Genomic DNA, 140974 nt, shown 5'->3' on the forward strand with positions numbered 1-140974 from the left:
CCCTCTGGGGACGGCCCAGTACTGAGGGTCCCCGCTGTGCTTTCCTCTGCAAGGCTGTGCCAGGACAGCTGTGTCCCCAGCACAGAACGAAGCTACCCACAGACGCCCGGAGACCCAGGGCCTGCCCCGCGGTGGGAGGCAGTCACTGCATTGTTCCCCATGCTGTGTGACACATGGCCACCAACCTGTGGCTTAGAGCAGCCCAGGGCTGATCACCTGGGCGTGGCCTCCTGGAGGCTGGGAGAAGCCGCGGTCCCCGGGCTGCAGAGCCCGAGGTGCGAGTGCAGGAACCACCGAGCGAGCAGGCCGCCAGGGCACCCTGAGTGGGCACAGCCGTGGCTGCGGTGGGGATAGCGCCTGAGGAGCCCCGGGGCCCATGGGGCAGGTCGGGGGCCGTGGTGGCGTGGCCCAGGGGCTGGCGGCTGGCAGTCCTGTGCTCCCTGCACCTGTGCGGGAGGAGCCCTCCTTCGCAGCCCCTGGACGTCACCGGCCGTTCTGCTGAAGGGCCACACGCAACTTCATTTGGTCCCGGCAACTTTCACGGTGCTCAGGTGCCTGCTTCTCTGCCCGCCAGGGGCCTCCCGCAGCCGGGCTGGCGGCTTTCCTTTCCACTGCGGCTCCACCAGCCGCCCTCATGTCAGATCCCTGCCCTGCCAGAATGTCTCTCCTGAAAAGCAGTGGCCCTCTAAGAACAGGCCGCCTAACCTCTGAGGACATCTGCGAAGCCCCCTCACTGGGAGCCCAGCCGAGGGGGGTGGGGCAGGACCAGCTCCTGCCTCTGACGGTTCAGGTGGGAACATGGTGGGCGGGTGGGGCAGTGGCAGCCAGAGAGTCTGGCCACGGTGACAGCCGTGGCAGCCTGTCCTCGACAGACTCAGGCTCAGCGAGGGCCTGTGACTGGCCAGGCCTCAGAGGCACAGTGATCTGCACCTGTGAGCCCAGCTCCCGGGGAGGCCGAGGCTGGAGGACCGAGTTCCAGGTCAGCCCCAGCACTGTCGCGAGACTTCGTCTCCAAGACAGCTGGGCAGTGGGCTGGGCCTAGCTCAGTGGCAGGGCAGGCGCTGAGCAGCACCAGCCCCGGGCTCTATGTCCCCCTGGCCCCGCAGCGTTGGTGTCGCTGCTTCCCCGAAGAACCTGCTCTGATGGGTGGGGCCTGGAGGGTCCATGCTGGCGTGTGCCAGGGCCCTGGGGCATGCCGAGGGGTGCCCTGAGGGGCAGATGTGGCAACGCCACCGCACCCCGAGCCCTGGCGTTGCCCTCATCACGACAGGGTGGTGGTGGGGTCTGCAGCCCAGCTGGCCCACCTCGCCTTCTCTGCCGTTCACACAAGGTCCAGCCCTGGGACCTGGCCTCGCTTGCCCTGCCCCGGGCACAACTGCCCCACCACTCCCAGGTCACCCCGCATCACTCAAGACTCGGCTGCCTGCCTCCCACCTCAGACCCCAGTGACGCCACAGGAGCAGTAAGGGCTGTGGGGGACGCTGTGGCTACCCCTGGGCTGCCCAGGGCATGTACAGTCTCCCGAGTACCTGTGGGGGGGAACCCCGATAGCAGGGTCCTCGGTGCTGGAGGAGGGGCCGTGGGCCTGAGTCTGGAGGAGGGAGGGGCCTGCAGGCCTGGCGGGAGCCCCACCCGCCCTGACCTGTCGCTGCTTTCCTAATCCCTGGGTTATGAGGCCTGAAAGTCCCCTGGTACACTGAGGCCTGTTGCTGTCGGTCTATCCTCAAGTCTGCCTTGACTCCACTAGCACATCTGGGAGCTCTCGGAAGTGTGTCTGCAGCACCCACGTGGCACCTGCAGCGGTGGCCCCAGAGGACACTCACATGTGGCTCATGCAATTGAGCAACTGGGCCTTTTATTTCATTCAGTTGTGACCAGTTAGTTCACATCTCAGTCACGGTGTGGGGCCAGCGTTGAGCGGCTCAGCTCTGGGCCACAGGGGAAGCCGCTGGCTGGAGGTCTCCCCAGTGCCAGGCGTGTAATAAAGAAAGATATAAACCCCCAGAAAAAAATACAAAAGAAATAATAGAAAACAAGGGCATTCTAGGAAAGCAAATACAGCATCTGTTTTTTTAAAGACATTGGGATTGAGAGAGGGGGGAAGTGACAGATGAAAGGGTCAGGGAGTGATCTTGAAGCTGGACCACAGAGACTGCCCAGACTGAAGGAAAAAGAGGAAAGGTTTGAAGAATGTAGATGGAGACCTGCAAGACAACATCGAAAAGTCTCACCCATGTGTCACTGGAGCTGAGGCAGAAGAGAGGACACTGCAGAAACTGAATGAAAATGGGTGGCTCCCATATCCCGGGTTCAGTGAAACACACATTTTCAGATTCAGTTATCTCAGCAAACCTCAAACTGGATGAAAGAAAAACCCAGCTCATTGCCCTAGTGAGCTTCTGAAAACCACAGGTAAAGGTAAGTGTGTAGAAGTATCCAGAGGAGAAGCAGAGGGCTGGGGATACAGCCCCGTTGGTAGAGTACTTGCCTCGCAAGCACAAGGCCCTGGGTTCAATCCCCAGCACCACCAGAAAAAAAAAAAAAAAAGAAAAGCAGACCAATCCAGACAACCAACAATCCCAACCGCCGACTTTTCAGCCAGAAACATGGTGGTCGAGAGACAGTGGAACAGCATGTTGCTATGGTTACTACACAATAAAGGGACCACAGAGTCCCCAAAGGGGGAAGGAGTCAAGACACAGTCCAGCCAGCAAATATGTTCTTCAGGAAGCAGGCCAGAGGCCAGCGCTTCAGGTAAAAGAGAACCAAGGAACCTCGGCACTGGGGCGTGTGCAGCCGACTCTTTTCAAGCTGAGGGAACGTGACAACCGTTGGAGCCCAATATTAAGTAAGGAAGGAAGTAAGGAAGAACATTTGCTGTTAAATATCTGGCTTATATAATGGACTACCGTTCCTCTTAATTTTTAGGAAACAAACAAGAATGCTTTAAACAAATAGTTCAGTTAGTCGTGTGGGGTTTGCAGGACGTGTGGGCGTGAGGACTGCAGTGTGCCGGGGTGACGCAGGTTTCAAGTGCTCCACCTTCTGTGTGACCTGGCTCAACATTACCCTGAGTCAACTCTCAGGAAAGGGGGTGGCCTGTTTCCCTAGGCAACTACTGGAAGCAGCACAAAAAGGTTTAAACCTCCTTCCTCAAGCCCCCAAAAGAATACAAAATCCACAAGGTGGCAAGAAAGACAGGGAACAAGAAGCCAGAGGGGACCCCAAGGAAGCAAAGCCACCAGGCACACGGGCAGTTGCCTCTGATGTCAGTGGACTCCACCTGCAGGGGAGAGGCAGATGGTATTAAAATGAATGTTAGAAAAGCAAAACCTAAGGACAGGTGCTTAGAACGCAGAGGCAGGTGGAGGCGAGTGGATTTGAAGAGACGTGTCCCCCACACAGACAGCACCGAAGGCTGGGCAGCTGTGTCAACCCTGGACAAGGCCGACTTCAGACAGGGCACTGCCACCAGGGCACTGGGCAGTGAGGAAATGGTCGGCGTATTAGAAGACCTGGTGGCCATCATTAACGGGATGTCCTGACAACAGGAATTTCACATACAAGAAGGGAAAACAGGCCGCGGAATCAAAGGGCAAGCAGACATTTCTATAATCGGAGCTGGAGAGCTTAATGGCCCTCTGCCAAAACTGAGACCCACAGGGCTGGGGCTGGGGCTCAGAGACAGAGCACCCATGAGACCCTGGGGTCCATCCCAGCACCACGAGAAGACAGACAGGAAGGGAGGGATGACAAAGGAAAGAAAAAAACAAACAACAGGAAGATCAGCTAGGCAGAGTGAAGTCATACATAACCTGAACCCGCCATCCGCCCCTGGACTTAACGGGCATTTCTAGGATGCTGCACCAACAACAGAAGGACGCACCCTTTCCATGTGCACATGATAAAGTCACCGATCTAGACCATATTCTGGGACATAAAATATATCCCAGTCAATTCAAAGGATTTGAAATCAAACCACAATGGGAAAAAATTGGGGAAAAAATCATGAATGTGCAGGAAAAAACCTAAGTGCATAAGGATTTTTGGAAGAGGGACAAGAACCACAGAGATCCAGGTATCAAAGAAGAAATTATAATGAAGTGAGATGATTTGAATTCAAATTGAAAATAACCCTAGTCTACGCAAAGAAAACACACATGGACGTTAGTGGAACAGAATCAAAGCAGCCCCTGGAGGGACCCCAGGTGCTTGAGGGGAAAAGGAAGAGACGGAAAATCAGTGGCCACTGTTGTACCTTAAGAACACAGAGGTCTTGCTGGGCATGGTGGTGCACACCTGTAATCCCAGCGGCTCTGGAGGCCGAGGCAGGAGGATTGAGAGTTCAAAGCCCACCTCAGCATAAGCGAGGCCCTAAGCAACTCAGTGAGACCCTGTCTCTAAATAAAATATTTTTAAAAAGGGCTGGGGATGTGGCTCAGTGGTAAAGCACCCCTGGGTTCAATTCCTGGTACCAAAAGCAAACAAAAAATATCTATATGTCTCAAAGTCAACCCCAAAAAGGAGAAGGAAATAAGAAGTGACAGAAATCGGGCTGGGCGTGGCTCAGAGGTGGAGTGCTGGTCTGGCAAGGTGAGCCCAGCACCCCAGAAAGCAAACCACACACACACCCCAGAAACAGCCACAGCGGACGGCAGAGCAAACCAAGGGAGCCCAGCGCAGAGCCACCCAGAGCCTGCAGAGAAGCAGGGTGCGCTGACGGCCATGCAGCAGGGCTGGGCCCTGGGGAGGAGCCACCCCTAAAAAGCACCCCAGCTGCGTGGGGTACCGGCTCTGAAGGGGGCCCCTCCCCACACTGGGACCCTCTGGAGAAGCTGCAGCTGCTGCCCTCTGCACAGCCAGGCCACCCCAGCCACGCGGGCCACAGGTGGGCCCTGCTGGCGGGCGGGCAGCTGAGCAGGGGGAAGGGGGACTTTAAACAGTCCCCAGGGTGTCCAGGTGCTCTGGCTGCTGGCGGCTCTGCACCGGGAGCCGATCCTGGAGGGGCCTGGAATCCCAGGGCCGGGCTCGCGGCTCATTCCTAGTAAGTCCGTCCAGCCGGGCACCTGCACGGTCCTGTCTCCAGCCGTGGCCACCCTGAGAATTTATGGGAGCACACAGGCTGATGGGTGACGGTCCTCGTACTACTTCTAGGCCTACTTCCAGGTCTTTCCGAGGAGACTGGCCCATGAACTAAGAAGACCCTCCCTCTCCTTTATGGGTGGGCGCGCCCCACTCGACCCGCTGAGGAAAGGCGAGGGGTCAGCAGCGGGGTCGCGCCGCTTGGCCTGGCTGAGCCTGGGCTCCTCAGTGCACGGGGCGGAGCTCGGGTCCAGGCAGCCCTGACCCCAGCAGCGAGCCACACCCAGCCCGGGGCAGTGGTCCCGGTGTGCCCTGCCCATCCGCCTGGGGGTGGAACCCAGAGGCCGCAGCACTGAGCGAGGGGCCTTGGGAGGTCAAAGGTCACAGGAGGAGTGGGATCGGCGCCCATGTTCCGTGGCCCTGCCCTTCTGCCACGTGAGGTGCAGCAAGGAGCCAGGAAGAGGAAGCCCTCCCACCAGGCCACCTGCTGGCGCCTGGGCTTGTCCAGAGCTGTCCACAACGGCAACGGCCACGGGTGCCTGGGCAGTGAGCTTGGCAGCTGGTCCCTTCCCTCCCCCTCGGCCTCAGCAGCCCCTGGGGGGTCAGTCCTCAACAGAGGCCAGGAGCAGGGGCTCAGAGCCGCTGGGGTATCCACCTCCTGGCTGTGTGGCCTTGGTGTTTCCTGAGGTCTCTGCTTCGATTCCCTGTGAGAAGCTCCAGGGCAGGTCGAGGAAGGACCTGGGTGGGGTGCACACAGGGGTCACTGGGGGAACGGGCGGTTCAGCAGGACATCAGGGTCTCTCCCCACTGCTGGCTGCGGAGGGCAGAGGAGGCAAATGGGCGCTCCAGAAGGCTCCTCCCCAGGGCAGAAGCCGAGCGACAGATTCCAGGGCCCCGAGGGAGGGGCGGATGGGTTTGTCCTGGTCCATTTGTGCTGTCACCAACGGCACCAGCCGGGTCACTTGTAAAGAACGGAAATGTTTCTCTCACAGTTCTGGAGGCCGAAGCTCGAGGTCAGCACAGGCAGGCTCGGAAGCCACCCTGCATCTAAGGCACGTCCTCCAGGAGGGAACCGCGAGGTGGGAGGCAGAGGGCGTGAGGGGATGAGCCCCCCTCCCAGCCTGGACCCCACGAGGGAGCAGCCTCGTGGGCGTCTGGGAGTTCTGATTTTTGTTTGGGCTTCTTTGTACCAGGGGTTGAGCCCAGGGCGCTCCAGCACTGAGTCGCCTCCCAGCCCTTGTTACGCTTTTGAAGTTTAGAGACAGGTCTCACTCACTGCTTAGGGCCTTACCAAGTTGCTGAGGATGGCCTTGAACTTGCGATCCTCCTACCCTAGCCTCCCAAGTTGCTGGGGTGACAGGCGTCGTCACTGTGCCCAATCCCAACGGCTCCTGAGGGTCCCCCTTCCCAACGCTGCCATCTGGCCACCCCCACCCACCAAAATGATGGCGCCTAGTCCCCAGGCCCCGTGTGCGAGCCCCACTCAGGGTCTTCACAAGATGGCCTAGAAGAGACCCTCAGTGGCCCTGTTTCAATGTGACAATGTCCTCACAAGGAGAGGTCTGGAGAGAACCCGCGCGGGACGCGGTGAGGGTGGCCAGGGGCCAGCGGAAGCCCAGACGGGCCCAGGGCAGAGTGTCCTTCACGGCCTCAGGAGGGACCAGCCCTGCTGACCCCTGACCTTGGACTCCGCTTCCAGACTGGGAAAGGCGTCCGTGGAGTCGCCCAGTCTGGACTTAGTTTCAGCATCCAGGACACTCGGCCAGTGTCGCGGCGTCCACCGCCCCCGTGGTGGACAGAGCACCCCGGGGTGGCCACCCCACCTGCCCGGGCAGCCTTCCTCCCTGGCTGCTCTGCAGAACTGGTCAGATGCGACTGCAGGATGGGCGTCCAGGGCCCTGGCACAGTGTCACCTGGGCGCCAGGCCGAGGTGGCAGTGCTGCCCGGTGCTGAGGGCCGGTTGCTGGCCGGAGCTGGTGGGAGGCTGCCTCCCAGGCGCGCCTGGTGCGGTCGCGGTTGGGGTCTGGGGCGAGGCGGGCGGGTGCAACGCAGTGAGGGGCGCCCACCCAGCCCTGCAGGGTCCCAGGCGGGCCCCTCGCCCTCCTGGCTTGCTTTCTTGTCCACGTGGCCAGCCTCACCTGGCTGCTGGACTGCCCCCAGGACTAGGGGGCCGGCCCTGACCCAGGAGGGAGCAGCCCGGGTCTGCAGCCATGCCTCCAAGGCGCCTGCCTTCCACAGCCGCTTACGCTGGGCACGGCCACCACCTGGGTGCCCTCAGATGCCGGGATTCAGGGAGCTCCGCCCACAGACTCCTGCCCCCACTGACCCAGACAAAAGCATGAAGTAGGTGGTGCAGTCTGAGACTCAAACAGCAGGACAGGGCAGGCCTCCTGACAGCTCAGCGGGTGGCTGGGGAAGCCGCACAGAGAGGGGACAATGGTCAAGGCCAAGTATGGAAGCAGGTCAGGGAGCCAATGAGGAAGGCAGCTGGGGAAGAGCATGAACGGACCAGGGCACAGCAGGTGCAAAGGCCCTGTGGTGGGACACTGCCCAGAGGTTTGAGGTAGAGCAAGGAGGCTGGAGACCAGTGGGTGCAGGGCCTTGCGCCCTGGAGGCCACAGTAAGGCAAGTGAAGCAGGGGCTTCGGCTTTGGCTGAGATGGGAGCAGCCGCTGGCTTTAACAGCTGCTGTCACACTGGGTTGAGGAGACTGTCCACTGGGTGGGGGACGGGGAGGGGGTGGGGCAGCGGGGACCTGGGCGAAGGGCTGAGGTCCAGGTGACGCTGGAGTGGTGTTGGGACGCGTCCCATCTGACTTACAATCCAACAGCAGAGCTGAAGGGCTTGCCAAGGGCCGGCGTGGCGGTGAGGGAGGGGTTGAGGGTGGCCCCGAGGGCTGGCCCAGTCAGGAGGCCTGCAGTGCCCCGGGTGGCTAGCAGGTGGAGGTCGGCCACGGAGTCTGGGAGAACCGAGGTGCTGACCGGGGCCTCCAGCGTTCGGTGACTAGTAGGAAGAGCCTGGCACAGACGGAGCGGCAGCAGCGGGGAGTGGGGTCCCGGAGCTCCTTTGAGGGGGATGCTGTCAAGGCGTCACTGTGGCCCCGAGAGTCCCCTGGATCTGGCCATGGGGGTCTCCTGACCCTGAGTCGGGCAGTTCCAGGGGCAGGGACGGGGCGGGGCTGCCTGGCGAGGCTCAGAACAGGAGTGAACTGAGACTCCAAGTGTGACTGGAGATGAGAGCCCCTCACGGCAGCCTGGACAGAGCGTGGGGACGGTCCGGGGAGACGGGGAGGGCACTGTGGTGGGTGGGCAGGCAGAGCCCGCCTGGGACCCTGTGCCCAGTCAGCAGGCCTGCAGTGGACGTGCTGTGGGCGGCCAGCCCTGCTGGACCCTCCTGCCTCTTGAGCGCCTGTATTCCCCGGGCCCCTGCAGGTGGTCACTTTGGCATAACCCAGCCTCTGGCCACAGTTACTGACCCAGGCATGGGCCCTGACCCTCGGGGTCATCTGAGCTTTGCCCAGGGCCTGGAGCTTGGACCAGGGGGTGTTACTGGGTACCAGGTCTGCGGAGGGGGCCTACGTGTGCTGCAGCGGGGAGCCCGAGCGACGGGAGGAGCTGGGCAGCAGCAGCGGGCAGGGAGCAGCCCCTGGGCTCCACAGGGACTGGCCCCAGCTTTCCCCGCAGGCCCTGGTCTGAGAGGTGCCCCTGCTGCCCAGGGGGCTGGGGTGGGGACACCAGAGCCCTCTCCCAGGGGCTGTGGCCCGGGAGGCAGGACCCCAGTGCCTGGCTTCGCCAAGGCCGCCTGGCAGTGCCAGGCAAGGACACCAGGACCACAGCGCTTGAAATCATCGAGTTTAATGCACCGCTCGAGGGAAACTACAGGCATATGAAGACACACTGCTCTCTACCCTCACTACCCCCTGGCCGGGGCTCCCTGGTCCAAATCTACGTCTCAAGACACGCGGCAGCTACCCTCCCGGTCCAGCCTCTCACGTCCTCCCGTCACATTCTGAAAAACTGAGCTCAATCCAACCAAGAAAGCGAACCAAGGGAAGAGAACCTGGTCACATTCACACCACAGGCCGCGGGTGCGGACGGCGGAGCAGCCGCCTCGACGGCGAGCGCCGCGCGGCTCACTGTTCAGCAATAAAAGAATATAAAAATCTTGTTCACCCAGCGTTGAGTATTAAAATAGATCTGTATCGTACAGCACAGTTTCTCCCGGAGTCGTGGAATGGCGGGAGGGCGGGGGGGGGGGCTCCCGGCCCTGGCTCTGCACCTGTCTGCGTGCGTGGTGCGGGTCTGTGGCCAGCCTGCACTTGCGCAGCACCGGGGGACATGCCGGGCGGAGCCCTGTGGCTCCCGGACCCCAAGCCTGCCGTGCAGAGTCCCTCGGGCCAGGGAAGCTGGTGGGCACCGGGGCTGGCAAGGCCCACAGGACGCAGGAGCCCTTGAGATGCCGGCCACTGGGCTCGGCTGGCGAGGAGACGCGGGAGGCCGGGCCTCTCCAGTCTCCAAGGTCCACCGCCCCTCGCTCCTCCACACCGTCACCCAGTTCTCTAACAGCCCTCTGGGTGGCTCCAATCCGGCCAGCCTCCCGGGGGCGGGTTCCCATTTGAACCTGGAAGCACAGACTACCAGACACAGAAAACGAAGCGAGCCGGCGTCCCCCGCACGTTAAGTACCCTACCACAGAAACGCCACCCAAAACGTAAGGTTATTTTTTGGCATAGTGTCTGTACTGGCAAGGAGGGACAGTGGCATTATCTGCTCTTTGAAAGGAGAAAAGAGGCTTCAATCCAAACCCGAGACCTGCCAAATGCCTCCCCTGCGTGGCTCCGTCCCATCTTGCCCAAAAAACTCCATGAGAAAAATACATCGGTAGCAAAAGAGTCCAGAAGGTGGGCTGGAACGGAGGGGGCGCGGCCGGAGCTGCGGGTGGCGGCCCTGGCAAGGGCGCCCCACCCCTGGGGAAGAGCACCCCGCAGCTTCTCAAGTCAAACAGCTGCACCTCTTAACCTAGTAACACTGACACCCAAGGCGCAGGGAGTGCCGGCTGATGCCCTGCGGGCGCCGGAGAACTACCTAGATCTGCTACCACGTCTCGCCCGAGGGCTCAACCCAACTACCTACTACTCAGCTAACTGCATCCTGGCTTTCCTCCCCGAGGACCGGTGCCACCCTCCGTGGCCAAGGGCTGGCTAGCCTCTCCCTGGGGGCAGCGTGAGGTCATGGAGAGGGCTGAGCCAGGGCAGCCAGGGACGGCTGAGGATGGGGGCTGCCTGTGCCCCAGCCTGTCACCCCCACCTGACCTCCAGGCATCCCCTCTGACCGGGGAGGGTGGGACTCAGCCTCCACCCCATCTGGCTCTGGGATGCCGGCCTGGTCTGGTTCCTCCCTTCTCTCCGTGGTCTTTCTGTCTGGTTTTATTTTTGTCTGAAAATCATAGTGTTTATGAATTAAGGCCGACAGAACCCCCAGGTCATGTGAGCAGGGTCCCAATGATTTTCCATGGGCATGAAGACAGGTTCCTGGGGTCAGTTGTGGCCCTGGGGGTGCTGGAGGGCAGAGCGCATGGTGGCTGCTGGGGTCTTGGTCCAGGGCCCAGCCAGCAGCTGGGCAGGGCTGGTGGCTGTCACGGCGGCCTGCAGCATCTGCTCGCCCCGTATCAGTCTCAGGAGGGCCCGCAGGCGGTCCAGTGACGACTGGGTGCCCCTCTGGCGGGCCAGCAGGCTGGTCTTGAGCTCCAAGCACTTCTGTCAGGGGAGGGGATCAGAAAGAGGGCCTCAGAACTACTCCACAGGCGTCCTGTGGCAACTGCCCTGCCACCCTCCCGGAGCCCCTCCTCCCACTGCGCGGTCCTGGAACAGAGGCAGAGGGCCCCACAGGAGCCAGCCAGGCAGCAGGGACAGGAGGAAAGACCCAGCCAGACCCACAGCACAGGGCCTTCCAGCCTGCCAGCCTCCTGCCCTCGCTAGCCTTCTCCTGTACCACGGCAACGCAGTGGGAGTGAGGCCTACAGGACGTCCATCTGCTCTGGGTCAGGCTGCTAGTGTAAGTAATGACATCCCGTTTCCAGTCACGACTGGAACAATGGAGCCACTGAGAGGAGCAGAGAGTCTGCACTGAAGGGACTTCTCTAGGGCCAGGCACTGCTGTTACCACCAGCACCAGCACCAGCACCAGCACCTCCATTATCACCACCACCACCAGCATCTCCACTGCCACCACTACCACCTCCACTATCACCACCAGCACCATCACCACCACCATCACCATCACCACCACCAGCACCAGCACCACCATCACCTCCACCACCAGCACCATCACCAGCACCTCCACCACCACCAGCACCACAACCACCACCATCACCTCCACCACCAGCACCATCACCACCACCAGCACCAGCACCAGCACCACCACCACCTCCATTATCACCACCACCTCCACTATCACCACCAGCACCATCACCACCAACACCACAACCACCAGCATCATCTCCACCACTAGCACCAGCAACCACCATCACCAGCTTCTCTGCTGCCACCACTACCAGCACCACCACACCAGCACCACCACACCAGCACCACCACCACCTCCACCAGCATCTCCACTGCCACCACTACCACCTCCACTATCACCACCACCAGCACCACCACCACCACCATCACCACCACCACCATTACCATCAGCATCTCCACTGCCACCACTACCACCTCCACTATCACCACCACCATCACCACAACCAACACTACCACCACTAGCACCACCAGCACTACCACTATCACCACCACCAGCACCGCCATAATACCAATACTGTACCATCACCATCATACCATTATCACTACCCACCATCACTGCTACCACACCATCACCACCACCACCTTACCAACACCATCATACCATCACCACCACCCCCATCAGTATCATCACTACCACCACAACCAACACTACCACCACTACCACCAACATACCATTACCACCCATCACCACCATCACAACTATCACCGTCACCATTGTTACCACCACCACCACCACGCTCACCATCCCTACCACCATCACCACCGCCACCAGGATCACCAACAATCACACCAGGCTCGCTCATCACCACCACCGTCTCGTCACCTTGTCCATCACACGCCACAGAGGAGATGTTTACACGGAAGGACAATGAGGTCAGGGCAGGGTGGGGCCAGGCCAAGAGCAGAGAGCTGGGAAGGGCAGAGCCAGGATGTCCTCAGCCGCTCGACCAGTTCGTTGAGTGCGCCCCAGAGCTGCGTCCACACCCACAGGCTGGCGGGCTGATGGGTCTCTTCCTCCTGGGCTCCCAAGTGGGCGGCGAGGGTCCAGCTCTACTCGGGGCTCCAGGGCAGCAGCGCCCGCCCACACGCACCTGCACGGCGCACGCCAGCTGCCGGTCCCGCTCCTCCAGCTGCTGGCGCTCGCTCTGCAGCTCGCTGCCCCGCTGCAGCAGCTTCTGCTTCTCCTCTTCTTTCACTAGGGGAGAGGGCGGCAGCCGCTGGGCCAGCGCCGAGGCGGGAGGCGGAGCCCGAGCCCAGCCCTCCCCTGGAGGACCAGGGACTGCAGGTCTCTGCCAGGACCAGCCCCAGGGTCCCCTCCTCAGAGCTCTGGCCCCGAACAGCCTGGCCCCACCAGCCGCTCGGGGTTCCCGGGGAGCCCAGCGCCCCTCCCCCAGGCCGCCCCACCTGTCTTGTGGGTGACGCAGGAGTGAACGATGGCCAGCATCCCAGTCCAGGGCACGCCCTCGTCTTTCTTCAAGGCCTGGAGGGCAGACGCAGAGTGAGGAGGACCAGCCCCGAGCCAGCTCCCCAGCGGTGCCCAGGGCACAGTGACCACACTGGCCTGGTTCAGACAAGTTGCAGGGGGAGAAGCTGCACGGGGCCAGGGCCTTCTGGGTCTCTCTGCGAAACACCCCACAATTAACTCACAGGACACAACCCTGCGACAAAGGCCACAGGCCCCCGACGCCAGCTGTGCCAGGGTCCAGAAGGCCAGACGCCCAGGGCCCTCCCGTGCCCCCCGCCTCTCCCTACAGCAGTGCCCACAGCACCGGCGGACGGCGTGCGCCGCACCTTCTGCTGGCACCTGGGGCACAGCCACACGCCCTTGGGTGCCGTCTTGAGGGGGGGGTCCAGGCAGCTGAGGTGGTAGGCCCCCGGGCAGGTGCCGCAGGGCTGCAGGCTGGCCCCTCGCTTGCAGATGGCGCAGTGCTCACCCTGGGTGACCTCGCTCTGCAAGAGAAGGAGCACAGGCGGCTCAGGGGCAGCAGGGACAGGCCCCTGCCGGTGACTGTGCAGGGACACTCCTGGACCCCACAGGAGGTGCAGTAGCCTGATGGGCAGGATCAGGGCACCACTGCACCAAGCTGACCAAGGGCAGGGGTTCTGGAGCGGCGCCCCCGGCTCCAGCAGTGACTTCTTCCAGGTGTGGCACCAGAAGGGTCCCCTGTCCTGGGAGGGGCCTGGGGTGGCTGCAGCTGACCCTCGCAGCCGCGCGACCCTCCAGTCGGGGACACAGACACTGGGGGAGTCACACACATTTCCACATCTGTGTGGGGGACACTGCTGCCCCACGGTCCCTGGAGGCCTGAGCAGGACCGCACACAAAGGCTCTGCCAGTGCCAGACCCATGGCAGGAGAAGGGGGCACTTGGGACGGCCTGCCGCAGTGGCCGTCCTGCCCCCCAGACACAGGAGTCCTTCCCCGCTGGCCGGCGACCGCACCGAGACTCTGACTGCAGCGGTGGCAGGGGCTTTGCAACCCAGCTCCCGCCACCTGCAAAATCTGACGCCTGCCACACACAGGACCCTTCCCCCAGAGTCACGCGACAACGGAGCTTCCAGCCTTAGGACGCTGGGCTGGGACAGCCCACACTACCAGGGCCCTGGACACCAGAGAGGTCTAAGGGTCTGGCACCCTCAGACAAGGTCGCCTCTATGCCCAGAGGGAGCGGGACGCCTGCCTGGAGTCCCGCAGTGAACTGGAGGCAGAGCCGGGACAGCATCCCCCTCCTGCCTCAGAGCCAAGGCCCTTCCGGGGCAGGGCTTGCCGGGCGGAGCTCCAGCTCAGAGGCCTCCTGTCCTGTGTCTGCCTGGGCTGGGCACCAAGTGTCCAGACACACTGCCAGACCCACAGGTACCCGTGTGCTCTGTGGCGGGGCCACCATGGAAACCACCGCCCTCCAGTCAGAACCAGCTGGAACCAGCCCGCGGGCGCTCCTCGCTTGCCGGTCCAGCACAGCGTGGAGGGGCCAGGGGGCTCATCTGGAATTAGGCCGAGGGCTGACCAGCCGACCAACGTCCTGGGAAGCAGGGACATGGTGTGTGTCTTAGGACCAGAGGTGTAGGCACGGAAGGTGAGACCCTGGGGATTCCAAAGTCCTTGGAAAGACACTGTCCAGGGCCACACGGCAAGGCAGGCGGAGCCAGGGCAGAGGCCAGCTGGCACCCAGTCTGACTCTTCCTGGGGCCTCTGTGGCTCCCAGGGTCCCTGCACTCTCAGGACCAGGCAGGGAGAGTTCCTGTTTGAGTCTGGCCACCCAGCGCTGTGTCAATGCCCAGGTCCACCTGGCAGGAGGAATGCGGGCTGGGTACTGTGCAGGATCCTGGCCACTGAGGGCAGAGGTGGGGCTGCCCGCTTCCCAGGAGCGCTGCCCCTGGAGGGTCCGGAACACACCCACCCCCAGGTGTGAATGTGCGGGCACGTACCTTCCAGCAGGGCTCCTCATTGGCTGGCACAGGGAGGAAGGGCGGAGAACAGGTTAGTGGGTACTGGAGGAGCAGTCGGGGCTGGGATCTCTGAGGAGGGAGTGGCAGGGCTCTTGCCGGAGTCCTCCCCCGGGGCATGAGGAGGAAGAGGGTCTCTGCCCTGGTCAAGCCAGGACCTGCCATGGCCAGAGGGATGTGGTGGCCGTGAGTGGCCGGGTGGGGGGTCTTAGTTCTTTATTGACAGTTTCCCATTCCAATAGGCGGTGTCCAGTTGCACTTCAATGAACATAAAAAAGGTTTTCCTTTCTGCAAATGTTGCTGTGGAATGAACAGCCTGTCTGTGCTCTTGGAGGAGCAGGGAGTTAGGGGCCCATTTTACAGATAAGAAAACAAGGCCCAGGGAGGGGACCGGATGGGCTCAAAGCACACACACTCCCAGGCACAGGCAGACACTTCCTGCTGTTAGGACCAGTCTGTTTTCTAACTGCTGGCAGGCTCGTGGGGTGTGGCTCTCCGGGCTCTTGCTGTAGGCGAGGTGGCCGAGGATGCCAGGGTCCACTGGACACTGAGAGTGAGGCTCAGGTAGGGCCATCACAGCCGGGCGAGCCCGAGGCAGAGCCGGGCAGGGGACCAGGTCTCCTATGCCAGCCTGGGCTCTCGCTGCCAGCAGGGTGGGAAAGCTGTGGGCTGAGCCAGTGCCCCTCTCCAGGGTCATCGGCTTTGTCTGCGACAGAAGTCCCTAAGCTGGTCACGTGGACACAGGCGCGGCACTGGCTTGTGCACAGGCCGTAGATGGCAGTGCCGGGTGGGGCGGCACCAAGTGCCCTGGTTCTCTGCTCAGGGCACCCGACGGCGGGCAGAGACCTGCACGACTCTGGCTGCTGCCTGTTCCCAGCCTCGGTCTCTGCTCCTGTCAGGTGGAGCCCACTCCTGAGCTTCCTTCTTTCCCAGGAGCCAGAGGACAGCGGCCATAGCCTGGAGGGCCTTCAGCGGTGAGGTGCTGCCCGCCCCATCCACCAGGGGCGACCTCAGCCACTCTGCTGCCTGCTGGTCCACAGGCCAAGGCCACAGGAGGAGGACGGACACTGCCTGGTCCAGCCCCAGGTCCCGCAGAGGCCGTGGCCCCCGCTGCCACTCACCGCGTGCTGCGAGGAACAGGGGGTTGTTGAGATAGCTGGAGGCCAGTCGCTTCCTCTGCAGGGACAGAAAACAAATCCAACAACCCCCTCGTCTGGAGTCCTCCTGGGCCCGCTGCCCACCGCAGGACCCTCCAGGTCCAGTTTTCCCCCAGATACTGGTGGACACCCCATGCCAGAGGCAGAGACTGGCCAGGATGGGAGCTGATGGCAGTCAGCGGAGAGGGGACTTCACCAGGCTCTGCCCTGCGGGGCCGGTCACCTCTGCTCCCAGGTGTGGCTAACTCAGGAAGGACATGGTGGAGTCCCAGGGAGGGGCTCCCATCTGTCCCCCGGGGTATCCCTCAGCCAACTCTGGGGTCGGGCAGGGAAGGGGGGCATCGACTAGCCCCCCGAAATGCCCCTTCCTGGTGTGTGGCCCAAGGCCTCAGAGCTGTGGGGATGGCTGTCCATCCATGAGGGTGGCCCGAGTCCTGGCTTCAGCAGCCCAGAGGCCATGCAGGCCCAGACCTCGGTGGTTCGAAGTGGTTTTGGCTGTGGCAGGAAGACAGTTCTAGAACTCAGTGAGTGGCTCTGAGTCTGCCTCTCTCCACGCGGCCAGGCTGTCATGGGGCTGCATCCTAGTCCAAGGCCAAGGGCTTCGAGCCTGCTGACTGGCTAACAGGTTGCTCGGGCACTGGCCAGACTTGGGAGCCCAGGGCCAGGCTCTGCCCGCAGGGCACAGGGTGGCTGCATTAACCAGCGAATCAAAGGGAACGGGGCCCAGATCATGCAGAACTGGCAGAGGTCAGCAACAATGGCATTCTAAAGAAAGACCCACGTCTGGGGACAGGGCTGGCCCAGAAGACCAGGAGGAAGTAAGTGGGTGGAAGCTGCACGCGTGGGCACGTCCTGGGAACAGGAGCAGAGGGAAGGTGTGGGAGCAGCAGGGCCAGAACTGAACCTGCCCCACGGAGAGCCCTCCCTGTAGGTCACGTCCACACAGAGTCAGGACCTCTGGCCAGAGTGACCCACTGCCTGGAGAGCTGCGGGGTTTCTCTTTTCTCCTTCCATGTGCCACACACTGGCCCCTGGGGACCTCAGGTCCCTCAGTACACCAGCCCCAAGCCTGGACTCTGCACAGCTGGTCTTTGGAGAGACCACGTGTAGATCTGACCCTGAGAATTCTGGACTTCAGTTCAAACGGGAGAGTGGAACTCATTCTGGATTCAGCTTCTCCGTGGGCACGTGCCATGGGCAGGTCGAGAGCTCTGGGGACCTTTGGCCTGCCAGGTCTCTCTGTTCCGCCTCGTCCAGCCGCTGTGGACATCCAGACGGTGCTGAGTTTGGGATGGATTTGGAAGAGGCGGGCATTTCTTGCCTGGAAGTTAGGCTTCAACGTCCTGTTCACCTGGTGGCCGGGGCCCTGGTGGGGCCGGGAGTGGGCAGGTGGGGACTGACTGGGGCCTCCTGCGTCTTTCCCTCAGGCGACTTGGCCAGGAGGCGGAGGGTGTGGGCATGGCCACCTGTGCCCCTGGGAGCACAGGCGAGGGGCAGGGGGAAGGTGGCCTGCGGGGCCTCACCTCGGTCTCCAGGAGGCCGCTGTAGGCAGGGTTGGCCGTGCTCCTCCTCTTCCGCTCCTGCCGCTTGCTCTGGATTTCTGGAGGGACAGAGACACAGTGGCCACTGGGTCCCCTGCGCCCCGGGGACTCACACGCCTCCCCACCAAACCCTGGGCACGCTGTCCCCTCCTGCTCTGCGACTCTGTCCACCCAGCACCCAGGCCCCACGGCGGTCCACACGGGAACAAGAAGTGCCACACAGGTCCCCGCAGCCTTGGGACACAGGGACCTAGCGCATCTCTCCTGGCTTGTCTCTGGTGACAGACCCCACCTTGGGGTGGACCCCCGAGGGAGGCGCACCCCAGACAGCTGCTGCCCAGGACGCCCGCCCCCCGCCTGCCGCCCCTACCTTCTAGGTGCTCCGTGGTCACCAGGCCGAGCGCGACCATGAAGGCGATTTTCTGTGGGAAGGAAAGCCATGGGCGGCCTCAGCCTGGCCTCCCGCCTCCAGCCAAGGACCCGAGCACCCGGTCCACGGGGCCAGGGAAGCTCCTCCCGGAGACCACCACAGATGGACTTAGAGGGGCTCCTTGGGGGCGGCTCCTTGGGGGAGCCCTGCAAACACCAGGCTCAAGTCCACCCAAAGGCCCACGATGCCGACGGGCATGGACAGCCACTGCCAGCCGAGCACCCACCCCTGGCTCCATGGCAGCCCGCGTACCCTGTGTATCGATTACCAGTCTTCCCTGCGCCCTGCGCCCCCTGCGCCCCCTGCGCCCCCTGCGTCTTCTGCACACGTGCAGACGCTTTCATCGCTCCTCCGCACGTCTCTACGGGACAGGGCTGTCTGGCCTGCTGACAGTCTCCGAGGGGACTTCGGAGGGGCCGCACGCTAAGTCTGGCCCACGGTCCCACTATGCTTCTCTGTGGTGGTGGGCAGGAGCCAAGACCCAGCCCCGCCGCAGCCTTCCTGTCCCCTGCTGTGTGGGCAGGACTGGCCCGTGGTGAGGAGAGGGAGCCGGTGCCCAAGGCCTAGGGCAAGCAGGCCCTCGCAGTTGCCTGGCCGTGGGACGGCCCTGCACCCGGCAGTGCCCGGCACACAGCAGGCGCTCAGCGCGTGCTTGCCAACTCGACGGGTGCAGGTCTCCTCGTCATCATGTGACCTGCACTTGTACTCTCCCCATGTCCTACTTTCACCCTGACTTGACTTTGGGGCTGGCTTATTGGTCAGTGTCGGGTTCTTCAGATGGACACGCGGCTGCTAGAGGAACCAGAGCACCCGCCTCCCACGCCTGCCCACGCCTGGTACAGCACGCGGCCGGCCAGTCTCGGTGGTGCTTATTAACTGAGGCCCTCAGCTCACGGGCCACCTGCTTCCACTCTGGTTTTCTGCACGGTGCTGGGGACGGAGCCCGGGCCAGCGCTCTGCCGCCGAGCCACACCCCAGCCGGGACCCCAGAGGACACTGGGTCATTGCATCTCCCTCCTCTGGGCTGTGACAGTTTCTCAGACTTTCCTGGTTTCTGATGACCTGGGTGGTTCTGAGGAGTGGTCAGGCATTTCGTGAAAAGTCCCCCTGTGGGGACTGGTCGTGGGGTGATGGGGTCAGGGGACACCATGAGGGAAAGCCACTGCCCACCCTGACCCCTGGCTGAGGGCTCCACAGATGTCCCACGGTCCCTGCCTCTCCCCATGCCAGGGGCCCTCTGCACAGCCCCCCGTAAGGAGTGGGGCTCCCGCACTACTTTTGTTCTGATGTATTAATTTATAAAAATTTATGTGCAGTGGAGTTTACCGTCTTTTGCAGTGTTTGGATATTGGTAGGGACTCAGAGGTTCTAAATCTTGAGACAGGGTCTCTCTTGCCGAGTTGCTGAGGCTAGCCTTGAACCTGCCCTCCTCTTCGGCCTCCCCAGTCACTAGGATCCCTGGGTGATCGCTGCACCTTGACCACCTCGGTGCCCATGGTTCACAGTGACAACCTTGGGTCCCTCTGGAGCTCACGCGGCCCCGGAGGCCTCACGTATGGATGGTCGATGTCCCCGACGGCTACCCACTTCTTCCCATCCTACCTCCTGGAATCTGCCTCTCCACTTCTCTGATTTAAGGAGTCCCTCGACCGATACTAAATTGCCAGGTGTGCCTGTTTCTGGGCTGATTTCGTCCCCAGCCTCCGCGTCTCTGTGGGCCGCTGCTGTGCTCCGGGTAACCGGGCTGCACAGGGTCTTTCAGTTGGGGGCATTCGAGTCCCTTCCGTGTTCAGGGCTTCCTTGCCTCTTCTTCTTTTTAACTGGCGTGTGCCAATCTTGCTTACTTTTTCATGAAAAATTGAGACGCCATCTCTGGCGGTTCTGAGAAGGAGGGAGGCGGCTGGTGTATTTACCGGGATGACATTGAGATGACAAGTAACTGAGTGGATAAGTTCTCATTGCCCAGTGCCCTACCCAGCGCTGTGTGCGCCTCTGTTCTTTCCTTTTAAGCTTCAGGGGTTTTGAGCCTTGGATATTTTGCTTACGTTTCCTCCCGGGCACTTGGTCTTTTGCTGCTGTCAGAACGCTGCTGTTTGCGGGAGGGCAGGCAAAGGTGTGCGGAATGGCTGCCCCCAGCAGGTGGAATTCCCGCCCACAGGGCTTTCTGGACATCTCTTGGCTTCTGCCCCTGCACCTCAAACAGCAGCTCTTCTGTGCTGTCAGAAACAGGCCCTGCACCCCGCCCGAAGCGACCTCCCGACCCCCCAGCGCCCCGGCTGCAATGGAGACCCCAGCGCTGCTCCCCGCGCCTTCCTTCCCTGGTCTCCTGTTTCACCTGGGTGAGTGTCGAACGCCCCCCTGCTGTTCTGACTCCTGACCCTGCACAGCTCTCCTCTCTGGTTAGACACATCTGGTCTGGTGCCAAGGTTCCTGCTGTCTCCAGGTTGCCTGGGGTGGACCTGCGCAGCTTCCCACAGGAGGCTCACGGGAGCAACATGCCCCAAGCTCTGGGTGAACTGATTTCCTTTTTGTGGCCTTAACGGTGGAGGACAGTTGGCGGGTGGAATGCTGGCTCTTGCCTCTTTCCCCCACCTCCAGTGGAATGTGCTGGGTTGCTTCACCAGCAGCAACTCCTGCTTCTTTGCAAAGTCCGGCCCTGCCCCAGGGACCCTGGGCTCCCACCTGGCTCACGGGGGCTCAGGGCTGCTGCCCAGTTTCAAGTGCTCCTCAGGCAGGCGCCTCATGGACGGGCCCCACACCCGGTGGATCCACGTGGCACCACGCTCCATGGCCCTCTGACCTTTGCAAGCCTCCTGGGGAGCTCGTGCCCTTCATGCCCCGCGGTGGCGGGTACAGTCGCAGTCATGGAAAGGCTCCCATGGCCAGACGCTTAAGAACCAGAGGACCTGCCTGGAGAGCCCTCCCAACCACTGCAGGAGCCCCGGAGCCTGGGGAGCCCAGGTGGCAAGATGCTGCCCAGGCAGGAGCTGACCGTCTCGCTTGCGACTACCAGGGCTGGGGCCGCAGAAGAGCTGGTTCCTGCTGCGACTGCACTGAGCAGTCAACCTGGTGGGCTCTCTGTGCATGTCAAATCACCCCCCAGCTCAAAGCCTCTCCATGGCTCCCCATTACCTGAGGAATAATGCCCCCCCTTGGCAGCCTGCGTGCAGGTCTTCCAGGATTAGGTTCTGATGCATCCTAAGACCCCAGACCCTCAGCCCAGCCATGGACAGAAAACAGGCAGGGGCTGAGCTAGGGCCACATACTGTCCAGAGCAGCCCACCCCTCCTAGGCTGAAGGTCCCAAGGATAGCAGGGCCGCAGTGGGGCTCTGGGGACAGCAGGCAACTCCCCTGATCTGGGCGCTTGCCTGGCAACTCCGAGTCCTCCAGCGCTCTGAGGAGGGGGCCTTAATGCTCCCCCTGACAGACAGGAAGACACATGATCTGCCTGCAGTGCTGGGTGGGTGCTGGCGGTGCCGGGACCAAGCAGAACCGGTGCCGACCACAGCCCGGCACCACCACACCCAGCACAGCCCAGGACGGGCGGCTGAGACCAGGGCCCCGCTGGGTGGCAATCCCCGACCCCACACTGGAGGGCTGCATCGCGGCAGGTAGGGACCATCCCCCAGGGGTGCCGTCCCACTGTGGCCGGGCCCCTGCAGGGCGGTCCTACCTCGGGGCTCTCCTGGCTCGGGGGCCGGTCCTCCTTCTTCTTCCTGGTGGCCTGAGCTCCCTGAGATGGCTCCTCTGAGGGCGGCCGCGGCTCCGCTGAGCTCTCGGGCTGCGTCTGCACTTGAGGCTGAATGATAATGACCTACAAGACGTGGGCAGGGTGAGGGCTGAGGGACCTGAGGGCGGAGGAGGGTCCAGGGCAGGGGTGAGCAACGAGGGGCCCAGGGGCAGCCTGAGCAGCAAGTCACCGAGGAACAGGCAGACCGGCCTCCTCCCAGGAGCAAGAGCACTGCCAAGGAGCGCCCAGGTCTTGAAAGCAGGAGGCTCCAGGTCCAAGTCCTGCCCGACCACCTCCTAGTGGCCTCCACCCTAGCTCACGGCCATGACCTGAGGCCAAGCGGGCTTGGATGTGCTCCCAAGACCCTGGAGACCTGCAGAGGAGGCAGAGGATGGGGAGCCTCCTGTGCAGTTGGCCGCACTGCTGGCCACAGTTCCCTGGGCCCCTCCTCAGAAGGAGGCAGGTGGGAACAAGGACCTGGCTCTGGCGAGACACCTGGCCAAGCCCCTGGGGCTGGGAGAGGGGTACAGGGTCAGCACTGCCCAGGCACCAGGCGGGCCAGCCTAGGGCAGTGCGTCGCCTCCTGCCTGGCGGCTGTTGGACGTATTCGCTTTGGACAGCGATGGGAAGCACTGCTATCCTCCGCGATCGCGGGGCAGGGAAGAGGAATTCACCCGGAGCAGCCGGCCCTCTGGCACAAGCCAGGAATCACTTAAATTGCTTTTGCTTTTATTTCCCAGAGAACAGGTGATTCTTAGGAATCTGAGGCTCCTGTGCAGGAAGAGGAATGTATTCCGTTTCCCTGCTGGCTCAGGGCAAGCTCTTTGTTCTGTAAGCCAGCCGCGGAGGACACAGGACGACCTTCCGGCTCAGCGATCAGAGCACTCGGCGCTAACAGCAAGGCTCCTGCTGGTGCCGATTAAATGAGCAGGTGTTTAGACCCAGCGCTGATGCTGGCCCAGCTGCAGCCTCACAGAACGGCATTGACAAACGTCCACCAAGCACTGTGTACGCTGGTCCCATCCTGGGGACACTGGCCATCCGGCCACCGCAACCAGGACTCCAGGCTCTGAGAGTCCCTCCTGTCGGGAGAGGCCCTGGAAGCAAAACGTGCTCAGAAATCAACGCGGGCCAACCGCACAGCACCACCTTGCAGGCAGGGATGCCAAGGGCATCGGCCCAGGCAGAGGTGCAGCCTGGCAACGGGATCAGAGGCCCAGAGGTCCAGGTCTCCAAGAGCATGGCCACCAGAGAGCTCTGAGTGGGAAACACAGGGGATCTTAGGCTGTTTTAAACCTTGGCAGGAACTCGCAAATGTCCCATGGAGGTACTGGGTGTGCAAGCTGGACTGGCCGACCCCCGTCAGAACCCACAGCAGGGCCGGTGCCCGTGGGCAGGCGTCTCCGGCTCTCACTGGCTATTCTGGTGAGCACAGTGACGGGCAGGGGACCAGTCGCTCTGCACTGGTACTGAGTCACGTAGCCGTGCGTCCTTGGATGGTCCACTGCCTGTCGGGTGGGCTTCCTCCTGCCACCATGCCCCGGCCGCTCAGTCCCCGCGTCACCTGTGTGCCCACTCACACCTCCACACCCATCCATTCACCCACTGGCCATCTGGCCACCCACCAGCCAGCACTCCTGCCCAGGCCTCTTGCGTGTGGCCAGCGTCCCCAGGCCTTGTGCGAGCAGGCAGATCCGCGGCCTGCGGGCAGCGCTCACCTTGCTGTCGGCACTGATGAGGAGGGGCTGCACCTGGAGGCTCTCGCTGACCACGGGCACGGTGGTGCTGGGGGCGATGGCGGCGGCATTGCTGGGGGAGGTGGAGATGATGGCGTAGGCCACCCCAGCGCTGCTCAGGGGCGAGGCGATGGCGGTGGGCTCGGCAAGGGCCTGGGGCTGGCCGCCGGGCGTTGGCACATGGCTGACGGTGTTGTTGGCGGTGGGAAGGGCTGGGCTGGGGTTCTTGATGCTGACCACAGTGGCCTTCTGCAATGCTGGGGGCTGCTTGGGTGGCCGGTCCCTGCCCGGGGTGATGGGGAGGCTGTCTGGAATCAGAGTCTTTGGCCTAACCTGGGAGAGAGGGACAGGAGCGTGGTCAGACGGGTGGACACGGCAGCGATGAAGGCTCAGCAGCAGCCCGCAGCCCTGGCTCAGGGACTCCCACGTCAGAGGTGCGTGGAGGCCGTGGGAACCGCCCAGACCTGCCCAGGGTCTCCCAGGAGGCGAGACCCCAGCCCTGCGGTACCAGGTGCTCTCTGGCCACCGCCTGCCTTGCCTGGGCATGCAGTGACCGCTGTGGGGGCCGCTCTGGGCCCAGCAGGCTCCTTCCAGTCCAACTAGAGAAAACACTGAGGGACAGAGGGTGTCAGCGCTGGGTGGGCCAGTGGGCGACGTGTGCAGTGTAGCCCCACACACCACGTCCCCTCTGGGATCCGAGGAGCAGGGGCAGGAGGGCCCGCAGCCAGGGTGACTGCCGAGTTCCTGAGACCACTGAGCCGAGCAGCAGCCTGGCCCCTCGGTCACCCTCCGAGGAGGACAGGAGAGATGACAGTGAGCAGCAGGCGGCTGCACGTGGCTCAGGGCAGGGCTGCAGCCAGGTCCTCGCCAGCCGGCCCAGCCCTGCAGGACCTGGGGAACTAGAGGACACTCTGGATGTCCCTGGGGAGTCCCTTACCTGAGACTTAGAGTAGTGAGCCCCCAGCAGCAGACCCCGTCCCGCCCTGTGCAGCCCACACTGGCATTGCCTCCTTGGAGAGGCAGAGAAGGGCCTGGGGCAGGCTGCCCATCGTGACCGGAGCCCCACCACAGCCACGCTGCAGGAGGGCATCCTGCCCACTCCCCGGGGAGCAGCCGAGGCAGACGGAGAGGCAGGCCTGGCCGGGGAAACATGGGCAGGTGGGTGCTGTGAGCCAGGACTGGGGGGGCCTTGGGACGCCAACTTCCACAGGGAGGGTGGGCATGGAGTGAGCCTTCTTGAGAGACACCACCGGCCTTGCCAGAGGCCCGACCCCGGAGCCCCGGCTCCAGCCTCCCTCGCTGAGGGGCCTTGCACAGTTCTGCAGTGCAGAGAGGCCCTGTAGGGCAGCCCCGGGCCCGTCCCAAGTCCCCCATGGCCCCGGTGAGCCTCCCCTCTGGGTGCCAGGAAGACCAACTCGACCTCCCCGCCAGCCGGCCGGGCCTCCCCCACGCCTCCTCCTGGGTGCCGCCCAGGACCTGCTCCCTCCACCTGCTCCCCCGAGGCCTGGCTCACCCCACCACCTTCAGGGAGTGCTCCCTGATCCCCCGGCAGGCACGGGTCGCCTGGGGCCCCAGTCTGTGTGTCCTCCTCACGGAGTTGACCGCCTGGTCCAGACAGCCCGGTCCCTGAGGCTCTAGGCTCTTGGGCAGGGCCCTGTGGGACCCGGCCCGGGGGCACGCGGGGACTCTGCCATGGGGACGAGAGCCTCCTTGAGCAGGGGCATCTCTCCAGCACCGCAACCCCAGAACAGGTGGGGCCGAGGTCATCTCTGGGGCCTGTGGCCCCTGAGGGTATGATGTATTCAGCAAGCGCTCAGCAAGGCTGGGCCAGAGTGTGATAATGCTTCTCAAACTCTTCTGACTGACCCGCAGCCAAAACCGCATTTGGCCGCGTCCCAGGACAGAAGCCACTGCTCAAGGAGTGCTTGGGACACACCTGCGGATCTTCCAGACCATTCTGGCAGCCCAGCTGATTCCATGACAGAGAATTCTGGTCACAACCACCAAGTTACCTTGTTAAGGTCTCTGAAAAACTCGGCCCCACACTGTGAAGCATGGTCCCAAGTGTCCTTTAACGAACAGGCAGAGGAGGCAGGAGACAGAAGGGACAGCCCGCCGGCCAGGGCCGCCCGGGGGAGGCTTACCTGAGGTAGCACTGCCGCTCCTTGCCCAGCCAACCTCTGCAAGGAGCTGACCTGAGGACCCGTGACAGGCACTGCAGTGGTGGTTCCCGAGGTCTGGAAGAGAAGAGGCGCTGGGCTGGGCACGAGCCCGGCAGCGAGACCTGGCTTCCCTTTACTTTTAAAAAATTTTTGATCACAAAAGTCGTCTGTCTTCATTCAACAAATTTTGGAAAATGGAGAAAGGACAAGGGCAGCGTGGTCCAGAACAGGACCGCCCTCGGCCGCCCGCCGGCCCCGCTCCAAAAGCCTACATCCAGCGGGGTCTGCGGAACCGCTTCCCCAGGTTGGTGCAGGGACACCCGCGGGATCTCCCAGAGTCCCCTGTCTTTCTGATCACCCCTGGAATGGCTGTGGAGTCACCGTGCCCTCGGCCCGCCCTCCTCAGGTCCAGCCAGCCAACGGGTGAGGGTGAAGCCACCACCACACAGTCTCTCCCCAGGAGACCCCGGACAGAGGCAATGGCTCACACCAGGCATGGTTTCCAGGCCGCTCAGCAGGCAGGTGGCCTGGGCGGGCGCTGACCCCCTCACAGTGCGGCCAAGCGCATGGGATGGCACAGCAGCAGGGTGGACGTGGGGTGGGCAGACAGGAGCGGAACTACCCACGTGCAAGTCAGAGAGGAAGGTCCCTGGGGTGGGCGATGACACGCCGGCAGGCTGTGCACTGGAATCTTCCACACACGCAGAGAGAGATTCTAAGACCCAAGTAAAGAAAGAGGTATACCATGACCTATGGACGTAACACGTCCAACCAGAGTCTCAGCAACCGTTTTTTATTTTTGGCAGAAATCGATGAGATGATTTGAAATATATGTGGAATTAGAAGAGACCCAGAATATTCCAAACGATTCTGAATCAAATAAAAACTGCCAAGGGAAGGACTGACACTCGACTCTGAGACCCACCAAGAAGCCACGGCGTCACCACAGTGTGGGGGGACATTCGGATGCACGAGCAGACAAGTGTCCGAGAACAAGCCCCACCAGACTCTCCCACAAACCTGAATTCACTTTCTGAAAAGACGATTAACTCAGTGGGGACAGAACGGTCCCTCACAAATGGTGTCTGAACAAAGAGACACCCACACACTAAAAACAAGAGAATTCCACTCACACCCCAGACCTTACCTTAAACAACACAGTGACCACAACGAAAAATTGTTCAGAGACCTGAATGTGAAGACTAGAACCACAGACTTCCAGAAGACACCAGAGGAATCCTTGGGACTTTGAGGTGAAGAGCTTCACATTCTAACACAAGCATAATTCATATAAGAAACGATAAAGCAAACTTCAAGAATAAAAGCTCCTGCCAGGCACATGGCACCCCCTGTAATCCCTGAGCCTCGGGAGGCTTAGGCAGGAGGATGGCAAGTTCAAAGCCAGCCTCAGCAACTTAGTGAGGTGCTAAGCAGCTCAATGAGACCCTGTCTCTAAATAAAATCTATGAAGGGCTGGGGATGCGGCTCAGTGGCCAAAGTCCCTGAGTTCAATCCCTGGTACCCCCCGCCTAATAAAATAAAATACTCTTGAAGGGGGCAAGAGCGTAGGAACGGGAACTCAAGCCCCACGCTGGGGGAGCACACGGGCAGCCCACCCACTCCACAAGACTTGTACCTGATGTACCCAGAACTCTCAGAGCTCGACGATCTGAGACAACCCACTCAAAAAACAAGCCAAAGTTCTGACCAGAAACTTCACTAAGGAAGATGCACTGATGGGAAATTAAGCAAACGAAATGACCCTGAACATCGTTATCAGGGAAATGCAATTTAACTCTCACCATCTAATTACCCAGTGAGAGGCTGCAGGCCTGTCCCCATGGCTGAAGTGGAACAGAGCGACCAAGGGCACTGGCGTCCACGCCGCTGGGCCGGGCGCTCCTACCGTGCAGGGACCGTCCAGCAGCGTCCTGAGGCCTGACGCTCACTGCTACAGGCTGAAGGTTTCCCCGCTCACAGAAACCCTGGTCCCCACGTGAGGCGGGGGAGCCGGGGCCCTGGAGGCGGCTGGCATCGGTGCCTTTGCAAGCACACCGCTGCTTCCTCTCCCTCCTTCTCTCTTCCACCAAGGACAGAAAGGCACCCGTCTGCCCGCCAGGAAGAGCCCTGGCCAGGAATCTAAGTGGCAGCTACTTGATCTCACTTCCCAGACTTCGGAACTGCGAGGAAGTCCATGCCGTTCACTGTGCGGTCTGTGGACAGTGGCCTGAGCAGACACAGCATGTCCCCAGGCTCAGTCCTTCAATTCCTAGCAGGGCACCGGGAGGGCTAGGGCCTCGCCTCGCCTCCGAAGCCCCCTCCTGTGAGGGGAAATTGGCCATCTTGCAATCACAGGGAAGAAGCCAGGTCACCCTATGGGGATCCAAGCCCCTAAAGTTTCCGGAAAGTTCCAATCTTGGCGGGGCGGACCTCAAGTTGACCTGTTGCTAGTTAACTATCTGCCCTGCAGCTTGTGCATTTTGCAGGGGGTGGGAGGAAGGTGAGCATCAAATCCAGTTGTCAATCAAGCTGCCAATCAACCCCAGATCCACAGGGGAGAAGGGGAGGAACTAGCACAGTCTGGTGAGAGTGAGTCCCCTGTGCAGACGAGGCCTTGTGCTCCCTCACAGCTTGGCCACTCGCTCTCCCATCTGCCCACGCCGAGACTGGAGACTCGTAAAGTGTGCGAAGCAGCCATTTGTTAAGGCCCGACCTGGAGGCGGCCCAAGTGAGTCCCAGCAAGAGCGCAAGGCAGACCACGCCAGGTGCACAGGAGGAAGAGCGCTCGGCAGCGACGGGAGCGCACGGCGAAGCTCAGAACCCTGCTGCTGAGGAAGCCAGGCTCCAGGGCTAGGGTGCAGCCCCGGGAGGAGCTCTGGCCAGGTACACCGCTCTGGGCTCCAGCCCAGCCCAGAAAAAAGAAAGGAAAAACGAGGCCGGCTTCCGGCACATCCCAGAAGGGAGATACTGCATGACGTCATTCATCTAAACTTCTGAAAAATACAGTCCGAAGTGCCAGAAAAGAGTTCAGAGGTTTGTGGAGGAGGGAGGGAGGGAGGGAGGCTGGGAGGAAGCATGGAGTCCAGGAGAGCAGGAGGGAGCTTCTGGGAGTGAAGGGCGTGTCCACACATGCCACTGTCCCCACCGCTTCACGAGTCACCCAGGCCGGGCTTCCGCGCTCCGCTCTCCATGCCAGCCGGCTTTCTGCTGCTGCGACAAAACACCTGAGGTGACCAACTTCATGGACGGAAGGGTTGATTCTGGCTCCCAGTTTCAGAGGCTTCAGTCCACGGTCACTCAGCCTGTGGCAGTGCAGGAGGTCATGGCAGAAGCACAGGGCAGTGGAGGGCGGTTCAACTCGTGGCACCCGGGAAACAGGCGAGAGACACTGGGGTCCCGATATCCTCCTGGAGGCAGCCCCCGTGACCTGACCCTCCGTGAGGCCCACCTCCCAAAGGTTGCACCGCCTCCCAGCAGCGCCAGGGCTGGGACCAGGTCTTCAACACATGGGCTCCAGGGGATCGAGGCCAAGCCCCGGCACCCACTGCGCATGACCTGCTCGAGTCGACGACACCCCCACAGAGCTGATAAGGACACACGCGTGTCCTTTCACCCAGGATCTCCGCGCCCTCGTGACTGCGCAGAGGGTCTCCCACTGTGCAGAGCCCTTCCCCACAGAGGACGCTGGGTGCTTCCCACCCCTCTTGGCTGGATCCCTGGAGGCTCAGGTCCTGCAAGCTGGCCGCCTGCCTGACACCAAGTCCTCCAAAGTGGACAGGAAACTCACTTTGGACACGCAGGAATCGAGGGTGCAGTGCGGCAGGGACCATCCTGCCAGGCCAGCGGCTGCGCCTACACAGCAGCCCCGGCCCTCAGCACTGCCCAGCGTAGATGTGGGCTGCGGGAACCGTCTCCCCAGGGACCTCGGAGTCCCCCCTGCCCTGTCCTGCCCAATGACGCGACCCCAGGCGGCGGGGGGCAGCTGCAGTGGACGTCTGACTGAAGCTCCCAGGAGAAGCTGCTCACCTGGGAAATGCAGCCTGGAGAGATCGCTGCCCCACATGTTCTGCAAAGCCAAGGCCACTGGGGCCTCACGCCTCTGGCTTCCTGGAGGCGCCTCCCCTGGAGTGGGCATGCGAGCAGGGGCTCCCGGGGGCACGGGCACCGGAGACCCCACTGGAATCAGGCGACAGGAAGGAACCCACTTGCTGGGGCTCCCTCAGGTCCACCCTGGCCTGCCTGCCTCCGCCTGCTTCCTGTGTGCCCAGCCACTCTGTCCACGTGGCTCCTGAGCTGGGTGGGTGGACGTTCGTCACATGCCCGTGTCTGGTGCCACTGCACCAGCTCTGCATTTCCATAGGGTTCTGCTCCTGGGGGGCCTCCCGTTTCTGCACCTGTGTGTCCCGTGAGTGTCAGTGTCTGTGGTTCTGAGCCTTTGTGACTGGTCAGGACTAGGGACTGGAGACTGGGGACACTGAAGTACTGTCCATCCACCTTGGGGATTGTCGCTCATGGAGGGGAGAGAACAGGAAGCCAGGAGAGGGAGGAAAGGCCGGAGGCTGCTGGGGGTGCGGAGACCCGGAGGGAGAAAGAGCAGGGAGGGCTTGCTCGACTTCGCGCTGTGCTAAGTCCCCTGGAGGGACACCCAGCAGGTGCCATGCGCCGACAGGTCCCCAGAACCAACAGTGCTGCCCGTGCCTCCAGTGTACCCATGGACTCCTCCACCAAGGACACGCCTGATGCCCGCCAGCCCATGCTGCATCCGAGCCACTGCCCAGGGCTGCAGCCTGCAGCTCTTAAGGGAGCACCGGGTCCCCTAAGCCAGGCCCTTGGGATCAGGGCTGCACCTGCCAGGCCCAGGGCCCCAAAGCACCAGAGATGCGAGGATTCTGAGTCCAAGCCCAGGATCCCCGAGCTTCGGGAGGGGCCGCTGGGCAGGGTCCCTCCACCCCACTGACTCGGCACGGTGGGCTCCCTTCCCAAGCATCCCTCCGCTCCCCGCCACCCTCTCCATGCTGAACTGGTGTCTGGGCGCGCTCCGATGCCTCTCTGCTCCGAGGCACCCAGCGCAGCTTTCACATCCTCATACGCCTCCTGTTAACAGGCCTGCAGACGCCGATCTGGCACGGCTGTCCTGCCCTGGCCCGAGCTCATGGCTGCGGCGAGGCGACCACCCCACGGGCTCTCCCGCCAGCCCAGGTCATTTATGGCTGCACGTTTGTCAAGATGAATGAGCTCCTGGTAACTGCGTTCACAGCTCTGAGCATTTTAATAAGGAAAAAAAGGCCCGTAAGAGTCAGATAACTTCCCATTTTTCCTGCATCAGCTGAGTCACGTGGGCAGCCCAGAAACGGTAGAAACTCAGCTGGGGGGGGACAGGCGGGACAAGGCGGTGTCAGCGCAGATCCCACGGGCCCGTCCGCGGAGGCCGCACGCAGCTTTGCGTGCGTGTCAGGTTCCCTGGGGCTTGGCCAGGAGGGCGGCAGGAGGGAGGGAGGCAGGTTCTGGCTCTGACGTGGACCTGGTGAGACCACCATGCTTCTCACTGGTGTCACCTGCGGCACACGAGGACTCGAGGGATGGTGTCCAGGACCAGTGTAGTGCCACAGCAGGACCGAGCACTGGGAGGAGGGAGAGGGCCAGAGTCCCCACCTGGAATGGGGCCGTGCGGCAATGCCACCAGGGGACAGTAGGGCATAAGTGTGCCTGAGAAGAAGTTCAACCCAGGCCTGACCAGGGGCACACGCCCAAGACGGACGGCACAGCCCCGGGTCACAGCCCCGGGGCAGCCCGTGCAGGCGGCCCTTCTGCTAGGGGTTGGACAAATGTCTACATGTTGAAGACTTGGTACCCAGGTGACGCTACGGGAGGTGCTGGGACCTCCAGTGGGACCTGATGAGGGACCTCTTTGTCACTGGGAGGCCCCTGAGGGTTGGCGGACCCCGTCTCCTCTTCTGCCCCCTTGCTTTTGCCCCCTGGCTCGCTCAGTGAGCAGCTGCTCTGCTCCCCTTCATTCCACCCAGCACCCCACCAGGGACCCGGAGCCATCTTGGGTGGGACCCTCTGGACCCAGGAGCTACAGAGACCTTTTCTCGGAAATTGCCACAGGTGTTCCATGACAGCCACGTGAAGCCGCCCACCACACCACCTGCCTCCGGGGTGGGGCCTGCCCCCCTGCTGTGGTCACTGTCCTCCTGGCCGCCGGCCCTGTGGCACATGCCCCCCCCAAGCCAGCACCACTGCCACCTGCCCTCTGCCAGCTCCAGGGAGGCCATGCTCTGCCTCCCCTGCCCCGAGGCCCTCTGGGCTCCCTCCACTGCCTGCCTGGTGGGCTTTGCGCAGAGACTCCCCTTGCCAACATCACCCAGCAAATAGCAACGCTCAGGGTGGCCGCTGGCTCTGCCCGCAGCTCCCACCCCAGCCCCCGACTCCGGGGGTGCTGCCTTTCCGATCTCCACTCGCCTGCAGGACAGGGGCTCTTGATGGGCGCCATCTAACGAGGGCCTGGCTCCTCTGGGCTCCGCGATGGTCAGTCACCGTGGGCAGCAGGGAGCGGGACTCCTCCCATTCACAAACCGGGTCCCAGACCCTCACTGCCTGAGGAGGCTGCCGCCCACCACCCGCAGGTGGTCATCGTCACAGCTGGGGATGCAGGTGGGAGCCCCACCTGGGACACCCTTCTCCAGAGCTTCTCCACTCGGGGACAATTCCCCAAGGTGGCCCGACTACCTTGCAGGGAAAGGAAATGAGCCCTGGTCCTGAGCATCCCACATTCCTGCCTATTTCACTGACTGCAGCTAACCTGGCCTGGGAGGTGGCGCTGGGCAGAGGACACTGGGGCCTGGGCAAGGCACTGTGGCCCCGGGATGCTCGCTGGGCGGGGCCCCCAGGGCAGCAGGGGCAGAATCCCGAGTTCCTGCTTCTGCAGCCCGCTGCCACGGAGAGGTGCTTGCCAGAGCTCTGGCTTCCCATGCCCTGGGGCACTGTGCGCCTGGCCGGGTGAGGGAAGCGGAGAAGCAGCCGCAGAGGCTTCTTCCTCCCCCCACGCGGCTGAGTCGGCGTGTGCGCAGCCCCAGAGCCGGACGCCGGTTGCTTCTGGGGTTGCAATTTTCCTCGCGTCTTTACAGAAGCGCTGCGATGTGCGGAAAGATAACAAGCCAGCCGCACGTCAATAGCCGCTGATAAATATTAATACAACATAAGCACCACATTTACTGTCGTGTGAACCGGTTTATGATTCACAGATGAAATCCAACGGCTGCCTTTATCACCGTCAGGAACCAACCAGCCCATTCGGTGCGCTGCCGCTGCTGGCCTGTGGTGGCGGGGCCTGGCCTCTGCTCCACACCAACCCAGCTCATCCATGCAGGGACACTGGGGACCAGCTGGAGTCCACGTGAAGGCCCAGGGAAGTGCCAGTCAGCCACACCAGTCGGCTGCCTCCTCCAGCCACAGTTCACAGCCACGGCTCTGGCCAGCAGTGGACAGGCCACAGAGCTGCCTGTGCACTGGGATCCCTTGATGGCACGGTCCCTCCAAGCTCGTCACTGCCTTCCCCACTGGACAGGTGGGAGGCACCTGGCCCAGAGGGCTGTGTTAAGAGCTGCATTTAGTGCCAGGCGTGGTGGCACACACTTGGGATTCCAGTGCTCAGGAGGCTGAGGCAGGAGGATCACAAGTTCAAGGCCAGCCTCAGCAACTTACCAATGCCTCAGCAACTTAGCAAGACCCCGTCTCAAAATAAAAAATAAAAAATAAAAAGGGCTGGGGATGTGGATAAGCACCTCTGGGTTCAAACCCAGCACCCGAAACAATGAGAACTGCCCGTGGCAATGGCAAGAGCCCCCCACCACAGACAAATGCGCCATGAACCTGAGCCCAAGGGACTGCCCCTCCTCCCTGGTGACCACTGCAGGACCGTGCCTGGGTGGTGTACAGCCAAAGTACAAAAGCAGGGGACATGGAGGACACCGCCACTTCTGGAATGTTTTAGCCCCTCAAAAATAGGACCAGAAGCAACCAAGAAACATCCATTTACCTGGGTGCAGGGACAGGCCACGACAGCACCCTCTGCACACTGTGTGATCAACAAGCAAGCGCAGCAGGAGGCAGAAGCTGGCCAAGGTGCTGCACCCGGAATCCCACCGACTCAGGAGGCCGAGGCAGGAGGATCACAAGCTTGAGGCCAACCTTGGCAATTTAGTGAGACCCTGCCTCAAAATAAAACAAGAGACTGGGCATGTAGCTCAGAGGCAGAGCGTCCCTGGGTTCAGTGCCCAATACCCAGAGAGAAAAAGACCACAAAGGCAGAGAGGCAGCTCCGTGGAGAGCAGGCAGCCCGAGGCTTCCTGGGGGAGGGTCTGCGCTGCTCCCACAGCTGGCCTAGAGTGGACAGTCAGGGACACGTAGGGCGACCAGCAGGTGGACTGGCAGGCAACAAAGGGGCGGGGCATCCACAGAAGGGGCAACCAGGGCCTTGAAAGCCACGCCCAGGAGCCCAGACACTCCTCTGGGGACAGCAGAGCCTAAGGGCCTTGACGGAGGCAGAGCAGGCACGGCCCTGCTGCCAGGGCAGAGGCTCTGCCACCTGTGCGCCAGGGGAAGGCCAGTGGGGTCCAGCCTTCAGACAGCGGACCGTCGGCCTCCCCGTGGCTCTGCGGGGCAGGGCAGACACACCCAAGGCCCTCAGGGTGCAGAAGGCTGCATGGGCAACCTCCTGCTGGCCACGACGGCCCTCCTGGTCCCGAGAGGCCCTTCCCCAGCCGCAGCACCCATACGGCAGCTCTCAGGCGGCGCCCGCCCAGGGGAGCCACTGGTCTGAGCCAGAGCCCTCTTTGGAAGCCGGTCATCAAGGGGGAGCCCTTTCTACGGCTACAATCCCGGGAGCTGAGTGCGCCTGGCCAGGAGCACGGCAGGGCAGGGACTCCGCGGCCCGGCACAGGCGGCTCCTCCCACGGTCCCGGTGATCCTGACTGAGACTCGGCCAGCCTAGGCAGGTGCCCCATGACCCAGCGCAGCCACCCTGACGGGAGATGCTCTTCATCAGAAAGTGCAGACGACACAAGTGACGACCCTGTGCTGACATTCACAGCCCTGCCCGCGGCCCGCGGTGTCGCCGAGCGGCTTAATTAACTTGGAAGGATATAATTTTATGCTATTTAGAGGAAACACACACTCTAAGTGGCGGCGTGGACCGAGGATCGGGCTCTGACTTTGAGGGTGCGCAAAGACACAGCCACGGGGTCCTGGCAGCCCCAGGGGTGGGGCGGGGTGTTCTGGAAGCTTCCACACAGAAGGGGCAACCTCTGAAGTCACAAGGGCTCTGCAGCTGAGGGCGACCACGAGACCAGCTAGAAGGGCTGTGACCACGTCGCCTCGGTTGGAAATCGAATGCTGCCTCTGGAAGGGAACTGGCTGGAGGGGCTGGAGCCCAGCAGGACTCTCCGTCCACCCTGCCCACGGGAGGAGCCGCCCACATCCCTGCCACGGACCGAGCCCGGCATAACCGTCAGCCTGCTGGGAGTGTCCCACCCTGAGGGGCCGGCCCAGAGAGGCCAGCTGTCCTGTCCCCCAGGAGGGCAGGGCCAGGTAGGGCCAGGCAGGGGCTAGAGGCCCTGGGGCTGTTTCCTTCCCCCGTGTTTCCTGGACCAACGCAGCAAATCCTACCCCAGGGAGGAGGGCAGCACGCGAGGGGGTGCCTGCTCTTCCCGTGTCCCCCGCGCTCAAGGACTTGGGAGTGTTCACATCACTCCTGGGGTCCCCAGTGTGCGTCCTGGAAGCAAAGCAGAGCAGTGGTCCTGACGGCCTCCGGCCTCCCGGCCTCAGCACCTGTTTGGTAACGTGTGCTCCCTGGGCCTGGTTCTCATCAGCCTCCCACTTTTGTGGCCCCAGAGGCTAATTTAGGGGACCCAGTTGTGACGGCACCACGGGAAGCCCACGACTGCCCACTGTGCTCCTCTGTGGAGAGGCGGTGGGCCTCGCAGGCAGGACCGGCTCTCCCCAGTGAAACCCGGGCCCTCCTGAGGGCTGTGGGTGCCTCCGGGTGGCGGGAAGCTCTGCCTTGGCTGCGTACTGGGGTGTAAGTTACTTGGGTGTACGCAACTGTCAAAACTCGTCAACGGTACAATTAAGATCTGTGAATTTCAATGTATGTAAATTATATCTCAGGAAAAAATATATATTAACATAGGGAAGAGTGACAGCTCCTGCCACGTGGAAAGACGGGGTCCCAGGGGCCGCTGGAGAGCCCCAGAGACGGACGCAGCCCCAGAGACGGACACCCGCCCTCCCTGGGCAACACCCTGTGGGCAGCTTAGTGGGTTGGAATGCTTATGTGAGTTGGGGTCTGGGAACTAAGGGGCCACCTCCAGGAGGGGCCCAGGGCTGTGCTGGGATTAGGAAGGGGCAACATCTCTGGGTGGCACCGACAGAGCTCTGGACTCGATACGGGCCGTGGTGCAAATAAAACGCACACTGTCCACCTCGGGGCTTTGCAGATGAGCGTCCTCGCTTCTCTGAGGTGCACCCAAAGCTGGCCGAGGACTGAGAAAGACGGAGGACCTCAGCAGACCCCACTCAGGCTCCCGGCTGTGGGCACGAGGCCACAGAGCAGGTGCCACCAGCGGTGCCATTTGTGCAAGTGCAAACCCGCTGCCTCCGCCAGGACCTGGGAGGAACGTCCCGGAACCCCTGCGGCTCCCCGACCAGGCAGCACCTGCTGCCTCCTCCTGGCCAGACGGCGATCCCACTCCTCTGGCCAAATGACCCACCTCCGCGCTCGGAGCATGGAACCCTCCTCGCCCCCTCCCTGAGTCCGTGCCCGGGGTCCCCACTCCCACTGACAGGGTCAGCTGTGCTCCCGTCCTGCCTGTCCGCTGGGCGCCACACCGTAGGGCCCTGCCCGGCCACGTCCTCCCGGCAGCATGCTGGCCGCAGCCTCTGCTCAACAGCAGCCGGGCCACGAGGGCGTTTCTGTTCCAGATGGTTGGGTCTCAGGTTATGGGGACACGGGAAGGAAGAGAGCAGCCCTGGGAGGGGAGGGAGGCGGCCAAGATGCTGCTGGACGACCAGAGAAGGGCAGCGAGGGGCAGGAGGCGGAAACAAGTCGCCACCAGGCCTCGTGCGCGACTACAGCACAGGAGGGGGACCTGAGGCGTCTGGTCTCCCTGCAGAGAAGGGAAGGGCCCTGGCTGAGGGGCACTGGGGCCCAGGTCGTGGAGTGCCTAGGACAGAGGGATGAGAGGGGACCAGGCAGAACTCTCAGTGGCCGGCAGGCAGCACAGGCAAACGCGGCGGAGACGTGGACGGGCGACAGTGCTCAGCAGGCTGTGGGGCGTGAGCGCGCGTCTCTTCGTGGGATTTCACTTTAATTTGTATTAATATGCCACCTTCTAAAAGTGGCAGCTTGGCCCAAAACTTGGACTCTCAGCACACATTTGCTGTGTGAGGAGAGGACTTGGTGACCAACAGGGCGACCCAGCCTCGTGTGCAGCAGGCGGCCCGTCCCGATGTCACGCCCCAAGCATGCTGGCAACAAGCATTCTCTTCCACACTTGAGACAATGGAGGGTCAGAGAGGCTGGGTCACTTGTCTGAGGTCACCCAGTGGCAAGCTGGGGATACTCAGGGAAGTGCCAGAGACCTGGAGTCCCAGGCTGTCACCTGGCCTCCCTTGGTCTTCCCCATGTCCCCAGCCACCAGGGCTCCCTGTGAATCACAAAGCACAGAGCACATGCCGGCTGGGCTCTCGGCAGCGGCCATGGCCACCTGGGCCTTTCTGGGGTCTTTGCGGGAGAGGGTCAGGCCAGGTGGCTCCTGCCCTCCTCCCCCAGGCCCAGCAACCGCTCAGAACCACCACAGGTGGAGGGGCAGGAGGACCTGGGAGTCTCCGGTCCCTGACCCAGGCTGAGCACCCCACTGGAGGCCTGGGGCAGGGTGGGGGGTGGGGGACCAGAAGGGCCAGATGCCAGCTCGGGACGTGCCTGTGCCAACCCCGCCTCACCAGACTCAGGAAAGAGGCAGAAAATCTGGGGCTGGAACAACTTCAAGTCCTACGTGTGTTCCAGGCCATGGACAGAGCCACCAGGCACCCTGTGAAGGGCAGCAGATGAGCCTGTTGGCTTCCTCGGCTCCAGCACCCGGCAACACAGCCCAGGGTGCCGAGCAGACACAGGACCCCAGCTACGCGGGCGGAACTCAGGCGGGGAGAACCAGGCCCCTGATGGACACAGCAGGCTAACCCTGAGGGCACCACGATCATCCCCCCACACCCCCGGGATGCCCGACCCAGGCAGGCTGACCACACCGTCCCCAGAGTAGCTGCCCACTGGGGCACTGAGGCACGAGACCCAGGATACTCTGCCAGGGCTCAGAGCCAGAGGCGGAACCTGCAGCTCCCAGCCCGGCCTCTGAGCCGAGACCGAGAGGAGCAGCTGGAGAGCCACAGGGGACAGCACGGCCCCCGCCACCTGGGAGCCACGGTAGGAGAACACCTGGCAGGTGCAGGCCCTGGCAGGACCTGCTTCCCAGCGTGACGGGCGAGCTGGGCAGCGGCTGGCCCTGGGTGGCAGAGGGGCCTCGGTGCTCTAGACACATGCCTGCTCAGGGCAGCCCTGCCCGCCAGCCGCACTCCCCGCCCTGTCCCCAAGCACACTCGGTCTTCCTGCCTGTGGCCTCTGCTCCTGTTCCCTCCCCTGGTGCCTCGGGACACGTCCACAGCACATGGGTCTCCCTGCCTGACCCAGCAGAGCACAGTCCCCACACCCATCCCTGCCTGTCCCCAAAAGCTGAGCTGTCTCTGTGCCCGTCCCCAGCGGTGCACGGTCCAGGGCTGAGGGACACAGAGGCGTTGGGGGTTGACCGCACTAACATGACCGTCCCCAGGAACTCTGGAGGACAAATGCCAGCCGCTGTTCCCGTCTCAAGCAGGACCTGGTGGGGAGGGGTCCCCACAGGGCTGGGCCCTGCAGTTCCTCCACGGGACGCAGTTGGCTCCAAGCGGGCCTCACTCCACTGTCCCCTCGGAAGCCCTGGCACTCGGTGACCACTGGGCCACCCTGCAAGTCCTCCTTTTAAGCCAAAGGACAGGGTTCTGCCGATGGCCCCAGGGAGTGAGAAGGCTCGCCCTGCAGCCCGGGACCCAGAGCAGTCACTGAGCTCCTGCTGCACACCAGGCACGGGGTCTGCATCTGCAGCTCTCACCGTGGACTCTTCCCCGATACCAAGGGTGGCCCAGGCCCAGGCGTCCTGCCCAGGGGCACACCCTACACTGTGCCAGCCAAAGAAAACGCCAGGGCCCAGACCAGGTGCCAAAGCTCCTTCCAGGCAGCCAGGACGCCTGCAGATGGAAACCTTGAGCCAGGTATGCAGTAAATACTCAATAAAATACCCTGTCCCCGGACTCCAGGGTCCCTGGAGGAGTGTCCTGAATCTGTGATTCCAAGGTGCTCTGCTTGCTCTGGAGAGCCTGTGATCCTCTGAACACCCCAGAGGTTCAGCGACCTCAGCGGTCCCCAGTGACCTGAACATGGCAGGTTTCCTGGCTACACCGGGGACTGTCAGAGTGAGAGGCAAAGCTCAGCCACGCGCCTGGTCAGCCCCCAGGAAGGCTGAGCCCTGCACGCTCCCGGGGAACCTCCCTCCTTCCCAGGAAGCAAGGGGCTGGGAAGCAGGGGCTAAACCTCAGGCCTGGCCCCAGCCCTGACCAGCCCTGTCCTCTCTGAGGCCCAGAGTGCCACAAACACCAGAGCCACCAAGACCCTCCGTGGGTGTACTGATGACCGACAGGGCAGGGTGGCTGTCATGGGGCTGAGGCCCAGGCCCTGGCAGGAGGCACCAGCCAGTCCGGAGTGATTCCCCAGGTTGCTCTGCTTCAAGCAGAAGTTGACGCAATTGGCGCATCAACCTGGAAGTGCCAACTCGCAGCTCCGTGGGCGACCCCTCCCCAGGCCTCGTGCGGCCAGGGCTCGCTGGGCTCTGCGGGGGGTCATGCCTCCCGCTCCTCTCGTTTTCCTGCTCTTATGAATTGTTACCAGTCTCTGCTGCAGCAACGTGCCCGCCCCAGAGCAGCACAGTGACCACCTCTGAAGGCCTCTCTCCAGGGGTGCGGGGCACGGGGCCAGGGGCTTCCTGCCACAGTGGAGGCTGCCCGGGGGCCCAGCCGGCCTCCAGGTCCCCCAGCCTCTGGGTGTGTGGGTTTGACAAGGAGACCTCACGGCCTTCAAGCTCTTGCCATCTTATTTGATTTGGAACAAAGGATTGGAAAGTTCAAGAAAGGGCCACAGTGACCAAGTGCCACAGAGGTCCCAGGACTGTCAGCAGGGAAGGAGGGGACGAACAGTCCCGCGCCCGAGGGTGAGCGAGACATCAGGACCCGAACGCAATCAGCACCCGCCGAGAGCACAGCCAGTGAAACGGCTCCAGCTCCCGGGAGCCCCGCAGGCAGGGACCGCGCTGTGAGCTTCCACCGACCCTCGCACCTCCTCTGCCTCCGTCACCGGGAGGACACAGAGCAGCAAGGTCCCCGAGATGGCCTAGCAGGACAGGTGGGCCAGCTCCACCCTGGTTCCTCACCGCCGCCCGCCCAGGTGCCTCCTTGGCCCGGGAGGCCCCTTCCGGAAGGAGAGCCGCGGCTGGGTGGCTACTTGGGTAGCCTGGAGGGCCTTTTCCCCTCCCGCCTCAAGCAGGCCCCGGGCCTGCGTCGTTTGTTCGTCTGTTTGTTTGTTGGGATCCGTGGCTGGTAAGTTTTCAAGTGCATGCTTGTCAACTCCCCGCCTCGGGAAAGGTCGGTGGCTCCCGCTCTCTGGGGCACGGGGGCCTTTCCTGAGCCCTCTGAGTGCCTGGGGCCCGACCTTCACCCTGAGCCTCTCCACTCAGGGAGGGATCCTGGACTCCTCTCTCCTGTGCTGGTGCCCAGCACCACTTCCCGGGAAGGAAGGTCATGTCCAGGCCTCGCCACAGCCACCACGGACGAGGACCAGCAGGTTCTCCCAGCACGAGAGCCTCCTCCACCAGCGAGGGCGTGAGGGACAGGCACCTCTGTGCCAGCGGCTGCCGCTGACCTGCCACCTTCACCCTTCACCTCTGCCTCAGCCACTCCTGAGCCACCGGTCCACAGGTCCACAGGGATGCCATCCTTCTCGCCACGAAACCGCCACTTAGCCCAGGCACCCTCTCCCACCCAGCACCAAGCACAGTGAGGTTCCAGGTGCCAAAGTCCCCCCAGGACTTCAGGAGGGACCCCTCCCTCGGAAGGAGCTTCCTGGAGGACGGGCCAGGCCCAGCACCGGGGTTGGGCTTTAGGGATGGAGCAGATCTTGGCAGGTGGCATAGGGTTCGCCCTCCAGGGAGGAACGGAAAGGTCAGGAGGGGTGAGGCCAGGGCAGCAAGGAAAGGGAACACGTGGGGCAGTGGGCATGTGGAGTCCAGCAGCCGCCACCCAGCTAGGCCCAAACCACCACCAAGCCGGAGCTCTGGCAGGGGCCTGCCTGGGTGGGCAGGGGGTAGGAACGCTGTTTTTCATTTTTGTTTTTGTTTTTGGTACCAAGGGGATTGAACCCAGGGGCACTTAACCACTGAGCCACATCCTCAGCCCTTTTCTGTATTTTATTTAGAGACAGGATCTCACTAAATTGCTGAGGCTGGTTTTGAACTTGTGATCCTCCTGCGTGAGCTGATGGGATTATAGGTGGGCACCACTGTGCCCAGTGGAATGCTGGTTTTTAATAGCCAGTGCTGTGCTGCGAGTGCCCAGCAGGGGAGTACCCTGCAATTGGTGTCACTGCCACACAGGAGCCGCCAGGGCACATCCTTAGCCCAGCTGCAGGCGTGCACTGATACAGGAGATGGCATGCACGTGCTGGCCCCCGGTCCTGGGAAGAGAGCCTGGATGGTGTCCTGGCCACCACTCCTGGCTGCCTGATGTTGGGACGGTCCCCTAACCTCTCTGGGCTTCAGTGTCCTGATCTGGTAAAAAGGAACTGTGGTCCTGGGCTGCTGTGACCATTAAGGGGGATGCTACCCAAAAGGCCCTGTGCACCAACCCAGCCAGCAGGTACAACAGGACTGCTGGGCGTCCAGGAGGGTCCACCTGGAAGAGACCAGTGGAATCTGACCAAGCAAAGAAGTAAAGACCCACCCCACCACTGGGTGGAGAGGCTGGAGAGGACAGAGGGCCTTTAGGATGGGCATCTGTCTCCTCCTGCCCCTCCTGCCCTTGGACATCAGAGCCTCCCGGGCTCACATCAGCCGCCCTCCAGCCTCAGCCTCTGAATCACACCGGGCGCTGCGAGGTGGCCAGCCCCAGCACAGCCCACCGTGGGATTTCCTTTCATCTCTTTTTTTTTTTGGCAGGGCGGTACCGGGATTGAACTCAGGGGCACTCGACCACTGAGCCACATCCCCAGCGCTATTTTCTATTTTATTTAGAGACAGGGTCTCATGAGTTGCTTAGTGTCTCACTTTTGCTGAGGCTGGCTTTGAACTCGCCATCCTCCTGCCTCAGCCTCCTGAGCTACAGGGATGACAGCCGTGCACCACCGTGCCCCGCTCCACCTTGGGATTTCTTTATCTCCACAACCGCACAAGCCAATGCCCAGGATAGACCTTCGCGAGTCTATGTGGATACCTCCTGGTTCTGTTTCCCTGGAGAACCCAATACGGGGGCTCAGGGCTGAGCCTGGCCCTGCAGAGCTCCCCCACGGCTGAGGCGGGACGCTCTGGCGGGTAAACGCAGGCACTTACTTAACCAACGCGGCACGAGTCCTGCCCGTGCCACGCGTTCCGGGTACAGCCAGACAGCAGGGCAGCCAGCCATTAGCCCAGCTCCAAGGGCTCCAGGCCTCCTCCTCACCACACAGCAGAGGGAGTAGGACGGGTGCTCCGGTGTGTCCTGCAGATGTCCCGGCAGGCAAGGGCCCCCTGGGCAGTCCCGCCCAGGGACACCATGTCAGGAGTCTGGGGTGGGGACTTTGCATGGGGGACAGGGAGAGGAACAGCAGCAGGGGCTGCTGGGAAACTGGCCCCGAGGCCTTGGGCTCCAAATTTACGGGGCGGAGGCCTGACCCAGGGGCTGAGCACCAGGACTTCTTCCCCTGACAAGTGTATCTTTTCCTCATTACTCAACACTTAACAGGACGACAGCCGGATCACACAGCAAATCATCTCCTGCCCATTATGCCCCAGCAAGATGGCTCCAAATTAAATCTGACCGTCGATGAAATCGTCAATATTTAATTTACTCGGTGCAGGTGGCCACTTAGCCCTCGTGACGGTATTGTTTAGTGGCAGAAATGCTGGCACTTATCACACTGCAGGACTGCAGGAACTGGCCACGCCCAGGAGGGTGGGCGGGTGGAGACGTCACAGGACCACACGCTGCCCCGAGAGGACCCAGGCCCAAGGCGACCTTGAGGTCACTGGAAGGTCTGAGGACTGCCTGCCAGGTTGCCCAAGGCACTGGCTTCCATTTGGAAATCCACTTTGGAAACAGGAGATTAGAAAGAACAAAGGGTCAGTTCTTCCTAGAGGTGGATCCCCCTCAGCCCCTGACTCCCCTTGCCCACAGTCATGGGGTCCTCAGGGGAGCACCGCCCAGACGCCCAGGGGACTGGGTCACTCACACAAGCTCCCACAGCACTTCCTGCAGCTGGAGGGATGGTTCCCAACAGGCCAGGGAGTGCACGGCACGCAGCCCCCCAGCCCGGGACGGGCGTCACACCACGGGCTCCAGGAGGACTGGCTCTTCTGAAAGAGGGACTTTCCTGATCCCTTCCACGCACGACCTTAGGAAGGGACAGAACCGAGTCCCTGCAGCTGTTCAAGGAGGGAAAATCCCCACCTGGGGGAGGGCCGCACGACAGCTCCTCGCAGGGGAGGGAGAGTCAGAATCGCCTTTTGTTCGCGTTTGAAGAAGCGCACACGATGGGCTGGGCCGGGGCTCAGGGGTGAGCTCTGGCCCAGCACGTGTGAAGCGCTGCGGTCGATCCTCAGCAGCGCAGAAAAATAAACAAATAAATAGAGTAAGAAGTACCGTGTCCACTACAACCAAGAATCGCCCAGGAGTCAACAGCGCCTTCCCTCTCACACAGCTGTGCCCCCCCCTCAAGCTTTCCTGGCTTTGGATGTTCCTTCTGCTAACTCTTCCCACCCCCTCTGAGAGCAGGCTCACATCCGCTGCCTCTGTGTCCCGGGCCTCCCCTCCCAGGCTCCCATGCAGCGGCTCCCCAGGCTACCAGCCCCTCCTGACCTCGGAGCCCCTTTCTCAGGGTCTCACTCCCTGCACGTGGGTGGAGCCCTGGCCAGCAGCTGGCTGAGAGGCCACAGGAGACAGATCCTCTAACGTGCGCCGGGCCCTGCTGTCTGCGATGGACCCAGGAGTGGTCACCCTGGGGCAGCTGGGCAGCTGTGGAGACAGCACCTGTTCTCCAGGTCCCTCACAGCCCAGGGCATCCCTCCTCCTGAAGTGCGAGGCTCTTCCGGAACACTGCGCTCCGGAATTTCACAATGAAGCACTCAAGTGCCCAGGAGCAAGAGAGGGGCGCACACGGGCCAGGGAGCCTCCGGGGGTCCTGGGGCTGAGGTGCATCCTGAGGTCTCCTCTGCAGGTGCTGAGTATCACCTGCTTCTCTACACCTGCCACCCTCCCCCACTGCAGCCTGAATCTCCAACATGTGGAGTCCACACCCAGCCCAAGGTCTGCATACAGTAGATGCTCAATAAACATCCACCTGAAAAAAAGGCAACCCCTGGACACCAAGTCCTCCCCAAGCATAGGGCCTTCCCAGATCTGTTCTCCACTGCCTGGTCACTTCCTGTTGAGCTGGCCCTGCAGATGCCCACCACTCCACAGCCACCCTAGCTCAGTGGCAGAGGCTGGCTTTGAAAGACAACATTAGGACCACCGTCCTTTCTCCCCTTACTGCCTCATACATGAGAAAGTCCCGGATGGTGATGGCACCTGCAGACACCCCCACCCCGTCCCTCAAGGCCAAGGCCACCCCTCCCTGTCAGGCCCTGTATTAACCCACCACGACCACAGTGCCTGAAACTGCTGCTTCTTACAAAGGTCCGATCTCCCCATAAACTTGGAGATGGTAACTTGGGGTGCCCTGACCTCTGGTCACACAGTGCCTGGGGGCATCTGTGAGGGTGCTTCTGGGTGAGGTTCGGCCCTCCTGCAGGGTGGGCCTCGTCCTGCCAGCTGAAGGCCTGCAGAGGGCTCATGGCAGAGTGCCAGGGCTCCTGCTGACCAGCAGCTGGGCTGAGACCAGGTCTCCTGCCCTTGGACCCACTGAACCGCCCTTCTGGGGTCTCCAGCCTCCTCTGGGACTGGTTACACCACAGCTCCCCGGTCTCCAGCATGCTGACTGCAGGTCTGGGGGTGTCAGACTCCACAATCGCCTGAGCCGATTCCTTAGAACACACACACACACACCACTGTCATTCTCTAGAGAACCCCGACAAACTGGGTCGCATGTGCTGCAGTGTCCCTCACAGGGGACAGGGGACACTTGGTGCTGGAGAGATACATGTGGGGATGCCAAACTACCCTCAGGTTCCTCACGGGACGGTGTGGTGGGGCAGGGTGGGGATATCCCTACTGTCCCACAGTAGGGCTGTGGGACATCTCACAGCCAGAGGACTCAGCCCTGGTGCAGCTGGTGCATCTCCATCCTCCAGCCCCAGGTTCACCATACGCACTCAAGGGTTTTCCTCCCAAGCACCACGCCACCAATGACAGAGCCCGCAGGGGTGCATGCACCTCACAGCTCCGCAGCATGCAAAGCTCCTGCTCGTCCCCTCAAAGGTCCCTCACATCCCTGGGAGCTGGCTCTGTCATCTGCTTTCTGCAGATGAGGAAGTTGCAGCCCCTGGGGCTCAGGGGTTCCCCAGGTCTCAACAGAACCAAGGTCTCAGCTCCTCCGTACGAATGCCCTGCCAGCTGTGAGTCAGTCTTCCTCGCGTCTGCCACAGGAGAGACCGTCACGTGGGACCTGGCAGGGCCCAGAGAGCCTGTGACGGGGGACAGGAGTAACGTCTGGCTGGGCTGTGCCTCGGGACAGGACACCTAGGTGTCTAGGATGCACCCACTCTCATGGTTCCAATGTCAACAGGTGTATGCAGTGACAGCTGAGGAACCTTGCTAGAGGGTCTGAGCACCCCAAGATAGCACAACCCAGCTGCCCAAGCCACTGACCTTGTCACTGTCCACATTCCCAGCAGAACGTGCTGCTCCAGGGGAAGGAGAGAAGGATGGGAAGGTGCTTTGCAAACAGCAAGGCAGTCTGACCCAGCCCAGCCCTCGTCTGACCTCAGAGAGCCCGATGCCCGACGGTGTGGCTGATGCCTATGCCAGCCCAGCAGAGCAAGGCCAGGGAACAAATGCAAGAACAAATGCACAGTCCAGGAAAGAGGCCAGCCTCACCTCTGCCCAGTGCTTCCCTCTCCATCCCAAAGGACCACCGACTCGCAGCACTTTTAGAACATTAACCTTGTGGGCTGATCACTGACCTCTCCTAATGCCCACGCACCCTCAGATCAGGGGCACCAGCTCCAGGGCCAGAGCGCTGCCTTCACATCCCAGCCTCAGCCCTTTCCCTCTGTGTGCCAGGCAGGGGCCCTGAGCCTCAGCCTTCTTCCCATGGGGAGGGGCTAGTGAGGTGGGTTTCATAAGGGGGCTAAAGGGAAGGCGGTTGTCCCAGGGGCCAATAAGAAAGCAGGTGTCCCAGGGGCCAATTTGAGAAGGCAGTTCTCCCAGAGGGTCAATGAGAAGACGGGTGTCCCAGGGGGCCAATGAGAAAGCAGGTGACTCAGAGGCCAATGAGAAGGCGGGTGTCCCAGGGGCCAATGAGAAGGCCCGTCTCCCAGAGGGCCAATGAGAAGGTGGATATCCCAGGGGCCAATGAGAAGGCGGGTGTCCCAGGGGCCAATGAGAAGGCCCGTCTCCCAGAGGGCCAATGAGAAGGCGGGTCTCCCAGAAGCCAATGAGAAGGCGGGTCTCCCAGGGGCCAATGAGAAAGAGTGTGTCCTAGGGCCAAGGAGAAGGTGGATTCCTGGGCGTCTGGGAAGAGGAAATGAAGGCAGGCTGCCAGCGGGCAGTGGGCAGAGGGCAAAACAGAGGCAGCCTCTGGAGGGCTCCCCAGGCTCGCTAGCTGAGGTCCCCGCCAGTCCTCCCTGCATCTCTAACTACCATCTCCCCGCAAACACTGATCCACCGCACAGACGGCTCACCAGGGAAGCCGCTCTTCTGATGGAGGCCCTCAGAGGGTGGGACGGACATGGTCCACTTCTGAGCCCCCGCCCAGGCCCGCCGCACTGGCTCCTGTACCCCCAGCTCTGGCCTCCCGGAATAGGTGAGGCCTGGCCTACCACTGGGCAGTGCTGGGAAGTCGCTGGACCTCTGCACCTCTGATCTGCAGCCAAAAATAACAGCCCCCCACTCCACGGGAGATTTCCACTCGCTGCGGCTGGGCATTTAAATGAACCAATTATGCTAATTTCAGCTACAGTGATTAATAACTATATTTTAAAGAGAGCTACCTCCCAGGGTGAGATCTTTGGGGAAGACTTTGCCGGTAGCAAATGTTCTAATGTGACTTTGGACAAGAAGCAGGTCCTCCCCATTCACCCATCCACTCACTGGCTTGCCCACTTTCAGGTGGGACAGACCCTCTCTCCACCATCCCCGGGCTTGTCCCTGAGTCTCCTGCCACCTGGCTTCCAGAGAGTCACTCCAAACTGGGCTGAGGCTGCCTCTCCAGCTGGTCCTCAGTACCACTCACTACCTCCCTGTGAGCCGTGGAAGCGCTGACCCTCTGATCTGCCGTTTCCTGTCTGTACACCTCAGGTGACATGGCTGAGCACACACTGTGCACGGCTGGGGCACTACAAGGCCCCTGCATGTCCTTTCCTCTCCCTGAGGTGGCAGGTCTCCTACAAGGGCTGCCCACATGTGGTGTGGACCCTGCAGCCACCCTGAGTCTCAGCCTCGGTCTCAATCAGCTTGACTCACCAGACTGTAGGTGGGCTTGGCTGAACATTCCCACCGGGGCCATCGGGGCCACCAGGCAGGGCTTCCTGCCCTCTGTAGCACAGGACTGCACACGTGCTTCACGTGATGCCCACACTCCTCCCTCCAGGCCTCCTTCTCCCCACCTCCCTGATCCACACAGTCCCTTGGGGCCTGGGGACCAGTGCTAAGCCCCTGGACAGTGTATCCCCTCTAGTGCCCGGCCACCACACTGGCCCTTGCACCAATCGAAGCTCAACCCAACCCAGCCAGAACTCCATGCCTAACATACCCCTTTCCTCACCCCACAGGCCCTGCCTGTGGCTCCTTCTGTCCTCAGGTGACCCTGGTCCTCCTAAGGGGCAGGACACCATCCCTCGGGACCTGACAGGCACCCATCTCTTCTCCAATGCTCTTTGCACCTGCACTGACTTGGGGTTCCCCCAGCCCCTGCTGCAGAGCTGGGGACAGCCTGGCTTCTTCTCCTCAGGCCACGGCTGAATGGCTGGTGCCCCCTGTGAGAGACCAGAGCTGGCCACACTGCCCACTGGATGTAAGTCAGACTGCCAGACAGGAGCAATGGGCAGATGAGAGGCGCCAGCCAACTACCCGCCAGGGCCCCCGGCAAAACACCACGGATTCCTGGGCTCGGCCCTGCCCAGCGCACACCCCACTGGCTTCCCACAGGGTGGGCGCACCCTCGGAAGTTCAGGCTCGACAGGCTTGGCCTCCACCTGCTGCTGCCCACCCACTGCAGCTGCCAACAGCCAGGCTGTGTCTTCACACGTGCGAGGACTGCGCAGGGGCAGCTCTGGGGAGGCTCCTGAGACCACCCCGCTGCTCCCCTAGCCCCCTGCCAGCAGAGACGGCCCAGCTGGGAGGCCTCACCCAGAGCCTGCCAGATGCCCTGCCCCGTCCCCACTGCTGTTGGTTGGTCCCTTCAACAGCAAAGCCTGGGCCTCGGAGGTGCAGGCACCCACCCAAGGTCACTCCATCTGTGTGAAGGTCAAGGACAGGTTCGCCCAGCCCCAACATGGCCCTTAGGCAGGCCAGGGTCAACAGGAAACTTCAGGCCACGTCGGCTCCCTTCACGTGAGGAGTGGCCCCAACCAGAGACAGAGGCCAAGCCACCGTCCCCAGTGAGCCCTCAGCCAGGCGGGATCCCAGGTACAAAGCCAGGTGGGGTTGTTGAGAAGAACCAAGGAGGAAACTGGGTCCCTTCTGCCTGTTGCAGGGCGTGGACATGAAGGCCTGGCACAGGAAGAGGGCAGCGCCGGGAGATCAATTCAACAACATTGGGCGTTCGCTGGGAAAGAGTGAGGCCAGGCGTCCAGGTTGGAGGGGCCACAGGCCGGTGCCCACTGTCAAACAAAGCTCTATTCAGATCTGAAGCCCCTCTCGGGGGACTGGAGGCCTCCGCCATCTTTGCTGCCCTGCCTCCACTGAATGTGGTCGCCCACAGCACCCTGGCAGAGGCCCCTGTGGGCAGGGACACCAGCTTCCGCTTCACCCGGAGGACCCGCGGGCCGCATCGGGCCCTCTCCAGCCCCGTCTCCTGAGGAGGGAACGGCTTGTCCCCTGCAGCAGCAGGTGGCTGCTACACACCCAGCACAGCACCCACGGGACAGGGACGGGGCGGGAGCGGCAGAGTTGCTGGTGCTGACGCTTCAAAGCCGTGCAGAGGACAGGGCCACGGCACTCTGGTGCCGTCCAGGGCACCGACACCGCGGCCCTGCGGGACCACTCACCTTCCTGGGGCTTCCTTAGGTGTTTTTTTAAAACTTATTTTGAAATTAATTGTTTAATCTGTTCCGGTTAGTTCACCGTGGCAGTGGAAGGCACCTGCGGGGCTCTCCTCAGTTTTACTTAGTGTCCTCTGTCGTGCCCGCCTGACCCTGCCCGCACACGGCCGCCACCCTCGCCGGGCTCCTCTGGGGCGGCAGTCCTCGGGCTTGCCCTGCCTCCACTGCGCTGGACAGCTGAGGGCCACCGGGGCGGTGCAGGACGTCCTCCACAGGGAGCTGCTGCTCATGTTAGACTGCGGCCGGGGGATGGGCGGGCACTGCGGGAAGGGCCCTTGCTGGGTGCCTGGCTCAGGCCTCCCAAGCCACGCTCCTCCCTCCTACACCACCCTCTCTGGGAGGAAGTCACCACAGCCCCCAGCTAAGGGAGGGGAGCTCTGGCCACCTCCCGGGGGCCAACAAGCCTCCTGTGCAGGGTCACCCTCCTCCCTCCCTTACATCTGTGGACCACGTTGGGGCTGAACGCAGTCCTTCCCTGCTCACCTCCGGGGCTCACACTGCCCCAGCTGGGGACACTCGGAGTGGGTCCCGGGTCTGACACAGCTCCCTAAACTGTCTTGTCTTTCTTCCTGGCGCTGCCGGAGACTCAGCTCAAAGGCAGCTCCGGCAAGCCACGCTCTCTGTGCTGGCTACTGGCGGGGACAGACCTACCAGGGAGGGCGCACAGGCCTGCACCGCTGGCGTCAGCCCCAGGGGCCCAATGCCCGCCGCACGGACGCCCACTTGGTTCTACATCTGCAAGTGTCCCACTGTCCCCCAGAGCCCTTGCTCCTAAGCAGGGCTGGGAAGGGCTGGGCTGAGGGGTCAGGAGCCTGGGCCCCATCTCGTCAGTGGAAAACTTGAGCTGAGGGTCGCGGGAGATGAGTGGGAGGCTGAGACCCGGCCGGGCATGGTGGCCCTCCACACCTGTGGTGCTGTGGTGGCAGATCCAACCAACACGGCCCAGAATACCGGGAAGGAGCCGCCTGTTCCCAACGTGCACCAGCCTGTCCTGCTGCGCCCCAAGGCTGCGCATGCTGTTCACACAGTGCTCACCCGGCATCAGGGCGCAGAGGCCCCAGGGGTGACTCACAGCCCACGGGAGGACGTGGGTAGGTTCGGCCACTTTACACACGGGACTCGAGCTCCTGAGGGTCTTGGTATCCACAGGGGGGCACACCCCAAGCCCCCTTCGTTACCAAGTGACAACTGCATGTGCCAGGCAGGGTTGCAAGTGTTCCATTTCCACTGACTCACAGGATCCTTCCCACAATCCTGTAAGGGTCTATACTCACCATTCTGCAGAACAAAGGATCAGAGAAGCTAAGTAACCGGCTCAAGGACATCCAGCTACTAGGCTACTAAGAGCTGAGATCTAAATCCTGCCTCACTTTTCAATGAGGTCTGAACAGCCACAGAGGCCAGGACCCCATCACCCCCAGTCCTCCAACAGTGTGGTCAGTCGATGAAATCACTGGAGGTGAGCTCGGAAAGGCCCCAAGGTCAGTTCCACCTCCAAGATCAATACCTGGGGAAACCAGAGCCCAGAGAGGCTGTGCAGCCAGCCAAGGCCACACAGCAAGGTTATCAGAGAGCCGGGTGACATCCCTGACTCCCAGCCCAGTGAGCTTCCCACTAGGGAGAAAGAGGAAAAGGCTCAGAGACTGCGTACAGCTGCTCCTGTGCTCCTGTGAGGGGTGGGTCCTGGGCTGGGCACGAGCCTGCTCTGCAGAAGGGCACGGAAATCCTTGCCTGCACACTGTGTTTCCCACACAGAGGCTCCAGCCTCAGTTCCTTCCGCAAAGGCACGGGGCAGAGGCTGGTCAACCAGAGCTGTGACGTCAAAGGCAGTCCCTGTGCCGGTGAGGTTGGGGCCAGAGGAGGCCAGGTGTGCACAGCAGCGCGCGCACCCACCCTTCCAGACCTGCGGCTGCACAGGGGTCAGCGGCGCCCCCAGGCTGCCACTCCTGCCCCTCCAACTGCGTCATCCCGGCGGCTCCTGGTTCTCCCCCAGTCCCGTGGACTCGGGGGCAGGGGTGGGCATGGCTGGAGCTCACCTGACTGTCTAGCACAGCCCATCCTCGGATCAGCTCTGGGGACAGGGCCCGGCGTGTGTCCCTGCCCCTCCTCCTGGGAGGCAAGAAGGCCACATCCAGCCTCACCTCCTTAATCCACCTGCAGAGTCCTGTCCACAGCAATTCCTCTGTAAGTCGCCACCACCAATTCTGACAGAGCCGCAGAGCCTGGTCAGTGGTGGCTCTGAGGTCCTTCACCAGGACAGGTGTCCTCAGGTCTTCTGTCTTCCCTGCGGTTTCTCAGAGGGCAGAGCCAGCACTGGAGCCTGGCAGCTGGCCGCCATCTACCCACTGCCAGAGTCAGCTGCAGCTGGACCCTGGGGGACCTACCAGAACTGGTGGCAGAGGTGGCCACTTGCACCGTCCAGTCACAAGGTGCCAAGAGGGGCCTTACCCTTCCACCCTCGGGTGCACTCTGCTGGCCAAGCTGCAGCACGTTGGTGTGTGCACCCTGCAGAAGCCTGATCACCAGCACCAATGCCAGGCAGCTCCAGGCCCATGGCAGCTCTGCCCTCCAAGACCCGCTGGGCTTCCGCCTCCGGGGAGCTCCCAGGCACCCTCCTCTAGGTCACCATGTACCCTGACCTGAGTCCAGGTGGATTCTTCCAGGCCATGCTGGGTGGGGCTGGGGCTCCTGGGCACTTAGGTGCCCTGCCTGCTGCACTCCAAGCCCACCTGGTCCCAGCACAACCAGGCATGAAGCAGGTGCCCCATGGCCACTGATGAATAAGAAACCAGGTGCGAGGAGGCGACGTGGGCAGGGGCGCGGGGCACCGTGGGCTGCTCCACCGCGCATGAGCACAGCGCGGGCGGCTGTCTGCCCAGGTCCCCATGCTCTCCCCTGGGAGAGCCCACAGCACAACAGGGCAGAGATCAAGGCCTGGCTTTGGAATCAGACTCCCCTGCAGCCTCATCAGCCTCCAACCAGGGCCACGATTCAGACCGGCTTTCACGATTCAGGCCCGATCACTTTGATGTCATTAGCCAAAATATGGAAGGCGATTCAGGAGGGCTTTTTCTTTCACTCTGGGAGAATGAGCTGCGCCTCGGGCACTGTGGCCATGTGCACGTCGTCAGCTGTGAGGCAGGAAGATCTGGACAAACCAGAGGCATCTGGAACCTGCTCTTCTCTGTGGACCCAGGAGGCCGGGGGTGGTCAAACGCCTCGGCAGGTCGGCCGAGCGTTCGCTAGACAGAGCCAGGCACGCTGGGCACTTGCAAGCCCTCGGTCAGGCGGTCAACGAGCCCCGGTGGAGCATCTCTGCAGGCCCATCCTGTGGAGCTGGCCTCTCAGGACACACACAGTTCTGCTCCTGTCCCTCCCCCGAGCTGCATGTGTCCCCTTAGATGGGGGCCCTGTCTTTGCTGCCAGGTGACTTGCCCTAGCAGGGGCCTGGCACCTGGTAGGCCAAGGGAGGGTGGACGAGGCAAGAGCAGCAGGAGGGAGGAGGGAGGAGGCTGGCTGTCCCCAGCTAGTGACCTCACTGTGACAAGCTCCAGTCCAGGCCAAGCCCTCAGTGCATCTGAGAGCCAAGCCTAACTATGACCCCCCTCTGGCAGCTACACTCCCCAGAGGTCTGCACCCCTGGACTCCCAGGCACCAGCCCCATGACAGAGGACGGAGGGTCAGGGCCTGCTGGTCTCCATGCCGTCCCCACCCAGGCCTCAAAGAGGCAAAGGGGACCGGGTGAGTCGTGGGCACACTCACACCAACTTCCCGATGGGTGGCCATCACTCCCATCCCCCAAATGAGAAAAGACTGAGCAAAGCGAGCGCGGGCGACTTTCAGATCCAGTAGAAACCCGAGCCAGCAGAGAATCCCCAGCCTGCAGAGACGTGGCCCGTGAGCGGAGCCCCCGGCACAGGAGCAGGCGGGACACCCGGACCTGACTCCAAGGAGGTGCAGGGCTCCGTGAGGACTCCGAGGGCCAGCCTGGGGGAGGCGGCCTCTCCTGGGCACCCGATCCAGGAGCCCTGAAGGTTCTCAAGGTAGAAAGAGGAGACTGCCCTGTGCTGGGCGGAGGAGGGGCAGCAGATGGACACCTCCGTGTGCGGCTTGGGCAAGGCCCCAGCAGCAGGGCAGAGGCACCCTGGGCAGGCAGTGTGGCCCTGCTCCCAGAAGTGGTATGGCCAGTGTGGAAGACCCAGGCCAGCTCCGAGGTCTGAGCGGGTGCCACCCAGCACTGCCGGGTACAGCAGAATAAGCCAGAAGAGGAGGTGGGGGCACACAAGCAGGATGAGCAGCAAGAACCAGGGCAATGACTTTGGACACCTGAGACTGGGGTCACTGTGCTCCAGCGTGACACGTTGGCACCTCCATGCCCACATGGGCTGCCACTCGGCACCGTCCAATGCTACGCGCCTCACCATGTTGCAATGTTGGCAGAGGCATCAGGTCACTCCCTGACGGGCGTGCTCAGACGTGGCCTGATCTGTACCCCGTGGAAATCAGACCAGGCACCACCGCAGAGCCACGGACGGCTCTTCAAGCAGCAGGTGGCCTCCTGCCATGCTGGGCCTGCAACTTGAACCAAGAGGCGCCAGCGTGAAGACGACTTGGATTGATCAGGAGCAGCATGGCGTACAGGGACGTGGGTGCTGCAGTGAACGGCGGGGTGCGGGGGCGTGGGTGCTGCAGTGAACGCTGCTCAGTGCCAATCACGGAGTTAGGAAATCACAGGGAAGTGCCTCAACAGACGGGTGTTCCTGAGATGGGAAGCAGGCATCTGGAACTCACTGCCCAAGGCCCCTCAGAGATCTGCCGGTCTCTGCCTTCCTGGCTGGCTCTCCACTTCCACAACCCCCCACCCCCGCCATCTGCGCCTCGAGCATCCGGCCCACTTTTCCTCTAGAGGCTGAGGGTCAAGGGCCCAGGCTCCAGGCTGACACGTCAGCTCCCTCCAGCAGCCTCGCCCTGAGACAAACCCAGGGTGACGCCAGCCTCTGCCAGCCCAGTCTCCCCTCTGGCCCTGGGTGGGCAGTGCTGGCAGTGGGTGGGAAAGTCCTTTCCAAAGCCCAGTGGGGCTTCTGTCCTTACGGCTGGCTTCACGGGTGTCCCTCTGAGTCAGGACGCCAAAAAGCAGGGTGTCCTTCCACCCTGCCCCACTCCCCCAGCCCCTGGCCCTCCTTCAGCTGTTCCCTCTGAAAGCAGGAAGGGCTCCCGCTCCCTGGCTGAGCGCTGTGCTCTGAGCTCCTGCAGGGCCCCTGGCTGCCCAGGCGCTGGCCGTGGTGCTGAACCAGCAGGACCCAGACGTGGTTCAGGGTTCCTCCCTGCAGGCTCCCGCCTCGCCTCACCCAGGAGAGGGCGCTAATCGGTTTGACTTCACTTCCAGGTTTCGGTTAAAAACCAAACTGAAAATGTGGTCTTTGTGTCACCTGAGGGGGAAAAGGGGGAAATCTCAACTCAGGTTCCACGACCGACACAGCTGGTTTCATGGCTGGGGACCACTCTGTCCCGACTCTGGAAGGGACGTCAGCTTCTCCTGCCTGGTTCCCGGTCCCAGGCCGAGGCCACCCTGCAGGCGAGCTCAGGAACTGTGTGCATGCTTCACTGCTTGATGGAGGGAGACCAGCACTCAAGCGTGCGATGCTCAGAGTATCAAAGCCCAAGAGGAAGAAGACGAAAACCAGCCACAGGCCCCACCCTGCAGGTCGCCTCTGCCCTGGTACAATCCCCTACTTTTCTCTGCAGTTTACCATGTGTGCTTTTTAAAGGGACATTCTGTTTTGTATGTTTTTGAACTTGCATAAGCAGAATCTTCGGCAACTTTTAAGACAATTTTGTAGTTGTAGATGGACAGTGTGCCTTTACTTATGTGGTGCCGAGGATCGAACCCGGTGCCTCACCTGTGTTAGGCAAGCGCTACAGCCCCAGCCCCCCTTCTGCAACTTTTTTTTGGACTCCACTACCAGTTCACGTGGCCTCTCTCATGCACAGACACAGTGATGGACGTGCGGCTTGGTGCCACGCCATCAGTGGGCAGCGGGGCTTGTGCTGCTGCTGCTTGCTATTTCCTCTGGCTGCCTAGAAGATGCGGCCCGGGGTCACTGCAGGAAGAACCTCTTGGCAGACACCAGAGGGGCTCTGGGGCCACCTACAGGCCCTCCGGGGTCCCACCACTGCCACTCCACACTGTCCAGCCCTGCTCTGTCATAGTGTTCCAGAGAGGCATGAGGAATCACTGTGGTCTCTGTCGGCACTCTGACAGGGAAGGCGGGCATCTTTCCACGATGACAGGCCTTGCTTCCTCTGCCAGGAAGAGGCTCCTGCATAAGGCTCTGGACCATCTTCAGTCCAAGGAACCAAAGACATCCACTGGGGGACAGGGCGCCAGTCCTTGTGGACTCTGCAGGTAGCCCCTGCATCTGGAGACCCGGGAGAGGCCTGCCCACTGCCCGGGGGAAAGTGCAGGTCAGCGTGTCTTCCAGGCTCACAGCCCCCCCCCCGCCAATGACAGCCACTGGGACAAAGCTGCACTTGGATTTCGGAAAGCCTCTCCTCGAGTTCCCCTTCCAGCACCTCTGCCTGTGTCCAGCACCACCAAGTCCATCCAGGGCCTCAGGCGGCTCCAGGAAGCCGCCCCCGAGGGCAGAGCACACCTGGCTCTGCGCTGCGCCCACAGGGCCTGGAATGGCCCAGCCCAGGTCTGAAGCCCAGAAGACCCTCCTGGCAGTTTGGGGACATTAGCAGGAGAGGGAGACAGGGAGGTGCTGCTGCCCAGGGCCGCCCCTCAGCAGTCCTGCTCCTCTGAGGCTGACGGCCCAGCACAAGCCAGGCTCATGGGTGGGGCCGGAAAGGGGCCGACAACGTGCCCGAGGCCCTGTGGTCCGTGGTGTGTGCCTGAGGTGGCACGAGGTGGTCAGGAAGTGGCCCTGAGGACGGGCAGGCTGCAGCCTCCTCCCAGCCCTCAGAGGGCTCACGCTGGCCCCTTCCTGCTGCCCCTGGAGGGCGGCTAGAGGCAGAAAGGAAACCTGGCCTCTTCCCTGCTCACTTCCCTCTCCAGCCTCCCTCGCTCTCACCTGGGATGGGCCCAGGCCCCAGTGGACATGCCTCCCCCGCCTGGCCTTCCGGCTGCCCTCGGCAGCAGACTTGGCCCTCACAACCCCCTCTACTCCGGCTCCGTGGGTTCAGAAATTCCATCCCACCCAGCGCTCCGAGGTGCGCCCAGCTGACCACGGCGTCTAAACCACCCCTGAGCGCTGACTGACTAGAACGCGTGAGGTGGAAGGCGCCTTCCACACCAGGCACCCCGGTACTCAGGACGGACGCAGTACTGCACACCCACCTCCTCCGCCTGGTCCCCAAAGCCTGGGCCCCTCCAGAGGTGTCTGCCCGTCGGCCATGAGAAGACTGGAACTCTCAGGGGACGGTACAGTGACCTGGGCGTGTCCTTGTCCTGTGCGCACCACTGGCAATGGTGCTGAGGAAGCCGATGGGTGAGGAAGTGACTGCTGAGCTCCGGGACCTCCTGGGTGCACGTCGGCAGCTTGCAGGGCCCCGGCACCCACTGCACCTCCCACGAAGGTGAGGGAGGGCGTCCTCGCCACGGGCCAGGCCCAGGGGACAGTCCTCAAGTCGGCCTGAGTGAGGGGCCTGGGCTGCTGTGATTAACAGCCCGTCGGAGACGCGGGGCACACAGGGACCCTCTGCCTCTGTCACCGATGGTGCCTGGAAGGCCTGGCCCTGCCGACACCTCCGTCACTTCACACAAGTGGGTGCCATGCTCGTGTCTCTTCAGAGTGACTAATTAGCTTTACTCAGACTTGACAACAACCGGGCTGGGCCGGCCCCCAGGGAACCCAGCCCCTTCGCAAGGGTAACGCGCCCTCCCAGCCGAACCCGGACCAGGAAGAGCATCTGTCGCCCACACGGCCACCCGCCCAGAGTCATCAGCACAGCTAATTACCACTAATTGTAATATCGTTTCTGTCTTGCTGCTAATACATTTAGACTTGCTAATCAAATCAAACCATTCCACCTTGCCACGCTGCCTTCCAATAAACATTTCTGCAAAATGAGAAATAAATAACTCCCAAGCTTTGTTCTCCTCTCTGCAGCCGCTGTCTGCAGGCAGAGTGGGGTGGGGGTGGCCATTTGTCTTTGGGTCCAAAGGCATAGAAGAAATCAGAGGAGGAACCAGCCTTGATCGTCCAAAACTTCCCATCAGGTGGAAAGAGGGTGACCTGGAGGCCGGGGGAGGAGGCCGGAGGGGACTGTCCACGGAGCTGCCCTTCTCGTTATGTGCTGTCCCTGTGCAGGGCTCCACCCCCTTGGGGGGTCTTCTCCAAGCAGCCCCCGGGGGGCTGGCAGCTCCTTCTCAGGACCCCTCAGGCCTCTGAGCTCCTCTCACTCACCAAGTTGGGGTGCATGGTCTGCTTCCAGTCGGGCTCTGAGCGTGCTGAGGGCAGCCATGCCTCGGGTCTGTGTTTTCCCAGTCACTCACCCAAGGCCCGCACCAAGCAGGTGCACAGGGAACCCCAGCTCAGCGGGCAAACAGCCCAAGGACTACAAAAATGTCACTCTTGTTTCAGATGAGGAAACTAAGACTCAGAGATGCTAAGTGGCTGCCTAGCACTGAGACAGGTACAGCGGGACCTGGGAACTACTCCCCGTCTGACCTGGTTCACACCTGTGCTCCTTCAGAAAGGAGGGGAGGGAGGGCACAGGCACCTCCACAGCCCCCAACAATGGTCACAGGAGGACCAATGAAGCAATGTGACAGGCACAGCAACATCCAGGACTCTCTGCTCAAGGACACACTGGAGTGGGAATTCTGAGAATTCTGGAATGGAAGCTGACAAAGGTGGGCCGTGACTGCAAGGTGACAGAAGCACACCAGTTACCGCAGCCATGGAGACCTGGTTCACCCCCGGACGCCCACCCCACGGCCAAGGAAGGGGCGTGTGCTGTCCCAGGGGCCACAGGACTCCCCAGCCACAGCCCTGGTGGCTCCCTGTGCCTTGGTCAAGGTCAGTTCCCATCACCAGCCGGGGAGACTGGAGTGTGGAGGGTGGACGCAGCACAGCGGGCGGTGGGGAGCCGGGGCCCTCGCCTGTGCTTTGGGCAGCTGTTGCACTACAAGACACAAGCAGAACGGTTACACGGGAGGAAGAGTCATCTGGGGCTCACAGGTCAGCAGTCCCAGTCCACACACTGCAGGCTCCCGCCCTGGGCTCAAGGTGGGGCAGGACATCACAGTGGAAGAGTGTGGCAGAGGGAAGCAGCTCGCGTGATCAGGAAGCAGAGAGAATCTCCACTTGCCAGATACGAACACACACCCCAAGGCCGGCCCAGTGCCCACCTCCTCCAGCTACCGCTCGGCTAATCCCTCTCGGGTTAACTCACTGATGGGTTAAGACGCTCACCGTCCAATCGCTTCTCTCTGAACCTTCTTGCGCCATGAGCTTTGGGAGACACCTCTCATCCAAGCCAGGACGCCGGGCTCTCCGGGTGGGGCTGATTCACTCTGAGCCGGAGGAGAACCAGCATGCACATCTCTACCCTTAGGCTTCTGTTCGCCTCAGGACAGAGCCTGGGTGGATACCTGGCCACCATCATGGCCGGCAAACCTGCAGGCTGGTCCTGATGAACCCACTTCACAGATGAGCAAGTGGAGGCCGGGCAGGTCATCGACTCCCCTAAGAGGATGCAGGCCTAAGTCACTCCAAGCCCGTTTCCTCCCGCTTCCCACCAGGCCAGGCGGCTCAGGGGGTCCTCCGTAAACTCCTGTCTGGCATCTCATGGCCCCTGCTTCTGCCCAAGCCACAGCCACATGATTCACACACAAAACTAAGAAATGAGAAGCAAATGCATATCCAACAGGGATGTCGATTTTAATTAATTTCAGACTTTGTATGTTTCTGGCAATTATTTGTAACGAGGTTTACAGAGGGCATTTAAAATTAATTGTGATTTTTATCTGGAAATCAATGCTTATTTTTAAGTAGCTCATTAGGGGCGAGTGTGTGATACAGAGCAGCAGGTTTTGCCAGGAAGGAGGCACCGGGCGCTGAGAGGAGCGTCCAGGAAGGGAAGGTGTCTGAACTGTGGCGAGGGGATCAAAGCCGGCTGAACTACCAAACGAAGCGCCAGTGGACAAAACAAAGGCTGACGGATGGGGCTGTCGGGGCAGAGACCCTCTTAATGAAACGGGAGAAGCGGGGTGCGCGCCTTTCACTGTGCAGCAATTACGTGCAGGCCACGAAAGCACCCCAGGGCGGCCCAGCCGGGCTTGGGGAGCTCACTGACTCGGGCTGAGGCCACACGGTGAGCACCCCCCAGCAGGGGCCTCCCTCCTGGAAACCAGGGACTGGGGAGGAACCACTGACGGCCAGCAGGCAAGCCCGTTTCCAGACGCACTGCCACAAGGCAGCTAAGGGAGATCGCTTAGGTCACCTTTTTGTACTTTTGATATTTAAAAAAAAGTTTGGAGAAATCAGTTTTAAAATCAGCCTAAGAAAAGTGAGTGCAGATGAACAGAAACAGCCGAAGAGCAATCATAAAACATGAATGAACACAGCCAGCACCACGTCATTCACAAAACATTAGCACTATTCTCCTCAGGCTGCCCAGTCACAGGATTAAAGCTGAATGCAGTCCTGTGAGTTAGGATCAAAATCCCGCTAACACTTGCAAAGGCCTTTATATCTTATAAAGATACTATTATCTCCATTTGGCAGATGGAGAAACTGAGGTGTAGGAAGATTCCACACCTTAACTGAGTGTGAGAAAGCAATATTCTAAAGACCTGGAGCTGAGCCCCTTTCCATGCCCTGAGCTCCTCAATCTATCCCTGAGGTTAGCAAGTCATGGCATCATCACCACCACCATTACCACTAGGATCACTACACACCCCACCGTGATCACTCCACCACCATCACCATCACCTTCATCACCACCATCACTATGATCATGACCACTGCCCCACTATGATCAACTACCACCATCAACATCATCACCACCATCACTACCCCTACCACCACCGCCACCCCACCATGATCACCACCACCACCACCACCATCACCATCACCACCACCACCAACATCACCACCATCACCATCACCATCACCACCATCACCACCACCATCACCACCATCACCACCGCCACCCCAACATGATCACCACCACCACCACCACTACCATCACCATCATCACCATCACTACCACCACTACCATCACCATCATCACCATCACCACCACCATCACCACCACCACCACCACCACCATTACCACTATTATTACCAACACCACCACCATCCCATCATCATATCACTATCATTACCATCACCGTCACTGTAATCATCATTCATCAGTATCTCCTTTATCAATCCCACTATTGATCACCACCACCACCGTAACCTCTTTCGTAACAATAATCACCATCAACACAAAATAGGCAAAAGATCCACAAGGGGCTAGAGCAGCACGACAGTCCTGCCTGTCCACTTTGTCCGCCCCCAGGGCAAGGGCTGACCTTGCCAGCGCTGACGTTCTCAACTCCAGGACTCCACACCTTGTGGGAAGCATGTCACATGCAGACCCCACACCCAGAGGGGAAGCTCCTGATCCCCTGCCCACAGGGAGGCACCAGGAGCTGTAGCGAGGTGGAGCTTGGGGACACAGATGGGGGCAGTCGAGGTGCAGGTGAAGAGGGACTCAGAAGCTTAGACCCCTGCATTTGAGAGTGTGCCTGAGAGTTGAGAAAACACAGCCAGGGGGGTGGGGTGCGCCTGTGGTCCCAGCGACTCCGAGATCAAGGCAGGAGGGTCACAAGTTCCAGGCCTATCTGGACAACTTGGTGAGAACAGGTCTCAATAAAAAAGGGCTGTGGGCGTTCAGTGGTGGAGCAGCCCAGGGTTCAATCATCAGCACCCCCAACACACTCACACACACCTCAGGGTTCAATCATCACCCCCACACACTCATACACACCTCAGGGTTCAATCATCAGCACCCCACACACTCACACACACCCCAGGGGTCAATCATCAGCACCCCCGACACTCACACACACCCCAGGGGTCAATCATCACCCCCCACACTCACACACACCCCAGGGTTCAATCATCAGCACCCACACACTCACACACACCCCAGGGGTCAATCATCACCCCCACACACACTCACACACACCCCAGGGTTCAATCATCAGCACCCCACACACTCACACACACCCCAGGGGTCAATCATCAGCACCCCCGACACTCACACACACCCCAGGGGTCAATCATCACCCCCCACACTCACACACACCCCAGGGTTCAATCATCAGCACCCCACACACTCACACACACCCCAGGGGTCAATCATCACCCCCACACACACTCACACACACCCCAGGGTTCAATCATCAGCACCCCACACACTCACACACACCCCAGGGTTCAATCATCAGCACCCCACACACTCACACACACCCCAGGGTTCAATCATCAGCACCCCACACACTCACACACACCCCAGGGGTCAATCATCACCCCCACACACACTCACACACACCCCAGGGTTCAATCATCAGCACCCCACACACTCATACACACCTCAGGGTTCAATCATCAGCACCCCACACACTCACACACACCCCAGGGGTCAATCATCAGCACCCCCGACACTCACACACACCCCAGGGGTCAATCATCACCCCCCACACTCACACACACCCCAGGGTTCAATCATCAGCACCCCCCACACTCACACACACCCCAGGGGTCAATCATCACCCCCACACACACTCACACACACCCCAGGGTTCAATCATCAGCACCCCACACACTCACACACACCCCAGGGGTCAATCATCAGCACCCCCGACACTCACACACACCCCAGGGGTCAATCATCACCCCCCACACTCACACACACCCCAGGGTTCAATCATCAGCACCCCACACACTCACACACACCCCAGGGGTCAATCATCACCCCCACACACACTCACACACACCCCAGGGTTCAATCATCAGCACCCCACACACTCACACACACCCCAGGGTTCAATCATCAGCACCCCACACACTCACACACACCCCAGGGTTCAATCATCAGCACCCCACACACACTCACACACACCCCAGGGTTCAATCATCAGCACCCCACACACACTCACACACACCCCAGGGTTCACTCATCAGCACCCCACACACACTCACACACACCCCAGGGTTCACTCATCAGCACCCCACACACACACTCACACACACCTCAGGGTTCAATCATCACCCCCACACACACTCACACACACCCCAGGGTTCAATAATCACCCCCACACACTCACACACACCCCAGGGTTCAATCATCAGCACCCCACACACTCACACACACCCCAGGGGTCAATCATCACCCCACACACTCACACACACCCCAGGGTTCAATCATCAGCACCCCCCACACTCACACACACCCCAGGGTTCACTCATCAGCACCCCACACACACACTCACACACACCCCAGGGTTCAATCATCAGCACCCCACACACTCACACACACCCAGGGTTCAATCATCAGCACCCCCGACACTCACACACACCCCAGGGTTCAATCATCAGCACCCCACACACTCACACACACCCCAGGGTTCAATCATCACCCCCACACACACTCACACACACCCCAGGGTTCAATCATCAGCAACCCCACACACTCACACACACTCCAGGGTTCACTCATCAGCACCCCACACACTCACACACACCCCAGGGTTCAATCATCAGCACCCCCACACACTCACACACACCCCAGGGTTCAATCATCAGCACCCCCCACACACACTCACACAATATATACACACACATATATGTATATATGTGTATATCACGAACCATGATAAAGTGCCTGACACGCACGCTTATTTGTATTTAAATCTTGCTCTGAGATTTATCAATTTAATTTGTAGAGTGGTGCGACTGTTTACCCTGTTACTTTTTCATTGAAAACTTTATTTTTCAAGAAAATCACATTAAGAGTACAGTCTGTTCCTGCTGTTCCCTTCTAGAACCACAGAAGGAACTACCTGCTGGCAGCTGGAAGAGCTGCAGGCCCAGGCCAGGGAGGGACAGAGGGCACTGCAGACACATGTGACCTGTTAAGCAACAGCAGATCTCACAAAACAAGGGCAAGTCAACAGGACACACGTGCCCAGGAAAATGCTACCTGAACACAACCACCTTCAAGACGATGGCAGCCACGTGCTGCGGCTTCCACTACCTTGTCACTAACTCCATGGGGGCTCTCATGAGGGCGTCCTCTAGGACACGACACTACACTGCTTAGGCGTCAACCTTAGTGACATCACGACTTTTAAAACGTTCTGCTTCTACACACACATGCGCGCGCGCACACACGCACACCATCAAGTTCTCAGGCACACAAAACACCAGCCGTGACATTCAGGTTCTAAGGCACCCAACCACCACTCAGTGAGGTGCGTCTGGTGAGACTCACAGGGCTCACACTCTCCAACTTACTGATGAGGACGCCAGAGCTCACAGCCTGATTCGCCACCAAGATTGGCAAGCCCTAGCTCCGTACCAAGATGTCACGTGTACATATTAAGAAACTAGTCTGTTTTCTTGGCCGCATAATGAGTAACATTCCTCACAGGGCAAGTGTTATGGTAAGGCAGCTTACTAAACGCACCTGCAACAGGACCCGCAGTCAATGGTGGTCACCACTGTCACCACTGGTGTTATCACATCATCACTACGCACATCACTACCTTGCGGTGTCCCTCAGCATCAGCATCTCCTGCATCTCCATCACACCACCTCCTCCAGAGTTGAGTTGCTAACCCAGTCTCCATCACCATCAGCATCGTCACCACCATCATCACCATCACCATCACATCGCCACCACCTCCAAAGTCACCATCACACTCTCTATCAACACATCACCCTCTCCTGCCACCATCACACCACCCCCACCTCCAAAGTCACCATCACACTCTCCATCGACACATCACCCTCTCCTGCCACCATCACACCGCCACCACCTCCAAAGTCACCATCACACTCTCCATCAACATCACCCTCTCCTGCCACCATCACACCGCCACCACCTCCAAAGTCACCATCACACTCTCCATCGACACATCACCCTCTCCTGCCACCATCACACCGCCACCTCCTCCAAAGTCACCATCACACTCTCCATCGACACACCACCCTCTCCTGCCACCATCACACCGCCACCACCTCCAAAGTCACCATCACACTCTCCATCGACACATCACCCTCTCTTGTCACCATCACACAACTCCCACCTCCAAAGTCACCATCACACTCTCCATCGACACACCACCCTCTCCTGCCACCATCACACCGCCACCACCTCCAAAGTCACCATCACACTCTCCATCGACACATCACCCTCTCCTGCCACCATCACACCGCCACCACCTCCAAAGTCACCATCACACTCTCCATCGACACATCACCCTCTCCTGCCACCATCACACCGCCACCACCTCCAAAGTCACCATCACACTCTCCATCGACACATCACCCTCTCCTGCCACCATCACACCGCCACCTCCTCCAAAGTCACCATCACACTCTCCATCGACACACCACCCTCTCCTGCCACCATCACACTGCCACCACCTCCAAAGTCACCATCACACTCTCCATCGACACACCACCCTCTCCTGCCACCATCACACCGCCACCACCTCCAAAGTCACCATCACACTCTCCATCGACACATCACCCTCTCTTGTCACCATCACACAACTCCCACCTCCAAAGTCACCATCACACTCTCCATCGACACACCACCCTCTCCTGCCACCATCACACCGCCACCACCTCCAAAGTCACCATCACACTCTCCATCGACACATCACCCTCTCCTGCCACCATCACACCGCCACCACCTCCAAAGTCACCATCACACTCTCCATCGACACATCACCCTCTCCTGCCACCATCACACCGCCACCACCTCCAAAGTCACCATCACACTCTCCATCGACACATCACCCTCTCCTGCCACCATCACACCGCCACCATCCTCCAAAGTCACCATCACACTCTCCATCGACACACCACCCTCTCCTGCCACCATCACACTGCCACCACCTCCAAAGTCACCATCACACTCTCCATCGACACATCACCCTCTCCTGTCACCATCACACTACCACCATCATGATCGCCATCAATACATCACATCACATCACCACCACCTCCTCCAGCATCACCATCACCATCATCACTAACGTCACCTTTATCACTGTCACCATCAGTTGTCATCACCATCATCACCACCAGTGTCACCTCACACTAGTTATCACCATGATAACCACCACCAGCATCACTATCACCACCACCACCATGATCATCAAATCACATAACGATCCAGATTCATCCAGGGGTCCTTTCTTGAGAGGCGCCATGATGATCCAGGCTTTGGATCAGGTTGGATCTGGTTAAAACGAAGAAAGAGAAGAGGGCAACCAGGCAGGAGAGCTGCCCTGGCACAGCTGGGCCGGCAGGTGCTCAGAACTTCTGGGACATGTCAACCGTTAACGCTGGGAGATTAGGCTGAAGAAAAGACCCAAGGCCAGCACATGAAAGGCCATCTGGCCACTGTCACCAAGCCCTGGCTTTCATCCCTCAAGCCACTGGCTGCTGAACCCTGTTCCCTGAGCCCCATGTCCAACTTCCCAGAGGGCCTGCAGTTGGGAAGGCCAGGGACATGCTGGCTCTGGACCCAGTCCCAGGCTCCAGCAGAGAGCTCCTCCTCCTCGGGGTCACACCTGGGCGAGAAGTTGAGGAAAAGATGGTTGCAGGCAACAGGGACCTGGAGGTGAGTTTAAGCACAGGAGAGCGACATCAGGGCAGGGTGGTAGCAGTGTGGCCGAAAGAGGATGGGGTGATACGGCCCGTAGGGAGGCTTCTGGACTATTCCAGGCAGGAGTGGCTGCGAGGGGGACCGTGGTGGCAGGGCAGGGAAAATGAGGAATGTTTAGGAGATGAGCTTAGCAAGGCGAAGGTGGGCTGGGCAGAGGTGAGAGGGGACCACAGGGAACCTGGGACACGGATGTCCTTGAAGCCAGCACCAGAAGGTAAGAGTCAGAAATCACCTCCCGCCAGCCCCTGCCGTGTGCCGTGCTCAGTGCAGGAGGCCTGCCCAGCTCTGCCCCAAGTCCATTTGACAGCACTGACCAGGGCCTCCGGGGGCCCCTCAGTCGTTCCTACCAGTTGGGTTCCTCCTGGGACAGACGGCTCACCATCTCCAAAGCAAGGCCACTGCAGGTTGGGCAACGGATCTTCAGAGCGGAGCATCTCACTCTGAGGTGGCCGGTCCCACTCTCCTGTCCCACCTTTCTGCAGTGGCCTCCCAGCCACGGGAGGGGGAGCGGGAGAGCACGTGCCGGTCCTCCACCTCGGCTTTCTTACCATAAAATGATGCTTATGCAGCTACTGTCGCTGGGCAGGGCCGGATCCACCCAGGCGCTGCTCTGCGGTGTTAATGAACAAGACCCAGGGGAATCCGTCCACGGCTGTGTGCAGTCCCCCGGCCGGCAGGACGTGTCACCCACGTGTCTAAGGCCAAGCCAAGAAGCTTCTGCATGTCCCAGTCCAGAGACCTGCCAGGGGATGGGGAGTCAGCGGAGGGCACTCGAACTCCCCAGCCCTGAGGTCAAGATGGTGACTCCCCAGTCACAGGACACAATGCAGTGGAAAGTGGCCACACTGGACTCTGTCCCCAGAGACAACTGGCAACTTCCAACTTCTCTCAGGCTTGCCCTCAGCACCAGAGATGGTCCAGGAGAACGGGAAGAGTCCTGTCCCCACTGGGTGTAATCCCACAGAACTGCCAACGGCCCGGCACCATCACCCACAGCAGCCGCAAGGCGGAAGCAGCCATGTCCACCAGAGACAGACAAGCGCAACGTGGCCAGTCAGCCTCGGAAAAGGAGGACATTCTGGTACATGGAACAGCATGGAAGGACCTCCAAAGCATCGTGTTAGGTGAAATAAGCAAAAGAAAACACACGTGGTGGGATCACAGGCCTCCCTAGAGCTGTCACCGCAGAGGAAGAAGGGGCTGCCGGGCGCGGGGAAGCGGGTGGCGAGCAGAGGCCTGGCTGGAAGACAGCGGTGCTGGCGGTGATGGCCGCGTGGCAGGAATGGACATGCTGGCAGGGGCCGGACTCCTCAAACGGCAAGGTGCTGTTCCCCGCTGTGTCTGCCATGTGTATGGAACATGCTGACCCATGTGATGGAACGAAGTTAGGATGCGCAAACAAGAAAAAGAAAGGGAGATCCCCAACTGCAGCCGGAGGGGAGGCAGCGGCAGAAGCCTGGGCTCACACACCTGGCTGACCCCCGGCCCACACTGGGGCCTAGGAGGCGGTCAAGCCCGGAGCGCCGTCCACGACGCCCAGCAGCTGCATCCCTGTTGGGGCACCAGGAGGGCTGGGCAGGGACAGGAGCCCTGAGAGGGCAGAGGCCTGTGTATACTCGGTGAAGGATCCGCGGTGGGAAGGAACGGGCGCCTGGCCACCCTGCAGGCCGGGCAGAACCCGGAGCGTCGCTGAGCGGAGGGGAAGGGAACCTTTGCTGCCACGGCTTGTGCTCCAGCAGCGTGGAACACGTGGGACAACAGCGCCAGGGTCCTGGTGGGTCTCCTCCCCTCAGGGAAGGGGCGGAGGTCCTGGAGCCAGAGCCCGGGAGACAGGAGAGACAGGCCCGGATACCCTGAGAGGGGGCGGCGCCTTAGGAAGCTTGGGGGTCCCGGAACAGGAGTGTCACCCAGGTCCCAGCTGGGGGCTCTGTGTGCCCGACTGCCAGTCTGCTCCACCTGTATCCTGCGCTCCATGGGGACCCCTCAGGCCAGCTGGCCAGGCCTGCCTCTGCTCTGCTGGCTCTGCCAGGGCACCAAAGCAGAAGACTCACCTGGGGGCAGGGGACAGAGCGGCCACTGCACTGCTCCTCCAGCTGGGTGTGCAGGGGGAGGTCTCTTCCAAACGCACTCGGTGAGGAGGCAGCTGAGCGCTGAGTTCTCAGAACGAAAACGGATGGGCTGGGGCATGAAAGACCCGGGTCAAAGGGGACAGCACTCTGACCTCACATGCAAACACCCCTCCCCTAGCAAGCCAAGTCCGACCTCCTCAAGGGACGGGGGCTGGTGACCAAGGGACAGACCATCCTCTCGGCACACCACGGCTCTCGGGAGGTGCTGAGGTGGAGCAGGAATTTGGCTGTTAACCCCCTTCCCACCATGGCTTCAGAGGCCGTGTAGGGCAGTCAGGGACCACTCCCGGGGAGAACACGCGTCTGCACGGTCCCTGAGGCCACACTGCAGGGGAGACCGCTGCCCGGGGTGGAGGCGGTGGCAACACACATCGTGAAGGTGCTCTGCGCGCCGACTGCTCCGCACAGGACATGAAGTCCGGGTTGCGATACGATTGAAAGAAAAGCGACCCCAGAGCAGAACTCACTCAGGCCCCTGCCTGGAGACACGGCTGCGGGCAGTGTGCATGGCCAGCTTGGCCTGCGGGTCCCTGGGGGCCTCTTGGTCAAGAAGGTGCCCTTGACAAAATCTGCCTGTTGGGTCTGACCCTGAGCAAGGGCAGCAAGTTCCCAACCCCACGTGGCTACTCGAGGCCCCAGACTCTGGGGTCTTTTTTCTTTTAGATGTTGACAGACCTTTATTTTATTCGTTCATTTATTTATATGCGGTGCTGAGAATCTAACGCACTGCCTCGCACATGCTAGGCAGGCGCTCTACCAGTGAGCCACAACCAGCCCACTCCGGGTCCTCCTTGCGGGTCTCACTCCTCACTCCCCACAGACCACCAGGTGACCACGAGGCATTGTGAACACTTCACGCCAGCGCTGTCCAGACCAAGCCAAAGCCAAGCCCCACTGCCCAGCTGCACTTCTCTTTCCAAGGAGCACATGCACAGCCAGCGCAGAGACAGCGCGTCAGGGGTCCCACCAGGGGGCCTCTCGAGTGGAGGGAGGGGTGGAGGGAGGGGCGGAGGGAGGGCAGAGGCAGTGGCAGGAAGACCAAGGGGCAGCAGGGTCCTTTCTACCCAGAGAGTGGGCAGCTCACGTATAGATAAGAGCGCTGCCACCCAGGAGCTGGGAACGTGGAAGTGACTTGATGTTTCAGGGCCTCGATTTCTTCATCTGCAAAGTGGGACGAAAAGGCCTCCTGGGGTGGAGCAGCCGCCTCTGGCACCTGGGGCTGCCCCTCCCTGCTGTGGACCAGGAGAACCATGCCCAGAGGTGCCCAGAGGAACTGGGCACTTGCCACTCCCAGGGCAGCGCTGGGGAAGCCGAGGCCTCTGCCAGGGAGCCTGACCACTTCTGCTCCCTCACCGGGCCTCAGCTGCTCCTGGACACCTGCCACATGCAGGGACTGGGTGCTCTGGGACAGTGTGGGGAGGCGGATGGGAGACACTGGCGCCCCGCAGTGGGGTCCGGCGGAGGTGACGGACACCTGCACGCTCTGCTCTCACACCTGCCACCAGCACCCGACGGCCATTGCAGACACACTGACAAATGACCCCCTGATTTTCCATGGAATGTTCATGGATCCAAACCAAGGCACCTCTCAGCCCTGGAGGAACAAGTGGCCTCATAAACAACCTGCATATGGCACCTCTGTGGCCAGGTCCACACACCTGCCCAGTCCTGCCAGGTGTCCAGGGCTGCAGGACAGGGGTCGTGTGCGGGGGCAGTGCTGCCTGCGTGGCCCCCGCTCAACCGAACTTGCAAGAACAGTGGGCATCACGGGACAGAAATGGGGCACGAGACAGGCTCCCAGGCAGGACAGCAGGGACGCATGCCTGAAGCTGGGGTGCTACCCCGCTGGGTGTGGGAGCCGGGTGCACCGAGGCGCACGTCCCCAGGCAGAGGGACAGCGGAGAACAGCTGGGACAGTTCTTCCAGGTTGAGGCCGAGATGGGGAGGCAGGGGCCACCTCCACCGCCTCGCTCACCTCCCCACTGCTGCGGCTGCAGCCTGCTACATGGCACGGCCGAGAAGGCGACCCGCAGCTGCCATCGCCCTCCTGGGCGCATGGCCCACTGTTCCCTGTGGGCAAGGGCGGGAAGGGGTACAGGCCCAGGGCCTTGCAGGAGGGAGCGTCCCAGCAGGAGGGAGCCCCTCTCACCCCACCTGTGAGGACAGGAGGCTGCCGGCTTCCCCTCAGCTGGTCACTGGCACACTCTACCCCGCAGGAGACCGCAGGTCCACGCACAGTAAAAAGAAAGGGTCACGTTGGTTGGGGGACTGTGGCCATGGCTTCTTTACGCCTTCCAGGGGCAGAGCTGGAGTCGGGACCAAGGTCCCCAACCAGGGCAGAGCTGCCTGAGCGCAGGCAGGGCGACATCAGCCTGAACCACCCAGGTGGCCTTAGGGGTTGCCTGAGCCCCCCGCCGGCATCCAGGACCAGGAGGATGCACCCCAGTCCTACCAGCCCTGCCCCAACGCTGGTCAGCCTGACCGGGGCCGGTGCCCCACATGGGTGGCCACCAAATGCATCACCCCATAAGCCCGGGGACACGTCCAGGAGACAGGAACCTCTGAGAGGTGTCTCCTACCCGAGGAACTGACAGACACCATGGATGTCCGAGGGACAGGAGGAGCCAGGCCCCAGGCCTGTGCCTTCAGCCCCAGCCCACTTCCTGTCCCGCCAGCAGAGACCTCAGTGCCACAGCGCACAGGCACACGAGGCGCCAGGTGTGTGATAAGGTGGTGCGGGAGAGGAGGACACTGGCCGCCTGACCCTGGCCTGGCCCCACAGGCAGTGGGCCCTGCAGGCAGTGGCTCGGACCCTGCCTGGCTTGCTCCCTGGACTGGGCAGCCCACCCCACTCTTCACACCCACGGGCTGGACCTCGCCTGTTTCCACTCCACCTTCACCCTATGAGGAGGTGGTCGCTTCATCCCCATTTTACAGATGCAGAAACCAACTCAAAGACCATGGACTTTTCCCCAATCTGCTCCAGGGCAAAAAGAGGCTGCAGCCAGGGCCCAGCCACTCCGAAATCACCTGCAGTTCAGTGACGCGCTTCCCCACCCGCAGGCAGGTGCTTGTCACCATCTGCCCGTGTCTGGAGGGGCCTTGCTGACCCAGACGACCTCAGGCTGATTATATCAGCAAAGACCCTCTTTTCAAAAAAGGTTGCATCCTGAGTTTCCAAAAGGACAGAGTTTTGGGGGACACTGGTCAACCCAGTGCATCTGCCAGACTAGAGTTGGGGGAATGGGGCTGTTGGGGTGCCCAGCCATACAGGACACTGTGGGCCCCCTCATGGGTGTGTCCCAACAGCTGGAGCAGAGTGACTCAGGCTGGAACTGCTGTCCTGAGGGTGTCATGGCTTTACTCTCTGAAGCTGACACCTGGAGGCTACTCTGAACGCTGGGAATCAGGAACATCCCAGAAAATCTGGGTCTTGCCCCAGTAGGTGGCTCTCCAGAGTGGAGAGTGACGTTGGCCTGTGCGGCAACGTGTGTGCCCTTTGGAAAACCAGCCAGCGGAGGGCTTCACCCTGACTCACCCTCATTCGGTAGCAAAGAAAGGCTGTTCAGAAGCAGGACAGATGGAAGGAGGAACAGGCAGCCGCTGGCCTTCCACATGTCCCTCCAGCCCTGCAGGGACTCGGGGCTTCCCATCCCACCTCCCAGGAGCTGCATGGCTGCCACAAACTGCCCAGCTCTGTTGGACTCGATTTCCTCATCTGTTAACTCTAAGTTCAGAAAACACAGTCCCCGCTGAAACCGCAATGTGTCGCTGAGCTCTCGGCTGTCAGGACATGCCCGTGAGGAGGCCACGGTGTCTGGCATGGCCGGGCACCTCAACTGCCCACCGTCCCAGCTCCAGCTGGGCTGGGCAAGGCCAGCTCCCACTGGCAGGTGCACTGAGTGGACCAGGGTCCCCGAACTCCACCCATCTGGAAATTCAGGATGCGACCTTATTTAAAAACAGGGTCTTTGCAGATACGATTAGGTTGCAGTCAGTCGGGTCAGGGGGACCCCACAGACACAGAGGCAGACGCTGAGGGAAGATGGCCAGTAGAAACGGAGGCAGAGCCCAGAAGGATGCGTCCACAAGACAAGGGACGCCAGGAGCCCCGACGCTAGGAGCAGCGGGAAGGCCACTCCTCCAGAGCCTTCGGAAGGAGCACAGCCTGCTCACGTGCTAATTCCAGACTTCCGGACCCCAGAAGGTATGAGGGCTGTCCGAAGCCCCGTTTGTGGTCTCAGGAACTGGCTCAGCAGAGGACAGTTGCAGCTGGGCAGGGCCCTGTGCTCAGGAGCAGCCGCGCCAGGCGGGAAGGGGCCCAGCCTCCTCCTCTCCCGGGCTGCCTCCCTCGCCTCGGAGGTGCCTGGCCACACTTCCCCAGTCCCACTCACAAGCTGCAGATCAGAGTTACACACGTCCACACTTCTGCTAGCCGTCGACCAATTAGTATCATCACGAGAAAGAAGTCCAGATAAAAACGCCCCAGCCCAGGCGTGCAGATCAGCATGCCTGCCAGGGGGCTGGCCCTGTGGGGCACTGGCCATGCGCCTGCCCCACCTTCCAGGCCCGGCCACGCTCCCCTCCACACTGGCTCCTGCCAGCCAGCAAGGTCCTGGCCCCCAGCGCCGTGTTTACCTTTTCCATCAATTAAACAAAGCCGAAGAGAGGCGATCACAGCCTCAGGAAGGCGGGTGGGAATGTCCCTCCCTCCAGTCACCAAGGTGGGGGTGCGCGGGGGGATAAATTACTGCCCGGTGAGTCCGGCCGCGCCGGGATGTAATAAAATGTGTTGCTAAGATACAAGTACCAAGAAGTTCATTAAAGGACACTTTAGACCAGGCTGCCAGACTCCTCTCCCTTCCAAGGCAGCTTATTTGGTACCGTCCCTTGTGTTTGTAATTAGATCCCCAGTATGAGAGGCTGCGCGCCCCATTCAGGTCCGCTCGGCGAGCACATTAATAAGATAACTTCAACGAGACCCTGGTTCGGGCCAGGACGTGGGGAGGGCGGCGCTGCAGGACAATTTCATACGTGGAAACAGATCTGAGCTCCGCTTAGTTTTCTGAATGGGAGACAATACCTCAGAAGAAACCCAGCAGCTCCCTGGTCATGCAACCTGGGGGCTCCGTCTCCCACTGGACTGCAGAGTCCACGCCCTGGGACCCAGGACGATACTACAAACTCGAGTCCATGGCCTTTGAATCTTGGGGATTATCACGGAGCCCAAGTATCTGAAAATCTCAAGGCTGCTATCTTAGCAGTTCCGGGCTGGACCCACCAAGTGATGGCCAGTCCTAAGTAGCCACCCACGTGGTGGGCAGGAGGAGATGGAGGGCTCACTGCCAACACTATGGAGCTACCAAGGGAAGCAAGGCCAGAGGAGGGACGTCAGAGCCTACACACGAGGTCAGGGTGGCTGCCCACCAGCTGGCCCTGAAGGAGGACACAGCCAGGGCTCAACATGGTGCAGGAAATGTGGCAGGGAGCTTGGGTGAGTCACATGAGCCTGCAGGAGTGTCCCTTTTGGCTGCACTGTCCTGACCACTCACAGACCAGGAGACCCCACGGGCACCGGTAAGCAGGCTGCCCAAGGCCGTGTCACGTGAGCTGGGGAGAGGCTGAGTACACCCCTGCTGCAAAAGACCGGGGTCCCCAGGCTGGCAGTGGGCGGCCACAGAACCCTTGATGGCCACAGGGTTCCTGAACCCAGAAGCTCAGCATGCGGGAGGACCCCGCTGCCCCTGGTCCCAGTGCAGCTGGGGCTGCTTCTCCTTCAGGCCCGAGCAGTGGCTGTGCGGGCAAAGGCCTCCGAGAGCCAGCTCAGGGGCCAGCCTGCGGGACTCCCGCCAGCAAGCACTCCCGCTAGCTGCGCCATCCCGAGAAGGGCGGAGCGGCCACGTCAGAGGTCACAGGACCTTGCCACCCTGCTGGTTCTTGGTCTCGCCCTCACGCTCGTGCTCCCTGCCACACGAACTGTCACCGGAAGCACACGCCATTTCCTCTGCCAGGAACTCTCTTCCCACAGGAGGCCACTGGCTCCCTCCGCTTCTACAGGGCTGTGCCCCAAAGCTGCCTTCTCAGGGAAACCTCCTTGTCACCCACCTACAACCGCCCCCGCCACGCACCTCCCCTGCTCTGCTTCTTGCCAGGGTCCCTGCCACCCCGCAACCTCCCGCATTCGTTTACGATGCTTCCATACCTGTCTCCCCCTCTGCCTGGGAGCACCCCTGCCCGCGGCCAGAGCCCAGCACAGAGCAGGCGCACGTGCCCTTCTCACCAGGCAATCTCTCTTGGACACACAGAACCGCCCAGGCCTGGGGAGCAGGCCTAGGGCACAGAGGGTTGTCACCGTGGCTCCCTTTCCGGCTCCTCTGCTGAACATTCTGGGCGACCGTGTCTGGCTTTAAAGCACCAGCCACAGGTGCTCCTTGCGAGATCCTTCCACAGGCCACGGCTGCCACCTTCAGTACCTGCAGCTCTGACAGTCTCCAGGGCCTCTGGCTTTGTGGTGGCCCAGCGACTGTCTCCTCACTTCCCCTGCCAAGCCAGGACAAGCTCCTGGGGACCTACTTGCAGTGGAAGCTGGGAGATGGACAGCAGCGACCTGAGCCAAGAGCCCTGCAGCCGCGGGCTGTCGGGTGGCAGTTCAAGAGATCACCCGGCGCGGATCTGCGGGGTGTGCACCCCCGCCGGGGCACACTCCTCGCGGGCGAGCGTTGGTGGTGCTGACTGTGGGCACCGCTGCCTGTCACTCGTGAGCTGCATCCCCATTAACTCTAGATCACAGCACGTACACGCACGTGTCCTTAATCACACTTCCAAGTTCACTGCACTACAGACTGGCTGTCTGCCTGAACAGCAAAGAGAAACCCCTCTCCCTCCCCTTCCCTGCTCCCCTGCCCCAGGCCCTGCTCTTTCCTGGGGCTGAGGGCCTCTCCCAGCCCGGCACAGTGACAGCCTGCAGACCCCCCTGCCGCTGTACTTAAGACCCCAAAACGCAGGCAATATGCCCCAAAGGCGACTGCCCCATTATAGCTGTTGGTTCCTCTTGCCTCTGGGGGTTGACTGCCCCTCATAGCCCACAGGGGGCCTCGAGCAAGCAGAAAGATGTGCACCTGGATGGGGCGGGGGGCAAATGACGTGCAGGTCCTCCTCTGCTGTGCCCAGGACACACAGACCCCGACATGGACCCATACCAAGGACCAGCACTGATTCCGACTCAACAGGTTTCACAAGCAGATGATTCCCAGGGCAGGCGGCTGGGGCAGGCGGCCGGGGCAGGCGGCCCTCTCTTACTTGTACAAATCGGAAGTCACCTGCTGAGTGACAACCACTCTGAAACCACTAGAATGTCACCAGGGTCCCTTCTTGGTGGCCCTGCTGTTGGCACACAAGGACATCCCTTGCAGGACCCAGACCTCTCACACCGGGCCATGCTCCAGGAAAGCAGCTTTCAACAGAAACCTCCAGCAAACTGAATCTTGCTGTGCAAATGAACAGGAGGCTTTCCCTGAGGCCACAGTGTGACACCTGGTGGAAGATGAGCTCTGGCCCTGACTTGACGTCCCTGCCCCACAGCCACGCGCTGCCTCCGAAGCCACTGGCTCCCTCGGAAGCCACGCCTGGCCCTCGCCTAATGCTGGCGCATCAGAAGTCATCCGCGAAGCCTGGACAACACGTGCCCTCAGCTCCCACCAAATCCCAGCCTGGGGCCCAACCACATTCTGGACACTGCAACTCCCAGGTCTCTGTCCCAACAAGAAGCTGCGCGGGTCTCTGCTTTCCCACAGCAACACTGCCTCTGGCCCGCCGGCCTCCTGTGTCCCATATGATGTTCCCAAAGCGCGTGGATGACGGCTCCTTCACTCAGCCGCTCTGCTGCGCCACAGGAACACACCCAGCCCAAGGGACATACATCCCCAGGACGACCCTGCCTGACAGGCAGCTCTAGGAGACCAGGACCCAGCCAGGCCGGCCCCTCTGCCCTGCTTCAGGATGAGGGTTCAACTCGACCCTGGGCAAAAATGTGAAAGTCCTCAGCGGACGCAGCCCTTCCTACTGCACCTCAAGACCCGCACAAACGTCAAGCCGAAAAATAAAACGATTATGTAAAGCACAGCCCAAGCGAGACCGCGAGGGACGCCTGCTATTGGCAGGCAGGGGCCGTAGCCAGAGCGAAGCCGCATCAGCAATTTCTCCCCACTCGCTGGAGACTGCTACCACTGAACAATAAGAAACTGCCAATAAAAAAATCTTAAGGAAGCATATTTGTTCTGTTGGAGAATAGAGGCCACTTCAAAATGAAATGAAGCCTCCACCTTAATGCATAAAATCTCAACACCAGCAACAACCAGAGGAGAGGACGGCAGCACCCAACACACCCTGGGGCTCGGCCAGGGCGCGTGGCAGACGGGGCTCACTGCCCAGGCCTGGGGCTGTGCTCGGGGGCAGCCTGGCTCCTGCTGGTGGGGCCTCACACCGCGGTCCTCCCTGTCCCCAGCCTGCCACGTGCTCCTCAAGTCTGTGCTCCAGGGAGAGGAAGAGACTTGGCCCGGCCTCCTCAAAGTTGCTTCCACTTTCTCCTTGGGGGTGACTGACCCGCTGGGCTCTGCTCCCACACTTCCACCGAGCACTGCGGGCAGCAGAGTCCACGCCCAGCTCCACACCACCTAGCATTAGCACTGCTGCTCCTCCCCAGCCGCCTGCTGCAGGGTTAAGAGCCCAGAGCCCAGAGCCGGAGGCCCACAGCGGGGTCACCTCGATGGTCACTGGACCTCACTGGGCTTCGGCCTCTTCCCGAGCAGAACAGCAATCAGCAGCAGGCCTTCCGCAGAGGGCCTCCGAGGGAAACCCCGGGGTCAGCAGGTGGTCGAGTCACACTCGCAGAGGACGCAGAGGCAGGGCTCTCTCCTGGTGCCATCTCCCTAACCCTCCTGTTGCCTCTTTAAGATCGCTTCTTGGGCATGAACCACAGCTAAGCACTGTGCTGACGGGCAACACGATGCTATTCCTATTTTACCCGTAAGGAACCGGGGCCTCTGAAGAGGCGAACCCTGCCCAGGTCAGAGCTGCCGGGGACGGAGCGGCGTCCACCTGGGCCTATCTGGCTTAAGGCCTATGCACAGACCTCTTTGTTACAGGCCTCTCCAGAAAGCCCAAATGGCACTCTCCAGGGGCTGTCTCCAGGGCACAGACACTGGGGCCCACGCCCAGCACTGCATGTGACCAGGTGACTGAGACTCTGCTTCTCATCCAGAGCCTCCACTGCTGAGGCAGGCCCCGTGGCAGCCACACGCTTCCCCGGATGAAGCAGGAAGCAGCCACGTTTACCTCTGGTTTGCACGAGGGAAACAAAAAAGGCGCCGACCCCAGGATCCGGTTCCTGAGACAAAGGTGTTCCAGCAAAACTCGCTGAAGCACAAGCTGATCAGAGGGCCAGCAGGTCAAAGGAGGCACCTCTGGGTCTCCCAAGTTGTCATCAGCTCACTGAAAAGTTCAGCCCCAACTGAAATCAGGTGCCCAGCGGTGACAAGGTGTGTGAAGAGGTGAGATATCAAAGTGAATGCTGCCTCCAAGGCTTCCCCAGGGACAAATGCCACCCTCCTTGGAGCTGTCCCACAAGCCCCACAGCGCATGCCATCCCCTCTGCTGCTGGTGGCCAGGTGTCTCGCGACAACGTCTGGCTGGGGGACGGGTAACTGGAGACAACTGCACCGAGCACTGAGAACACGCCTATGAGCAGAGACCAGGGGAGACGTCTGCAGGAGTGAGGTGTCGCCATCACAAACCGAGTCACCCACCCACTCCACGTCCCCAGAGTGCTGGGAGCTAGGCTGGTGTTTCCAGATCAAGCTGAGCTGCTTCCAACAGACGTCCACAACACTAACACTGCAGGTGTGAAGGGCAAGTCCGGGAGTGTGAGGACCACGACATGACGGTGTGCACAGACAGAGGGCAGCCCAACACTGAGGCCTGATGCTGATGGCGTCCACAAGCCAGGGGGCAACAGCGAGGGGGACCATCCCATCCGAGCTACCACACTCAAACCTGTGCCGATCCTCCCAGCACGCGTGTCTTGCTAGTATGACAAAAACTTTCTTGAAGCAGAACGCTTCTTATCTCCTCTGTGGTACAGAAACAACAGGCTGCTGATCACTGCCTTCCTGGTAACGTCTCACTTTAGAGCAGGAGAATGGTAATTTTGTGACTTCAAAAACAGCTGATGCTTCCTCTCATTTTAGTGACATAATCCTGGAGTTTATTATGGGCAATAAAAATAAATACAAAATAAAACGTAACTAGGTACATCTAACATAGATGTGTGTACTTTACCATACACGTCTGTTCTCTTTAGGCAGTTACCCGCCCAGTCACCCTGGAGGCTTCGGGAGCTGTGCCCCACAAACTTCCTGGCTCGGGAAAGGCAGGAGGAGGTCCCCTGCAGTCCCTGCCGCCCCATCTCGCCTCATGGTCACTGGCACTCCGCAGCCATCTCTAACCCCCTGCTCCCAGACGCCACGGCCATGGATCCTGCACCCTCCAGCTCACCTGCTTGGGGTTGGGGGCTCGGCCTCCTCCACTCTCCCCTTGGGATCTACCTTCCCACTTCACATGCCTGCCTGTCCCGTTTGCACCAGCTGGGAGCTGGTGCCCTCACTGGGGCCACCATTCACTGCATGCCTACTGCAGGCTGGAGCTCCCCTGGGACCACACGTCATCACCGTGGACCCTCACACTCCTCCCCACCCTGAAAACACGGGGAACAATCCCGGACTGATTCTGGGCAGACCCCCGGGGCAGCGTGCGCACGGTCAAGACAGCCAAGCCAGGCGCTCCTCAGAGGCAGGGCGGCACTCGGTGTCGGGGACCTGCTAAAAGCACCAGGAGGGCCCCGCTGCCAGGTTAAGGAGTGTGGTGGAGGCTCCACTGCCCCAGCAGAGGACAGGCAGCAGCAGGGCCCTGGGTTCCGCCCAGAGAGCAACGGGAACCCACTTGAAGATTGCGGGCAGGAAGCAGAGTGATCACATTCTGATTAAGACACTCACTCTGGTGAAGAACACACTAGAAAGAACACAAGATTTAGCACACTACTATTAAAAGTCAAAAGGTGGAGCCCGTTCGAACATCCATTGATAGGTGAATGTCTTCTACCCACAGGAGGATCATTCAGACACCAAAAGGAACCATGTACTGACACGCGCTTCAACTGGGGAGACCTCTGAAGCCTCGTGGTAAGTGAAAGAAGTGACACGGAGGATCCTAGCGTGTTGTCGATTCCCAGTGGGAAGTCCACAGCGGCCCCTCTAGAGAGCAGGCGTGCACTCTCCGGGGCTGAGGAGCACGGCAGTCAGACGGTTTCCTTTCTGGGCGTTAAACACTATGAAATGGATGCGGACAAAGTGCCCAGAAGTGCAACAGCTCCCGAATAGTTTGCTCTCGATAGGTGACACACAGTTCGCATGTGCCAGTTCACAAAACTGTTCTGTCCTCCTTTAAGTTGATACAGTGAGGCGGCTGCTGCCGCCTTCCCAGGGTGGTGGGGGCACTGAGGAAGTGGGGCTCAGGCGGAAGGGCACCAGGCAGCTTCAGTGGGTGAAGCTGAGTGGTCCAACTCCACACTCTCGCCCACAGAGGGTGAAACGCGGAGCCTCTGGAGTTGGCATTAATTGGTCTCTAACCTTCGATAACAATGCTGCTTCAAGCAGGAAAGGGACCCTGGAGAGGAAGAGTAAGCCTCACCTTCCTGAGGGGAACAGGCCTGGGGGAAGAGCTTGGAAGAGACCGTCTTTTGACAAGCGAGACCCTCTCGGAGGGCAGTGCTCCGGGAATAAGCGGCTGCAGGCTTCACTTGGTGCAGCCTTCTAGGCGGAATCCCTCTGTGCTCGACGTGACTAGTGAATCATGCCGAAGACACGATTTAGTGCCCGAGGGAGCGCCATATACATACCGCCTTTCAAGAAGACAGATTTTTATTGCTGTGCTGGAGCACAGCCCCTTGGAACCCAGAGTCCATCAAATGGATGGATGGGGCAACGCACAGGCCCCAAGTTCACCTCCAGGGTCTCTGGCAAGTCTACACAGACGTGGACTCAGGTTCAAACACAAGACTAACTCTGGTCAAGCTGGACTGTGTGAAGTCAGGTCTGGAGATGCCACCTCACAAGACATCCAAACACTGCGCTGAGGACTCCAAAAGGGGGGGCGCCTCCAGTGTTGACGGGTCTGTTATTTACACGAAGTGCTTGTTGCTTGACAATTTAGATAAAAATGTTACTGCCTCTCTGCATGTGCTGCAGATTCGTGGCGTAAAACCACTGGAGCAGCTAATGGAGTCTTCACACATCACATCTTGTTAAAGAAGAGGGGCCTACCCTCACCAGACGCAGCCCAGCAGTGAGGGGCAGGCTACCCCAAGCAGAGCCTGCCTGTGTCCCCCACCAGAGCTGGGCTCTGACCAACTCCCCATGCCCTTCTGATTGCCCACGAAGAAAACATGAACTCCTTTTTCAGACAGCAGGGACCTATGACACACAGCTTTCTGTTTAACCCCTGAGCCCCCAGTGATGAGAGGAAAACTGGACACGATTTATCTGTTCACTTCTGACCAACAAGCTACCTGATTTGGAGTCCCTTAAACACACATCTGAATGTCTAAAAGTAACTGAAAACATTCCAGTGCTAAAGGGCACCAGTGGCCCTGCAGACGGCGCTGCTGTTTCCACCCATGGATGATGGGGTCAGCCGTTCTTTTTACTATCTAGTTCATCATCCTCCGCACGTGCACTTTTAATTGAAACTTAACCTTTATATCTGATACTCCAAGTGGGGGCAGCACATACACAAAAAAAAAATCTCCGGAGGTGGTGAGATTTTTTTCCCCCGAGTAACTATAAAGGAATTCTACCTTTAATTTCATGTTGTTAAAAAATCAATTATGACATGTCAGCTTTTTCACCCCTACTCCCACATTTTGGCTCCTCCTGGACAAGTTTTGGGGTATCCAACCAGAGAGTCTCTTCAAAGCTCTAGCACAGCCCAGTCACCTCCAAATGTGTACCTCCACCTTTCCCAGGCCAAGCTGCCAATCACCACGGAAGTCTCCGAGGAGAGAGGGAGGGGGTAAATGTTAAGTCCACACAACTCAAGGCATCAGTGACCTCTGAAAGATGCAACAGCCAGCTAGGGAGAGAGAGGCGGCTTGATTAGCATGCTGAACCTGGCCTCAGCCCCCTCCCCTCCCTTTTATGAGCCCTTGTTATATAAAATGCCACAAAGGGAACCGGAAAAGGAACACACTTGCAGTTACAAACACAAGTTCGATGGCAGGGTAAACCCTGGCTGCTTACCAGATGTTATTTTTAGTCATCTAAAAGAGAAACATTTTTAAATGGCCAAGGAACAAAAGTTTTCTTGTTTCCTTTCTTTTTAAAAATACACAGGCGCGAGCGCACAAGCGCGCGCGCGCGCACACACACACACACACACACACACACACACACAAAGATGGAGGTGTATTCCTTCATTCGCAGGCATCCTTCCCGAGTTCAAATTTAAAGGCGAAGGCAGCCTGAGTAGGCGAGCTCCTTCCCCCAGTGGCTCCGTCACCTTCGAACAGGATTTTCAAATGTTTCTTTCAGCCTTATCTAAATTCCAGCATGTCGGATAATAAATAGCTACTCATTTACTATCATCATAAAAATTTAAACAGCCTTGAAACAGTTGCTACAATACAGAGGAAATGATCAAACCTAAGCTCGGAAGAGCCACTCCAAATAGTAAAACTATTGCCACGTAGCGCATACATAAAGACATTGTTGCCGTGAAAGCTGCGGGGTTGCTGGCTTCGGTTTTAAATCTACTCCAAGCTTAAGACTCAACAACTTGCCGTTTTATCCAGTGAAAAAGGGGCTTAGTAACCTCAGCTATTACTCCGCACCAGATTTGGTGATGGCTTTTTTTTTTTTTTAAAGAAAGTATCCGATTTGATTCTACACAGTGATTAAACATCTTTGTGCTCTGCGGAGAAGGGTCTTCCAACCCCTCCCCCTCCAAAAATGGCATCGAAGCAATCAAAATGGTAATGCCGGGCCTGGGTCCCCTCCCCCCGCGAACTCCCCGACTTCGCCGGGGCCGCGCGCCGGGCCCCCCTCCGGCGGGAATGGAAGCTTCCACTCCCGGACGGGGGCGCGCAGCCGGGGGGTGGGGGGCCGCGGCACCGGGAGAAAGGGGTTAATGCCTGCGTCCCAACCCCGCCGTCCAGTCGTGCGCCCCCGACCGGGCGCGGACCCGCCGGAACAGCCATCTTTCTTTCCGGTCGCCTCCTCGCCCGCGCGCCCCCTCCCACCACTTTTCAACTTTAAAGACTCGGAAGGAGCACCGGGCCTCGGAGTTCTCCCTCCCAGGGGCCGGCGCCCCGCCAACCGCGTCCTCGCCTCTCCCCGCACGGAAACCCCGCCGGGGAGGGGGCGCCGGCCGCGAGGGGGGAGGGGCGGCCGGGGGGGCCGGCTGTCCAAGTTTGGCGCAGGCGGCGGCGGTGGCATTCCGAAGGAAGCGCGATCGATGGCCAGGGGGCGCGGCGGCGGGGGCGGGGGCGGGCCGCGGGCGGGCGAGGGCGCCGAGGAGGGGCGCCCCCGCCCGCCGCCTCGGAGCCCCGGGAGCGCCATTGGCTGCGCCGCTCAAAGTTCTCGGCTCCGCGGCGGGGAAGGGGCGGGGGCGCGGCGCGGGGGCGGGGGAGGGGCGGCGGGGGGCGGGGGCGCGCGGCCGGCCGAGCTCCGGCGGCGGCATCTGTTCGTGGTGCTGAAACCCGGAGCGCTGAGCTCAGCGCAACTAAGTCACAATGGACAACTTTTCCTCCCCCGCCGAGGCCGCGCGGGGGTTGGCCGCCGCGCCCCCCACCGCGGGAGCTCCGGATGGGTCCCCATCTACCCCTAAGGCCGAGAGACCAAAGTTGGGGCAGAACCGGGGGGTCCCGGGGGCGCCTTTCTTTTGTTCCCGGGAGCTGGCGTCAGATTCCAAGAATAAAAAGTGAAGCCGGCGAAGTGGAGGGGGGGCGGCCGGGGAAGGATTTTAAAGCGAGATCTGCCAGGGACGCCAGAAATCGTTTCCAAGTAGTTTGGCTTCCAGGCTCGAATGACCGCCGCCCTCCGCCCACACGCGCGCCCCGCGTGGGGCCGGGGACGCGGAGCCGGGGAATTTGCACGTTCCAAAAACATGTCCACCAACTCAAAATGGACGCCGGCCTGCCGGCGCCTTTGAGGTGCAGCTTGTCTCTTTCGGCCACTGCCGGGGCCTCGCGCTCCCCCCTTCGTCGCCACGAACCGGCTCTTTCTCTCCCCAGAAAGGGGGGGCGATAACTTTGAGGGCTGGAGACAGGCCCCTGGGGGAGTCTGCGCGTGTGGCGCCCACGCTGGCACTTTTTAGGGTGCTGCCAAAGTGCCCGGCGACCCCTCCCCGGTCCCCCGCCTCGAATGGGGGACAGGCCCCCTCGCTTACTTGTTTGTCGCTGAGCGCTGCGATCCGCGGCTGCCTTTCGTGGAGCTGCTTCTTGAGGTCGCCGTTCTGCAGAAACACGGAGGAGCGGGCTCAGGCCGGCAAGCCGGAGGTCAGGTGCGCCCGGAGCCCCGCGGGCCACAGCACCCCGCCGGGGGCCCCAAGGGGGAGGCCGGCCGCAGAGCGCCCCAAGTTTCCCGGGCCGCGTTCCGCACGCGCCGCGGCCGGGCAGTGCCGCGCGGGGCCGCTTACCTGTGGCTGCCGCCTCATCGGGGCAGCTCGCGGGGCGGGGCGGGGGCCGAGGCCACCCGGCGGCGCGCCCCGAGCCGTGCAAGTTTGCAGGCCGGGGTGCGTGTGCGAGGAGTGTGAGTGTGAGTGTGTGCCGGGGGAGGGGGGAGGAACAAAGAGCCAAGTAAACACGGCGAGTCCGTGTCGAGCAAAGCTCATAAATATTCAAGTCGCGTCCTAATCTCCCCAACACACACACGCGCACGCCGCAAAACCGCTCCGGCGCTGGCCGCTCGCGGGGCAACAATCACCGAAACTACTTTTGCGAACAGTGCAGGACTCCGTGGGGGTAGGGGCCAAAGGGAAGGGCTGGAAGGGGGCTGTCCACGCGTCCCCTCCCCGGGACAAGCTCTCGGAAGGAACCCCTCCCGGGTGCCCTGTCAGGCAGACGCTGCAGCGATTAAGGGAAGATGCTGGGATCGGGTACCGTGAGCCCTCGAGCCCCAAAGAGTGCAGGATCGCGCGGGAGGAGGATGGAGGGGGAGCCAAGGGGACCGAGCCATGCATACCTCCCCAGCCCCGGGACAGGTTCTAGGAAGAGGCCCGTTCCCGGCACCCCAGCCAGGACCCTGCGCCCAGACAGAGAACGCCGTGCACGGGTCGCTCGAGCCTGCACTCTCCAAACCACTCCCCCCTCTACAACCCGCGCCGCCCCCCGCCCCGCCACCTACCTGGTGGCGCGCGAGTTCCACGGTGAGCGCCTCGGGCCGGCTCTGCAGCTCCATCCCGGCAACTTGGGTAGCACTTTGCGCTCACTTTGGTCCCTGCTCCCGGGAAGTTGTGCGGATCAGCTGGGGGCGCGGGACTCGGCGGGGACGGACCGGGCCTCGGAGGAGGGGGGACTCGAACCCCTTCCTCCACAGCCGAAAGGGAGGGGGCGGGTGAGAGGGAAGAACGACGGCCGGTCGCCGCGGCACCGAGCCCGCGGCCGCCCCAACTCCTCAGGCTGCCGGGCAAGTTGCGCCGGGTCCCCGGGCTGCCGGCGCGGCCCGGCGCATGGCCCCCCGGCGCCGGGAGCCCCGCGCAGCCCCGCGCGCGCGCCCCGCCGCCGCCCGCGCCAGCCGCCCGCCGACAGGGACTATATTTCCTCCGGCGCGCGCGCCTGGATCTCGCTGGGCCTCGGCAAAGTTGTGCCTCGGCACGATGCTAATTCGGCAGTGCCCGGATGGAGCGGGCCGGGGCGGCAGGGGGCGGGGCCGGGGCCCGCCGCCCGCCCCGCCCCGCCCCCGCCCCCGCCCCGCCCGCGCGTGCGCACTTCCTCCCCGCCGCGGCCCGGCGCCCCGAGCGGAGAACAAAAGTGTCTGCGGAGAGCCGCGCGAACTCGCTGGCCGGTGGCTTCTGGCTGCGGATCCCCGGAACTGCTCTGACCCGGCGCGCAGAGCGGGTTCCCGTGATGTCCTCCTTCCCGTCCCCAGCTGGGCCCGAGGAAGACGGGGCGCCCGCACCCGCCTCTGCTGGGGCACCCAGCTTAACTCCTGGGTTAACACTTTGGCATGGGAGGGAAAAGGCACGTTTTCTCATTTCTTCTCTCCTGCCGCTCGCTCACTGCACCTTCTCTCCCCCTTCTCCCTCTTCTCCTTCTCCACCTCCTTTTCCTGTTTCATCTCAAGTATCTTTTATCCCCTCCTGTCTCCCAGTGCCCTGTTCTGTGACTTGGGAGACTAAATCAGCCCTGTCGCCAGATTCCCCACCGCCTGATGGCCACCGTGTTGTTTAAGCACTGTGAAAATTGATCTCTTGACTGTGCTTTTAATGATTTTTTTACACTCACAATTAAACTCTCAACAGATGTCCCTGGACTTCTTAAGACAGTTGTTAAAAATCGTAAATATGCCGGGTCAATGTGACATAAAACAATTATAACTACAGCGGCGGAGATCGTATTACAAAACTCCCAGCCCCACAGCCGGAGGTTAATGCCTCCGAGTCAATATCACTGTCGTGGAATTACTATCTCCATCAATTCCTGTCGGAATGTTTTGTACCCTATTGGTAGCACATGGGTATGCTGGAAAGATCCTAAAGAGAAAGGATGCAACAGTATCTCAAAGTAAATATCGAAACTGATAAATAGTTATAACTCCATACATCTCCTGGGCACAAAAATATCCAGGGGCACAAAATCAGCAAATGTTCTTCGACAGATGGCAACCAGTCCCACATTCCTTCTACTGTCAGCAGAAGTCAAAGGAATTCCTTTCCTCCCCGCCGCCCCCAAGACCTCAAAGTTGTTTCTGCCTCTATTAGGACATTCATCACAAATGACTTATGCTTCATCCTCCAAATGTGGAGGGTCCCTCATTCCCTTAACTCAGCACCTACTCTCAGGAAGTCTCAGTAAGCTTTGTTACCAGATGCAAAACTGGCCCATGTTCCAAGTGGTTGTGATCCATGTGGTCCAGCGCCAAGCAGGGACAAGCAGTGCTCGTCACATGCAAATCAAAAAGGCTTACTCCAGGTGCCAGTGGGGTGGAGGCCCTGACTCCTCCCACTTACAGTTCAGCTGTGCTCAAGATGGTCCCACATTTACCCCACCCTGCCCCCCCCCCACTTCCTTGCTGCAGATTGAACCCCGCTCCTCACATGTGCACGCTAAACCCCAGCCCTACTTGGTGGTTTTGCTGGGCTGGACAGCAGCCTGGTCAAGTGGACTGCCCTGGGCACCTGTCTCCCAAGGATCAAAGAGAGTGCATGAGAGAAGAGGATTCCTACTGTAATCTCTGGGAATGTCACTGGCTTTTTGGTAAAAATTCAGAGTAATTTCATCGTCCATGTGTGGTAACTGAGTCAACAGAGAAGACATTTGAGTTGTCCTCGACCCACACAAACTCAGCAGACGCTGAACAGAGGAAGAAAGGGGCTTCTAGGGTGGAGACTTTAAAGCCTTGTTTGCAAGTTTCTGTTAAAGAATTTGGGTTTCAGTGATGATCATCTATGCGCCCCTCTTTTTTGTTCACCCCCTGCCCAATTATGTGAGCAGTAAAGGCCGTGGTTCTATGCTGGTGGTGGGGGATTGGATGGTGCTCAGGAAAACCCAAACAGAAGTTTTGTGAGTGAAGGATATGGAAAATGACAACCCCAAGAAAAAGGGGCGTAACAACCCCAGGGAGAAAGGAGAACAGGGTGCCCGGAGTAGGGGTCAGTCACCGGCCCCGGGCTCCGGACTTCCACCCCCTCCCAGTGACTTCAAACCTTGGCAAGTGGTTCCCTGATGTGGGCCTTGAACTGCTCCCCTGACTGCCCAGCGGACGCGCACTCTGCAAATAACTCAAATCTCAATTGTTATGATCGCAATCTCTTGAACACTCTAGAAACCAGACCTCTCCTATAACCAGTCGCCATTTTCTCCCCTGAAAACGGGTCATTCAGCCGCTTAACAAAGACAGCTTGCTGGTCCACCAAGTGGGGCCCCCATTGCCGTGGAACCAACTTTCAGTGAGCAAACTTGGAGGGAGCCCCTGTCTCCCCAAAGGGCCCTGCGCTCCAGGCCTCCCTGCCTTCCTCCCGGCTGTGCCCCGCTCTGGAATGCCTTTCCCTCTCACCCCTTCTTCATCCTCTGAGGTTCCCCTCCAAATGCCTTTCTAGAGAGGAATTCCTTGTCCCCCTCTGGAGGCCCACCACACAACCCAGGGAGCACGGGCAGCTGCCTTGTGCTGAAGGATGTGCCCACACCCTGGAGTGGAGGCATCCTGACCGGCCTGGGGCAGAGCACAGGGCCAGCTGAGCGGGGGCTGGAGGGGGAAGAGGGGAGTGGGGGCGGGGGATGGGTGAATGAACGGGAGATACATCTCGTTCTGGGGAAAGCGGGCTGTTGGTCACGGCCATAGAGGAGAGTAGTGTCTACTGCGAATCCCAGCACCCACCTTTCCCCTGCCTGCATTGTGGTCAAGTGGATGGGGTGGGAGTTGAGACTTGAGTCCACCCTGAGCCCCAGGCGACCTTGGGCAAGTTACCCAGCATCTCCTAGCCTCCATTTCTTTAGATGTAAGATGGGACTATTGAACCAGCTACAGATAACCCCAGACCCACTCACCTCCTCTCCGCCAACCTTAGCCCACCTGCCTGGCCTCCACAGGTAGCCTGTCAGCCCCCAGGCCCCTCCTGTGGGCCCACGGGAGGCCAGCTGCTCCCCATCTGTCTCAGCAGTGAGGTGTTGCACCCCAAGGAAACCTGCCTGAAGTTCCCGCACAAATTGAGCGCAACTCTGGCCTCTGGTGGCCAGCCAAGGCCTTAGGTGATGCAGATGGGGGTCAGTATGGGTGGACTGGTAGGATCTCTTCCTTGGCCAGTGGGAGTGCCCTAGGCGGCCTGTACAACACCCGTGTTCCCAGGCGACTGAGCAACCCCCCAGCTGTCCCGGAGGAATGGACTGCTCTCCACTCCCCTGTCCTTCCTGCTCACTTCCCCGTCCTTGACCTCGCTGCCCTGGGACTGCACCTCAAAATTAGGCTCCCGGTCTTTTTTTTCTGTTCTCTGTGGAGCCCCTGGCCAAGATGGGGAGTAGCTAAGCCACCATGCATGGGCCGCCCCTGAGGATTAATGAGGTAATAGCTACAAAAGCCCTCGGGACTCTGGGGAAAACCCAAAATACTGATGAGCATTCTCCAGCTAAAGAATCGCTCTTAAGTTTCTCCCCCACGAGAAAGGTTCCAGCACAAGTCTTGAAAAAATTACTTCCAAAGCAACACAGCAAGCATTTAATGTGCACCTGTGGTATGCAAGACGCTACCCGCAATGGTGATACTCATTCTGTCAGGTGGAGCTGGCTTGCTGTCGTGGGTGTAAGGGATTCAACAGACACTCAGACTCTAGGGAGTGTCCTTCAGGAGGCGCGCGATTAAAAATGTGCAGAGAGAGGCGGCCTCAGAGGGCTTGTTGGTAAGTCATTTGAGCAGAGCCGGGAAAAAGTTAACCGCCATTCGTTCAGAGTTTTGCTCGGTCTTCACCAAACATTCTCCCTCTCAGGTACCTTGACTTGTTCAGTCTCAGGATGAAGGGCTGATACTCCACTTTGCAGATTGCAAGACTGAGGCCCAAGGCATTAGATTGCTTACCAGCCCCCTGGACCCAGTTGGATGCACAGACTAAGGTAAAAGACATCTGGGCATACGCTTAGCCTCTTTCACTGTGGGCCTGGATGACCTGGGACAAGTGGCCGAAGGATAGATTGGTTTACAAAGATAAGAAATGATACTGTAGTTGAGGAAACAGCATAAGCCAGGGTCCTGAGGTCACCTGTGGCAGGGACCTCTGAGGACCCCCATGGGTCATTACTGTAGAGAAACAGGACAGAAAAAATTGTGGGACCAGAACCTCCAGTCCCTGAGGTCCTGCAATGCCATGCTGGAGTTTGAAATGTGTTACGTGAACGGGGGACCTGCCTGAGGTTTCTGTATGACCTGGTGGTGATGCTAGGACACAGGAGAGACTGAGGTGGGAATCAGTGGGCCCCGGGGGCAGGGCATGATCCCTGAAGGAGGTTCCTGGCCTGGAGGAGGAGATTCCGCCCCCACCACTCAGCACAGAGGAAGTGGGGGTGGGGAGTGGCACGGAGGTGTAGCACACACCTGAGCAAGTTCCCGCCAGGTACTCCAGGTGCCATTCCGTCCTCTCCCTTTGGAGCCGGGTGCCAAGTTCACACATGAGCAGACTGGAGCTTAACGTGCTTCAGTAACTTTCCCAACAGCGTAGCACTGCCCAGGTCAGGGGCGGGAGAGGCCCCACTGGGCCTACAAGGTGGGAGGCCTGTGCCCGATACCCCCAGCCAGCTGCAGGGTGGTGTGCCCAACCCCAGAGTCCGCCTTCCTTGACACTCTGCTTTCTTTGCCTCTGGACTGAAGTCCCACTTTCTGGGGCCTGGGATGCTGGTGCAGGGGCTCGGGTTCCCTGGGGTCAGGCCACAGGGCCCCCTGCAGCGTCAGAGGCTGCCACTCTCCTTCCTGCCCCTCGCCCAGCAGCTCAGAAGCTGCAGTGTGCTGGGAGCCGTGTGCCAGCCCCTGCACACCTCCCGGACCCCTGGCAGCTCCCCACAGTCCCAGGCTGAGCTCAGCTTCCAAGGCTGCTGCAGCCCGGGCACTCGGAGCCAGCCTCTCCTCTCAGGCCCCCGCCATGCACCCCTAGTCTCACTGTGCAGGTGGAAGTGTATTTGGTCTTCATCCCAGCTCCTGACAGGGGCCTCCTATGCACATTTTTTGATAGGAGTGACTTTTGCTGCTCATAGGAACCTCTTCAGGCCACACCTGAGTTTACGTTAATGGGGCGACAGGAGGGGGCCCTGGATGCCTCAGGATGGGGCCGGTCACAGAGAGAAGACCTACTATCCAGCCTGACCTCTGGCATCCTCTGCTCAGAGCTGCCGGCCTAGAGTGCCCGCAGGAGGGGAGGGTGCATGGAGGCTTTGAGGGTGTGTCCCAAGGCCATGGCTCCTGGACACTGAAGAGGGAGCAGATGGGATGGAGGCCAATGCCCACTGAGTAGCCGTCACCAGGCGTGCCAGAGCAGGCAAGCAGGATCCGGCAGACCACTGCGTCAGTGCCACCCCTGCCCACCCGACCAAATGCCAGCACCATCGCTCACTCTCTCCAAAGGACTTTCAAAAAAGTCCAGAGAAGCTCATGACGTGTTCCCACTCTGCTCCAATTCCAAACTCCCCACCAGCCTGGGCCACCTCCCCTTCTAGTTGGCTATCCACCCAGGGTCAGGGTCACAGAGCCTTGGGGGATTGTCTTTATATTCCCAAATACATTTTCCCGCACGCCCCTCCCATAAACAAGTAATCGACTGATGGACTGATTGGTACTGGGGATTGAACCCAGGAGCGCTTTACCACTGAGCTACATCCCCACACTTTTATTTTATTTTTCATTATTGTTTTTTATTTTGAGACAGGGTCTTGCCAGGTTGCTGAAGTCATCACTAAGTTGCCCAGGATGACCTTGAACTTGTGATCCTCCTGCCTCAGCCTCCAGTGTTGCCGGGATGACAGGTGGGCGTCACTCTACCCAGCCACCAGGACAGTTTTAAAAGAGAGAATTCAAAATTCAGAGAAACTGCTTCCCAACCCCAAGGCCATTCCAGCCAAGCTCCGGTGGCCGGTGACTGATGGCCCCTGCCAGTCAGCAGCCATCCTTGCGACAGAACTGGGCCGATGAGAAAGTGTCCCCAGCCTTGCCCTGTGCTGCCATGTGGGGTGAGGAGCACCCGTGGCTAAAGATGACTGAGCACCCCTGCTGTCCTACCTCCTAGAACGCAGCTTCAGTCGGAGAGATCAGAGGTGGCGTTACGTGTGGGAAGGTGAAAATAACCACGGCTGACATCTGTCCGCTGCGGGCAGTGAGCTGGGTCCTCTTGCTGTGCCCGCTGCACTGCAGGGTGTTCAGCCCACTTACAGATGAGCAGACTGAGGCCGAGAGGGGCTCGGCGGTCTCCCAGGCACACGTCTGCACGTGGCAGAGCAGGGCTCCGCTCCGTCCTCCACACCTGCACAGAGAGGAGCCCACGAGATGGCCTGGAAATGCCCTGGCGATGGAGCCGGACCTGCATCCCCTCGTTCAAGCCTCGCTACCTGTGACAGGTGCGGTTGGGATCTCCGTTGTGCTGACGAGGGGACTAAGGCACAGAGGGAGGGCCTTGCCCTGGACCAGCTGACTGGAGACACAGTGGGGATCTAACCCCGACCAACTGGTCCCATGACTGCACACCACTTCGGGAATGTCACCAGGATGTCCCAGCAAGAGGTGTCTCTGAGCAGCCAGTCAGGGGGCTGCCTTGCGAGTCCACTTCTAGGCGTCAACAGCATAAGGAAGGAGATGCTGACCAGGGCTGAGAGGGGACCAGAGCTGTAGAAGCCACGGCCAAGCAAGGGAGAAGATTTTCAAGGACCATGCTGGCACTGGCCAGGTGCGGTCCGTGTCATTTGAGGTGGCCCGGAACAGCGCTGGAGATGTTAACATGGTGCCGGTTTACAGTGGGCAGCTGAGGTGCTACTCTGCTAACTAGCCCAGAGTCGCAGCACCTGCGAGCTGAGAGCCTTCTACCCGAATCCAGATCGGCTGGACCCCAAAGCCTGCTCTGGGTAATTTAAGAGCTCTGTGAACAAAGGGGACAAGCACAGGGGACGTGGCAGTGGCAGTGGCCAGTCAGGACACCCGCAGGGAGCCTGCTCCTGTCTGTGAATCCGGGGTCTTTTTCAGGGAGGTGCAGCTCTGTGGCCTTAGACAGGCCTCTGGGCACTACCTCCCAGCTTCCAGGGGACGGGGCAGGGGCCAGAGGGGTCCTGGAGGTGACCTGCCCCTCGAGTCAGAAGCTGCGGGTTCGAGGCCAGCAGGCGTCAGGGCTCTTTGCTCCACCTCGGAGTTTGGGTTTCCTTCCGAGAACAAGAAAGTGGGTCGATGAGGCCAAGCAGGCGAGTGGCTGGGGAAGGACAGGCCTGCCCAGGGGTCCTTCCTGGGTGCCACAAAGACAGTGAGGCCCCAGCGGGAGCCCAGCCCGATGCCACCTGAGAATGCTTCCTCCCAGGCTTCTATTTCCAGCAGAACCACTCTAATGAGTGCCTTTCTGCCCACGTCGCCACAGCTTCCAAGCCAGCCGCCCAGTACCCCGCGTCGACGCGCTGCTTGGTCTGTAGCGTGCCCGTTAAGAGGAGGGAAACGCTCCTCCTGCAGAGCACCCAGGAGTCCTCGCTTCTCGCCTTCACGCCTTGAGCCCCCTCAGAGCTACAGGAGTGGACTCCGTTCTTGATCTTCCTCCTCCCGGGGGGTGGTTTGTTCTTCTGGCCAACCAGTGACTCTGGCCCTGGGCCTTTCCATGGAGAAACAGTGGAAGTCGTCCGCGCGTCCAGCCCTGGGCCCATACCTGGCTCTTCCCTCCGTGGGCGTGGCCCAGGCTCACCTGGGGAAGCAAGGGTTGGGGAGGGGTCAGTGGGGGAAACTGGCTTCTGTTCTGCCAGCGGCCATGGGGTCCTCCTGAGTGTGGCTGCGTGGTAAAGGAGATCTTGGCTGCCTGGGGCACAGACCTCAGCCTTCACCTCACCAGGTGGCCCAGGAGAGGTAATGTCCAGACACAGGAAGAGGGGCTGGGGAGGTCCAGAAGGGAGCCCTGGTTCTCCCTGGCATGCTGCACCCACATCATTTCACTGAGCCCCACTAGGCACTGGGCAGGGTGGAGGGGGCTGCTTTCATCTGGGGAAACTCGGGTTGGAGGTGGTTGGGTTACTTGCAAGCCTCTGAGTTGGTGGGTCAGCCAGGACTTAGCACCTGGAGATGTGAGCTTGATTGGGATCCACTGCTTTGGAATTGAAGACGCAGGGCCAGGGCTGCTCCAGAGAAGCGGCACGGTGGGCCTGGCATAGGGAGGGCTGCCCAGGAGGGCTTGGGCACAGGCGCCCCTGGAAAGGAGGGAGGGGGTGGCTCAGCTGGAATTCAAGACAGATGTCAACCTCCAGCTTCATTCAAGGTGAGGAGCGTAGCAGGTGGAGGGGACCCAGGAAGCACCGTGGGACGTGAGCAGGAGTCAGGGAAGGGTCGTGTCCATTGCCTGTCAAACCCTAGAGGGCCAGGTCCCTGGAGGGATGGGCAGGAAGGGGAGGTGGGCCGTGCTTATCCAGTTCTCTCCCCTTTGCTCTCCTCCCTGTGCTGGGTGACGTGCTATCCCCCAAAGTCACATTCTTCCAGAACTTCTGAATGTGACCTCATTTGGAAAGAGTCTCTGTGGAAGTAAACCAGTTGGAGGTCTTCCTGGTGCCAGTGGGCCTGATCCAACACTTTCTTATCTCCTTCTATCTCTTACATCTCCACTCAGAGAGAATGTCCCCTAATGCCAGATGCAGAGACCGCCAGCAACACGGGGAGCTGAGAGAGATGCAGGGGGATTCCCCCAGCCTGCATGCGCCTTGGCGGTGGCCTCCTGGCCTCCAGAGCGTGAGCAAACACGTTTCTCTGGGTTAAAGCTCTGGTGTAAGGCGGGGCGGGACTTTGTCAGGCAGTCCTGGGAGTCCCTCCTACCTGTGGCTTCTGTCTCCAGGCCTGAGCCTCCTTGATCAAAGTCCTCAATCTCGAGTCGGCAGAGGCTGGGCTGGTTCTTCTGATGAGCGTCACCCTGGCAGACCAGAGACCGGGCTTCGTCAGACGTGCCCTTCCCTCCCTCTCCAGCAGGCGGGTGTGACAGCCTCCCCTGGGCGGGTCGCGGAGGTGCTGCCCGCCGTCCTGGTACTCGTTGTCCTCAATCACACAGCTCCTCCTTAGTGGCCTGTGATTGCAGACCTAGAAGGTCAGTTCAGTTATTCGCACTCAGATTCAGCCCCTGCTTTTTGTTTGTTCATGTGTTTTGTTTTTCTGTATTTCATTGAAAACTTTAAAGGAAAAAAAGAAACTCAGTTTTATCCTCTACCTGCTTGGTTAGCTGACAGCCAGAGCAGCGGGGAGAACTGGCTTCTGGTTTCCCACCCACATTTCCCTGCTCGCGTCCAAGCATACGGATTCCAAATGGAAGAACGTTTATTAGGCACCTACTATGTGTCAGGTGCCACAGTAGGCATTTTAAGTCATCACCTGAATGAGGGTGCGTCGAATGCCGGACATTGAGCTAAGGGCTTGCTCATCTTAACCCTTCACAGACTCCAGGTGCCGTCAACCCCACTGTGCAGATGAGGAAACCGGGGCCAACATGTGCTGGGTGACGTGTCTAAGGAGACCCAGCTGGTAGCTGGTGGCTCGCCTCCTGGAGCCCAGCCCAGATCCAAGTCCAACTCCACCCTCTGTGTCACTGAAGACGCCCAGCCCACCGTGGCCAGAGGGCTGCCTGCTGTGGTCCAGGGGCAGGAGAGGCTGGGAGGCTGGAGTCTGGGCTTGTAGCCCCACTTTGTCACCCTCTGAGGAGGACAGGGTAAAACTCTCCCAGCCACTGTGCGGCAGTCGCTGGGGAGAATAGGAGCTAAGGAATTATGGGTTATTAATAACATTTATAACAGTAAAGTGAAGATCATCACTGTAATCATGAGCGTGCCGTGAACGAGGGCTAATTGCAGTAATTAGTTCTGATTTATTGGGGAGCTGGAAAACGGTTCGAGATTGGTAAGGAAGGGATGCAGAAGGTGATTGAGAACCGGGTGAGCGGGAGGTTCTGAGCATCCGCCTGAGACGGGCCGGAGAAGAACTTCAGAACACCTGCCTCCCCGGGGTCAGCACCTGGACAGCTGCGGACACATCGGAGCTCCTGAAAATGCAGCCGACAGAACGGAAGACGCCCTCGGCTGAGGGTGGCGACTTAGAAACCAGACGGGAGGCCGGGTCCTTCCCTTTGCTCTTCCTCCCTGAGCTCAGCCGCCCAGCCTGGGTCCTTTCCAAAGTCATGACGATGACTATGTGGCAGGCGGTGTTGGTTCGGATGGACCAGGAAGCCTGGGGCGTGTCCTCTAGCACCTTGGCACGTGTGTGCGTCCCTCAGCCAAGGGGGCACGCCCTGAGAAGGGCATGGGTCTGCAGTTTCATCGTGGGCGAACTCCCAGAGAGGACGGGACACACCTGGACGGCGCAGGTCCACCGGGCGGCCTCTTGGTGTCGTCGAGAGGCGTGCAGACCAGGTGGATGCGACGTCCAGGCGAGGTGGGAGACTTGCGGTGCCTTGTTAGGAGAGGAGGATTCGCTCCGGGACAGCCATGCTCCCTGGTACAGTGCTGTGTGCTGAGCCCCGGCCACCGCGCGGCAGGTTTGGTTACACTAGCGGCACCACACACACGGGAAACGCGCCACAGCGCCACAGCGCCACAGCCCCACAGTGGCAGCCGCGACCGTACACACGAGGCTGGCAGGCACAATGTCTTTGGGCCAGAGGGGCCTTCAGCCCCGTGATGATCCCCAGGCCACCGTGGTGAATGGGGTCCATCATCCACCCCAACGCCGTGAGTGGCGTGGGCTGTGTTTACGTGTGTGCTGCTGCGTTCAAAGAGGGATCAAATTCCGTGCTAAATAAACCTGTTAAAAGCCGGAAAGCCACGTAAGTGGGTGGTCAGTGGTGAGATTTCTAGTTTGAAACCGACTCCGCCAAAGATGGCAGCAGGCCGTTGAACAGAGGCTGCCTCGTTTGTGACTGAAGATCCGGACGCGGCCCCACTGCCTCGCCAGGACTGAGGTGGACCTGGGGGGCATCGAGGGCGTGTTGAGCAGGTGCATGCTGACCGGCTCCTGCTCCCAGGGGTGCTGACCCAGCCTCCCCCGAGGCCACCAAGCCCTGGGGCTGCAGGATCACCCTCGCCCCCAGGTACAGGAGGCACCGCCAGTGTTCTGTGAAGGAGGCCCAGAATGGCTGGAAGGTGCGTGCTCGACCTCGGCGACCCCAAGGGTCACCCGGAGCCGGTGAAGAACAAGTGGTCAGCTGTGGACTTTGAAGTGGGTTGAATCATGTGCCCCCCACACACCTGCCAAATTCACATCCACCCAGGACCTCAGAATGAAACCACATTTGGAAATAGGGTCTTGGTCCATGAGATAGATCAAAGAGGCCATGCTGGAGTAGGGTTGGCCCTAACCCAGTGACCGGTGCCTGTGACAGGAGGACAAGACATGGGCCCCGAGGGAGGACAGGCAGAGTCACAATGACACAGCAGCAGGGCTGCGGCAGCAGGTGGTGGGAGGGATGAGGAAGCCCCCGACCCGGGACCTTCAGAAGGCCACGGCCATGGTGTCACCTTGATGCTGGGCACCTGGCCTCCAGAGCTGAGAGGCCACACATGGCCACTGTTTTACGCCACCCTGTGACTGTGTCACTGTCGTGGCAGCTGCGGTCACGGACACAGGTGGCCACATCCACCACCTCCTTGCCAAGCCTGGGAGGGAGCAGGGCACCTGGTGGGCCAGAGGGCAGAACGCCATGCCCCTCCAAATCCAGGTCGAAGCCCACCCCAGCGTGACCGTGTGTGGAGATGAGCGGTCAAGGAGGACACCGAGGCTCAGTGTGCTGACCAGGGTGGCGCTCCGTCCAGTGACACCAGGCTCCTTCTGAGAAGAGGTCAGGAGTCAGACGTGGACTCTCTCTGTCTCTGTCTGTCTCTCTGTGCACACAGGAAGGACGTGCAAGGACATGGAGAATGGGGACGGCCACCAGCCAAGGAGGGAGCCCAGAAGAAGCCAGTCCCGACAGCCTTGACCCTGGACCTCAGCCTTGACCCTGGACCTCAGCCCCAGAACTGTGGGAAGATAACCGCTGTCATTCAAGTCGCCGTCTGTGGTCTTTCCTTACGGCAGCCGAAGCGGACCAGCGCGTTCCGTGTGTGGCTGAGAAAACGAGGCCCAAGAGGTCAGATGATTGGTCCCTGTGCTTGGCAGCATGTGGGGCCGGGCAGCCTGGCTCCGGCCTTGCTCTCATGGCTAGCTAGCAGGTCAGTCGCAGAGGCCTGGGGCCCCCACGGCCCTCCCCATGCCCCTGCTCCTTGGCCCAGGTGTCCGGCTGTCCCTGGGTGCTGGTCTTGGTTCTGCCTGCCTTGCCACCCAGAGTGCCTGCCCACCCCTCTGTGCTGTCGTGACCCTGCCACTCTGCACTGGGGACCGTGGTCTCCCACAGTGACCTGCTCTGCCCTCTCAGGCCCACAGCAGTGGGTTAGTTTCTCCAGCCTTGTATCCTGGTCAAGTGGGTGCATGTCCCCTGCCTGTCTGTCTGCCACCACAGGAAGCTCCCTGGGGTCAGGTAGTGTCCTGCCCACATCGTGACTCTGTGGAGCTCAGCCAGGGTCACCCCACGCCTCATTGGCCTCTGGGCTGAGGGTCGGGGCAGAAGAAGAGTCCTGGGTGTGGGCACCTTTGTAATGCAGGGTGCGGAGCTGGATCTGACTTTTATAAATAGAAGTCAGAGGGATAGAAATGTATCTAGGAAGAGCCTGCAGCAGATGGATTGGAAACAGTTGATTTTCCCTTTTCAGGGTGACCTAGGGTGACTGTGCTGGACCATGTCACTCAGCTACCCAGAGGTACCAGTCAAATTTAACTGGAACAATCTACCCCAACCCTGGCCCTGGTTCCCACCCAGCCCCCCACACACACTCCCTGCTCTGTAGATCTACCAGGACGGTTTCTAAATTAGTCTTTGGGTGTATTCTACACAGCTATCCTTCGGTATACAGTAGGTGTTCAATAAGTGCTGGTCCGTGGCGATAGTGAACAGAGCCCTTCTAGGAGAAGCAGAGAGGAAGGAGCCAGAAGCTGTTCTCAGGTGCATGTCCTACCCTTACTTGCCCACCTGGTTCTCTAAGGTCCCTGCCCTGAGCAAGTCAAAGAAACTTGTCCCATGTGTCCTGAGTGACAGGGACTCCCCTCGGTCCCCTGGCACTCACATTCACCCCAACTTCAGACCAAGTCACATGGAGACACACCCTGGGATTAAACTCTCACAGTTGGAAGAGAGTGCACAGGTCACCTTGCCCATTCTCTCATCCTAAAGATGAAGAGACAGTGACTCAGAACTTCGAATAGCCTCGAGGCTTGGCAGGATTTTAACCTCAATCCCACTCTCTTCCCTGGACAGAGAGTGGCAGTGAGCCTCTGCCCACCTCCTGCTGCCAGGGCAGACATACACAATCAATCACCTGCTTCCAAGGCAGCCATGAGCAATCGATCACAGCTCTGGTCCTGGCAAAGCTTGACCTCAGTCAGCAAGTCCTCCTCACAGCTTTCCAGGTAGCCAGGACCAACTGGTCCCACTCACCTTCCCAGCTGTGCCAGGAGCACACACTGCCCCTCAAGAGCCTGCCACAGGCAGGGAGCTGGCTGGGCATGGCACACCAGAGACTTCAGGAGCGAACCTGCCAGGTGGGCTATCTAGCAATAGGCAAGCAGGCAGGTTCTGGGGTACCGGCACCCCGACCAGGGGCTTTCACACTGCTTTGATCTTGACCCAAAGTAGGAAACAGCCTGTGCACAGTAACCCAGGAGCCTATGAGAAATAGAAAGTGCAATAGTCCTTTAACTGGTAAAATCCGATGATAGGTGTTTTAACTACAGCTCTTTCCCTTGCCCTTCCCCAGTTTTAAAACCAGCCAATTGTGTAGACCGTAACCCCGCGCGGCTCCTATCAGGGCAAGGGGCAGCACTGCCTTAGGATAAGCAGGTGAGCTTGCTAGCCAGGTTCCCTAGAGCCCTTCTGCAGAAGTAAGTCTGCCTTGCCCGCCACCTCCCGGCAGGCGTTTGAGCTCTCGCGGCAGCTGGGTAGTCCTAGCAGCCACACGTGAGCTCATCAGGCAGCCAAATGGCTGCCGCAGGGCGAGGCCACGCTTTCTGACATTTTCTGCTTTAGTTTTATACGTGGTCTCAATCACGGCATTGACTTCATGGCCCTCACACGAAACCAGAGGTGTGGAAAAATTCAGCTTTCAGCGATCTGCAAGTCGCTGCAAGATAGGGTCTCTAGTGTCCCTGTATTCCAGGGCTTTGCTTTCCACCAAACTCCCCTGTTCCTGAAAGCTCAGCCTTCAAGGATCGGACAAGGCAGGCCCTATCTGCCTCTGCGCCCTAGGGTGGGTAAGCCAGGGGTATCCAGGCCAGGTGGGCCTCCAGCACACACAGGGCCAGGTTTTCTCAACCCCTTCCCACAGGTAGCGATTCACTAGACCTGGGGCAGGGCCTGGCCATTTAGACTGGAGAATGTCCCAACTGATTCTCATCCTCCACTACTAACTGAAAGTCCCTGCTCTCTTCTGGCTTAGCAATTTCAAAGATGAGGAAACTGAGGTGGGGAGGGAAGCCCCAGGTCAGTGACCCGGGATCCAGAGACCATGCTGGGACTACTCAAAGCCCCAGTGAAAGAGCACCAAAGTTTTTTGAGACTGTTGCCCTCTGCTTACAGCTGGAGTCCTGAGGTCCGAGCGGGGTGATCCGCTGATACTATGCCATCAGCCAGAGACTCGGACATGGTACGTGAAGTGACTTGAATGGCCGCCCCCTGGAGGACACGTCCACATCCCAGCCCTGGAACCCATGAAGGGGACTTTATTCGTGAAGGGTCTTTGCAGATGGACGAAGATGGGCTCATCCTGGATAACATGCACAGGCCTGCACGTTGCTAACACACGATTCCTGAGAGACGCCAGAGGAGACGAGGCCAGAAGGTCAGGTGATGGTGGAGGCGGAGATGAGAGCCGGGCCACAAGCCAAGGACACCTGGGTCCCAGGAGCTGGAGGGGGGAAGGGCCCTTCCCTGGAGCTCAGCCCTGCCCATCCATTGATTTCAGACCTGTGGCTTCTGGAACCACGACAGAGTATGTTTCTGTTGTTTCACTTTGAGGTGATTCATCAGGCGGACTAGAGCCTCGAAGGACCCCAGTGCAAGAATTCGGGCACTCTCAGGACTCGGGGACTCCTCAGGGATCCTGCCTGTTGGCCTGTCACGTGCCAGGTGCCGTACCAGTGATCTACACATGTGGTCACCTGGCAGTCAGGCACGTAGGCTGGTATCCACGGGACACAGAGGGGATGGCCTGCCTGAGGCCAGGGGCCGGGCGTGTTCCCTGAGCGCTGGCGGAGCCCACACCCCGCACCCTCTCCTTCCGCGCTGGTGTTTTCAGGAGCCGGGAGTCTCATGACCGTTGGTTCCCACTACCCCGGCACCTATCGCCGGGCCTGACGGGCTCTGGAACGTGTCCTCTGAATTTGAGGAGTAGCCGCGGAGTGTGCAAGCCAGTGTGCGGTGGAGGGAACCTCGTGACCAGGTGACGGAGCGTTCTGTCCCCACCCTCAGATGGACAGGTGTGCGGATATTCCTAGCTAGTGGAGACGGAGGGACTTAAGTAAATTAAAGGACGTGAGAGCAGGGCTGTGGAGGTGTCGGATGGTGGTCAGTCACTTGCAGTCCTGCCTCAGACTTCACGCAGTCTGTGCGATGCCAGCACAGGTGACAGCTCCAACTGCAGAAGAGGCCGCTGCAATGTGGAAACCGGTCCTCTCCACGCTCACCCTGCAAAGCAGCCGCTGCCGAGGAATTCATCATCACAATGACGTGCTCACGGCCACCCCAGGGTGCACGGAGGACAGGTCCCGGGGAACCCCGGCCAGAAGAGTGGCACAGTCCAGGACCCGAGGCCACAAAGTACAGCGGAGTCTTCACAAAGGTGTCACCTCGGCTGCTCCCCAGGGAGACCTGAGCACAGGTGCGGGGCTGGCACGCCTCCCTCGGGGGCTTCGATGCTCACAGTGGCTTTGACATCCCTCACAGTTGGTTAGGGGGGAAACCCCAAGAGGCAGGGAGAGTGCTAGTATTTACCTTCTAGAGGGAAAAGTCCGCTGGGATTCAAGTCAGTGTGATGTGGAGCGTCGCCTGTGGATGGCACTGGGCCAGCCCGAGTGTGGGCAGCCCTCGCTAGCAGCCCTCTGCCCGCCACACTGCACAGCTTGACCCTCGAGCAAGCTCCCAGGATGGAACCAGGCACAGCGGGAGTGTGCTCTGCGTGTGTCCTGGGCTCTGAGAGCCCCACCCTGCAGGGCACATCCGGGACGCCCCGTGTTCCCAACGACCCACGGCTTGACCTGGAGGGACTCTGTTTCCTTCTGGAAATGGAAGGGTGGGCCAGATGATCCAAAGGCTCCAGAACCATCTCCTCCGCTCCAGAGCTGCATCGAGCACCCTGGGGATCTGCCCAGTACCTGGGTTCCACACGTCAAAGCACAGACGTCGAGTCCCTGCAGAGACGGTGCCAATAAAGGGGTGGACTCTCTCGCGCCTGGGGGGGGTCCTTCGTAAAGGTGGGCACCGCCATTCCCTCGCTGAGCTGACCCTCTCCAGGGACATCTGATTCCTCTCCCCTGACTTTGGTGGTTGTATTTGTCTTACTAAAGCCACCGTGGCTCATTTTTATAAGATGGAAAGGTGTATACCTGGGAGCAGGAAAGAAGGAAGGGAGGCGGTGGGGGAAGGGGAAGGCAGAAGGAAGGTGGGCGAAGGCCGCGGGGTCCTTGGATGGCCCCAGATGCCCTCAGGGAGGCCAGGGAGCCTTCGGCCATGTAGCTCACTGAGCTCCGCTGACCGCAGTAACCCGAGGGCTGTGCTCATCACAGACCCTGTGGACGCCCTGCCAGGCTGGGATGCTTATCCCGCTTTATTTATGATGAAATTGAGGCTCAAAGGAGTCGTTGGTCAGGGCCGTGGTCTGGGTGGCGTCAGGACCTGAGGTATGAGGGGCAGCACAGACCCCAGCTCGGCTGCAGGGAGGAGGACCTGGAGAGCGTGTCTGGAAGGGCACAGGGGCCCCACAAATGGCTGCACTGGGATTGGATGGACCCATCTCTAGTGGTTGACTGATGGGCCATCCGTCCCCTGGGGTCCCCCCAATACCGAGTGAGGTGACCGGTCCTGTTGTCCCCGCCATGAGGACTGAAAGCAAACAGCACTGCGGAAGCCAAGGAGCCCTGGGACCCAGGGACCTGCACTCCTCATCCTCCCGTGGGCTGGGGAGTTCGGTGATCCAGCCGCACGCTGGGCCTGGACAGTGGGCTGAGGGGAGCTGGCCTGGCCTGGCCTGGCTGCCCTGGGTTCCCACCCAAACCCTGTAGCCCAGGCAGCTCCTTCCCCAGTGCGGTCGGTGAGCCTGGACTAGTTGCTCAACCTCCCAGGCCAAAGACACCTCTGCAGAACTGACTTAGGTGGGCACAGGCCAGGGACGTGGGGAACTCACCCATTGCTCTGAGGGAGGCAGGGGCTGCCCAACTCCACATGGATGCTGAATTTACTTCCTGCCACCCCGTAGGTGTGAGCTGAGACGTGGGCTGGAGTCTAGGCCCAGGACCCCCCAGTGGCTCTGTGCCTCTCTAAGGACTTCATCCTTACCAGCTCCTGCAGACCCCACCTGGGCAGCACCAAGGTCTGAAGCACCCAGGGCAGGACCCCTCTGCGCTTCCAAGCCCACACACTCTTTCTACCCAGCCCATAGAAGAGTGTTCCGGAAAGTCATTTCTCCCATCCACACTTTGAAATCTCCCCTTTCAACCAGGCCTGGGGCTGCTGCTCCCAGCTTGGTGCCATGCAAGGGTCTCCCACGCCTGCTCCTCAGCCGGGGCACGCTGGCCCCCATTCCAGCTCCTCACGCAAGCGGCCTTGGTCTTGGGAGTTGCTTGGAGGCTCTGCCTCCACAGCCACAGAGGCCTGTCATCCAGCAAGCTGGGCAGCTCCTCCCGGGTCTCCTTGACCCAGTGCAGTCTGAAAGCAGAAGGGAACGCTGCCATCCGCCAGGAGGCCCGTTGCCCTTGGGAACAGACGCTGCGTCTGCCCTCCCTCCTCTCTTCCATGCAGTCCCTTCTAAGCGAGGGACACCAGGCTGTGTTCTGTCCAGGGGGGCCAGTGCATGAGCCTGGAACTGTGCACCCAGGTCCCTCTCGGGCTTGATCCTCGTGTGCGCCTTGAAGGAAGCAGAGCTGGGGTCTGAGCTCTGTGCTCCCCAGGTAGGAACGGGGAGGTTCGCAGGAGAGAAGCACTGGCCGTGGTCTGGGCCGGGTGCAGGTGCAGGTGCCTCCGAGGCACGCCGGCTGCTGCCCACTCAGGGCCACCGCATGCCCGAGGCAGACGGGCAGGTGCAGAACGTGTCAGACCCAGAGACTTCGTAGGGCAGAGAGCGAGGACGCTCCCTGTCCCCGCACCGCCCCCTGGGGACGCCCACCATGCCCCCATCTTTCTGTTAGGCTTTTCACCTGTAAAATGGGGTCTTGGCCATCACCAGGGCAGCCACACAGCCCCCTGTGTCCTCCGTCTTCCCTGCCTCATCTTCTCAGACCAAGCTTCTTGGTCTTCCCCAAACCCACCTGCTCCCCAGCCCGCTGGCCGCCCCCAGTCCACCCCTTCCCACTCATCATCTGGCTGACAATGGAGACTCAGAGTTTGGGAGCAGACGAGGGACACACTGTCCAGCCTGGTGGACACACAGGAAACTTGAATGCAAAAGAGGAGAGAGACCTCACCCACCCACCCTGTTCCCCGGCCAGGGAGGGCAACGGTGGCCCAGCCCTTGAGAGTCTCTGGCAGTGTGGTGCTGCTGGCCCTGGGCCACGTGGGTGGCTCCTGCCCCACCGGGTCTGCTGAGGTCCTGGCACCCAGAACCCTGCTTGGGGAGCCAGCCCTGCCTGCCAGAACCATAGCACACTCTGGCCCAACCTGTGACCAGCTCTTCAGGGCAGGCATCCTGAGACCGTGACAAAGGACAGTGCTGGCGGGGTGGCATGGCTTTCGTCCCACTGAGCTGGGAGCCCACCGTGGATATTTTCTGACTCGAAGCTGGGCGCATGTGCACCATGGCTGTCGCTGAGCCGCTGACTCTGTGCTGGTTTGCTCCACCCGCCTTGACTGACACCTTGCCTCCTACCCACTCGAGGCGCCCGACTCCCCAGCTTCACTCAGCCCCTGTCCCCTGACCCTTTGTGTATACCCAGCACTTCCTTCTGCAGGGTGGAGGGGTGGGTGCTGGAGGCCACGTGCAGGAGGAAGCTGCTGTGCCTACTGGGGACATTAGGAGACTCCCCAGGTCTGGACGGCACAAGCAGCCCTCGCCCACAGGGTTAGAGGCCAGCACAGGCGAGATCACAGGTCACACGGGGACCATCATGTCACTTTTACCAGCCCCTGCTCTGCTCACCTCTGTCCCCGTTTTTAATTCCTGAAATTGCTCTCCGGGAGTCCCCAGCAGCTTCCATGCGGGCCGCCTTCCCTGGGCTTTGGGTGGGGTCCCAGGGGTGTGCACCCTCCTGGACACTCTCCTGCTGACCCAGGCTCCTAAGCCCTGGGCTCGCCTGGGTGTGGTCTGCACCCTCCGGTCTCCTCACCTGCACGCACCCACCGAGGCCGTACTCACTGGCATCTGCCAACAGCACTCCTGCCATCAGCCACCCGCGGCCAGCTTTACATCTCTGGATGTCCCAGGGCCCAAGGTCAGTACCTTCCAACACTACTTCTCCACTTGCTTCCCTTAGTGACAGTGTTCCACTGGCAAATAACAGCATTCCGTTGACAAGTGTCAGCCTTCTCCTGCAGGTGACAGTGAGATGTAGGGGATAGTGTTCCATTGGCAGTGACGGTGGTCTACTGGCACAAGCAACAACATTCCGTTAGCGGGCGACAGGGTTCCCTTGGCGGGTGATAGCACTTGAATGACAGGTAATGGTGCTCCATCAGCAAGTGACAGGATTCCATGGGTGGGTGACGGTGCCACCCTGGTGCAGGTGGGACACAGAGTGGTGGCCAGGTCCTGGTCGTGTGTAGGAGGGTGCACACTCCTGTCCCGTCCTCTGTAATGGCGTGCAGTCCTCTGGCCTGTGAGCAGATGATGGCGATGCCGCTCACGCTGGTGATGGACGGGGTGCCCACCAGCCTCTGCCGGTGGAGAGAGGCAAACTCCTGCCGCCAAGGTCCAGGCCCGTCTCCAGAGTGGCAGACGCCAGGCGCGTGACGTCGTGCCAGCCTCACCGCCCCAGAAGCTCCACCGGTGCCCAGAACACATGGGGGCAGCTGGAGTCCTCGCTGCAGGAGAGCTGGCCAGAGGACCCTGCAAAGCCTCTTCTCGGGAGCGGCCTGGGGGACCAGGGCCTCTGTGTGGCAGTGGAGCACAGTGGTTGGGTGGGCTGGGACAAGCCCGGGCACCCAGAGTCTCCGGGCCCCGCTGGTCAGAGCCTGAGGACGTCTTGAAGGCCCAGCTGTGCCTGTCGCCTACTCGCTGCCTGTCCGCCACCCCGAGGTCTCCTCTCCCGCCTCCTCACGCCCCATGCCGCAGGATCTCTTCCGGGCATCTGCTTGAGCTCTCTGTATGGAACATTGTTGAAGTGAACCAAACAACTTCCATTTTGCTTTCTGACTCCATTTTGTGAAACATAAAAAACATGTTGTTTGCTGTGATAGAGCAAAACAAAATGTGTGTGTAGTGTTAAGATAAGTAGAATGATGTGCAGTGAGGTATATAGTGACTATGCAGTCACTGAGAAAAACATTTGGCAGTTTGTTTACACCAAATTTGCATTAGTTTTAATGGTAAAACTGGTAAAAATATTTACTAGATGAGTTTGCAGAATCGAGGACTTGAAAAACAAATTATGTAATGTGTGGACTTGTTTTGGTGTGACTATATAAACTGCAGACCAAACCGGAGCGAGCGGGCACTACTCCACCGACAGAGTCTGTCACTATGTCCCGCTGACTAGTGACATGATAGTGCTCCCCAGCTCGAGGCTCCCGGTCGCTGCATGCTGTTACCTTGATGACTGACTGCTGTTTGCTGTGAACCGAGCATCAATAAAATCTCATCTGAGGACCATCCGCTGACTCCGTGAGTGTTACCTTATTCCTACCTGGTTCCCAATCCAGCACAGGCCGCAAGTGTCGCGACGTGCTCGTGACACTCTCCCTGAGCCTGAGGTGACCCCCTCAAGCCCCTGCTCTGACCATCCTTGAGGGTGGCCCCCAGCCTCCCTCCTGTGGCCAGGTGGCCCTGAGCCCATCTCCACCCTGCTCTCCTGGCCTCCCTTCTGAACAGCGTCTCCCACCGCCACATCGGCATCTGGCCACATGTCCCAGGTCCAGCCTTCTCTCCTGGGGCCTTTGTGTCCTGTTAGACAGTAACATGTGTCCACGCCCAGGCCCGTCGGCCACCCTGGCGGGCGGCTGCCTTGGTCCACGCAGGCTGCCGTAAGAGAACACGCAGCCCGGGCTACAGATGAAGGAGGTGGGCTGCTCCCAGTCTGGAGGTGGCGGCTCCCCTGAGGCAGGTTCCATGTCGGGTGGAGGCCCTGCGGGTCTGTGCGGGCCGTCTTCCCACATGCCGTGCCCTCCCCGGCAGCCGGGTGAACAAGCTCAGGCTCCTCTGAGACCAGGTCCCACTCGGGAGGGCTCCGCCCGGGTCCCACCCACTCCCCGCAGGGCCTCCTGACACGGCACTGGCGTTAGGCTCACGGGCGGGGGAGGGCTGTGGTCAGGCCGGCGAGCCCAGAGGCCCACCTGCAGCAGACTTGGCCTCCGGCCTGCAGCACTTCGGGGACGAGGCTGACCTCTGGGGGGCTTCAAAGGGGGAGGTGGGGTCATGGGGTATGCCTTAAAGGGGACGTGGGCCCCAGCACCCTCCTGTCTCTGCTTCCTGGCCACCAGGAGGTGAGCGGGCCTCTGCGGTCATGTGCTCCTGCCATGCTGAGCTGCCACCGGCCAAGCAACCCCCGCCCAGAACCTCTGTGACCCCAGCCACATAAACCTCTCCTCCCTCTTGGCGGGTCCTCTCAGGTGCAGGCCCTTCTCAGGTGCTGGCCCCAGTGACGGGTCCTCTCAGGTGCTGGCCCCTCTCAGGTGCAGGCAGCAGTGATGGGAAACCAACTGACGAGGGGACACAAACATCTCGACCACAGCAGCTGCCCTACGTCCCACTGCCCAGGTTGGACGTGGGCTGCAGCACTCCCCTGTGGCCCTGCCTGGAGCCACCCAGAGGGCACACTTGAGGCTGTCCTCCTCCACTCCAGCTCCTCTGCCCGCTCATGCCGCCCACTGACCCTGGGGTCGTCAAGGCCCCACGTCGCTGCTGGCCAGTCGCAGGTCACAACCTCTGCTGCCTCCCTCTGTGGCCAAGTTCATCCTCCCGGGACAGGCTCCAGGGGCCCTTGTCACCTCCCCACTGCTGGTCGGCAGTGCTCCTTGGACGGGCACCCGTCAGCACCCCGCTCTGCCCAGCTTCCTTCCTCCCCCAGGAACACCGGGCCTTTCCTAACACCTGACCATTCGCTCCCCATCTGGACACCAACCCTCTCCCCGGAATTCCTGTTCCCACTCCCCGCCTGCCCAGATCCTGGACATCCTTCAGGTCTGCCCATCTGCGGAAAGGCCAGACTCCCGCTGGGCTGCAGTTCCCACGGGTCCCTCACTCCCCGCCCAGCAAGGCCACCCTTCCTGGGCCAGGGCCCCTCGCCAGGGGGAGCCTGTGTGGCCAGCTGCGGATCTCTCCGGGCTGTGCACGGTCTGGCCCGGAGCTCAGCTCAGCACGCTAGTTCAGAGAGCAGGCCCGAGAAGAAAATGTGGACAGAATTTTAAATATGCCGAAGCACATTAAAAATGCATTAGGAGAGCAGGCGATTCAGGAGGAATTCTGTGGGGAATCGTTCTCTAAAAACGAGAACCTCTTCTTAATGGGAATAACCGCTCCCCCCTCACTCGGTGCCCAGGATGAATCTTCATTGACAATATTGCCTCTTAATGAAGAGAGAGTCTTACAAGGACATCCTCTGTTGCCAGAAACTTTCTTCCCAGGGGCAGTAATAATGCTGAATGAGTAATCAGGCCAGGAGATACAGTGAAGTACTAACCGAGACAACGTCACGTGTCCAAGCAACGAGGAAGCATGTTCCTCGGCCTCTTATCTGGAGGTCAGGGTAGAGGCTGGACCAAGCCGCAGAGCTTGAAGGGCTCAATATGAAATAAAAATACAGGTCCCTTGTTCAAAAATGACTACAAATTTCAAGGCTGTGACAGCAAAGCCATTAAACCAAGTTCAGGCCCTTCTTAGTGAGAGCACAATGTGACTGTACAAATCACAGGCCCACAAAGTCACCCTGTAACCTTTAGCAAATCCTTCCTTAGGGTCCCAGGAGGCGACTCCTGGCTGGCTGGGAGGCTGCCTCCAGCGTCTTCCAGTTCATACTTCCAACACTCTCAACACTAGACTATAAAAACAGATGCTAAAAATCACTGTCATTGAGAGAGGGGTCCAAGTGGACCACAGTACTTGTTGAAAATTTTGTCATGAATACCAACATATCCTCCAAAACCCAGCTTTTGTGTTATCTCCTCTGGGGTGGCATTGGCCACCCCTCCACAACCCAGTTGCACACATGCACTCCTGTCCCAGTGCCCTGTGGGTGCTGGGGCCGGGCCAGAGGAGACAAGTGGTGAGTGCTATAAGCGCAGGGCAGGAGGAGCCCTCCAAGAAGCGAGAGCGGGCAGGAGGGTGCAGCCTCCCAGGCAGGGGCAGTGCACCAGCAGGATTAGGCCAGGAGGCACCCAGGGGTAGATGGTATAGCAGGTCCCCGGAGGCAGAGAGCCCAGGGAAGGGAGCGGGGAGACCTGCTTCCTACCCTCGCCCACCCAGCCTGCCCTGCCTGCTCTGAGCCGGGCGTGCAGCCTTCCCACCAGCGGAGCTCCGGCCCCGCCACACACGACCTGTGGGCTCTGAGCCTCCAGTCTGCACCGTTTGATTTAAGAGGCCCGGTCTCTGGTGGCTCCAGCTCCTGTCTTTCAGCTCCTCTGGCCCCGGCAGGGAACAGTGGAGGTGGGGATGACTCCTCAGCTCCAGAGGACTGAGGGCCACAGGTGCCGGAGCAGCATGAGGGAGGGGGGCGGCTGGCACCAGGGGCAATGTCGAGGTCTCTTCCGGGAACTTGGGGTCCACCTCTCCATCCTGTGGTGGCCCAGAGTTTCTGCTCAATATGGCTGGTAGGAGTTTTTAGGCTTTAAAGGGGGAGGACAGAGGCTGAGCAAGTCCAGGTCACCTTAACCCTCTGCTGCAGCCTCAGACCAAACGTGTCCACCTGCAGAGCTGAGCTGACTCGGACCACAGGTTGGGGCAGCGGAGGAGACAGACACAGCGTGAAGGCAGAGATGGCCGCCTCTCCACCCTGTTCCCGTCACCCGCTGGGTGTCTGCAGGCCCAAGTGAAGAGTCAGCGTTTCAGCAGAAGTGTCTCTCGGGTCCCCAAGGGGTCACCTAGGCAACCGTTCCCACCATAACCCACGCATCGGAGGTGTGATCTATGGCCACACTCGGGGAGACCTTAACGTGTCACCCAGCCCTGTGACCCACAGCGCAGCTAAGACCCAGTCAAGCTGGAGGGTTGAGCTTTTCCCAGGAACGTCTTTGCTAGGGAGGGGATCAGGGAGGGGCCCGTCCTGCTGAAACACTCTGAGTCCTCAGGGCTTGGGCGTCCTGCTGGCTGTTCCTCTAAAGGGAGATGCCACTCTCCTGCCACCTTTCAAGAAGTATCAGAACCCCAGTGGGGAGCCCGCCCTGTCCGCTCCCTGCATGGCAAGCTGTGTGGCTTGGGACCTGAGCTGAGGCTGGAGGGCAGGGTGCCCTCCCTGCCCCAACACCTGCCCAGACAGAAGGAGCAGGTCAGGAGGCAACAGAGCACCACCTCTGAGGTTTCTGTGACATCTCTCCACCCATGTCTACCTGGGCAAGAGAATAGCCTGGGCAGCCCCTCCCAGGTCTTTAGCCCCCTGGCCAGCCCAGGCCGGTGAAGGTGAGCGAGTCGCAGTACCAGCCATTGGCAGTACTGCTCCGGAGGCCCTGCCTGACTCCTGAGAGGGGACACGCCTAGGACTGCCCCGTCCAGGGTGTGAGCACCAAACAGCCAGGCACTGGCCCTCTGCCCACCCCTGTGTTTCCTGTGCATTTCAGGAGCTCTGCCCGCCTCTGCTGTCTGCCATCCCACTAGGGGGAAATGGGGCTGCAGACCCTTTCCAGCTTCTCGGGGGAGCGCTTCTCACTCTGCTGCCCCCGAGGTTTTCCAGAAGTGAGGTTCTTGTCCCTTTATGTATGCAAACGTCAGAGTGATCCCCTCTCTGCCCACAGGGTGCCCAGCATTCGTGGCTCCAGTGACACTTGTCATCTCAGTGACCCTCATCATGACACGCTGTGACGGCTGTTGAACTGAGGCCCAGAGTTCATACCACCCTTAGATCCTTCTGCCCTGGCAGATGGAGCCCCTGCCTCTGGGGGCTGCCCTTCGAAATTCCCTCCCGTGCTGGGGACAAACCATGCCACCTGGCAGGCCCGCCCCATCCTGGACACGTGGGTCCCTGGGTCCCTGCTTTCCCCTTCTGGGTGCTGTCCAACCTTCTGCCGGGTTGTGAGGTTGACCAGATGTCCCTAGAGGCCGGTCAGTCTCTCTGGGATTGTTTGGGGTTCTGGACCTTTGGGGTCACTTGAGAGCTGGTGCTGACATGTTACCCTGAGGTAACACTCCTGCTTTGTGCACAGGGGATTCAGGATGGTGGGCGGCTAAGTATACATTGCCAGCCCCTGGATTCACACCGCGAGGGCCTGGGTTCCTGCCAGACCATGTTCCATCTGGTGCCATCTTGGGTTTGCAGCACCTGAGGCTGCAGGGGAAGGGGCAGGCGTTTTTACCCTGTGCTCTGAAGGTGGTCACCCCCACCCCATAAGGCTCAGGACTGCCTGTCAGAGGGCCACTCTCCCTTCTCCAGAGACGCTCTAGGAGGCTCCATGCGCCCGCAGGCCAGCTGGCCCAAGGTTTCTCTTCCCTTAATACGTTGGCATGAGGTCTTCCAGGTCAGCCATAAGCCAGGCTGACAAGGGACAGGCCTCCCTGAGAGAGCAGGACCTCTTCTCGTTCCACCCATGGCTCTCTCTGTCCCCTCCGCTGGTGGCAGTGTTTGGAAGGCAGTGCAGTCAGCATCCGAAGACCTCACACCTGGGTGACTCAGGAGGAGACAGGCAGACGGAAGACAGGTGCCCTGCTTATATGGCAAGAATTCGGAATGGCAGAATTTAACAAGACCAGGAAGCAAACTGTTCTTCGTTTTGTTCATATCTGGGAGAGACATCCCGCGTGACCCTTGGCAACAAAGTCTTGTGACTACCTCTGAGGGAGGCACTGGAGGCGGGGATCGAGGGGGCGGGATGGGTGAAGGAGCTTCCAGAATCAGGATGGAACCAGCCTTAAACAAACAGCCCCAGGGAGCCACAGAGGGGAGCAGCCAGGATGTCCCTGGGCAGCTTCTGAGGAGCCAGACCTTGTTGATAACAGTAGGGTCACCCCCTTCTACTCACTGTGGGAAACACAAATTAGCTGGGAATGGTGCATTTGTCAATAGAGAGCATGGAGAGAAGGTATCTGGATGTTGCAAGGAATCTTTGTGTGCTCTGATTGCAGAGTGAAGCAGGACGCAGGCAATTCCACCCCATCCCAAAGCTCACAGGCCTCTAGAGCTCTCACGGCCCATGGATTTTGTAATAGGTTTCTTAGTAACATCATTTCTACAGACAGGGACCTTGCAAAAAAATTTCTCCAGGCATACTCACCATACAGTGGGCCAAGAGGCCTGGGCAAGCTGGACAGTCCAGGCTCTGAGCCCATCAGGCTGGCTGCCCTGTGGTCTACTGGGTTTAAGGCTGAACCATAGCCCCATGGCCAGTTCTGTTCACTCTGGAAAAGCCGGGCTTCCCTTCCACCAAAGGCAGCGCTTCCTCCAACGCTGGTTTTGTTCTCCTGAGGCTGGGCCTGAGCAGGAAGAGGCATCCGGCCTGGGCGGTTCCCCCAGGGCTGGTTCGAGTTGAACTTAGAAGGATGAATCAGGCAAGTCAGACACTAGTGTGGGGCCAGGACCAAGATGGGGGACTGAGCCAGGGCCCCAAATGGCCTACATCTGTCTTGGCCCATTCTGTGCGGCTCTAAGAGAAAGCACTTTGTGGTGGCTTAACGACAGAAGGTGGTCAGGCAGCCCCGCTCTGTGAACTTACACACACCTGGGGGTGTCGGTCCCTCGACCTGGTCCCTGGACACCATCAAGAGATGTGGTAAGTGTGATGGGTGAGGCTGATGTCAGTGTAACGCAGACTTTTATAGTCAGTCTGTGTTTTATAAACAGGAGCACACCCTAAAATAGCGATCACAGGTACCGTATGGTGAAGACCCAAGCCAGCAGCGACTCAGTTACCAGTGTCAGGGGCCGGGCACGCTTGCACATGCCACCCTTCCACACGACTGGCAGTGCACTGGGTTTGCTGGCATGGCGTCGCCTGGGACACAGAGGGATGCATCGCACCGAGATGTTCTGACGGCCGCACTGTGATAGGGATCTTTCGGCTCTCTTACCACCTTAGGTAGGGGACCCTGGTCACATGCGTAGTTCTTTGCCGTTGACCGAAACCTCATTCTGCAGCGAGCGACTGTATTTCTTATTGTAAGTCACAACATCACAATTATGCAGGCCTGGTTAATTGGCTGCCCACTGATTGGAATCAGCCCCGAAGCCCCGCACATCGGCGAGCTGATGCGTGTGGAACCAGGTGAGTGGCCTCTTCAGCATGAACTGCTGGTGTCGTCAGAGCACCACCACGAACAACGAGGACACCCGTCACCTGGGGGTTCCAGTGGTTCACAGGCGCTCTCCCAGGAGCCAGGGACAGAAGCCAGATCTCTTTGGGCAAGGTCGAGTTCTGACACAAGGACCTTGTCCAGCTACTGGACCTCTCTAGGATTCAGCTCCACCACATATGAAGCAGGGTCACTCCATCCGCTGGTGTGGTTCTTCCAACTCCCCAATTCCCCGGTTCTAGACACTCCTGACTCTTTATTGAATCACAAGTGATATTTCCCAGCCATCACCTTCTCGCACGCTGGGTTATTTCTCGGAGGCAGGAACGCGCGCACACGTGGAGCCCATCTGCCTCGCGCTCTTCCCGCCCTCCCAGCCTCAGGAGACCCGCGGGGCTCCTCTCTCGCTTGGCAAGTCATTACGGGGGGCTGCGACCGCCAGGAACCTGGATATCTCACGTGCCTCCTTTCCTAGGTGACTTATTAAAATGTTAATACTGAAGAAGAGCCCCCTATAGCTGGATTTCTTGATCTAGAAAATTGCTTAATTATCCTTTCCTTTGTTTCCCTGACTTTACGCCACTTTACTTAGAATAAAAAGGCCTCTTTTTCTTACAAAAACAAGGTTTTGATGCGGCAACTATAGATTTCAAAAAATCAACCTGTGTGCATCTTAGTTATTTCCTGTTCACTCTTTTTCCTCCCAAAACAACTCGATCCGGTGACATCCGCATCTTTCCCCAGTTGAAGGTTGCAATGCGTTTATGCTCTGGCTGTGGAAGTCATCGGGATCAAAATGGACTCGCCTTCGCCAAGTCCTAGCCCAAGTGGTAAGTAGGAAAGCGCAGCTGGGAAGTCTCGAAGGAGGGCTCTCACCCATGTGTGCCTTGACAAGAGCTGTCACCAAGGTTCTGACACCAGGTCTTGCAGCCTCACACAAGAAATGCCTCTGCAAGCGCATCCGCCCCGCAGCGGCCTGTTTAGACTTGGACCTGCTCTTGGTCCTTGTGACCAGCAATATTATTTTGAGATAACTTATGGCATCCTCTTCCCATTCCACCTTTAAAAACTTCTTACGCACGTGTACAAATACGACACAATGAACCCAGGGTCATGTTTGATAATAACACACCAATAGACATTTTCTTAAAGATCCCTCTTGGCCAGGGGGTGGTGGAACCCTTGCCCGAGATCACTCGGCCACACAATGGCCCTTTCCTCGGGAGCCTTGGCCCGCTCAGCCAGAGACAAGCCTCGAGCAAGGAGGTTTTCTTCAACCCTCCTGCGATCAACATCTCTGAGTACTCACTCCGTGACAGGCGACCTGCAAGGGGCTCAAGTCTTTGGGAGATTCCTGGCCACCATTCCTTTCCACCCAGCTGGACGGATGAGTCTTGGGAAGTCACTGAGGTGCTCCAAGCCTGTGGGCACCCCACAGCTTCTCACCTGGATGGGCGCAGGGCCTGGGGCTTGGGGGGTGCAGGCGCCCCCTGGCTTGTCTGGGCAGGAGCCTCCGGACTCCGCTTTTCCAAACAACTACTGGCACATGCTGGTGCTGCCGGACCACAGACCACACCTGGGCGAGGCCATCAGCGTCCTGGGACCACCGCACACATACGGCAAGCGAGGCGGCTTCCCATAATGCACCTGCGTTCTTCAGCAGTGCTGAAGGCCCGACGCAGGGCTGCGCTCCCCTGGGAGAGCCCATTCTTCCTGCTGCCGGGGCTGTGGCCTTCCTGGTTTGAGCCTCTAATCTCTGACTCTGTCCTCAGGTCACCTTCTCTTCTCTGTGGCTCTTCTCTGGGTGTCTCTAAGGACACTCATCACTGGATTTAGGGCCCTCCTGGATCATCCAGAGTGATCTCATTTTGAGATCTTTAACTTAATTTCATTTGCAGAGACCCTTTTAAGTGAGGTCACAGTCCCAGGTTCAGGCCAGGGTCTGGGTGTTATCTTGCAGGAACCACCGCTCAACCCGCTCTAGGCGCAAGGCCACAGAGAAAATGGACACGAGCCTGGCAGAGCCGTGTCCTGTGTCATTGGCCGCGTGGTGGGGGTTAGCCTAAGGGGAATTACGCTGAAATTAATGTCCAAAGGTGGCAGGAAAAATGCTCCGGAGGTCACCAGGAGCTCCCTGCTTTCCAAAGTATTTGTTTTTAACTAGCATCGATGGGCAAGCTGACAAATCAGAGAGCTGGGGGCATGCTGGCCGCCATCTGCTCCAGAACCCCAGGAGGAGGCCCCGGACGGAGCCCGGCAGAGACTAGCACGTCACCGCGAATCAGTGCTGGGTTAAGCAGAGCAGCACCCACTCAAGACTCAGGGCACAGGGGCCAGATTGTGTCCAGCGGTTTCTTTAAACATTGCTTTAAATTCTTTATTTTACATATTCTTTAATGTTTACAGTATATATTGATGTGCAACATATTTTAATAGAAACACTTTTAACTAAGCATTTGCAAAACAAGTATAAATTTGATCACATGTTGATACAATGAGTTTACTATCTGGAATGCTGATTTCAGGGCTGCCAGGCTTGGTTGTTAGGGCTTGGAATTGGGCGGACGGGACGGGAAGTGACCGCTTGCCACTAAATCTCTGCAAGGAGAAGATTTCTCGTCCGAACCTCCCAGGCATCAGTCTCTGGGAATATTCCCAGGAGAAGCTAAAGGGACATCTCCAAAACAGAGTCCACCCCTTCTCACCAGCCGACCCTCTGCCTGCTCGGGACCTGGATGAAAGAGCACCGCCCACTCCTCACCGGTCAGCCCCAGACCGAGCTAAGAGCAGACGGCTTCTCCTCCTCCATGCCCCGGCCTCACTGGTCCCTCCAGCCATCTGAGCCCAGCTGTCCCTCCACCTGACGAGCCACCTCTTGCCTGGCCTCTGCACAGTCCCCCACACCCATGGCTAACTGCTGCTACTTCTGCTCTCTGATTTCCAGGTCAGGTGTGCCCACCCCACCCGCCCGCCAGGCCCTCAGCTGGCCTGGGTGTCCCCTGAAGGACGTCATGGAGGTCTGAGCTGCCCCCCTGCAGTTCCACTCAGACCATCAAAACTGCTGTCACTTATGGAACCTGAAGTGGATCTCTCAGAACGTGGTCACCGGAGGCTGGGTGGGTGGGGAGGGGAGGGCTGGACCCGAGGTGCAGCGGCCGTTAGGTGGGGGAGTTCGGTGGCCATAGTCCACACAGACTGAGCATCCCTGATCTGAAAACTCAAAGTCTACGATGTTTTGGCCCTGGGCGTGGTGCTCAGGAAGTTTCCGATTCCAGAGCATTTCAGGTTAGGGATGCTCCGCCGTAACGTCTGTACCAACTCCAAACTCCAAAATCTGAAACGCTTGGGTCCCAACGTCTCAGGTGCAGAGCACTCAGCCTCTCATAACATACGTGTGAGTTGCTACACGAGAATTTACATGTTCTCATAAGAAATGGCAAGGACTTGAGATGTGCGTACGTGAGAGGGTTCGATGTGACCTTTCTATGATGGATACATAGAACATCACACTGTGCCACATAAATCTACACAATTGCTGCCCGTCAATTAAACAAACAAATAAGCATGTAACACTCCCACCCCGGAGGCTGCCATCTCCTTCTGTGTCCTGGTCACTTTGTCACTTCAGCTCCCAGCCTGGGAGAGAGTAGATGCTCATTAAATATTTGATGAACGAGCAAAAGATCCACGGAAGCACTTTAAGAAGGAAAGAGAGATGGTCGCGTTTGCTTCAGTGAATGTGTCCAAGTTATAAAGGCAACACAGATCTGTGGTAACAGCGTGAGCAGGGTGGAAGAGAGAAGGGAAGAGTTACTTCTCCAGCACTCATTCCTCAGGAGTAAAGGCTGACTTCAGTTTGGGATGAATCTTTTCAGAATTAAATTAAAAATAGTAGTACTAATCAGTAGATATCCAGACATGCACACCAAATGGCTTTTGAAGAAAGCTTACGTAGGAACCTTGCAGAGGTACTACCTGCCAACTTGCTTTCGTCTGTGAACGTGCCAGGAGCAATCCCTGTGTCCAAAAGTAGACACTGCCTTTTTGAAGCTCGCATTGTGTTCCACTGTGTGAATGCACTGTATCATATTTTTTTTAAATAACATTTTATTTTGGGATAGTTCTAGATTGATGGGAATGTTGTACACATAGTACAGAGCTCCCATAATGTTATAACAACAGTATATTTGTCAAAATTCCAGTTCGCATTAATCATCATTATTAACTCAGGTCCTTATTTGCATGTCACTATTGTCTGACTAATGTTCTTTTTCTATTTCGAGACAGGATCTCACTAAGTTGCTTAGGGCCTTGCTAAGTTGCTGAGGCTGGTTTTGAACTTGTGATCCTCCTGCCTCCACCTCCTGAGCTGCTGGGTTACAGGTGTGCCACTGTGCCCAGCTTAATGTTTGTTCTTCTGTTCCAGGATCGAGCGCAGGCTTCCGATGTGCCCAGCTGTCCTGGTTTAACCAGCTCCCACTCGTGGGAGTTGGGTATTTTGCACTTCTGCTGGTGTCAGATGACAACAGTCTCACTTCAAGTGGTCAGTGGACCTTCCTTGCAATTCTAGGAAGGGGCAACCCTGTGGTCTAAGGAAGGAGATGTGTTCCCCGAGCTGAGCGGAGGGCGCTGGCTTGGCAGAGAGCTGAAGAAAGCGGCGAGGAGGAGTGAAAGCAGACGGGTCACTTCACAGCGACTTTCCTTGGGCGATGGAGATAGAGGGACAGGACAGGACAGGAAAGCAGCTGGCCAACTCCAGGTACTTGGGGTTAACTCGGGTGCAGGGGTCAGGGCAGAACAACTCCGCCGTCAGGCCCACGGAAACGGGCCTGCTGGGGAACTCTGAGTTTTGCTGTAATCCTGGTTCCCGGGGAGGTCAGGTAGCAGCTGAGTTTCTGCTTGGAGACCTGGGACTTCAGCATGGGGAACCCATTTAACTTGCTCTCGGATCTACTGGGTCCCAGTGCAGGAGCCTGGTCCAAAACAGTGGCTTGCGAGTTTTATTTAACCCCAAGGCTCTGCAGCTGCCTGCTGGCCAACTGCTCTCCTCCTTCTGCAGGAGGAGGCTGGCCAGTGTCCTGCTGGGGCCTCCTGTTAGCAGGTGGCTCTGGTGCTCAGGGTAGAGACTCCAAAAGAAGAGGCCAGCTTAGAGGCCGCAGTGCCTGAACAGAGAGGAGGGGCAGAGGCAGAGATGGAGATGGCTGTGTGTGCTGCTCTGCCTGAGGGCAGGGGAGCTGGGGACCTCCTGTCTGTCCTTGCAGCACAGGTCTCGTGTGGTGGGGAGGAGGAGGCTGATGAAGAGGCCAGGGGTCCCACGCCACAGTGCTGGCTTGAGATGCCCTGGCGTCCAGGACGTGGGTGTCCTGAGTGGAGAGGTGACTCTGAAGCACAGGTGGGGCGAGGTGACACTCCTAGATGCCGTCTCCCGAATCTCGAGCACACACACAGCGCTGGTTTGAAAAAGCGCTCGGAGTCCGGGGTGCAGGCAGCTCCTGGGGCGTGCATACCGCTAAAGGTGATTTAGCTGCGGCGCTCAGAGGCCGCGAAGCCAGCTGCAAAAGCAAAACGCACCGAGAGCTGCGGGCGTCCTGCGGGTGGCACAGCAGAGGGAGCGGCCCTGGCGTCCGGCCGGCCTGCTCTTCCTGCTCATCCCGGCCAGTCCACAGTTGGCCCCCTTCGGGTACCTTCTCGGGGTCTCTGGCTTATCTGGGTCTTGGCCCCGCTGGCCATCACTCCACACTCGTCCTGTACCCCACACGGCACAGGAAGGACAGGAGCCACTGCCCACTTCGGAGACCTCTGTGGGTCCCCTTCTCCCCAACAGTTCCCTGTGAGGTAGCCTGCTCACCTGCAGGGCCAGCAGGAAGGGGACAAGGTCAAGGTCCTCCCAGCTCCAATGTCCTTGAATTAGAGCATCACTGGGCACCGGCAGGCGGCCGGTGCAAACCTCAGGTCAAATGCTGTGTGACCTTCAGGGAGCCGCTTAGTCTCTCTGAGGTCTGGGTCTCTACCGCCCCCACCCCCACACACCCACGCTTGCAGAGGCTTCCCGGGAAGCCGAGAACAAGGGTGAGCGAAGTCCAACGCAGGCTCCCACTAAACGACCGCTGTCATTACCACCATTATGAGAATTCCGAGCTATTTCAACCCCACAATGAAAGGGGGACGTTTTTAAAGTTCAAAGCCATTTAAGGTAAATCAGGTACAATTCACACTGCCACCGTCTCCCAGAGTGAATTACTTGCCCTGAAAGGGGCAATCGATAGAGATTATTAACTTGAGGAGGGAAGTTTCAAAGAACACGTGGCATCTTAATGAGGTGCCATTTTGTCCTCTGTTTGCCTGGAAAGAACTAGTTCCTGGGTTGGCAGGGGGTGGGGTCAATTGCAAAGGGAAGAAATCGCTCAGAGGATTCCTGCAGGTCGGGATAAAGGACAGACTCTGAGTGGGAAGAGCACCTCCAGAAGCCCAGCTCTGCCCGGGCCAAGGCCCTGCTGGGTGGCGGTGTCCGTCCTCAGCTGTCTGCTGAGCCCTTCCAGATGCAGCGCCAGACGCCATCGAAGCTCCGTAAAGTGCACAGTCCACGAGACCAACCGGCACTCCCGAAACCAAGGCGCCCTGCCCTGAGCTGGGACAGCAAAGCCAGCAGCTGGAAGGAAGGTGGCCGGTCGCCGGTCCTGCCGGGAGCTCCGGTGGATGGGGCCGCGTGCCCTTGACGGCAGGCGCGGCCTGGGGGCTACCCGTTCCTCCCACGCATCCAGCTGCTCCCTGCTTCCACTCTGGGATGTAGCTGGGGAGGGTCCCAGACTGGGGGACCCCCACTCCGGGCCCTGTCACGCCCCACTTCACCTGCCGAGCAGGTCAGGAAAGAGTCTGGACTTCTCTAAGACCCAGTTTCTTCATCCACGGAAGACAAGCGTGTGCGTGCCCTACGCCTTGGGAGGTCGCTGGACAGGACGGGGACAGACCGTGCAGCCACGCTGTCGTGAGCACAGCCACTGTCTCCTGCTCAGGAACCCCCGCGGAAAACCCTGAGAAAGGCCTTCTGGACTGGGGTCCCTGGCAGTGCAGCAAGAGAGAGCAGGCCTGCACAGCTGGGTGGCACCCGTCGGGCTCCGGCTGCAGGTTGCCCACCTTCCCTGCCAGGCCAGGCCCACCCTCTGCTGTTCACCAGGGCGTCCACTGTGATGACTCAGTTTGGGCCACTATGTTCCCTGGCTTCCGTCCTCTGTGGGCTCCAGGGAGCCCAGCCGTGGGCCCCAACTCCCCAGCGCCTCCCTCCAGAGCCCGCCAGGCTCCTGGTGTCTCTGTCCACTGCTATGGTCAGCGCCCAGCAAACCCCAGTCCATGTCTACATTCCCCGCTTGGCCACCTCCACTCCTGGACCACCCCTTCCTCTTCAGCCCTGGCCCTGCCTCCCTGACTCCCATCTTTCCTTCTGGCCTTCTTGCCCCCGCACCCAGCTGAGCCTCCCCTCTGCTGGCTCCCCATGGCTGGATCACCCTCTGCCCACTCCTTGACCTCTCTCCTCACCTCCTCTGGACTCCCCGGTGGGTGTCCCCACCTCAAATCAGACCTGGTCCCTTCTGCCAGCCCTGGGAGGCAGACTCCACCCCACATGCAGTTCATCCTCTCGGGAGACCGCCTCTGGTCTGGGGGCTCCCAGAGGTCTTCCCAGCACCCTCCCTAAGCGACCACAGCCCTCCCTCCCCAGGTGTACTCTGCACCTTCTCCCTCCACGTGGCCCCAGGGCACTAAGCCGGCCCAGCTAGGCCTCGTTGACCCCTGGACAATAGACACAGCACCGGAGCGGAACCTGCCTGAGGCCCCTGGCTTCAGCCCTTCCCTGGAGCCCCCAGAGGGAGCCCAACCGTGGGCCCCCACCTCCCCAGCGCCTCCCTCCAGAGCCCGCCAGGCTCCTGGTGTCGCGGTCCACTGCTGTGGAGAGCTCCGGCCTGGTGCTTTGCAGGACCACTGTCAGAACGCTGTCCCTGGGTGTCCAGTATCCCCGAGGGAGGGGCTCCAGGGGCCCCGCGGAGACCCACATCCAAGGAGGCTCAAGCCTCTTAGGTGAGACGGGCGCCACTTGCAGAGAACTGCACAGGTCCCCAGGGCTCTGAGCCTCCTCTGGCTCACTGACGTGTGAGTGCTGTGCAAGTGTCCCCGGCGGCTAGCCAGTGAGGACGAGGATGGAAGTCTGCAGAGGCTCGGAGCGGACTCAGGGGCTTGGCCTCCGGTCTCCTCCTCCGCCGCCATCTTCTTCTATTTGGCGGTGCTGGACTGGAACCCAGGACCCCGGCCTGCCAAGCGAGGGCCCCACCCTGAGCTGCACCCTGTTCTCCAAATCTTTTTGAGCCTCTGTTGGTCAAATCTGCAGACAGAACCACAGAGGTGGGGGCAACCGCTGGACTAACCGCTGGACTAACCGCTGCACAAACGGCTGGCGAGGGACCCCTGCCTGTCGTGGGCCTGCCTCCCGGTCGTCTCCCCGACCCGCTCCCCAGACCCGGCCCCTCCACTCAGAGATCGCTGGAAACAGCGCGTGGATCCCGCTCCTCCCGGCCCTCGCCTCTCACGCGGATTTCTGTGGGGTCAGCTGAGGGCTCTTCCTCGGGGCCACCCTGGGACCACCGTGGTGGCCTCCTGGAGAGGGACTCTCGTCCTCCTACACACCTGTCTCCTCTGGGGCGGCTCCTGCGGGCGGGGACAGTGCCACTCTCCCTTGTCCCCAGCCCTGGCACCGGGCCCCCACGAATCTGAGGTGCTGCGTGATGGACAAATGGACAGAGGCCAGGGGCACGGCCTGTGCGGCTTCTTGCACGTGGTGACGTGTCTGTCCGCACACCTCTCTGCGAGCACCCTGAGGGTCGGTGTCCCCTGCACTGGACTGGCAGCCCGTGTGGGGCTGAGTGTGCACAGAAGGAAGGTCTTAGGGAGCCGGTGGGGAAGAGGGCAGAGGCCCGGGAGCTACGCAGGATCTGGCCTCCCTGTGTGGGCAGGGCAGGTCCCTTGCTCTGTGGTGCAGCTGGGAGCGCCTCAGGGCCCCAGAACCTGCCCAGGACCTCAGGCATTCACTGCCCCGACCCCGGCCCACCTGGGAAAGCAGCTGTGGCCAGTTTTTCCAGGGCGGGCTGAAGATGAGGGCCGGGCGCCGGCCAAGGGATGCTGCCAGTTTGCTCTCAGGCTCTGGCCACTCGCAAGGTCACCTATGGGAAGGCGCCAGAGCTGGGAACAGAGGGGAGGGAGTGGAAGGATGGTAAGCCATCTGGGGTCCTCTGAAGGAGGCCCCGCCAGCTCTGCTGGCTGGGAAGCTGGGAAGGGGCGGAGGCCCCTGGGAAGGGCTCAGCCCTGGATCACAGGAAGGCTCGCCCGGCACCGAAGGAGGCTGCGCCTGCCCCACCCTCCCTCAGAGCCCGGCCGCTTCTCAGGTGGAAACAAACACCTGCATCAGAGCCACCCCAGTGTGTGGTGGGGAGACGGGCATGATTGTTAAAATCCGCATTTCCCGGCTGTCCCCCCACCGACAGGACCAGGTACCTTCTTCCTCATGAGCCGGGATGTCTCTAGGTGAAGCGAAAGCAGTTACGGTGAACGGCGTACACTCCGGCTGGACAGTGCCCGGGTTCACAGTCTATGTCCACTGCAAGTGACTTAATCTCGTGGGTCTCAGTTTATTCATTTACAAAATGGGAGCAATGTCAGTGTCCCCTTTATAGGGCTTTCTAAGGTTGAAATAAATTAATATGAGCAACCTAGAGCTGGGCTGACTCCTGGTAAACACTGTGCTGTTGGATGGTTTTGTTATAAAAAGTAGCAACATCATAACAGAGGAGGATAATTGATAGAAGTGTTAGCATACAGGGGGGCGTCAAACATGCAGACACCGTGATCAGAGCATACACAGAGGCAGCGCCTCTGTTTCTCTACCTAATCTCATCCTGGTTAGAAACTCCCATTTCTTGGTTAGAAAACATTTAAATTGCCAATTGAGCCAATAAAGGCACCTCCAGTTGGGAAGCCTCTCTGAGAGAAGGCGAGCTCTTCTGTGAAACGGCTCCGTCCATTCGAAACTCACGCTTGCTCCCGCTCTTTCCTGCTGCCAGTGGTTCCTGCCCTCCCCTTCCCTTTTGTTGAGGGGAGGGCTGCAGGGGAGGGAAGCTCATGACCCTCAGGCATGGCGTGGGGACAACAAGGGGCTCTGCCTTGTCCCCATGTCCTCACTAGTGTCCTCCATGGGCCTTGCTCCCGACAGCCCAGAGCCTGTCGAGGGGTGGCTAACAGCACCAGCTCCTTGGGGACTGGACTGGCACCTGGCCTGAAGGCCATTGTCCCACCCTTGGCCTTGGCCGCCGTCTCAATGGCTCTGAGGCCTCTGCCCAGGCCCCAGGCCCCCTGAGGAGCTCCTGGTGCCCTGGGAGCCAGGCCGGGTGGAGCACGACCCCAGCCCCTCCGCCCAGGCCTGCATCTCTCCAGAAGCTTCTCCGGCTTCCCCACCCTGGACGATGCCAGATTCTCCCGCAGCCCACCCGGGGTCTCTCCTGTGGAATCTGCTTCTTGCCTCAGTGCTGGCCAAGGGCTAGGAAGGGGCTCGGGTGCCCTCCGGGGACACTTCCTGCTGCCCGTGCCTCTGCCTCTCTCTGCACTGGCAGCCGCGGCCCGGGTGCTGCCTGCTGCCTGGCCTGGCGACGTCGGTTAGGGCCTGTTCCCAGACAGAAAGGGGATCTTTGTCGCTTAGACCTTTTTCCTATGGAAAGAATATGAATTAAAAGTGGGCTTCCCACACTCCTTCCTCCCTCCAGACCAGGGCCCCTGGGGACTCACGGCACTGTCTGGAGACATTTTTTATTTGGACAGGGAGCGGCCCCTCCGCCCGGCTAGTGAGCAGAAGCCGGGAGCGCTGCCGGCCCCCCGCCATGCCCGAACGGCCCCACGAGAAAGGCCTGGCCTCAAACGGCCATGGTGCAGGAAACTGCCCTCCGCTTCGGGAACCCCGAGCCTTCTCCTGAGTCCTGCTGCACTGTCCGCCCGTGAGAGGCGCGCGCAAGGCCCCTGCCCGCTCCTGAGGGCTGAGCGCCCCGGGCGCCCAGGGTGGCTAGTGCTCACCGTCTCTGGTTGGGTTATTTAAAGAAAGGCCCCTTTGCTAGTCCCACCTCCCCGTGTTCTCTGGTGGCCGAAGGCCGTGCAGGCGCGGCGTGCGTTTTGCAGGTGTGAAGTTCATCTCCGCGGTCAGGCGGCCCTTCCCGGGCTCCTGGTTTCAGGGCTGTAACTCTGCTGCACTCAGGCGTGCACTGCTGGTCACCATTTGTTCTTTCTCTCCGTCCGATTTCCTTACATCCTGAGCGATTTTACATTTAAGGCCGAATACACAGTCTGAAATGGACCACAGGCCTCTCATGCCCACCACCCGTCCCCGTGCAAACCTCGAATGCTGGCCCTTGAATGAGGCCGGGCAGCGTCGCCGCGTTGAAACAAAAGAAATTGGTTTTTCAAGAACACGGCCATGGTTTTCAGAAGACCACTGCTGAAGTCTCCTCAGCCGGGTGGGGCTCTGCTTTGCCAGCTCCTGACACAGAGACCCCCAAGGGGTGGCGAGGGACGGGCCACTGCGGGTCCCAAGTGAAAGGTGAGGAGGAGACAGGTGACCATGGCTTTCTGGGTGCGTGGAGGCAGGCGCCGTGGGTTCCTCCAGGGATTGAGACCTCGTGGTGCGCCTGGGCCCTCCCTGTAGGGAAGCTCAGGCCTTCCCTCTGGAGTCCGCTGCTGGAGTCCATGCAAGCACAGCAGACCGGTGGACGGGCACCTGTGCCCAGAGGCCACCAAGGGGGAGACTGGGAAAAGGGCTGATGGTTGGAGTTTAAATGCTCTCCTCATAGGGAAGGGGAACCTGGGAGCCGTAGGCAGTTTTAGTGGGTAGAAAAGAATTTTAGGGGCATCGAATGGGCCCAGGAAGACCCCAAGCCTGGGCAGAGCTCCCGGCTCTGGCGTGTGGTGGGGCTTCAGCCTCTGCTCGGGAGAAGCCTTCCTGGCTCTGAGAGTCCCACCGGGGGCTGAAGGCCAAGGAGCCCCTCTGGTGGACCTGGTCTTCAGGTTACTAGGGGACACTGGGGGCTCACCTTCCCCTGAGACCTCAGAAGACAAAGGGATCAGAGAGATGGGCCGGGGGCCGCTCAGAGGGACCGTGGTCCTGAGGCTGTTTCCCCAGCTTAGCGTGGACATGAGCCTCACTTTGGGGGTCATTTTCTGACACCCCAGCACCGCCAGTCACTCATGTTGCAGAAGGCCTGGGTCTACCCCAACAAGATGCAGCTGGCCTGTGGGGGTGCTGGACGGCCTGTGGCCAGGTCCAGCCTCGGCTCCTCCCCAGCCCCGGCTCCCCCAGCTCCCCTGCTCCCCAGCACAGGCCTCCGGACCTCCTCCCAGCACCTCATGAAGCCTCAGCTACCTTCCTTCCTCCCGCCCGGCCCACCCACCTGTCCTGGTCAGCCCAAGTTCCATGTCGCCTGCTGTCCTTCCTGCGTAGCACAGGGCCACGTAAGACCAGGCCTCGTGATTAGCCGACGTGCGAAGCTGTAGAAATATTCCACAGGCGAGAAAATAAGACTGGCAGAAACCTAGGCCTCCTTATCGCCTAAAGAAATGATCTGGAGAGCCCTCCCCAGGGCAATTCAGAACAAGAAATAAAAGAAAAAAAGAGAGGACGTGAGTTTGCTGGCTTTATCACGGCGCCGCTCTGGAAGCCGAGGGAAATGTGATCTTTATATGACTGATTATAACAGGATTTTATTGACCAAAGAAAAACACAGATCAGAAAAGGTGTCCGTGAAACACTTTCTGCAGGCGGCCTCCAGAAATAACAGGTGAGGCCAAGAAACGCCGAAGGAAGAAACGAGAACGTCAGTTCTCAGAGGAGAACGGACTCGGGTGCGGGAAAGGCCAAGGCCTGGCGGCCGCTCTCCACCCATAAGGGGGACACGCAAAGTCCTTTTTAAAGAACATGTTTGTGTTCAGAAATCAAAGGGGATCTTTCCCTCGGAGAGAGAGAGGGGGACAGTAGCAGAAGGAAGCGGCATAGCGGATGCTGAGCTCTCCGGCGTTCATGGGAAGCGCAGGGTGAGAGGGCAGCGGGAGGGGCAGGGCCTCCACCAGCCCTCAGCTTGGACCTTCCTCTCCACCACCTGCCTCCAGGCGAACCTCCGCCCTCCACCCTCCTTTCTGGGATCCTTGTGTCCCTTCCTGTGAGACCAACAGCAGGCAGGGTAGAGGAGGAGGGAGGGGGCTCAGACCTGACCCTGGCACCCCAAGACCAAGCACCAAGGCTCCCTGAGATCTTGGGCACATTCTACAACCACCCAGTCTCAGTGTCCCTGTCTGTAGGATGCAGGGGACAATAGCGGCCCTGCAGGGCCATGTGAGGGTTGGTGACTTACTTCACCTGCTGCACCTAAGATGGGACGAGCTCAGTGATTAGCCACCACCGTCACCATCCACTCACTCATTATCTCTCCTCCTCTCCTCCTCCTCCTGCTGCTCCTCCTCCTCCTGCTGCTCCACCTCCTCCTCCTGCTGCTCCTCCTCCTCCTCCTGCTGCTCCTCCTTCTCCTCCTGCTACTCCTCTTCTTCCTCTTCTTCTTCCTCCTCCTCCTCCTCCTCCTTCTTCTTCTTCCCCCTTTCTGGTGAGACAGGGTCTTGCTGAATTGCTGAGACTGACCTTGAACTTGCATCCTCCGTCTCCAGTCTCTGGAGTCTCTGGGATCACAGGAATGCTCCACCTGCCCAGCCACAGTCATTTGCTTTTAAAATGTGTTTCAACATTTCCATTTTCCCTAAGGAGAACTGTAAACAAAACCACAGAACAAAAGTCTCCCCTCCTGCCCCAGGTCTGCTGTCAACAGTAGCCCCTGTTCTTGGTGTCTCAGGGATCTTCCGAAATGTTCTATTGCATGCACAGGCAAATGCGAACACCAGGCCTCCCTTTTATAAAATGGTAATAGAGTTGCGTTAGCTTTATGCTTTTATGTAAGCAATCAGTAAACTCAGCAGCTTGAAATAACACACCTGGATCATCTCCGTGGCTTCTGCCAGCCGGGACTCTGGCTTGCTTAGTGGGCCCTCGCTCAGGAATCCCAGCCAGCGGTCTCCCTGTGGTTGGGCTGTGGTCTCGCCGAGGCTCAGGGCCCTCTGTCCAGGCGCTGACAGAATTCTCCTCACAGTTGTAGGACCAAGTCCCCGTTTCCTTGCTGGGCATCACAGGCAGCTCTCGGTCCCTGGGTCCCCTGCAGTTCTCACCATGTGGCTGTTCCAGACCCGCTGGGGACAGGCCCCTCAGATCCTCAAGCCGCTGGGCATGATCTTGTCAAACACCCCAGGAGACGTGCATGTTGATGAGGGCTTACACTTCGTTACTCAGCACTGAGAGAATCAAACGTTTCCAAACATTAGCTTGACTTCAGGAATTTATAAAACATGAAGTAACCAAGGGAGAGACACGTCTGTCGCTTCTGCCAAATGACCTAACCTGATCACGGGAGTGCCAGCTGAGGTTCTCTTGGGCCCACCCCAGGGCAACCTTGGGGTCACACTGTCCACGCCCTTCCACACCCTTTCCTGTTCCCCAAACCAGAGAGAGACTGGTGACCAAAGGGACAGATGGGAACATGCACGTCCTCTGCTCCTCTGGGCAAGGACAGCAGGAGGCCAGCAGCTCTGCTCTGCAGATCACCGAGGAGGCCAGGCATGGGCTCAGTGGGGGGCTCAGGGGCCACCCCCTGTGCTAGGAGCTCCACCAGGCCTGGCAGGTGCTCCCACAGGGGCTGGGGACGCAGAATCCATCACCCCCCGAGTGTGGTTCCCTCCGGTGTAGACACACCTCTTCCCCAGAGAGGCGGTGCCAGGACCCTGCCCAGCTGTCCAGCCACAGACCACAGCACTCTGGTCCTCTCGTCCACCAGTCTCCTGGCTCCTTGTAGACTGGTCTGAGGGCCCCGTGTCCTCTCAGGCACTCAGGGTCTCCTGTGTGTGTGGCCTGTGGTGTGCGTGTGGGGCGTGTGGTCAGGGGGTGCTCAGTGGCCTCCGTACTCCCAACTCAGGAATCTCACGACTCTGCCTTGCTGGTTTCTCATCTGGGGCGTGACCAGCATTCTCAGCCACCTTCCCTCCCATTTGCAAAAAGAATAAATGACGGTAAACTCAGTGCCAAGCTTTGTGTTCTACAGATGTTGACGCATTTAAGTGGAAGGGGTGAATCACAACAGAAAGACACCGGGCCTATGAACAACACCGAGTCCTACATCCATTCCCGCCCCGAGCCCCAGGCCCCGTCACCCGGACTCCTCCGAGCGGGTCCCTTGCCCTCCTGGCAGCCTTGGGACTCCCGCCCTTGAGGACCTGGGTGGGTTGTGGCTGCAGAGGAGCCACCAGGTGCCCTCAGCCCATGTGCAGAGAGCCCCTTGCTGGCACCAAGATGCCTCTCCTGAAGTGGGCAGAGGATTCCTGCCACGGGGCACTGTAGAGGGAGGGGCGTCCTGAAGCTTTGCCTCCTGGTCACTTCGACTTGGGGACAAACACACAGCAGAATGACCAAACTGACAAGCACAGCTGAGCAGCTCTGACAGATTCACACGCCGTGTGACCCACGCTCCCTCTAAGGTCTAGAAATTTCCATCACCCCAGGAAGTTTCTTCATGCCTCGCCCCCACCGCAGTGGTTTCCTGCTCTTTCTCAATTTTCCATTTAAAAACCTGGATTGTGACCTTCATTCAGAAGTAGTTCTGGGTGGGACCCTGTTCTGATTCCTGCCTTCAAAGGTTCGCTTTGCCCATTCCAGGAACTTCCTATCAATACCTACTCTCCCGGCTGCTTCAGTTCAGTGTGGTTTCTGGGAGATTCATCCAGGTTGTGTGAGCATATTCAGGTCTTCGCTCATTGGGTTCAGGTAGGAGGACCTCTAGGGCCCCAAGTTCTAAAAGCATATGGTTCTGAGTCTGATGCCAACAGACACTTGGGAATATAAATTTGGAGGCACTTAACACTGTTGCAAATGTCAACAGGAAACCTCTAAATGGAGGGTTCTAGGACACTCAAACTCTGTGTCCCTGCAGAACCTACCCTGCCCCCAACCCCATGTCCAAGAACGGTGCTGCCATTGCCTCTGGTTTCCGAGCTGGAGACCCCACACACGTCCAGTGCTCACGAGCCCTGGGTTCAGGGTCCTCACCTCCCAGGGCACACGCTGCCTCTGGTGCTCCTCACAAGCACACGCCCTCCCCTGCCTGCAGACCCTCAAGACCAGGGGCCACGCAGGAGGGCTCCTGTCTGTCAGAAGACGATGTGACCAGACTGCACAAGCTCGCTAGCCCTCCATGGTACAACAAAGTCCTCCCCAGTCCCCTGCCCACGAAAAGGGTAACAGGAAATTCCAATGACTCAAAGGGCTCCGCGTGTCCATTCATTTAAAACATGGTGGCTTGGCACCTGTGAGGGGCCAGCCCTTGTGCCAGACACCCAAGGATTCCCCAAAGACAGACCCTGAGGCAGAGCCAGGACAGAGGCCAAAAGAAGGGAGGACGCACGCAGAGGAGGGGCAGGGTCAGCTAGGGGAGTGCTCACGTAGGCGGGGACACTGAGGGAGGAACACCTTCAGGAGTCCTCCCCACTCAGATGGGGGCCGACAGGACAAGGAGAGGAAGGCTCACGGCAGGGAGGTGTTGGGGGGACAGACCGGCCCCTGTCTGACACGCCGTTAGTGGGGTGGGGGTGGAGCTGGTGAGGGCTGACCCACGGGGGCCACCAGAGGGGGATGGTATGGATGTCCAGGTCCTAGGCGTCTCGAACAAAGAATTAAGCAAGACACTCAGGAGAAGCAGCCAGAGTCCAGAGACAATGAAAGTGGAATTATACCCTGTAAAGCAGAGTGGACCCCAAGACCAGGAAACCAGTGGCCTGCACCTGCCTTCAGTAGGGGCTTTCTAGAGGGGAGGTCCTTGGTCCTGCTGATACCCAGGTAAGGAGTTCCCATAGCAATGTGGGTGACCCAAGCAAGTCACCCGCCTGTGACCTGGACAGCATCTTGGTATGTTCCATTGTCCAATCGTCCCTAACTCCTGCCTCATTCCCCAAGGGAGATCGGATCCCCAAGTCCTGTGAGGGCAACATAGGGCCTGGAGGCCTCCTCTTCCGAATCTGCTTCACGCTGACTGTGGGCTGCTGTCCCTGCCTGACCAGCGGTGGCGGAACTCTTGCTCTATCCAAGACGAGGCAGTGGAGTGTCTCTGGCTTCTGAGGTGCAGGGGGGTCAAACCATACAGGGACAGGTGGACGCTGAGCCTGTAGGGCCATCTGGGCAGGAGGACTTGTAGTTTAGAGGAGACAAAGGACAGAAGGAGCTGACCAGGACAGAGATCCCAGGAGGAGCCATGAAAGCGAGCGGCAGGGAAAGGCCTGGCTCTTTCTAACATTCGCCTGAGGTTTTGCTGTATCTGGTTGGAATTATTAATATAAACAGTTTCCTGTTCTGGGCAGGAATAGGAAAGTGGGTCCCACGTTCTGTGAGAGGTCCAGGGCCCTCCTGTCTCCCAGGGCTCGGCTGGCCAGCAAGTCCAGTCCTCTCAGGAGCGCTCGGGTCTTGCTGTTCTGGACAAGAGCTGCTGTGGTGCCCTGAGAAAGGCGTGTTTGCAGTCCAAGGGAGGCTGCCCACCGCAGTGCCTGGCTCTGGTCAGGCCAGTGGGGACCGCGACTAAGGAAAGTGGAAAGCGACGGCTTTTCCAGTCAACTCTTGCTCACAGGGAAGCTGGTCCACAGAGCGCCCTACAGGGACTCCAGGCGCGTTTCTCACCCTGAGGGCGATGGGTCTCAGGGTTCCCTGCTGTGATCGGAGGTTGGTGTGCTCTTTCTACTTCCCCTGACGATTGGTGTCTCCAAGCAGAGGGTGAGTAATATCTGATTCCTAGAGCCTGGGCAATCCCCCGAATGGTCAGAGATACAAGAGGGTCCGTTATCACTCTGTGGGCCCTGGGGAAACCCAAACCTGGGAATCCGTCCCTTCAATGAGGGTCTTCCAGTCCCTGTGGGGAAGGCTTCAACCCGTCCAGTACACGTGTCCTCCAGGACCAGTAACACCCTAACCCTTGGCAGGTGGCACGTGGGTGGAATCCAGCTGCCAGCCCTCTCCTGGGTTGGCTCCCTGGGCTGAATAGGGTTAGTCAGAAGGGACGCTTTGGCCGGGGCTCAGGACGAGAACAGAGGGGACAAGCTTTACAAATTTTTCTCACCACATCCGTTGTTTTATGACCCCGGTGAACCGAGTGGCTATTAAGGGTGGCTTCTCTTCCCACGTGGAAGGAATCACACAGGCCCTCCAGGGCCTTCTCACAGGGACAAGGTGCAGTTGGCTGTCCTTCTCCCACCAGCAGCCTGTTCCTCCCCAGGGGTGTGGGCTGGTGAGGCTCTACTCACCAAAGGGGATGGAGGCCTCCTCGTGGGCTGCCTCCCTTTCCCTTGCCTGTGGGTGCTCCTGACACATCTCCCTGGCGCCTGGCCAGGGATGACCGCTGCTCCCTTGGGAGGTGTACCGCCTCCGGTGGCTGTAGGACTGGTGTGGACTGGGGAGGGTCCGCCGCCAGCGCCAGGCCTTCCTTCCTCGCAGCTGCACGCAGCACCCTGAGGCGTGGCACTGGCACCCACACAGAGGGCCTTATTTCGTCCCTTCGTAAGGGCTCCTGTTGGGACGATCAGTTCAGCCTCTGGACTGAGGTCCCTGGGCACAGTGTGGTTTGATCTAAGCTCACTGCTGCGTATCCAGCCCTCCTCTGGCCATTTTGGACCAAACTGCTCCCAGCAGTAAAGCCTGGTTCTCTGGGGTAGGGAGGGTGATCGGATGAGTCGGGGCAGCTGACAGGTCTGAAGAACAGCCCCTTGGCATGAGTGGTTTGTTGGGAAGTTGGTGGGCGTTGAAGAGGCCATCTTAAGAGGGCCCCAAGTCCTGACAGTGACCTCAGATTACCTAGGAGTATTGCCTGGGGTTTTGAAAGCCTTTCTCCAGTCCTCCATGAATATCCTTCCAATTCTAGGATGGCTTTTACCTGCGGGCACTTTGGACCTCCAGGGACTGTCCTGAGGAAATCCCAGTGGCCTCCTCCACTAAGAGGACTGTGGCTGTCACTGTCCCCAAGTACCCTGGCCACCCTACCGCCACTCTGGCCGGTTCGTTTGAGATGTAAGCTAAGGGTCAAGGTTGGTTGCCCAGACTTTAAGTGAGGACCTGGGTAGCTGTCCCTTTTCTTTCTGCCACACAGAGGAGAAAACGTTCTGTCAAATGAGTATTCCCCGGGTGGGACCCTGGCGCAGAGCCTGTTGTCAGAATTTAAAAACTATATTAATTTCTGGGTCCCATTCTAGAGGTTCTGAATTTGGTCCTTTGGTTCCCTCATGAGAGGTTCGTCAATGAGGCCAACGTTGGGATCCAGATTTTGCAAAACACCACCCCAAACAAATGAGGGTTGCGTGGCGGCAGGGACCTAAGAAGTCACAAATCGCCTTGCAAGCACAAGGCCCCGGGTTCAATCCCCAGCACCGCAAAAAAAAAGTCATAAATGGCCTTTGTCTAATCTGGGGAGATGTCTGGTGAGTATACATCCCAGCATTGAAGCTTCTGTTGAGGGGTTTGGACCTTTTTCTTGGATACCTGTACCCCTTGCTGTTAGAAAGCATGCACCCTGATAGCATTATGGTCGGGGACGTCTTCTGCGGGACCACACGCCAACGGGTCATCCACACACTGCAGGATCCCTCCCTGCTCAAGCTGGAGATCTCTTAAGTCCCTTGTCTTGGCTCAGGTGGGGAAACAGGGCTATTCCCCATCCTCGAGGGAGGGCTGACCTTGTACATTGTGGCCTTTCCTTGTTGACAGGGTTTCCCGCTTGAGAGCAGAGGGACACTGGGATGCTGGGGGCAAGGGCACTAAAAAGAGAGTGTCTTCAAGATCCAGCACAGTAAGCCAGGTGATGTCTCCTGTGTATCCCGGGACCACAGTCTCACTGAAAGTCTCAGGTCTTGCACCAATCTGTATCGTCGCTGGTTCTACAATAGCAAGGTTGGGCATTGCAGGAGATTGGCAAGGTCTAAGAAGTCCGTATTGAACCAGTTCATCTGTGATAGGTTGTGATACCTTTTTGGATTGTTCCTTCAAGGGATATTGTTTTCTATTAGAGTAATGGTTGGGGTCCTTCAAGGCTAAGTGCACCAGGTGGCATAAATTGCCCTTCCTGGCTTCCCACCGTAGCAGGTCAATGGATTTACTCATAAGTCAAAAGCATTTAGCATGGGAGTACCATCTCTAGCTACAAGAATAGCTTAGGGTCTACACCCCAGTGATGAGTGAATTCTGATTTTCCATGTTTTTGCCCAGGAGAGGAACTGGGCAGCTAGGAACTATTAGAAATGTATGCACGAAAAGTTTTTTTTTTCCCAAATTGACACAATATGGATGGAGCGAAGCAATTAACTTTGCTTTTCCCATCTAAGCCCACCACCAGGGTGGTTTGAGAAGCACTTAGAATCAAGTGGCCCCCAGGCCTAAAATAGTTGAATTGGCTTCTCCACGGCATCCAAGGGTAGCGGGGCTCCTCAAAGGTGATGCTGATGTCCTTCAGTGGGCCCTTGGCAATGGCCTCGGTGTCCTCAGTGGCCATGGGCTCCACCGTGACCCCTGTGCAGTGAAGGTCTCAGCCAACCAGCCTGGCTTTGGAATGAGGGTGGTCAATGCTCCAGCACCAGGGTCACAAAGGCAGCAGGGACCCAACCGAGGTTTGGGGAAGCCTTTGGCCCAGTGTCTGGCACCTTTGCATTTAAAGTAAGAGATTTTTCTTGGGGCTTCCCCAGTTTTCCCTTGAGATGTCTTGTGGGTTCCGAGCACAGGGCCATTTTGGCTGCTGTAGTCTGGCTTGCCATCGTTCCTCAGTCTGGTCCTTTCTGCCTTCCTCCAGAACCCTGCTGTGGACTGTGAAGGCAGAATCTAATAGTCGGTTCCAAACAGTACGGGTCCCGTCTGGAGTTTCTGAAGTTTTCGGTCTAATATCTGAAGCTGACCTCATAAAGCAGCCCCTTCGCTGGAGGAGGGGTCTGCACTGATATACTTTGGGGAACTTCCTCCAGCCGATCATGAAAGGCTGCTGGGTCATCACACTTCCCTAGGTGATATTCTCAATTTATCACAATTAACAGACTTCTTAATAATACCTTTTTTCATTCCTGCTGCAGGAATCACCTCTGTCCAATCACCTCTGTCCTTCTTGTCCTGCCTGCTTGGGAGTTGTAGTCCCGGGGGAGGTCGTTGGCTGGGACAGTTTCAGCCCTGGGGTGATTTCTAGTCGGGGTGCAGGCAAAGATTTCGTCAGCGTCCCTTGGGCTGTTTTCATAATCCACCCTCTCCTGGGAGACGGCTGCACACTGCAGACTGAAGTGTCCCGGGGTGAGTCCGAGTCCGCCGTCAGAGTGCGCAGTCCATCAGCTGGTCGCGTCCTCAGAGCACCTTCCTAGCCTCTGTTTACGTTGCTGGATGCCAGCGACTGAGAAGGGGAGCTGTACTCTTATTGTCCCTTCAGCCCTGGCCACTTCCCTAAGGAGTCGGAGTGCTTGTGAAGCACCCAGTGGGTGGCCCCCCCATGAGTATGTTTTGGATGCAGGATGTTTGGAGAAGGAGGGGTTGGTGAGCTATTTCCTTGGTGGGTGGCATAGAGAGGGTTATTGGTGTTCCCCCTGAGAGACATGGGGATGATTCAATAAAAGGTCATTTATGATGTCTGTGTTTTAGTCGGTCACTTAGCTGCTATGACCAAAAGACCTGACAAGAAGAATTAGAAGAGGAAAAGTTTATTTGGGGGCTCGTAGTTTCAGAGATCTCAATCCATGGATGGCCAACTCCATTGCTCTGGGCCCGGGTGAAGCAGAACATCATGGTGGAAGGGTGTGGGGGATGAAAGCGGCTCAGACATGATACCAGGCAGTAGAGAGCAAGCTCCAGCTCACCAAGAACAAAATTTATACCCCAAAGCATGCCCCCCAATGACCTAGCTCCTCCAGCCACTCCCCACCTGCCTGTGGTTACCAGTTAATCCCTTTTAGAGGATTAATGCACTGATTAGGTTAAGACTCTCAACCCAATCATTTTACCACTAAACTTTCTTGCATTGTCTCACACATGAGATTTTGGGGGACACTTCACATCTAAATCATAATAGTCTAGATCAGAGGTGGGGGCAGAGGCTTCTCTGCCAACTGGTGGATTTTTGTCTTTGCATAGTAAAGGGTTTTTGCATAAGGTTATGAAGGCTTGGGTGTATGGGATTTCTGTTTGCTTTGTCTTTCATAACACAGATCCTATTGAAAGATAGTATTATAGTTTTAGCCACTGTTAATAGACCACTATTCTGAGCCTCTTAACTTTTATTGGGGGCAAGTGGTATTGCAAGGAAGATGAGACATCTCTTCCTCAGGCTATCAGGACTGAAGTGGGGGGAACAAACCCAAGAGGGGACTACTATGGTATGAAGGTAGTTCCTCCAAAGGGTCTGTAAAAGAAGGAAACCCTAAGGATCTAAGGACTAGATTCCAAATTCCATATGAAGTGTCCCTTAGAGAAATGAGGTATCTGACTTAGGTATCCCTGAAATGTCCTCTGTGGTTTCTGGTTTAGGTGGCCAGTTGTCTATGGCCCTTAGAGGGCACGTGCTACTGTCAAATGTTCCCTAGAGCATATTCCTTCCCTAATTCCATAAATACCTTCTGACTCCTAAGTCCCTCACTGAGAAGATGGCTACCTTTGTAGACTGGCCTGGTAGCAAAAGATTGATTGCATAAGACAGGGAATCAGGTGTAGGCCAGGGCCAGGGTGAGGGATAAGAAGCCAACACAGATACCCTAGAAAATTATGTCTCATTTTGATTTTCTCTGAGGTGCTTTCTTAATCTCAGGACAAGGTAGAATTTTCTCCAAGGATGGTGACCAAGAATAATGTGTGGAACTCCTAGATGCAGTGTCCAACTTTGGATATACCTATAATTATTTTCATGAGTCAAATGAAATTTGACCTCTATACATAAGAGGCTAAGAAGTACCCAGACTGATTTATTAACCAGGGACTACTGAGCCGAATTCCAGCAACGCAAATCCTATTTCCACCTTTTCATCAAATTTAAGTAATAAAATGGACAGCAATCACCATTCCTGGTTTGGTCCATGTTCTAGTATGTCAGAAACCACCACAGCCAGTAGGCACCAACATTCCAACAGAGAATGAGGTGTTAATAACACAGAAGGAGCAGCCTGTCTCTAGGATAAGATACTGAGCAGATTTCTGGAGAAAAGGAATTGGCAGTTTGGGTATAAAGGCCTACAGAAAAAGAGACAAGAAGGAAAAATATGGAATCAGGGCCAAGCTTAATGTCCACAATAGAAAGAGAGGTCTGTGGCATAATTTGTTAGATGGTCACAGGGTTGGAGTATATGGATTTTTGCTTTTTCTGCACGCCTATGATGTTGAGTAGTGTCTTGACTTCAGCACAGGCTAATTCTAACTGTGGCTCAAATTGTATTATCCTGCCAAGTCTTCAAGTAGAGGGCACCCCAATAGATCTTAACTTCTCATCCTGTGCTTGTTGATAGTGCAGCCTGGGGCCTTAAGCAGATCACTGGGAGAAATGAGGTGAAATAGTCAGAATTGACACACATATAAAAGTAGTGAGGAGAAGAAGACCTTCCACATGACAGGTAAACTCCCTTTTCCCCAAATCTTTAAGTATGCTCAGAAAGGTCAACCTGGAAGCTCCACAATTATCTGGGGAGGGGAGATCTTCCTTCAAAAAAGTCTATCAGAGTCCTGGGCTCTCCACCCTACTGGACTAAAATTTTCCAACTGTCTCTGGAAAAGGTGCGTTTTGATCACCTTCAGGCAGACCCGAGAAAATTTTCAGTTGCTCCTTAGTCCCAGTGTGGTACCATCAGAGATTCCTATTTTTAAAAATATATATAGCAGAGAAATAAAACAACATTAAGACCCAAGGAGGGCTTCAGGGGACTTATCTCTGGCTGGCTCGCCAAAAATGTTACAAGTAAATGTTCAGGTTCTTGATGTCTGAAACAAAGAATTGAGCAAAACATACTGGGGAATAAGCCAGAATGTAGATTTACTGAAAGTGAAATTACACTCTCTAATGCAGAGAAGGCCAATGGGAGAGAATGGCTCAAGATCCCTGAACCAGGAACCCGGTGGTTTATGTCTGCCTTCAGTAGCAGATTTTCAGAAGTGATGGTATTTAGCCTCAATCCACTTCCCTTGCTCCTGTCAATGACCATGGTGGAAGTTCTCATGGCAATGTAAGCAAGCCTATTGAACCAGGAAGGAGTTCCCATAGCAACAGAAGTGATGCAAGCAGGTACATTGTCCTGTGACCCAGTCGACATCTTGGGATGTTCTGTCATCTGATCATTCCTAACTTCCTGCCTCACAGAGAGGGGAGCAGAGCCAGATTTGGGGGGCTGAAGCTCAGGAGCCTGGCACAGGGAGCTCCCAAGGGCGTCTTGCATGTATGAAGAGGTATGAGTGGCAGGCCCATCTATAGGCATCACAGCAATGGGCCAGATGGCCTATAAGGCCCAGGAGGAGAGGGGAGATCAAGGAGTATTGAGCACAGTGCCCAAGGGTGGCTGTAGGACTGGGACCTGGAGAAAGGTCACAGAGGAATTGCCAGGGGCTTCAACCTGCTTCTGGTTCAGCTGACCTGGTTGGTCATTCTGCCTCCCTCCTGTATGCATTCCCAGCCTCCCCAAACTGCAACAGGGGAGGCATTGGAAGAGATGATCTCCAAAGCTACTGCTTAGCCTGACACTCCTCTCCTGAAACATTAGAATCTTTTTTTTTTTTTTTCAGGGACTGGGGAGATAGCTCAGTTGGTAGAGTGCTTGCCTCTCAAGCATAAGGCCCTGGGTTCGATCTCCAGTACCGCAAAAAAAAAAAAGATTAGAATCTTTTTTTTTTTGTCCTGGAGATTGAACTCAGGGATACTTAACAACTAAACCACAATTCCAGCCCTTTTAAAAATATTTTATTGAAAGACAGAATCTCACTAAATTGCTTAGGGTCTGCCTAAATTGCTGAGGCTGACTTTGAACTTTCAATTCTCCTGCCTCAGCCTCCTGAACCATTGGGATTACAGGTGTGCACGACCATGCCCAGCTCAGGATTAGAATCTTTATGACTTGATTTTTTTAAAAAGTGAACCTAATTGAAGCAAAGTGCAGCGAGATGACAGTCAAAACATTCTAACAATCTAAAAGACCCTGAGTCCTTTCTTGACCAGGTAATATAAAACAAGTAAATTCCTGTTTTCATCAGTTACATCATGGAACCCAAGGTATTAGAAGGGAAGGGGGAAATCTAGAAATAAAGATAGGATTTCTTGTCTCTCTCTCTCTGCACACACACGCACACTTCTTCTTATACAACTCAGCTAGTTCCAACAGAGTGACTTTGGACAATTCATCTAAAGTCTCAGTAGAATATCAATGAGAGCAGATAGAGGGGTCATAGGATTGTTGTTAATCAGAATAAATGAGAGAATGCAGGAGACACCTAAACCTCACCTGCAATGGGAGGAACTAAATGATTATCAGCCCTTGTCAGTCCTAAATCCTCCCTAACTGGAGACCACCAGCAAACGTCAGCATGTGTCTTTTCCACCCCCAGGCCTGCCCTGCTCCTGTCCACTCCTGTCTGATTGAGAAACTTATGCAATATCAGCCTCCTGTTGGAATGTTCTAGTTAATACTAGGACTGGTTTTGCAGACTCACTACTAACAATTAGGCCCTTGGAATGATCCTGTTTAAATAAAAATAATAATAAAAGGTCTTACAGCACAGCATTTGGGCCTCAGCCAAGGCTCTGCTTTCCCCAGGAGGAAGATGAAGGTGTGGGATGTGGTCAGTCATCCTAGGGGCCCTGTTTTCTCATCTCTGGATGGGGGTGGGGATAATCTCTGCCTGTCTTACCCAGAACATGAGGGTGGAGAAAATGCCTGTTAACTCTGATTCCAGCTCTGAGTTTACTAAGTTCCATGAGGCATTGGTCCCCACCTTTCTGTGACAGGGAGAACCCTTTATGATTTAGGGCCATGCTACCATGTGGGTACCCTCATTTTATAAAGAGGAGTTCCTTTGACTTTCCATAAGATGGTGGTAGATGCCCAGGTCACCATGGCCAGTGAGCTCCTGCTGGGGGGCTGTGGGGACCAAATCACAGCAACTCGGCTACCTCGGGTTGGGGAGGTAGTGGTCCCTTGCTTTCCATTCACCAGACAGGACCCAGAGGACAGGTCACAGTGCCAAGGGTCAACTGACAGATATCACTGTCCACAAAATTTCACATCCACCCTAAAGCCAGCCTGGCTGGGAATCACCTTCCCTTTATGAGGGAGGAATCCAAGACTGGTGGGTTTTGAGTCATAAAACTGACCTGCCACTTCACTTGTGCCATTTGGGATGTGAGCAGGGAGCCTGGCCAAATGGAGCTGAGCGGACTTCAGTCACAGAGACCCATCTCCTGGACAGCCAAGAGGACACGGGTTTCGAGGGAAGCTGGTCCCTGGCCGCAGATACACTGCTGCTTCGTTCTGCTGACAGACTGCATTACCCGGGGCCAGTATTTCGTTTTTTTCTTGGAAAGTTTGGGAGGTGGGTGGTGACATTTTCAGCTGCTATTTTCACGTGTCATTCTTAGTCACTGTGGGCAGCTTTGGAGCCGGCGAGAAGCCCTCCCACCGCCCTGGCTGGTTATTCCCGACTCTCCCACCTGCAGAAGAGAGTGGCGAGCACACAGCCCTCCTCTGGGCCCCAAGATGGGGGCCGGAACAGCTCCTCCCAGATCAAGGGAGGACAAACGCTGGTCCCGAGTTGGAGCTCCCCCCATGGCAATACCTGGCCTCTGTGAAGATCCATTGTGCAGCTCCCTGCACCATCTGGAACGTTCCTAAGCTTAGAAATAGCAAAGACAAGCCCCCGAATGTTCAAAATAGATGCCCAGAACCCAAGCCCTGAGGTTCATGCATGCGACTCATAAGGCAGCCCCTCAGGCTCCCACTCGAAGGCATTTATTTTATTTTGGATCTAATTTAACAGCCCGACCTTCTCACGTATGGCAGATTAAAAGCACCAACGCATAATGTGTTGCCCCAGCACACCTGCTGTGGAAGAGATTAAAGCATCACATGGCCAATTACTGCAGATGATCCTGAAGGTGCCTTCCAACCCCAGAATCCCGAATTTCCATAATCCTCAGCAGAGACCATCATAAAGGAAATTCACACAGTGGATGCAGTTTTACACTTCATTTCTCAGCACCGAGCAAACCAAACATTTCCGCAAACATTATTTTAATTTCAGGAGCTTATAAACACCCTCCTCTCATTTCTCTCTGCTTCCTTCTTTGTGTTTTGGGAAGAGAGTTTGGCTTCATGAAGGGAGCCCTGGACTTGGGTGTCAAGCGTGACCTGTAGGGTGTGGCTTTGGATATGTCACGTCACTCTCATGGGTTTGTCTTCTGTGAAGCAGAGGCTTGCTTGTTCACGACGTTTATTGAGTAACTGCAGTGTGCAGGGAGCCATGCCAGGCCCTGAGGATGTGGGGCAAACAGCACAGACGGGGTCCGGGTTGCATAATGCTGTATTCCAGAGTGTGGGGCAGCGAGAG

The 140974-nt window shown here is 59.3% G+C and overlaps 1 protein-coding gene across 6 annotated transcripts; it reads right to left on the minus strand.

Annotated features, from left to right (window-relative positions):
- Positions 1-8932: 8932 nt before the first annotated feature.
- Positions 8933-85200, minus strand: Phf21b (PHD finger protein 21B). 6 transcript variants are annotated; one of them, XM_047549138.1, is made up of 13 exons: positions 84872-85200; positions 83916-83981; positions 25565-25657; positions 23403-23753; positions 21628-21768; positions 17894-17945; positions 17506-17582; positions 15947-16001; positions 14808-14830; positions 13174-13332; positions 12787-12862; positions 12474-12577; positions 10488-10836 (listed from the first exon to the last, which is right to left on the minus strand). In XM_047549138.1, exons 1-13 carry the CDS (start codon positions 84923-84925, stop codon positions 10618-10620), a joined length of 1470 nt encoding a protein of 489 aa, XP_047405094.1. In that variant the 5' UTR covers positions 84926-85200; the 3' UTR covers positions 10488-10617. The 6 variants fall into 6 exon arrangements, with proteins under 6 accessions (XP_047405090.1, XP_047405091.1, XP_047405092.1 ...); XM_047549139.1 differs by lacking the exon at positions 84872-85200 and adding an exon at positions 84165-84274; XM_047549140.1 differs by lacking the exon at positions 13174-13332.
- Between the last annotated feature and the right edge of the window lie 55774 nt (positions 85201-140974).

This window comes from Sciurus carolinensis, chromosome 4 (genome assembly GCF_902686445.1).
Source record: "Sciurus carolinensis chromosome 4, mSciCar1.2, whole genome shotgun sequence".
NCBI lineage: Eukaryota > Metazoa > Chordata > Mammalia > Rodentia > Sciuridae > Sciurus > Sciurus carolinensis.

Excerpts from the sequence above, each read along its gene's own strand:
- Phf21b (XM_047549134.1), bottom strand. The coding sequence starts at position 84,925 with ATGGAGCTGCAGAGCCGGCCCGAGGCGCTCACCGTGGAACTCGCGCGC. Across the intron at positions 23,754-25,564 it reads GAGCGGCAGTGCTACCTCAG|GTTAGGCCAAAGACTCTGAT; the intron begins GTAAGCCTCCCC and ends CCTCTCTCCCAG. Across the intron at positions 21,769-23,402 it reads TCATCAGTGCCGACAGCAAG|GTCATTATCATTCAGCCTCA; the intron begins GTGAGCGCTGCC and ends CACGTCTTGTAG.